Consider the following 131,005-nt stretch of genomic DNA (forward strand, 5'->3'; position numbering starts at 1 on the left):
CGCTCATTTCCCACCCGCGCATTCCAGGCGGGCGGTGTTGAAGAAATCAGTTTATTGAAAATAATCGTCTATCTCTTGTGTTTGGAATGCGCCTGGAATGCGCGAGTGTGGAAACGAGCGCTCCCGCCAATGCAGAAGTGAACTAACACCGCTCGCCACTCGCGGTGTAGGCAGACAAAACAAGCGCTTCCGCCGCCGCCCTCGCCACCGAAAGAAGTTCATAAATGTCAGTATTTTCTAAATGAGTAAAGTTTTAAAATGTAAGAAAAACATTCTTCTTCGGCCAACAATTGTCACTCTGCCTCCGTCATCGGCAGCGGCGACTACTGATGACAAACGTGATTGTCGAAGGGGTGTTCCAGTTCGGAGGGGTTTACTTTCAGCCCGACCCCTTAGCACTCCGTTTCAAAGGGGGAGAGCTAGAAAGAGAAATGGGATTGGGCCTTAGAGTCCTGGAGCAGAGCTGTAAAATCCACCGGCACGAGTCCCGCTTCTCCGACAACCAGTACAAGTTTATACTGAAGATCCAAGCTGCGCACCCATAACGAATCACATCTTTACCCCAAGAACGTATGGAGAACCCATCCACAGGATTCAGCCCGATGGCAGAGCGCCGTGGCGCAGTGTAAACATGTTAGTGCAGAGCTGAAGCAAGTCCGAGGCACTGCTCGGGTCGCCTTCATTTCTCCTCCACTCATCCTACTTGTTTTTGCTGATCAGGTTTCCCACCCGCTGCATGAAGCGGCCCAGTTTGTTGTCGTTGCCGCTTTGTCCCTGATGGCCGGAGATGGAGTCCTGCCGGCTCAGCGGAGAGCTTCTGTCTTTCTCTGAGGGATGAGTGTTCGGCGCCCGGGTCGGTTTGTCCAGACGAACGTTTCATTGGTGAGGAAATACTCGAAGCGGCTGTAAGCTTTCTCTCTCCTGGCCTGGAAGAGCGTCACGCCGTCCTCGTCCAGGGTGCTGCTGGAGCTGTGGTCCTGCTCCGCCGCCTGGGCCGCCTTCTTCTTGCTGGACCGCTGGGATGACAGTCTTAAGAAGGGGGACTTGTGCTTCTCGGTTTCTGGCCCCCCTGGAGAGCTCTTGCTGGAGCTGGGGGATTTCCTGGCCGTCGGTTCGGCGGCGGCTGCCTGTGATTGGTCGGCCTTGGATTTGAAGGAGCTCTTCCTCTGGAGAGACCTCCTGATGGAGCTCTTCCTCTGAAGGGGGGCTTCCTCTCGCTGCGGCGGTCCTCTTTCTGCCTGGCCGCTCTTGGCCTCGGTGGCGTTCGGAGACGCTGGGGGTTTGTCCAGGACTTTGGACACTGGTTGGACGTCACTGGACGGTGATTTCTTTGTGTCTGGGGAAGCAGCAGGACCTCTGCTGTCGGCCATCTTGTGGATGGAGCCGTGGCTTCCTCTGGATCGATCCGGACTCTGTGATTCTGTGGGCGACGCCGACTTCCCCAATGCTTCCTCTGGAACGGAGGTTTCTCCTTTCACACTCTCCTGACTCCTGTCTTTGAGAGCCGGGTCTGAACTGTTGACCCGACTGTTCGAACCCTCCTTCTCTTCGGGGATCTCTGTCAGAGACTCCATCACTCGAGGGTGCTGGACACCAAGAGTACTGGACTGGAGCTGAGACAGTTTGAGAGCTGCCTCATTCAGTCTGGAGTCCAGCTCAACCGCGGACGCCGACCTGAGAGGAGAATCCTGCCAGTCGTTCGCCGGCGCCGCCTTTCGGTCTGAGGCGGTTTTGATGTCGTTGTGAGAGGCGGAGCGATGGCCCGTGGTCAGGACCTGCTCTCGTTTGTCTCCTCTCTTGGGTTTACCGTCCTCGATGTGAGAGCTTTCCTGTGCGTTTGTTTCCAGATCCACCATGCTCTGCCGGGCCTCCAGACCTCGGAGGGACGGCAGGAACCTGGATCGGTCCGGCGCGGGGTACATGGACCTCAGGGACTCCTGGCTTTGCCGTAGGTTGGAGTACTCCTGCAGACTGAGCCTCTTCTGTCTCATCTCCTCCAGCCTGGACTTCATGTCCCTGGACCTGCCGTGGACCAGCTGGGACTGGAACTCGTTGAGGCCCGTGTGGCTGCTGTACGGCGACGTCAGCGGCGAGACGGCCTCGCACGACCCGTCTGGCACGTCACTCTCGTTGAGGTACGCGTCCATCTTCCACCTGTGCAGCGACGTCTCGGAGTTGAAGGGATGAGGTTGTGGTCGGCGCCATACCGGCTCTGGTGCCTCAGGTGCTGCTGCGACAGCCGGTTGGTCAGCGGCAGGTCCGCCGCGCCCTTCAGGTTCAAGCCGCTCCTTTCCAGGGGAAACGGCGCCCCGATGTCCTTGGTTCCCATCCGGAGCCGGGTCAAGGTGTTGAGCTTCTGCAGCTCGCCGCCGTAGCTGTGTCCCCTCACCAGCGTGCCGGTGTCCGGACAGTGGGACTGATGCAGCCTGTCCTGCACGCTCACCGCCCCTGGTCAGCACGCCGGCGCCCGAACCGCTCGTCGTGAGCACTCCTCACGCCGGGCATCATCCTGGACCTCATGTGGATCTGATGGAGCGCCAGCTGGCTGGAGTTGGGGCTGTGCACGGCCACGGCGTCTCTCAGGTACGGGACAGACGTCCACTCGCCGGACAGAGCGGCAGGAACTGTGGAGCGAGCGTACAGGCGCCTGAACTCCTCGTCGTAAGAGCAGACCAGCTGACCCGTCACCACCAGCACCATGCTCAGGTTGATCTTCTCAAAGGACCAGGTGTAGCTGGAACGGCGGGACAGGAACCAATCAAGAAAGAGGAACCGGCATGATAAATCCTGAACGGGTCTAGGTGGGACAGACTCACCTGTAGGTTCCATATATCACGGTCTGACAGTCCACCAGGATGAACTTCTGCTCCAAGCCTCCATGGAACTTGATCCCAGACCGGCACTGGTACTGCTGGCCCCGAACTGTCCGGACTCGAAGGTTCTGAGGGACCAAAGAAGAAGAGCAGCTCCAGTAAGTCATCTGTTTCCTACAGCTCACTGCAAATTCTCACCACAGCATGGCAAACCGCCAAGTCATCAGAGAACACAGACTCTCACACAGTCAGGAACTAGAACCCGGAGAACCCTCACTGTGGAAGAACATGCAAACCTCAGTCCGACAGGCCCTTCAGAGCACTAACTCCACGCTTCCTTTCTCTTCCCATCTGAAGACACTGTGGAGCAAACGAGGCCTTGACAGGTTTTAGTAAAGGCTTAAAGCTGCTGTAGGCAGGATTTTGCTAGTCAGTGCTAATTTTTCTGAGTTTTCTTTGGAGTAAATGTTAGAGTATCCATTGATAATCCTTTAGGAGTGTAGTATAACTGCACTACCGCGAGGGCACAGCCTTTCCCTCTGTCTCTGTTCTAAGCTGAAAAGGAATCTCGACTGCTCCAGGCATGTTTGACCAATCAGAAGAGCCCCTGAGGCTCTATCCTGATTGGTCGAGGGGCGGCGCTTCAAAGCTCCGCTTCTCGTGAACGCGCATGAGGAAGTCCAGGCCCGCATGTTTACCTGCCTCGTCGGAAATAACATCATCAAAACACCACGGAGGACACCGTCTGTTTCTACTGCAATTCTTAAAGAAGGCTTTGACCCCAGGCCGCCGTGAAAAGGTCACAGGTGAGTGAACCCGCCGGCGCAGGCAGCCGTGACACTGCCGGCCGGCCGGCCCGGCACCCCGAGGTGGGCACGACTCCGGGTTTCAAATCGCCATCTTGGATGGGTCAAATCACCATCTTGCGAAGGTAATTCTGCCTACGGCACCTTTAAAAGAGTTTTTCAACATCAACCCCAAAGAAGACCTGGTCCTGAACCTCAGCCAGTCTGAGAGTTCCTCTAATGAGTTTCTGCTGAGAACAGGCAGTGTTTCCCCACGTCTCCGGGTCTCCGGGTCCCCGGGTCCCGGACCCCCCCCCCCCGCCAACGTCTCCGGGTCCCAGCTCTTTTTCAGCAGGAAGACACAAGCGAAGGCCAGCAGACGAGCGTCTCGGAGGCTCTGCTCTGAGGTTCCGGCGGATTCCGGCAGACTCCTCCACTTTTTCACGTGACCGCGGCAGAAAGAGGAATGCAACGCTTCCTGTTTCACTTCGGCTCCACAGAAAGAGAGAATCCCGGGCCGCTGGCTGAGGACTGGTCCTGCTGCTGTCAGACGACGGAGCGCTGGAGGCGGAGACAGGAAGTGGAACAATAGAACAGCTAGAAATTCAATATCAGAGTTTGGCGATGAAACGCCGAGTCACACGAGGCTTCAGAGTTCAGGATGACGACAAAATGACTTCTGCTGTTTCTCTGTTCTCTCCATTTAAAATGACCACAAGTAAAGAATGCAGGTTCTGCTTCGCTGAGGACGGATCCTGCTGAACTCTGTTTTCGACGAAAAATGATATTTAGTCTAAAAGAACCGGGCGAAGCCACCGGTAGAGCCGCTGTGCTCCCAGCTCTGGACCGGTCCCTGGTCTGACTCCAGACCAACTGGACCTGGAAACCTCTGCCGCTGCGCCGCAGCACCCGGCTTCAAACTGCAGCCAATCACTGAAGACCAGGCCTCTGGGGGGCACCGTAACGCCAGGAGGAGTCTGAGACGGGTTCTGAGCTCTGCTTTGGATGGATCCTGACCACAGGGCGAGACGGTGAGACAGACGGCGGGCTGAAGCGAGGCCCCCTGCTGGAGACTCGCTTCACTCCGGCCGCTAATCCAGCGGCTCGGTTTGACTCCAGCTTTCCTTCCAGCAGCTCTCTGAAACGAGGTGTGCTCGACTGTGTGTGTGTGCGTGTGCGTGTGCGTTCTTGTATTTCTATCCTTGTCGGGGCCAAATGTCCCCACAAGGATAGCAAAACGTGGAACGACGTGCCTTGTGGGGACCTTTTTCCGGTCCTAAGTAGGAGAAACAGTGTTTTCTTGACCATGTTGTTGTTACTGAAAAAAGTAAAAGTGTAAAAACATTTCTTTAGGGTTAGGCTTTGTTGTGGTGTGGGTTAGGGTTAGGGTAAGGGTCAGGGTTAGGGGATAGACATGAATGGGAGTCAATGGACGGTCCCCACAAGGATAGAAATACAAGACTGAGCGTGTGTGTGTGTGTGTGTGTGAGTGTGTGTGTGAGAGAGTTAACTGGTTCAGGCCCCCCGATGAGGATCCAGACCCCCGATGAGGATCCAGACCCACTGATGAGGATCCAGACCCCCCGATGAGGATCCAGACCCCCCGATGAGGATCCAGACCCCCTGATGAGGATCCAGACCCCCCCAATGAGGATCCAGACCCCCGATGAGGATCCAGACCCAGAGGGTTTGGAATCAGACCTGCAGAAGTTCTGGGGTGAGGCGAGGGAGGCGTGGACGAGCGTCCCGGGGCGCCGAGGTGTGTTTGGTCCTGTTGGAACAGGCTGGCGCCGCGGAGGCGTGCTGCAGCCTCGTGACGCTCGTAGACACAGGAGTGGCGCCCCCCGCCAGCCGATCTTCAGCCCTGCAGCTCTGGTCCTGCTCTGGAGAACCGGAAGAGTCCGCTTGCTGCTTTTCATGCTTCTTTTCTTTCCAGGTTCTCATTTTTACAACAGTTACACGACTTTAGCCGAGTTTCTGTCTTCATGATGCACATCTGCAGACCGAGCAGCAAACACTGAGCTGTGGGCCAGAAACAGACAGACGGACGGACGGACCCGGAGACGCTGCAGAGCCGGACTCACTGGATCCATGGAGAACCTCATCAAACCTGGAGAGAAAAGCTCTTTTCCTCTGAACGGAACTGTCCTCTGACAGTCTCTCCAGGAAGGGAAACCGACACAAAGGCCAGTTTGTTTAAAGAACCCAGAGCTTCACAAAGGCAGACACGTTCAGTTCAGAGCAAGAAAACAAGCTTAACAAAATAAAAGCACATATTTGCAGACAATAGCACAGTACAAGGAAAGAGCTAAAAATTTGAAATGAAGCCAAGAAAAGCTCCTGTGGGAATGTGAAGAGTCCGGGTTCTTAAAATCACAAGAGAACTGCCGTGAACTTCCAGCTTTTCAGCTCAGAGGCAGGAGCAGCTTCTTTGTTTGGTTCTGGTTCTGGTTCTGGTTCTGGTTCTGGTTCTGGTTCTGGACAGACCCAGAGGGGACCGATCCTTCACTAAGGTCAGGAACCCCCAGGCTGGATGCATGGATCCAGGAAAGACCAGGAACAACATCTGAGATCTCTGCAGAAGAGCACAGTGCTAGACCAGCTGAGATCTTGCAGAACCCTCCAGCTCCCAGCCTCTGGTTGATCCTGCAGAACCCTCCAGGCCTCTGGTTGATCCTGCAGAACCCTCCAGGCCTCTGGTTGATCCTGCAGAACCCTCCAGGCCTCTGGTAGATCCTGCAGAACCCTCCAGGCCTCTGGTAGATCCTGCAGAACCCTCCAGCTCCAGACCTCAGATAGATCCTGCAGAGCCCTCCAGCTCCAGGTCTCTGGTAGATCCTGCAGAGCCCTCCAGCTCCAGGTCTCTGGTAGATCCTGCAGAACCCTCCAGGACTCTGGTAGATCCTGCAGAGCCCTCCAGCTCCAGGTCTCTGGTTGATCCTGCAGAACCCTCCAGGCCTCTGGTAGATCCTGCAGAACCCTCCAGGCCTCTGGTAGATCCTGCAGAACCCTCCAGCTCCAGACCTCAGATAGATCCTGCAGAGCCCTCCAGCTCCAGGTCTCTGGTAGATCCTGCAGAACCCTCCAGGTCTCTGGTAGATCCTGCAGAGCCCTCCAGCTCCAGGTCTCTGGTAGATCCTGCAGAACCCTCCAGGACTCTGGTAGATCCTGCAGAGCCCTCCAGCTCCAGGTCTCTGGTAGATCCTGCAGAACCCTCCAGGTCCAGGTCTCTGGTAGATCCTGCAGAACCCTCCAGGTCCAGGTCTCTGGTAGATCCTGCAGAGCCCTCCAGCTGGATGCCTGGCTCCAGGAGCATTTGGAAGTGTCTCAGTGGGCCACGCCACCTCATTGGGCCACACCCCCCTCCCCCAGTGAGTCCTGACATGATGGGGCCTGTGTGGTTGCTGCTCCGAGCGCCGGGTTTTGATGTGGCCACCGGCTAAGTCTTGGCCGGGGTTGTTTGTTCTGACTCTGGATGAGCGTTCGCCCTGAACAGCAGGAAAATCCAGCCGGGGCCACAAACCCAGCCGCCAAGTCTGACGGCGAGTAGAGACAGGGCTGGAAACGGAGCGTTGCCACCGGGGTGTGGGGAAAATGTCAGATTTAATCCTGGAAATGTGCCGCAGACAGCAGGAGGCCAGCCTCAGGCGGTGGAACACATTCAGGCTCCTGGCTCCGCTTTACACTCCTGACGGGATAATGATCCACGCAACTTTTAATTCTATTGAGTCAAATTGGAAAAAAAAAAACCAGCGTCACGCTGATTCTCCAGTGAGGCGTCGAAGCGATGCAGCAGATTCTGAACCCTGCAGGACCGCGGCAAACCAGGACCCAGTCTGGACCCAATGCTGAGCGGCGTCTGACCGGACGTTCATCATTAAAGAGGAAGCAGCGCAGAAACTAAACAGTCACCAGCCGAACCGCACAGTCTGAAACCGACACTGACCAGCAGCAAGACTTCCACCAACAGCAACACCAAACGCGCCGAACAGCAGGAGCAGCAGCAGCAACAGTAGCAGTAGAATTAGCAGTAGCAGTAGTAGTATTAGCAGTAGTAGCAGTAGTATTAGCAGTAGCAGTAGTAGCAGCAGTAGTAGCAGCAGTAGTAGCAGTAGCAGCAACAGTAGCAGTAGTAGCAGTAGCATTAGCAACAGTAGCAGCAACAGTAGCAGTAGAATTAGCAGTAGCAGTAGTAGTATTAGCAGTAGTATTAGCAGTAGCAGTAGTAGCAGCAGTAGTAGCAGTAGCAGCAACAGTAGCAGTAGTAGCAGTAGCATTAGCAACAGTAGCAGTAGTAGCAGTAGCATTAGCAACAGTAGCAGTAGTAGGAGCAGCAGTAGTAGCAGCAGCATTAGCAACAGTAGCAGTAGTAGCAGTAGCATTAGCAACAGTACCAGTACCAGTAGTAGCAGTAGCATTAGCAACAGTAGCAGTAGCAGTAGTAGCAGTAGCACTAGCAACAGTAGCAGTAGTAGCATTAGCAACAGTAGCAGTAGTAGCAGTGGCAGTAGTAGCAGTAGCACTAGCAACAGTAGTAGCAGTAGGTAGAAGTAGCAGTAGTACCACTAGCAATAGCAACAGTAGTAGTAGCAGTAGCAGTAGTAGCAGTAGCACTAGCAACAGTAGTAGTAGCAGTAGTAGCAGTAGCAGTAGCACTAGCATCAGTAGAAGTAGCAGTAGTAGCAGTAGCACTAGCAACAGTAGTAGTAGCAGTAGCAGTAGCAACAGTCGCAGTAGCAGTAGTAGCAGTAGCACTAGCATCAGTAGTAGCAGTAGCAGTAGCACTAGCAACAGTAGTAGTAGCAGTAGCAGTAGTAGCAGTAGCAACAGTCGCAGTAGCAGTAGTAGCAGTAGCACTAGCATCAGTAGTAGCAGTAGCAGTAGCACTAGCATCAGTAGAAGTAGCAGTAGTAGCAGTAGCAGCAACAGTAGCAGTAGTATTAGCAGTAGTAGTATTAGCAGTAGTAGCATTAGCAGTAGCACTGATCTGTCCTGTGGTTATTCTTGATCGTCTTTCTTGTTCTGGTCTGTCGTTCGCTCGTCCATTTTGGAAACCTTCTGCTAATCGTCTCCTGTCTTCTGTAAACGGCGCCGCTGCTTCAGCACCATCATCTCCAGGAAATCGGGCGCCGCTGCCCACGAGCCAATCAGGGAAGCTCACCTGACAGGCCCCGCCCCCAGCAGCAGGAGACACTCTGCTGCCATAGGGCGCTCTGTCAATAATAATAACCAACAGATTCCGGGCCTGGTCCAACATGTGGACTTGAGCCCCCGGGACCAGACGGGACTCTGTCCTGGTCTCCTCTGGGTTCACAGAAGCACTGAGACTTTAGAAAGGTCGAGTTTTGACCTTTAGGGACCTGCTGACACCGAGTATCAATACAAGTACTGAGTAAACCTAATTTGTGTGTGTGTGTGTGTGTGTGTGTGTGTGTGTGTGTGTGAGAACCGGCCAGTGAAGAGCCGCTGCCATGGTACCTTCAGGTCCTGGACGCTGATGCCCACCCGGTGGGACATGCTGAGGAAGCCCTGGATGTGGGACTCGTCCAGAAGGATGTAGACCACCACCCCCCTCAGGGTGGCGCTGATCAGCTCTTTGAATATGTCCACGTCAGTGAAAATGTCCATCGCTATGGCAGCAATCTGGGGGCAAAGGTCAAAGACAGAACAGATCTGCTGTTGATTCTGAAACGTGATTGGACAATCGGACCGTAACAGGACGGCTCACTGCAGACGTGTCGACGCCAGGTTCACCAAAGCTAGCTACGCTCAGAGCAGCTAACTGCTGTTAGCATTGAGCAGCTAACTGCTGTTAGCATCGAGCGGCTAACTGCTGTTAGCATCGAGCAGCTAACTACTGTTAGCATTGAGCGGCAAACTGCTCTTAGCATCGAGCGGCTAACTGCTGTTAGCATCGAGCGAATAACCGCTGTTAGCATCGAGCAGCTAACCGCTGTTAGCATCGAGCGGCTAACTGCTCTTTGCATCGAGCATCAACAGGAAGGTAAACCTGCTCTCTCCCCCAGGCTGCTGCTGAGCCGGATTATTAGAACGAAGCTGACGTGGCGGATTCACTCAGGAAGTTCAGATGGAGTGGCAATTAGTGGAGGAAGATGCTCTAATGGAGCTTGTTTATTCAGGGAAGCTAACGTTAGCATTTCAGGCTAGCTTCATGTAAACAGAGCTGGCTTGTCTCGACTCCCACTGACTTTATGGACGAGCACAAAAGAAAACCGACAGCAGTGGGACCAGACTGGGACTGAGGACTGGGAGACATCTGACCTGTGGAGTCCCTCAGGGACCAAAACTGGGACCAAAACCTTTCATACTTTTCATGAAACTCCCAGAGTGGGACATTAACGCGGACTTCGTTGTGCTGTAAAGCTTCAAAAGTTTAGAAATGAGTTTTATTTGAGAGGAACTCGGCAGGACTGGGTGAAGAAATCAAACGCACCTCAAACAGGAAGCAGAAGACTGAGGACATGACGGAGGACATGAATGTCCCAGACAGAGCTGGACGGACGTGGTTTGCTTTTTTTTTTTTTAAACAAACTGGATGTTTGATTGATGGATGAAGTTCCTGCTTCCCAGACAGCGAGTGACTGTTTCATGTTCTTGTTGTGATCATTAATTTCAGTTTCCCGTTTTGTTTGTTCTCATGTTGTTTTGCTATTGTGTTATTGTGTTGAGTTATTGTGTTTTGTTTGTAAAACTTGAAATAAATAAACAAACGTTTAGCATCCAGCCAGCATGAGACGCTGCTCCTCCAGTCAGCTGCAGTTTAGTGGAATAATAACCAACAGCGGGCTGAGGAGAGACAGCAGCTCTACGGAGGGTTCCTGGATGAAGAGATGGATTATTGATTTCAGCCCAAAAGGGGCAGAGCCTCATTCTAACGGACTCGACCTGCAGAAGCTCCTCATGATTTAACGTTTGAGTAACCTAAGAGCAGTGTGTCTCTTTACCACCTGGGTCCCACAAAGGTTAAACCAGGGTCCCACAAAGGTCAAACCAGGGTCCCATAAAGGTCAAACCAGGATCCCATAAAGGTCAAACCAGGGTCCTACAAAGGTCAAACCAGGGTCCCATAAAGGTCAAACCAGGCAAGCAAGGTGTTGCTTCTTCTGCCCAGCATCACAAACCTGGACTGAAAAGACTTTAGAGGAAGGACAAATTCATGAGGGCGTCCTCGGAGGACAGTGATCCGAGGCAGGACATTGAGGGGCATCACAGGACATTGCTGGACGTCAGTGTCTGCACCGGAGCAGGACGACTGGAAACGTCACGTGAGCAGAGACACGGCGGCCTGGAGACACTCCTGACATTCACCGTCCAACATGTCTAAACTCGAACCAGATCAAAGCACAATCTGCACCAGGGTGTGTGTGTGTGTGTGTGTGTGTGTGTGTGTGTGTGTGTGTGTGTGTGTGTGTGTGTGTGTGTGTGTGTGTGTGTGTGTGTGTGTGTGAGTGTGTGTGTGTGTGTGTGTGTGTTCTCGTATTTCTATCCTTGTTGGGGCCAAATGTCCCCACAAGGATAGCAAAACGTGGAACGACGTGCCTTGTGGGGACCTTTTTCCGGTCCTAAGTAGGAGAAACAGTGTTTTCTTGACCATGTTGTTGTTACTGAAAAAAGTAAAAGTGCAAAAACATTTCTTTAGGGTTAGGCTTTGTTGTGGTGTGGGTTAGGGTAAGGGTCAGGGTTAGGGGCTAGACATGATTGGAGTCAATGGAAGGTCCCCACAAGGATAGAAATATGAGACTGAGCGTGTGTGTGTGTGTGTGTGTGTGTGTGTGAGAGAGATAGAGAGAAAGAGAGAGAGAGAGAGTCAGCTGGGATCATGTCCAGCGTGGGTCTAGTCTGAACTGGATCACCATGGAGTGAGGCAGTCTGCTGAAACCGTCTCTTCACGTCTCCACGTCCAGAAACCACCGAGGGACCATCGAGGAACCAGCAGGAGGACCTGAAGACACTGACCGGCCCACCAGGAAGGGAGCCGAGGCCACATATTCATTAATATAAATATTAACATGGATATTTATTTATTTATAATTCTAGTGGCCATATATCTACGAGGGGGTACCGGAAAGTTCCTGGACTTTGATTGTAACTTTTTATTTCTGACATTTCAAAATAAAACACCACCATCGCCTTCAAAATAATCTCTATCCGCATTAATGCAGCGCTCCAGCTGTGTCTCCCACTTCACCAATGTGTCGTCAGACCCGTGCGTAATTGTGCCATTCTGGGCCGGCTGCAATTTTTCTGTCACCTCCTCCACATCTGCAAACCGCTGTCCCTTCAGCTCCTTCTTCAACTTGGGAAACAAGAAAAAGTCACTCGAGGCTACATCTGGCGAATAAGGCGGATGGGAGAGGAGATTCATCTCATTCTTCTCCAGAAACTGCGTGAGGCGCAGTGCCGTGTCCGCTGGCGCTCTGTGGTGGTGAATCAACGGCTCCACTCCGCCACTATGCTCTGCTTCCTCCTCACATCCTCACGGAGCGTCTGAGGACTTCCTGTAGTAGTCCTGATTTACAGTCTGACCTGGAGGGACAGACTCGCTGTGGACGAGACCCTGGACAGCGAAGAAGCAGCTCAGCATTGTTTTCACAGCTGAGCGGACCTGACGCACGGACATCTGGCCCTTCTCAAACCACCCGAACCACTCATGGACCTGAGTCTTCCCCAGAGCAGCATCCTTGTAGGCTTGCTGCAACAAGGTGAGTGTTTCTGCTGCTGTTTTTTCCCAGCAAAAAAGCAGAATTTAATGTTTGCGTGCTGCTCTGGCTTCCCAGTTAATGTCGCCATTTTGGAAAAAAATCGAAGACGCTGCTGCACTCTGTTACTATAAATAGCGCCTGACAGGCGTCAGTGTCACTCTGGGAGCTCAACTTTTCCACAGATGTGCACGAGGCTTACCTGCAGCACATCTGACGGCCAGAAGTCGAAACTCATTATTATTAGTATTTTATGACCAGAGTCCGGGAACTTTCCGGTACCCCCTCGTATATGGCTTATATTTATCTCCCCCTCGTAGCTACACCTGCGGGACCGAACGGTTCTGTTCCGCTTCGTTCTGCTTCAGGGGAAAATGGGCTTCAGCTGGAGACGGGAGAACCAGACACCACGATCACCGACATCGTCTGAGTTCCTGAAGAATTCTCTGACTCTAGCGAGTGATGAAGACGAAGACAAAGACGAAGATGAAGACGAGGAGAAAGAAGGATGAAGAGCCATGTTCAAACACTGCCTGCGTCCCGACGTGTATCAATCAATCAATCAATCAATCAATCAAATTTTATTTCTAAAGCGCCTTCCAACTGCCAAACGGAGCACAAGGCGCTTAACAGAGTAAAACAAAATAAATAAGTAAAAACACTTTAAGACACAAAGTACTAAAAGGGGGCTAAACATCAAACGCTAAATGAAAAAGGTGCGTTTTCAGATGACATTTAAAAACATTAAGTGCAGTGATAGACTTTAAATCCAGAGGAAGAGAGTTCCAGAGCTTCGGGCCAAGAACAGCAAAAGAGCGGTCACCAAACTTTCTATATCTCGCCCTGGGGACAACCAAGGAGGTGTGGCTTGACGAGCGAAGAGTCCTGGCAGTCTGGTGTATGTGCTGGTAGGAGCTACAGGCGGATGATAGAGGTACGAGGACAGAGACAGGACAGACACACGAGGACGGAGACAGGAGGACGGAGACTCTACCACTAAGAACCAGACGGAGAGTGTTTTCTGGAATTTACTTCTGAGAATCTTCTTGTCAAACAGGAATGAAAAAGGCCTCCAGCCATCCTCCAGGACGTCTAATTCTCAGAAGAAAGTAGGACAGCGAGACACCGACCGCATGGACAACACAACACCTGTAACACACAACCTGTAACACACCCCCTCCAGTACACCACCTGTAACACACCACCGTAACACACCCCCTCCAGTACACCACCTGTAACACACCACCGTAACACACCACCTATAACACACCCCCTGTAACACACCCCCTGTAACACACCACCTGTAACACACCACCTGTAGCACACCACCTGTAACACACCCCCCTGCAGCATCAGATCAAAACCTGCTCTTGTGTACTTCGTGAGTTGGTGCAGCGGGTCGAGCTGCAGAGTTGTGTTGTTGTTTGTTGCGCCTGTCAGCTGACTGCCTGGAAGTGTGAGGAGTGTGTGTGAGGAGTGTTGTGTGTTTTTCTGGGTAACGCCTCTCATTGTGGCTGATCAGCTGCTATTGTCTGGTGAAGGCGCAGCGTGAAGCTTTTGTTCAGATGAGTCGCCACCTAGTGACCGCCCGGCGGACCGGCCCTCCCCAGTTCGGACCTCACCTGTCGCGCCTCCTGGATCTGCTTGCGGACCACCTCCTTGATGGTGGGCGTGTTCTGCCGGGGCGGGTGGAACAGCAGGCTGATGCTGGTGTCGGCGCCGTCCAGGTTGACCTCCGGCCAGCCCAGGTCCAGGTCTGGCACCTCCTCGTCCGACTCGATGGGGAAGTATGTGGAGGGCCGGCCGTCGTCCGCCGCCCGCCGGCCGTCTGACTCATCCTCTACGACCGGCAGCTCCGCATTTTCCAGCATGAATGAGATCTCCTGCTCCGACAGGAAGTGGTTGATCTGCTCGGCGCGCAGGAAGTCCTCGTAGGCCTCCTTGCCGCCGCAGAGCAGAGCGTAGATGGCCAGGCGGTACGCCTCTTTGTAGTGCGGCTGGACGTAAAAGCCATTGTCCTCCTCTTTGAGCGAGGACAGGCAGGACAGGTTGGACTCCATGGACGGCCGATCCCCTCAGAGCTTCAGCGTGACAGGTGACACGGCGCGGAGCTAATCAACACCCGGTCAACCATCACACCTGCCGAGGAGACGAGGAGGTAACGACTGGTTCACCGGGTTGTGATCAATATGCCAGCAGGTAAAAACCAGGAATGTAAAGAGCCGGAGAAGCTGAGAACGCTGCTGGAGCAGATCTCAGGGAGGAAACACGTCAAAACCTGAGACTGAAGTAACCGAAGCGGTTGTAGATCAATGAGAGGCGGCGTTCCGGTGGGTTCTGCCGCCAGACAGGAATAAACAGACTTACTTCATGGTTACCAAACAGCTCCTGCTCTCCCAGAGCGCTCCTCCGTCCTGCCGGCTGCTCTGAAGGTGTGGGTTTGAATCTGTTTGCAACCGGATACCTGCCTGTCGTACCTGCCCTGTTTTCTCGCGCTGACAGCGTGAAGCCCCGCCCACCGGGCTCACCTGGCCCTCAGGAGCAGGCTTGTTTGCCGAGCTGTCAAAGTCCCTGTGAACCTGGAAGCTTCGGTGGTGTAACAGCAAGGCTGAGAGATGGAGGACAGGAAGACACGTGGTTGACAGGTAAAGTTTATTCAGTGGGAGGGAGAAAGCAGGACACGTGACCTCTCGGGTCAAAGGTGAATTCCTTCACTTTGCAGGTTCCATTTGAACCTTTATGAGACAGAGCTGACCATAGAGAAGGTGAGATGATGTGGTGCTGGCCATGAATTCCCACCCCGGGACGACCGGACGCTTCGGGCTTCTCTCCGGGTTCCTTTATCTGACAGGCTCTCTTCGTCTCAGTCCTCAAGGACATTACTGATAGACCTCAAGGTCAAAACACCGGCTGTCTTTTGACATCCAGACCATGAACACGGTCGTTCCACTGGCGTTCCAGTGGAAGGCGCAGCTCTTTAAATGTTACCAATAACCTACCACAACCTACGCTTAGTTTTTTTTGCCTTTTTTCCCACCTGAGACGTCCTCACCTGGCTGAGGAGCCAGGCTGGAGTCCCCAAAGGTCAGCAGGTCACCAAGTGGGACTTTAACTTCTATTCACACCAAACTTCACACTCATGCTCGAACTTTGCGTCTTCTACTTCCTGGGCGGGGTGGGGGACTTCATGAACCGGGGCGGGGTGGGGGACTTGGCGCCGCGCGGCGTCGGGGTAGGGGACTTGGGGGTGGGGGTGGGGGACTTGGGGGCCGGGGTGGGGGACTTGGGGCCCGGAGTGGAGCCGGGGGTGGGGCTCTTGACGGAGGGCGCCGGGGTCTGGGACTTGGAGGGGGTGGGCGTGGGGGTCTTGGAGGGCGGGGCCGGGGACTTGGGCGGCGCGGGCGTGGTCTTGGCCTGGCCCGCCTTGGCCTCGGGGATCTGCTCGCCGTGCCGGTACACGCTGACGGTGATCTCCACGAACTCGCCGCCGTACTTGTTCCTCACGTTGATGCTGTACTTGCCCGAGTCATCGGGCGACACCTTGTTGATCACCAGGCTGGCGAACTTGCCGCCGTCGAACGTGACCTTGGTGTGCTCGGTGGAGGCCACCTCCTGCTCGTTCTTGAACCAGGTGACCTCGGGGGTCGGCTCGCCCCACACGGTGCAGGTCAGGCTCAGCGACTGCAGGGGGGACACGGGGGGGAAAGGGTCAAAGGTCAAACAGACAGAGGAAAATCACAGCAGCCACAGGGGTCAACACTACACAACACAGAACTATTAACATAAAAGTTACAACAACTTCCATCCACCACTGGTCTGTCCCTGTTTCTACTGGTCTGTCTGGTGAATCCTGTTCTGTCCCTTCTCTGGTTTTTCTGCTGCTCATGGAACAGCTGCTCTGCAGGAACAGCTGCTCTGCAGGAACAGCTGCTCTGCAGGAACAGCTGCTCTGCAGGAACAGCTGCTCTGCGGGAACAGCTGCTCTACATAAAAAGCTGCTCTACAAGAACAGCTGCTCTTCCGGAACAGGTGCTCTGCAGGAACAGCTGCTCTACAGGAACAGCTGCTCTACAGGAACAGCTGCTCTACATGAACAGCTGCTCTGCAGGAACAGCTGCTCTACAGGAACAGCTGCTCTACAGGAACAGCTGCTCTGCAGGAACAGCTGCTCTACAGGAACAGCTGCTCTGCATGAACAGCTGCTCTTCAGGAACAGCTGCTCTGCAGGAACAGCTGCTCTGCGGGAACAGCTGCTCTACATGAAAAGCTGCTCTACAAGAACAGCTGCTCTTCCGGAACAGCTGCTCTGCAGGAACAGCTGCTCTACAGGAACAGCTGCTCTGCAGGAACAGCTGCTCTACAGGAACAGCTGCTCTACAGGAACAGCTGCTCTGCAGGAACAGCTGCTCTACAGGAACAGCTGCTCTGCATGAACAGCTGCTCTTCAGGAACAGCTGCTCTACAGGAACAGCTGCTCTGCATGAACAGCTGCTCTGCAGGAACAGCTGCTCTGCAGGAACAGCTGCTCTACAGGAACAGCTGCTCTACATGAACAGCTGCTCTGCAGGAACAGCTGCTCTACAAGAACAGCTGCTCTACGGGAACAGCTGCTCTACAGGAACAGCTGCTCTACATGAACAGCTGCTCTTCCGGAACAGCTGCTCTGCAGGAACAGCTGCTCTACAGGAACAGCTGCTCTACATGAACAGCTGCTCTACATGAACAGCTGCTCCTTAGGAACAGCTGCTCTTCAGGAACAGCTGCTCTACATGAACGGCTGCTCTTCAGGAACAGCTGCTCTACAGGAACAGCTGCTCTGCATGAACAGCTGCTCTTCAGGAACAGCTGCTCTGCAGGAACAGCTGCTCTGCAGGAACAGCTGCTCTTCAGGAACAGCTGCTCTGCAGGAACAGGGCTGCCGGCGGCTCTGTGGCGTATCAGCCCAGAAGCAGCTGTGTTTGGTGGAGCAGCGGCCTCCAGCCTCACCTTCTCCTCCATGATGGTGACCACGTCCGGCAGGCCACCCACCACTCGGCCGCGGTCTGCGGAGGAGACACAACAGTTCAGCACCATGAAGAAAAACATTCACAACGTTCAAAATGTGGAGCAGCGGCGGAGTTTGTGACGCCAGGGCGGACTTCAGAATAAGAGCCTGGCCGGGTCCGGGTACTCACTCTTCTCGGCGAACGCGGCGGCCCTGCGGGACAGAGACGGATGGACAGGATGAGTTTAACGCTCTCACTCGTTCACACAGCCAGGCGGCGCTCTGGACGGACTTACTTCAGTCGGAGGTATTCCTCGTAGGCGTCGGTGTACGCTGAAAATACAAGCAGGACACATTTCAGAGACTGGACGAGAAAACAGGCTCAGAAGATCTGACCTCTGACCTCCCGGATCAGAGAGAAGGGATGGGGACCGGGGGTCTGACCTTGCCCGGACAGGTCGAAGGTCCTGGTGTGGGTCTGGATGCCGTCGGAGATCTGGATGGAGTAGTGTCCCTTCTCCTTGTCGCTGGGGTCACAGATCTGCATCCAGGCCATCTCCGCCGTGCCGCCAATCCGCATCTTCTCAGACGAGGCGATCTTACTGTCCCTGTAGCGTCCACACACAACCTGTCCGTCTGAGACTGGACGGGACTCAACACTCTGAAATGCAGCTCAAATCCCACTGAGACATGGTTTGACAGCAAGGCCGTCTGAAGAGGGACACTGAGTGGACAGTGACTGGACACTGAGTGGACACTGAATGGACACAGGGGACAGTGAGTGGACACTGCATCACTGCAATCACTGCACCCTCCGGCGGCTCGCCTCTCAGTTTTAATTACACTTAGCCATCTGACACGACCAAATACATACAACAAGCACATCTGGAGGACTTGGCACCAACGTGCCGGGGGGTGGGGGGGGCTGCCCGGGTAGGTGGGATTGCCCGCTTGGCCTCGCTCTTGGCACGGTGTTATTACTGCCCCTCAATTTTAACTGTAAACAACTACTATAGTACTTCATCAACACTCATGAGCGAGGGAGGAGCGGGCAATGGGGTCTTCTACACCCCTGTTTCTGGGGCCCTGCTGGTGTGTGTGTGTGTGTGTGTGTGGGGGGGGGGTGTTGGGTTTGGGTTGGCTGTGGGTTGGAGAGCTGCTGGCTCCAGGGGGTGCATATCTGTCTGCAGCTGTGGGGGGTGGGGGAGTGGGGAATTGGGGGGAAGGGCTGTGGGTGGTGGTGGGGTCTGGATGTGGCGTTCAATGTTCCCTTGCCTTCTGGGGAGGAGCACTGGGGGGGCGATGGCCTGGGGCCCCGTCTGCCTGGGGGAGGGGCTCAGATCAGGGCTCTGTGATGGCTGCTGGTCGTCTGGGCCCTGAGGGCCTCACTGGCCTGCTTCTGGTCTTCTCAGGGGTCAGAGGTCATATATGTATGATCACTGTCATGCATGATCTGCATGATCACACTGATCTTTAATCAGTCTTCACATTCTACCTGTGGACTCAGAAACCCTGTTCTCTTGTGGTGGTCAGACTAATGGTGATCTGTGGTAGACCTGTCTTGATGCTTTGGTGTAATTTGACACCTGGATCCTCAGCTTCACGCCCCGTTCACTACCAGCTATAATCTCACACAAGAGTCACACGTCCTCTGGCATGTCTTCATGTAGGAGCAGCAGCCGATCGTCCGTCCTGGACTCTCTCCCTTCTCTTCTGTTGCTGTTTGCTTTTCTGTTCACTTGTTTACCTACTTTGACTTTCTGTCCCTCCGTCAGTCCAGCAGTATCATGAATCAATATTCAAAATAAATAAAAATAATTTTCAAAAGCAAGAGGAGCTCGATTTTTAGAAGCTCCTCTTGGAAAAGCTAAATTTCTGGAAGCTTCCAGCAGCAGAATTGAGGTTCTGCTGCTTCCATGATGGAGGTGAGTGGACAGTGAGTGGACAGTGGACAGTGAGTGGACAGTGGACAGTGGACAGTGAGTGGACAGTGAGTGGACAGTGAGTAGACAGTAGACAGTGAGTGGACAGTGGACAGTGAATGGACAGTGAGTGGACAGTGAGTGGACAGTGGACAGTGAGACGGAGACAGACGCTGCAGCAGTACTTGTGCTTCCAGACGGTCTTCATCTCCTCGGTGTAGTAGTTCATGTAGCACTGCAGCCTGATGCCCTCTGGAGTGCACTGCAGCACCAGCTCCGAGGCCGAGGCGCCTGGGGACACACACTCCGTCACACACTCAGACACACACTCTGATACACCCTCTGACTCTCAGACCAGAAGAGACTCCGCCCCCCCCCCCCCCCCCCCCCCCCCCCCCCCCCAACCCACCCAGCAGAAACTCCCCCAACATGAAATCGGTCCAGCAGAAAGCCTGATAACAAACAGCAGCTGCTGGGAGCCAGAAGGCCGAGCTCCAGGAAAAACAAGGAGGCGTCAGATAAACGCTGAACCAGAGCCGAGAACAGGACCGAGAGTCCTGCTGCAGGAAAACAGGTCCGGTCTGATCAGGATCCAAACGGTTTCTGAAGAATCATTCATGTCTTTAAAAAGACGAAACAATCCGAGATCTGCTGAGTTGAAGATGGATTTTCACAACATTGTTTCATATCCATGTGCAATTCAAAAAATATTAACTATAAAACAAATTTTGTTGTTATTATTATTATTATTATTATTATTATTATTATTATTATCATTATTATTATTATTATTATCATTATTGTTATTATTATTATTATTATTATTATTATTATTATTACAATACTCACATATGGGAAGAATCCAGTCTGAATTTTAAAAAGAGAGATTATTTTGTTGTAGAATATATTTTTTAGGATACAGACTAGTCATAATATCAGTATTTTATGGTTTTAAGGCGTATTTGAGGAAACTTTGAGGTGAAACCAGGACGTGTCTCCTGTTGTTTACATATATTCGCTTCGTTCACCTTCACTCGTCTTTAAATGTTGATTTCTACTCAGAGATGAAGAACCGATCGACGCTACTGGAGGTAAAAGCTTTTAGAAATGTTCGTTTGGCGGTTAGCCGGATGTTCGTGGATGGATTCCCTCATTTCCTCTAGAGGACTTTCAAAATAAGAGCTGCTGACTGGTCTGAAGCTTCTTTCACTCCCTGCTTGCTGCGGCGGAACGTACCGGCGATCCGGGCGATGGCGTTGATGATATCGTCAAACACTGCAGAGGGAAGGGGAAGAGTGAGAAACACCAGGGCTGAAGCTTATCCTGAGGTTGAAGCTGAAGCTGAGGCTGAGGCTGAAGCTGAAGCTAAATCTGAAGCTGAGGCTGAGGCTGAAGCTGAGGCCGAAGCTGAGGCTGAGGCTGAGGGTGAGGCTGAAGCTGAAGCTGAGGCTGAGGCTGAAGCTGAGCCTGAGGCTGAAGCTGAGCTGAAGCTAAATCTGAGGCTGAGGCTGAAGCTGAGGGTCAAGCTGAGGGTGAAGCTGAGGCTGAGGCTGAAGCTAAATCTGAGGCTGAGGCTGAAGCTGAGGGTCAAGCTGAGGGTGAAGCTGAGGCTGAGGCTGAAGCTGAGGGTGAAGCTGAGACTGAGGCTGAAGCTGAGGGTGAAGCTGAAGCTAAATCTGAGGCTGAGGCTGAAGCTGAGGGTGAAGCTGAGGCTGAAGCTAAGGGTGAAGCTGAGGCTGAGGCTGAAGCTGAGGGTGAAGCTGAGGCTGAAGCTGAGGCTGAGGTTGAGGCTGAGGGTGAAGCTGAGGATGAGGCTGAGGGTGAAGCTGAGGCTGAGGGTGAGGCTGAAGCTGAGGCTGAAGCTAAATCTGAGGCTGATGCTGAGGCTGAGGCTGAAGCTAAATCTGAGGCTGAAGCTGAAGCTAAATCTGAGGCTGAGGCTGAAGCTGAGTCTGAAGCTGAAGCTAAATCTGAAGCTGAGGCTGAAGCTGAAGCTAAATCTGAGGCTGAGGGTGAAGCTGAGGCTGAAGCTAAATCTGAGGCTGAGGCTGAAGCTGAAGCTAAATCTGAGGCTGAGGCTGAAGCTGAGGCTGAGGGTGAAGCTAAATCTGAAGCTGAGGCTGAGGCTGAAGCTGAAGCTGAGGCTGAAGCTGGACTTACCCTGGCCCGAGATGTCCAACACAGACGTGTCTTTTCCTCGGTCGTCACTGAGTGAAGCCTTGTACACACCCTGGTCTTTCCTGGAGAACTGGACAAAGATCCACACCGTAAAACTCCCGCACCTTCAGAGAAGCTGGAAATTCATTCATTCATTCATTCATTCATTCATTCATTCACTCAGCTTCAAGACAGCAGGAAGAGCTCAGGACAATCAGGACCAGGTACACCGAAACTCCTCACTGGGACCAGGTGTCCCCGTTTCCATGGAGACGGACTCAGTGTTTCTATAGAGATGGACTCCGGTCGTTTCCATGGAGACGGACTCAGTGTTTCTATAGAGATGGACTCCGGTCGTTTCCATGGAGACGGACTCAGTGTTTCTATAGAGATGGACTCCGGTCGTTTCCATGGAGACGGACTCAGTGTTTCTATAGAGATGGACTCAGAGCGTTTCCATGGAGGCGGACTCCAGTCGTTTCCACGGAGACAGACTCAGAGAGTTTCCACAGAGACGGAGTTTGTTGTTTCCACGGAGACGGACTCCAAGAGAGTCGGACAGAGTAAAACGACTGGAACCTCGACATGTCTGAGGAAGCGAACAGTAAATGTTGGCTGTTCCTCGCGGTGCTCTGCAGGAGGCTGTTACAGGCTGACGCTGTCGGCTTGTTTACAGCGGAACCTGCTGAACAGGCTCAGGTTCGCTACAGAGTCCCAGACCAGCCAATCAGCTCAGAGCTGCAGTGAAGCATCAGTCAGACCTGATGGAGCCAGAAGGCGAGCTTTGAAAAAAAAAAAAAAAACTTTCTTCTGCTACTTTGTTTGTTTTTTTTTTTTGAATGAAGAAACAGGAGTTTTCTTTAAAGAAAAAACTGTATTTTGTCATAAAACTGCCTCGTGTGATGCTGTACTCCACGTTTGTTCAGGATATTCATCATCAGTCTACAATAAAGTTTTATTTATTAAAAAGATGATATAATGCTGTGACATGTTTTGCACCAGATGTGTCCAACTTAAGGCCCGTGGGTCAAAACCGGCCCGCAGGAGGCTCCAATCCGGGACAAAAATAATTCTTCATAAGAAAAGAAAACCCATTTTTTTAATGCAAAAATCTAAAGAACAGTGGAAACAAAACTCTGGGAGCCGAGCCGAGACGCCGTGATGCTGCCGTCAATGCTAGCTCACTAGCATTAGCTACAGAGCCAAGCTAAAGCTAACTACCATTAGCCTAACTAGCAATAGCCTCAGAGCCAAGCTAAAGCTAATCGGCATTTGTCTAGCCAGAATTAGCCTGAGAGCGATGCTGTAGCTCACTAGCAATAGCCTAAGTAGCATTAGCTTCAGAACCAAGTTAGAGTCAAACAGTATGAGTGCAACTAGCATTAACTGAAGAACCAAGCTTTAGCTCACTAGCATTAGCCTCACTAGCATTAGCCTCATGAGCATTAGCCTCACCAGCATTAGCCTCAGAGCTAAGTTATAGATAACTAGCTTTATCCTCAGATCCATGCTGTAGCTCACGAGCATTAGCTTCAGAGCCAAGCTACAGCTAACTAGCATTAGCCTAACTAGCATTGGCCCCAGAGCCAAACTGTAGCTAACTAGCTAGCGCTGTGGAGATGGGCGGGGCCTCGTTACCAGAGGGATGGGCAGGGCGCAGCCTCCAGACAGGACGTTGGGCGGAGTCTCGGGGACGATCTCCTCGTCCTCCCTGAACCAGTGGAAGGACGTCTCCTTCTTCACGTTGGCCACCTGGGAGCAGGAAGCAGGAAGCAGAGCGCAGCGTCAGGGCGGAGCCGCCAGCGTCCACCGGGGGCAGCAGAGAGGACTGCTCCCTCTAGTGGCGCTGAGCGGGACTGCAGCTCAGCTCCATCCCGGTCGGTACCTTGCAGGCCAGCAGGACGGTACAATCCTCCGACACGGTGAAGTACAGATACTCCGAGAAATGAGGACCTGAAATCACAGGAGGACACATCCCCGATCAGGGATCCACCGTCTCTCATGCAGCATTTCATCAGGTCAGGTCAAAGGTCAGCGGGCTGCAGGAGCGCCGCCACAGCCTACCCTGCTTCCTGATGTGCTCCTTCCTCTGGAACTCCGCCTCCCTCAGAGCCACCTTGAACACTGAAACACACAACGTTTCAGTCACTGCAGTGTGTGTGTGTGTGTGTGTGTGTGTGTGTGTGTGTGTGTGTGTGTGTGTGTACACGTTTTTCCATCCTTGTGGGGACATTTAAAGATAGGAAATTCCGGCACGATGTGCCTCGTGGGGACATTTTTTGGGTCCTAATGAGAGGAAACAGTGTTTTTTTGACCATGTTGTTACTGAAAAAAGTAAAAGTTCAAAACATTTCTTTAGGGCTACGCTTTGTTTTGGTGTGGGTTAGGGTTAGGGTCAGGGTCAGGGGTTAGATATGAATGGGAGTCAATGGAAGGTCCCCACGAGGATATAAAGACAAAAGTGTGTGTGTGTGTGTGTGTGTGTGTGTGCTCCCTCACCGTCTCCCACCAGCACCAGGGAGCTCTGGGTCTTGGCCTTCCGTCGTGGATCTGGACCGTGTAGGTTCCCTCGTTGGCCCTGGTGAAGTTCTCCACCACCATCTGGACCACTCCGGTCGCCACATCGTGGCTGATCTTAAAGCCCTGAGACCACAACAGGCGTGTGTGTGTGTGTGTGTGTGTGTGTGTGTGTGTGTGTGTGTGTGTGTGTTTGGTGAAAATTCACCGGTATCACCACTTCACACATTTTACTACTTTGTTCAGAAACTCTCCAAATCTGTACACTCAGTCATGCAGCTTTATTGAGCAGGGACCCAGCAGGACCAGCAGGGACCCAGCAGGACCAGCAGGGACCCAGCTGGACCAGCAGGGACCCAGCTGGACCAGCAGGGACCCAGCAGGACCAGCAGGGACCCAGCTGGACCAGCAGGGATCCAGCAGGACCAGGAAAGATCCTGCTGGTCTAGCTGTGATCCAGCTCTGGAGGCTCAGAGGGACTGAAGCTGGGGGTGATCCAGGACTGGAACCTGGACGTTTTTAAAGTAACTTTCTTTCCGTGACTCTGAGTCCAGAACGAGATCTGCTGACTCTGCAGTTTCCTGCTCTCCGGGCTCTTTGTGTTGTTTACGTCCAGCTGTTGCTCTTCTTAACTGCTCCATTCAGCTGAAATCCACCGCAGGACTCAGGGGGCTCATGAGCGCCGCCGGCGGGGGAACCGGCGGGGGAAGCGGCGGGGGAACCGTACCTCGCCGCTCTTCACTTCCTTGTCGTTGACGATGAAGCGGTAGGAGACGGACGGAGACAGCTTGACGGCCTGCAGCCAGAAGCGGACGTGGCCTTTAGGGAGGATCTCGTAGTTCAGGCCGTGCTTCAGAGGGACCACTGCACCAGACCGGGGACCGGGACCGGGACAGAGAGCAGGACCAGGTCAGGTGAAGTCAGACGCTGCGAGTGGACAGCACTCTGGGGCGGGGGGTCTGAGGACGGGGGTCTGGGGACAGGGGTCTGAGGACGGGGGTCTGAGGACAGGGGTCTGAGGACGGGGTCTGAGGACAGGAGTCTGGGGACGGGGGTCTGAGGACGGGGGTCTGGGACGGGGACTCACCGGGGTGTCTGATGGCGTAGCTGAGCTCCAGCATGGTGTTCAGGCTGGAGACAGAAAACAGAAGTCCTCAGAGAGGGGACAGGGGGGACAGAGAGGACAGAGGGGACAGGGGGGACAGGGGGGACAGAGGGGACAGAGAGGACAGGGGGGACAGGGGGACAGAGGGGACAGAGAGGACAGAGGGACAGGGGGGACAGAGGGGACAGAGGGGACAGGGGGTCAGAGAGGACAGGGGGGACAGAGAGGACAGGGGGGACAGAGAGGACAGAGGGGACAGGGGGGACAGAGGGGACAGCCGGAGCGTCCTGCCATACCATCCTCGGTGAGGGTGTGGCTGCCGGAGACGCCGTCGGTATCGGTCACCACCACGGAGTAGCGGCCCAGGTCGGCCTTGTCGGGGCTGGTCAGGGTGAGTCTGGAGCTGCAGGGGGGCAGGAGGGTCAGGAGGCCGGTCCGGTCCGGACCGGTCCTGTCAGCCTGACCGGGGTCCTGAGAGCCAATCTCGTCTCCACAGCCCGGTCCGGCTGACGGGACCTGGTCTGGAACCGACGATGTTCAAGTGTTTGAGGAACAGTTCCGTGTCCTGCCGAGTTCTGTCTGTGGTTCAGACGGGGCTCAGGGTCTGGAACCTACCGGAGGACATACTGCAAACCTGGTTCTGCTCTGCTGGTTCATGTCTGCTCCCTACTGTTTGCAGCTGGAGTCCAGAACCTGAACCGGATCCAGGAAACTGTTTTCCTGCTGCTGCTTTAGTTTTGGGCTGAACAGAAGAACGTCTTGTTCCTCAAGGCCGGTTCTCCGCGGCGGAACCCAAATCAAGAGCGGCTCGTCCTTGAGGCCGGTGTGTGTGTGTGTGTGTGTGTGTGTGTGTGTGTGTGTGTGTGTGGTGTGTGTGTGTGTGTGTGGCGGGGGGGGGCTTACGTCCTGCCCTTGGTGCTGACGGCCACCCGGGGACAGTCCCCGATGGGCTTGTAGTTCTTGGACCACTCGAACTTGGACGTCTGGGAGATCTCGCAGGCCTCCAGGGACAGGAAGATGTCCCAGTCTCCTCGTCCACGCCGGCCACGATCTCCTTGGTGCCTGGAGGCGAGAGACGGGGACGGACTCGGATCAGAGGAGACGGACTGAGGAAGGCCCGGAGGAAACCGAGGAGACTCTCTGAAAGATTCTGCCGGTCCCGTGAAGTCCGGAGGACACCAGGTGTTTCACCTGGGAGGGCTCGGGCGCAGACTGGGTCTGACAGGCTGGATGCCCTCCCCACGCCTTTGGCGTTGACGGCTCGGACTCTGAAGACGTAGGTCTCCCCCTCCTCCAGCCCTGTCACCTGGACAGAGGACACCAGAGGACGGCCTGACTTCCCTGGACGACGGCGTCCGTCCGCTGGCGAGAACCAGCCGGACCGGGATCGGTCCAAGGGGCGGAGACCGACCTGCAGGAAGCGCTGATTCACGGCCTCCGGGGTCACGGTGGCGAAGTCCGCCGAGCCCTCTGGGCCTGGTCCACCAGGTACCCTGTGACGGGGCCGCTCCAGTGTAGACCGGGGCCCTCCACAGCAGCACCAGCGACTGACCTCTGACCTCGCTGAAAGCTCAGGTCGTAGGCGGGGCCTGGCGGCGGGCGGGGGGGAGGAGACGGGGCGGGGTTAGTTGACGCCGGACCTGAAGGGCTCCGGCGGACCGGCCGTAGTTGAGCACCTGGCTCCTCCATGGTCCAGGCTTCACACTTCATGGGCGCGCTGGGAGCGGATGGTAGTCCGACGCCCGCCATGTTCCCGGCCTGGACCTTGAACTCGTAGAAGGTTCCAGACGTCAGGTTCTCCACCTAGAGACACACACACACACACACACACACACACACACACACACACACACGATGTGAAAAACAGCAGGATGGAAGAACATTCAGGAAGCACACAAACACACTCACACACACATACACACACACACACACACGCAGGCACGCACATACGGATGCACACACGGATGCACACACATACTCACACGTTTGTACTGCTATAGTTGTGAGGACTCTCATTTACACTATGCATTTCCCAGCCCCTGACCCAGACCCAGACCCAGACCCAGACCCTAAACCTGGTTCTAAACCTAACCCTAACCTAAACCTGGTTCTGACCCAAAACCCTGCCAAAGTCCTGCCCCTGATAAAGGCCCGTCAGGAAGTGAGGACCTGCTGAAACATCCCCAGTCAGGTGGTTTAAAACTCATCCTGGTCCTCACTATTCACTATGTTCAAGAACAACACACACACACACACACACACACACACACACACACACACACACCACACACACCACACACACACACACACACGCACACACTGCCGGGAGCGGTTTCTCAGCTCCGACCCGGCCCTGCCAGAGGAAAGTGTGTGTGATAGGTGTGTTGGGTGTTTTCCCGCCTCGCGGCGCCGAAGCCTTGGTCCCGCTCTGCGACCGGAGCCGGCCCCCCGCCGGGTCCTTGAGCCGCGGTTGGGAAGCGCCTTGAGGCGGTGTGTTGCGTCTGGTGCCCACTCACGGTGCAGACTCGCTCGGTGATAGCGCCAGGTTGACCTCCTTCCACGCCAGCGCGTCGGCGCGGCGCCGGTCCACGTAGTAGGCGTTGACCTTGGAGCCGCCGCAGTGCCGGGGCTGCTTCCAGGCCAGCGTGATGGAGGCGCCGTCGCTGCTCAGCAGGCTGAGGCCGTACGGCGCGCTGGGGGTGGCTGCACGGCAAACACAGAGTCAATGCCAGTCACACACACACACAAACACACACACACACACACACACACACACACACGGGCGCGGTGCTCTGTGAGGGGATCTGAACTAAGTCACTCCTGTGATGAACTCGTGTGGAAGGCAGGGTGAGCCCTCCAGCTGTACGTACCGTACTCCCCTCCACCCCCTTCCCTGCAGGACAGTGAGACAGTGTCAGCTACACCCGCTACGCCCGCTACACCGCTACACCCCCCAGCCCCCCAACCCCCGCTCGCCAGGCGGCGGCCGTCTTAACCCAGGGCCTGGCTCCACGGCGATGGGGGACGACTCCTGGGACTCGTCGCTCAGGCGTACAGGTGGCGGCCTGGACGCGGAACACGTAGCTCTCTTCCGGGGATCAAACCATGGACAACGAACCTGAGCAACGCGCACACACCACACACCACACACACACACAACACACACACACATTTTACCAAACCATCCAACAGATTCTGGGGAACGCCGCGGTGCTAACCGGAGGTCGCTGCTCCGGCCGCTGACGGCAACTGTTCACACTCCAGCACCAGCTCAGGGACCAGCTTAGGCTGCCTGCCTTGCTCAAGGACACACTCAGATGTGCACAGGGGGAGATGGGGGAATCGAACCCGGAACCTTCCTTCTGAGAGATGACCACTGGACCAACCGAGCCACAAGCGTCTGAATGGGAAAGTGAGCCACTTCCACACGAAGGGACCACAAGGCGGCTCCTGGTCTGAGCATGTCTCCAAATAAAACCATCGGTCCAGGACAATGGTCCAGCCACACCCGGACGTCCATCCAGCCACACCCGGACGTCCATCCCACACCCCAGACGTCCATCCAGACACACCTGACGCCCCAGACACACCGGACGTCCATCCCAGACACCTGGACAGCCGCCACTCACCTGTTGTGCTTGAAGGGCTTGTGGTTGCAGGCGAACCAGTCCTTGGCTCCGACCACGCGGCCGTCGATGTAGTACCCCACCAGGTGCTTGGGGTGTGCGGGCCGTCGCCCACTGCACAAACACCGAGGACTTGGTGTTCCTGGTGGCCACCACCTTCCCGGGAGCCGAGGGGACGCCTGTCCGGCAGAGGGACAGCCGTGAGACGCCGGTTCAGTCAGACACCAACAACACGAGGACATTCAGAAACACTGATGGTCTGAGGTGCAAAAATAAAACTGGAACTCTTTCATAAGAAGAGCTTAGCTGTTCTATCCCCATAACGCCTGCTTGATTAGTTTTAATGCAGTCAGTTTTCCATCTTTAAACTGCTGCTCCAGATGTTTCAGGGATGAGAAAACTAATATTTCACACAAACTATGCCAAACAAATCTAAAAGAATGTTTCAATGGGTAGAGTGCAACAGAAGCAGAATACTGGCGTCATCTGTTATATTTTATAGTTAAATAAAATAGAGGATCGGACGTCACAGATGAAGAACCGCTCTCTGCGTTCGGGTTCCACGCTTCAGGCTCTGAGAGTCGACTCAGCAGAGACACTCAGGTTAATGCTTACAGTGAATTGAATGGAGAAGACAAACGTCTGGTTTTAAAAGATCAATCTGTCTTTAGTAACAGGACTTCATATCAGACAGGAAGTGACACTTTTTCATCTCATGACAGTGTTTACCACAGTTAATAAAGTGTTGTCAATAAATCTGAGCTGAAGTCCAACTGATGAACAACGGAGGGAAATCCAGCATGCAAAGAAAAAGGAATATTTGATACAGAATTCTGAAACATTTCCCTTTTCTGGAAGCTCTCAGGGTAAAAATGTTACTTCTGAAATAAAAACCATCAGATGAAGGCAGTGAGATAAATCATGGAGTCAGACTACGCTGACGATACTCGCTCATCTATCTGGAAACCAGGCCGACACCATGACGGCCGACATCCTGCTGCATCCTGTATCAAAGCTTCTGTTTCCCGTCCGGACGCTCCCCGATGAGGCAGCAGTCCGGAATATTTCACACAGTGAAGGTTCTGCAGCGTGCAGTGGTCAAGACGAGCATCACCTGTTGTCGACTGTGCGTCACGTGCACAAACACACACCGGACTGTGGAGTGTGACGGCGCATCGGTAAAACACACGTGTGTGTGCAGAACCAGTGCGCTACTGAGATGTGTGACCACACAAGTGTGTGAAACAGTGATGTTTGGGTGTTGATGGGTTGTTGGTCTGTACGTACCGATCGCCACGGCAGCGCCTGAAACACAGTCAGTCCGTCCTTAACCTCTGGTGAACTGAGCGGGGTTGTGCTTGTCTGTGGAGTGTGTGTGTGTGGTGTGTGTGTGTGTGTGTTGTGTGGTGTGTGTTGTGTTGGGTGTGTGTGTGTGTGTGCGTCCCGGCTCTTACCGTCCTCGTCCCCCTTCTGGACGGGCTCGCAGGGCTCCGAGGCCTCGCTGGAGCCGAACCGGTTGACAGAGTAAACCCTGAACTGGTACTTTTGTCCGTCTTGCAAGTCAAAGACGGGGTAACGGGGGAGTGCAGCCGGACGGCGGTGTTGATCCGCTGCCAGGCTCCAGAGCCCGCTAAGCACTGCGGGGGGAGGGGGGTGGGGGGGGGGGAGATGCTAAGGACGGGTCTGAAACAGCAGCAGCTCTACAGGAAGACGGTCTGGATTCTTTCGGGGCAGTGATCAGCTGATCGGCTCAGGAGCCGTCTCATCCTGACACACTCCCTCCGAAACAATCCACCGCTCCCTGGAGTGTGTTTGCACCGCCGGGGCTCGCCGTCGTCCCAAGCTGGCTCTGATAAACTGGAGTGTTCTTGAAATCTACGGTATTTAAGATGAACATAGAGACCAGGCTCTTTCTGCCGTTCTACCTTCTCCTTTATTTGTTTCTGATAAAAACGAAGTTGAATGAAAAGTAGATTCTTCAAATAAAATAATATTAACTACTACATTAAATACAATACTCCAGATTCCACCCCCCTTCCCTGGGAGGTGGGATCTGGACCAGGAGCCTCCATGCCAGATGACCAGGGTCCTGGCAGCCATGAGGCAGAGACCAGCCGGGGGAATCGTCCCTTCCAGCAAACCGGTTTCTCCGGACCTGATGGGTCTGGGTCGGTTCTGGATGGTTCCAGCTGACGGGAGTCAATGCCTTCAAGGCATCTTCAGAGGAGTCACGGTGGAACTCTATGAACTGCACGAGTACTGAAGCTTTAAGTTACTCTGCCAACAAACCGAACACACCGGCGGAGTCCGAACCCCGACCGGCTGGTGGAGACGGCCCGGAGTCTGCCGGTAGAAGACGGTCTCCCTGGGAAACCTGGTCTTCTGCTATCCCTGACCAGCGAGCTTCACTGAGCGAACCGCAAATCCAAGAAACCGACATGAAAACCAAGTTCAGGAGCTGCAGGACTTCAAAACGGGTCGCTCAGGACCGAGAGACACCAAGAGACACCGAGAGAAGCTGAGGGACACCGAGAGGCACCGAGGGACACTGAGAGACACCGAGAGACACCGAGGGACGCCGAGAGACGCCGAGGGACGCCGAGAGACGCCGAGAGACGCCGAGGGACACCGAGGGACACTGAGGGACACTGAGGGACACACCGAGAGACACCGAGAGACACCGAGGGACACCGAGGAACACTGAGGGACACCGAGAGACACCGAGGGACACCGAGAGACACCGAGAGACGCCGAGGGACACCGAGGGACACCGAGAGACACCGAGAGACACCGAGAGACACCGAGGGACACACCGAGAGACACCGAGGGACACCGAGAGACACCGAGAGACACCGAGGGACACACCGAGACACCGGGACACCGAGAGATACCGAGGGACACTGAGAGACACCGAGAGACACTGAGAGACAGGGGACACACTGAGAGACACCGAGGGACACCGAGGGACACCGAGAGACACCGAGGGACACCGAGAGACACCGAGAGACACCGATGGACACCGAGCGACACCGAGAGACACCGAGAGACACCGAGGGACACACCGAGAGATACCGACCGAGAGACCGGGGACACCGGGAGACACCGAGAGACGCGAGGGACACCGAGGGACACCGAGAGACACCGAGGGACACCGAGAGACACCGAGAGACACCGAGGGACACCGAGAGACACCGAGAGATACCGAGGGACACTGAGAGACACCGAGAGACACCAAGAGACACTGAGGGACACTGAGGGACACTGAGGGTTAAGCTCTGCTGTCTTCAGAGTCCTGAAGCTCCAGATAAAGGACTCTGAAGCGGGTTTTGGAGGGTCTGGAGGGACCGGCTTCAGGCTCCAAGGTCAGGATCCGCCCGGGTAGCCAAAACAGGGCCAAGCGGAGAGCCAGGTGCTGCGGCCGCCGCTATCTCAGCTTGTTTGGGTAAAACAGGCGGCCGAGCGGACGCCGGAGCCGGAGCTTTGATCGCTCTGCTGCCGCTTCGCTTCGTCCCGTTAGTGGGAAAACCCAAAACGTTCCCCAGTTTTCAGACGTTCCTGTTCTCCACAGAACGAGCACAATCAGCGGCACTTCTCCTGACGCTCGACCTTTGACCTGTTGGCGTCCCGGCGGCGGTTCCTGCTCCACCGGAGCCGGCACAGTCTGACGACTGGATTCTGACCCGGTTCACTGCTTCAGCAGCAGAACCACGAGAAGAACTTAAATATCTACCGACTCTCAGGAGAAATATTTCCCCAAAATAACAAAAATCACTTCTGGTTCAAACGTTTTTTACGGGGAACTTTCTTTGCTGTTTCATCCTCAAGTCTCCTTAAAATACAGAAAATTCAATAAAAAGCAGCGTAATAAAGAAGAGTCTTCAGGATTTACTGCTGAGCTGACGAGTCTGGAAGGCCTGAAGACCTGAAGCCACTTCAATAAACCGGAAACTGGACGAAACCTACAGAACCAGTGAAACCAGAACTACACTGACGGTCCAGTCTCCTGTAGAACCGAGAGCAGACCGGCTCACGTCTTCATGGAGGGGGAGTGTTTCACCAGACTCAGAACATTTCATCTCAACATAAAACTCCGATGAAGTCTGTAAAGATTTGGATGGAAAAAAAAACATTTTGAACAAAAAAAAATCGATTTATAATCGCCAAATCAAAGCATCTGGATCCTGAAGCAGCTGGAGTTCTCCGGGGTTCCTGCTCCAGGTCTCCGGGGTTCCTGCTCCAGTTCTCCAAGGTTCCTGCTCCAGGTCTCCAGGGTTCTCCGAGGTTCCTGCTCAGCTGGCATCCTGCTCATGTTTTGAGTCGTCACATCGGTTTGATCCACGTCAAGAATTCCGCCGATAGCGGTGGAAGAGCCGACATTCCTGAGATTCCTGAGAGGACGGAAAACATCTGTAATCACAGGAGAACCCGTCCTGCTGCAGGCAGAACCCGTCCTGCTGCAGACAGAACCCGTCCTGCTGCAGGCAGAACCCAGATAGAACCCGTCCTGCTGCAGGCAGAACCCATCCTGCTGCAGACAGAACCCGTCCTGCTGCAGGCAGAACCCGTCCTGCTGCAGATAGAACCCGTCCTGCTGCAGGCAGAACCCGTCCTGCTGCAGATAGAACCCGTCCTGCTGCAGACAGAACCCGTCCTGCTGCAGACAGAACCCGTCCTGGTGCAGATAGAACCCGGAGAACCAGCTGATTGCAGCTGAGCCAGCTGATTTGACCCGGACTCGTCAGTCTGAGCAGATCTCGGGCAGATCCAGCTCAGCTCGGCTCAGAAGCAGGAACCGTTTCCCGGCTATGAAAAGGGTCACGGTGCGGAGGGGTCTCTGCTGGACCTGGTCTGATCGATCCCAGAGGTCCAGGTCTGGAATCCAAGCAGGACAGATGGACTGGACCGTCCCGGTGTTCGTGGACCTGCTTTGAGCCCTGGTGCAGCCATGTTGGATCAGGAAGGGCTCACCTCCAAACTCCAGAACGTCCCGGTTCCTCTCAATCAATCAATCAATCAATGTATTTCTGTACAGCCCAGTATCACAACAACAGCTGCCTCAGAGGCTTCAAGATGTTACATTGGTTGGTAAAAATAAAAACAGTGAATAAGCATAATGTTAATATGTCAGATTCACAGTAATGAGACAAAACGAAGCAACCACCGCCTTAGACCCTCACATCCGGCAAGAAAAACCTCCAGAAACCTAGTGGGAAAAGAAGAACTCTTGGGGAGAACCACAGTATGGAGGGATCCCTCTCCCAGGGACGGACAGCTTTGGCAACAGCTAGCATGAGACAATAAGAAGTAAAGCCTAGGACTATGTTGAGGACAGTCCGTTGGACGGTCCAGCACAGGAACTACGGATTCCAGAAGTAGAACTGAAACCAGTCCGCGGGCAGGACCGACAGGAGTGTCCTCCCGGTCCTCTGACTGGAACCAGGGACTGAGTCCAACCCCCAAAACCAAGCCAGACCAGAATCCAGAATCCAGTCCTCCCACTGGGTAGATCCATCAGACGGTCCCTCCAGAGGACAGGTCTGGGTCCAGGACTCCCACCGGGGTCCAGCTGGACTTCAGGGAGTGTCCCAGTTGGACTTCCTGTGTCCTGGCTCCTGTCCTGATCATTGACTGAGCTCCTGAGAGACACACCTTCTTCCACTCATGTCTCCTGTGGCCCCGGGGGACATGGACACCTGAATGAAGGACTTGGAGAGCCGAGCAAAGACTTCTGGGACATTTTGTAGATTTATGGTGTTTTGGCTGCTCAGATATCAGAGAGGACCAGAGTAGATCCAGACAGAGGACCGAACATCTGGAACCCCCTGAAGAGACGGGGGACGGGGGGACAGAGGGACGGGGTGACAGACGGACGGGGGGAAGGGGGGACAGAGGGACGGGGGGATGGAAGGGACAAGGGACGGGGGGACAGAGGGACGGAGGGACAGAGGGACGGGGGACAGAGGGACGGGGGGGATGGAGGACAGAGGGACAGAGGGACGGGGGACGGGGGGACGGGGGGACAGAGGGACGGTGGGGATGGAGGGACGGGGGGACAGAGGGACGGGGATGGAGGGACGGGGGGACAGAGGGCAGGGGGATGGAGGGCGGAGGGAGCAGAGGGACTGAGGATGGGGGACGGTGGGAACGTGAGGGATGAGGTTGAGGATGGAGGGACGGAGAGATGGAGGGTGGAGGGACGGAGGGACGAGTGATGGAGGGACCGGAGAGACGGAGGGACGGAGGGATGAGGGATGGAGAGATGGAGGGATGGAGGAACGGAGGGACGGGGGGTTTGGTTCCTGCTTCAGACGGGTTCCTGTTCTCCTGACTGAGCTTCAGAGGCTCTGAGCCGACTGTGGGTTAAAGGATCCACAGGGGGGGGGGCAGTATCCCCGCTCGCCCTGCTGTCCTTGGCTCCTATCATCACACTCCTGTTTGAACGAGTCGTCCCAAGGGCATGATGGGAGTCGGCCCCAGTCTGGGTCCAGCAGTGTTTGGGTGAAGCAGGGGGGGCTGCGGAGGGGGGGGGGTTGACCTGCTGACCAGAGCCGGTCACCTGCTGACCCTCCTGATATCAGCTCAACTCTCCCGAGCTGCTGTAGTTCCCTGACCAGAATGTGGGACCGTCTCACGTTTCCGGCGGCGGATCCTCCGGCCGCCGGCTGCCTGTGAGCTCAGTAAAGCTCCCGTCTTCTGATTGGCCGGCGCTGCCCACGGCAGCGTTTATAAAGCTGTGCCGGCTCAGAGCCACAGCAGACGACACGATGGCTGGCTTCCTGTGCTCAGGGTAAGAGGAAACCGCCCGCCGCCGCCCCGCCGAAGCCCACCGCTGCCGCCGCTGCCCCGCCGCTGCCCGCCGCTTGCCCACCGCCGTCGCACGCCGCCCACCGGCTGGCTGCTTCTTCTTCTGTTTTCATGTCCTTTACTGACTTTTCTCTTGAACTAGGATTTTGCATCGTCACCCTGATTCTGGGTACAAGTTACAGTTTCCCGTACAAGAAAGGTAAGGTCCATCGGCGCGACACCCGCCGGCCGCCGGACGGCATCCGCCGGCTTCAGCCTGTCCCTGTCCTCCTGTGCAGGTGCAGGTTCGGACTCCCAGAGCACCGGTCACGGCGGCGCCCCCGGTCGGGGTGACGTACTCCCGGGTGGGCGTCGGGAGACCGCCGGTGGCGCCTCCGGCCGGCCGGTGTACTAACGGTGGCAGCTACCCTGTCGTCCGCTGCCAGAGAACCGGGGACCGGCCGCGGTCCAAGGTAGGCCGTCCTCAGAGCCGCAGGACGCCGCCGGCGGTCTCCCGCTGCCGGTCTGAGCTGCTGTGACTCGTCTCCTCAGATGTGGCCTGGCTCAAACCACCACCGCCCCTCTGACCGACGTGGACGGCGGCGCGTCTGGAGGAGCCGGGGGCGGAGCCGGAGGGCGGAGCCGGGGAGCGGAGGAGCCGGAGGGAGCGGGAGGAGCGGGAGGAGCCGGAGGAGCCGGCGGAGCGGGAGGAGCAGCAGGAGGCGCGGTAGCAGGCGGTGGTGCCGGTGGGCCACGGTCCGGGGAGCCACGGCGACCTGGCGGGCGGCGGCGGACTGTACCAGCCGGGCGAGCTGTCTCACATGCAGAAACCCTTCGAACACGGCAACTACGACACCGAGACGGAGACCCAGGGATCCCCGTTCCTTCCGGTCGGCGCCGGCGCCGGCGCCGGTGCCGGCGGTGGCGTCGCCGTGCCGCTGCCCGGCGGCCTCATCCTGGACCCCAACGACCCGGCCAGCCAGTTCTTCCCTGGACACCCTGGGTTCCCGGACTACGTCGTGTATCCGTACTACGACTTCCTGTTCCTGACCGCCAGTACCCCGCCGGGCACCGTGTCTCACTTCAGCAGCAACTTCGAGCAGGGCAAGGACTTCTGGCATGACGCGCACTACAACAAGTACTACTACGCCTACCCCCCCAGCGACGGCCAGCAGGTCAAGTTCAAGTACTAGACCAGGGAGGAGACGACACGGCCGGACCGGCCGGACCGGAGTCCAGCTCTGACGCTTCTCCCTCTGCTTCCAGGTGCCGACGTCCGCGAGCCATCGCCGCCGCCGAGCGAGAGCCTCCGTGACGCAACGCCTCGTTTCAGTGTCTGTTACCAAATAAAGCTGTGGTGTGGCCAACCTTGCTCTCCGTGTGCTGGTGCCTGTTTCCTCCTCAGCAGGTCCTCCGGCTCGCTCCAGGACTCGGTCCCAACATGATCCCCACTTCTGACAGCCTGGCCGCGAGGCTAGCGTTATAGCATCCAGCTACCCTCGCCGTGGCAGCGTCTCATCTGTTCTGGAAAGTCTGAGGGGGCCGCAGCACAGCCTCCGGCGGCCTTTCTTGGCCCGCGGGCCTCTGTTTGACACCCCTGCTGTACAGCAGTCCCTGCTGAATGCAGTAGAATCACTCAGAGCTCAGTTCATTTCAGTGTCCGGGTGTGCAGGAGGTGTTCAACCCATGGTTCTGGGGCTCTCACGTGGGCCTGCTGCAGACGGTCCATGAAGCGTTCCAGAAAATCAGGTTTAAAACAAGATCATTTATTTCCACAGCCGACTCCGTCTGAAAACCACTTTTGTCTGTCAGATAAAAAACAGGCCTTGAAATAAATTCACAAAGACTAAAAGGGAAAAAATGGGAGAACGACGAGAACGTCTGAAATAAAAAATATATTCTGTCCTCAGTCACAGGAATCAGTACTTTCAGGTTCTGCTGAGTTCTTGAGGCCTGAAGACAGGCGTGTCTCGTGTCTCCGATGAGGTCTGTCTTCTGTCCACGTGGACAAAAACCCATCTTTTCACCAGAAGAACAACTTAAACCGCCGAGTCACAAAAAGCTGAAGTGTCATTTCCGAGGGAGAGCGTCTGCCCCCCAGTGGCCACCGGCTGTCACTGCACAGCCTCCAGGCTGCTGACGAGAAGCCGTCTGGATTCACAGCCAGTGTTGTCACTAACGCGATACTAATTAATGCGTTATTTTCAATCTGATTACTTTCTTTCAGTAACGAGCAATCTAACGCGTTCATTTTCCAAACCAGTAATCAGATTAAGTTAGTTTCCTGAGTGACTGCGCGTTACTATTTGTTATTGCCTCAGAATATATTGTAACGTTCTGCGATCCACGAAGCCCCAGACGTCCCGGGTCGAGGCCAAGCAGACAATCAACAACACAGGGCTACTGCAGCGGCCAGAACCCACGCCAAAACGCTCCACTCAACCTCTCCAACAGTCCTGAACACAACACCAACAGGCTGGCTTCAGCCCCCTATCTAATCTTAGAGCGCCACCTTCAGGAACAATGGTGCAACAGCACATTTAACTGACTGTTGACTCAAGAGTGGATTTCTAAGAGAAAATGTTTCTCTGGCATCTGGGAGTGACGTCGCATGTCACGTTTCCCAGGGGAGGACAGAACCCCCGGTCACGTATGTTAAGGTGTCATACAGGATTTTCTCGAAAGACGGAGCCAAGCGTCTGTTACGGAGTGACGCGCCAGAACCATCCTCCCTGCTCGACAGCTTCTCCAGAGGAAACGCCTGTGGCTCCTCTCCGGGCGTGCACGGCTCTGTTTACAGTTCCTGCGATCGGCCTCGCTCATAAAGCTGATTTTCCGAAACAGTTTCCAGTTTCATGGTGTCAGACCAGCCTGCAGCTGTAGTTGTTTTACACCAGTTTCTGTTGTAAAGCCGAAGAAACAGAAACAAAACAACATGTTCAGGTTTCAGATTCTGCACTTTCAATAAAGTATTATTGAAACAACCAGCTGCCATTCTTATGTTGAGGCAGCACAGGGAGGAAATCGGTAAAAAGTACCTAAGTTACTTTTAAAGTAACTTAGTTACCTTGACATTGAAGTAATCAGTGAAGTAACTAGATTACCTTTTTGATGAGTAATCAGTAATTGGATTACCTTTTCAAGTCATCTGTGACAACACTGTTTACAGCACAGGGGTGTTCAACGAGCGGCTCCATGGCCTCGTGTGGGTCGTCCTCCTAAAGACGTCCACTATGTGCTGCGTCTGTTTCAGTTCCAGCTGATATGAGCCGGTCTGAACAGAGGACAGCCGGGACAGCTGGGACTGCCGGGACTGCCGGGACCGCTGGGACCGCCGGGACCGCCGGGACAGCCGGGACAGCCGGGACCGCCGGGACAGCCGGGATCGCCGGGACAGCCGGGACAGCTCCACGGACTTCGGTCAGTCAACCAACCAACCAACCAACCAGTCAATCAATCAATCAGAAATACAGTAAACGGATCGGTACAGAGGTTTTTGTGTGGAAACTAGCGAGCGATGAACGAGTGAATGCCGGTGGCGGCAGATTGTGAACGCAGCCCGGCTTGTTTGATCTTTTTAAAGACATTTTCCTTCATCTGGGGAGTTTTCCTGTTTCGCAGCTCCAGACGATCCGACTCTTCTGGTCTCGGTTCCTGTTCCAGCGTTAAGATATCGAGTTTTCACGAAACCCTAAAGGTTTTTCTGTTTTTTTTAACCTCTCCTGGATTTCCCATCCTGAACGAAGCTGCGCCCCGACGGTGCACGTCACACGCCACCTTCAGACCGAGGATCTGAGCGACGGCCGCCGTCCCGCCGGGCGGCGGGGAGCGGCGAGCCACACGAACCTTCTCCACAACGAACCACAGGGGGGCGGCGCCGCGGGGGCTGGGCGGCGTCCAGCTCAGCACCACGAAGCCGCTGCAGCGCTCGGACACGTGCACGCCCGTGGGCTCGCCCGGGAGCGTGACGTAGCCTGGATCGGGAGGGAACCGCGGTGAAGCAGGGGCCAAAAACGGCGGCGGCGGCTGCAGAAGTCTCACATCGGGCCGTTTGGGCGAACCGACACCGAAGCTCCATGAAGCTGAGTCCAGAACCAGCTCCGGCTCAGCGGCCGGCTGGAGCGGAGCCGGACACCCGGACATGTTTTATTTTGAAGGGCTGACTCCTCACTGAACACCCTGACCTGCCAGCTGCTTCCTGTCGCGTTATTTCTAGACCTGCAGCTTTCTTGCACACAGAAACGTCATCGCCCGCCAGATTTGAGAAACGTCAACGTTTAATCCTAAAGTTCAGGAATTCAATGATTCAACTGAAATCTCAACAAACGAAACGCCAGTCGTTCTTGTGGCGCTCGGAGGCTGAGAAATCATAAACTTCTTATTGAGTAAAAGATTATTTAGCCTTCACTTAAAGCGATACTTCAACATTTTGGCAAATTGGCCCATTGACCTCAACTCCTCAGTCATTAGAACAGCAGACTTACTGTTTTGTGAGGGCGAGCTGTTGTTTATCCAGAGGCGAGTCGGGGAAGGTTTTCGGGACGGACACAATGGAAGTGGATGGTATTTGGGTTCCGCCTCGTCAAACTCATCAATACACAATCCAACAACCCCAAAACACTTTGGTGGACACGTTCTAATCCACACTTTCACTACGGATCGCTTTAAAGAAGATTTTAAAAACTATCTGGATAAAAATAACGTAAAAAGATCCAACTGAGGACTGCGATGAGGGACTTCTGCAGCAGAACAAACCGTCCAAACGGGGATGAGTTACAGTCCGGTTAAAGGGAGTCACGGGTTTCACTGGAGTGCAGGTTTTTGAGGAATTTCAGTGGGAATCAGACGACGGAGTTGAAACATGTCGCCCCGCAAAAGTTACAGGACGGGTTTTAGAAGTGCAGAGGGGGAAGTGGTGCAGCGCCGGTTTTATGCTGAAGGGTCACACTGGGACTTCCTGAGGGTCTCTCGGGAGGCGGGGGAGGGGCTCATGCTGTGGAGAGGGGTGTGTCCTGCTGTGTGATCAGTTTGGGGGGGGGGGGGGCGTTAGTCCCCGGCGGGTCTGAGCCGTTCTACCTTCCAGGTCGTCCGCTCTGATCACTACGTCGTATTTCCCGTGGATTTTTATCACTGTTGCGGGAGAGGAGAGGTGTGAGCATGAGACTCCGCTCCCTGCGGCGTTTACCTTGCTCGGTACCTTGCAGCCGATCGCTCTCGCGGGGTCGATGGCCGTCACCTGCTCGGTCCGGCGCGACGGCCTGCCGACGCCGGCCTTGTTCACGGCTCGCACGCGGAAGTGGTAGGAGCGGCCCACGCTCAGCCCGTGAACCGGGTATTTGCACACGTTGACCGGGGAGTCGTTGCACTGGACCCAGGTGTCGGATCCGGCTTCGCACCTGCACACCAGACCAGACACACACAAGAGGTCCAGGATGAACTCTGAACCAAGACCAGCTGCTGTCCTGCAGGGCTGGGAGAACAAGGTCCACCAGTTAACTGCTGACCAGTCTGTCACCAGTTAACTACTGACCAGTCTGTCACCAGTTAACTGCTGACCAGCCTGATTCAGTATGGAGTCAACCTGGAATCAACCTGGAGTCAATTGGAATAATCCTGGAATCAACTTGCCATCAACCTGGAATCAACCTGGATTCAGCCTGGAGTCAACCTGGAATCAACCTGTAATCAACTAGAATAATCCTCGAATCAACCAGGAATCATCCTGGAATCAACCTGGAATCAACCTTGAATCAGCCTGCAATCAACTGGAATCATCAGCCTGGAATCAACCTTGAATCATCCTGGAATCAACCTGGAATCATCCTGGATTCAGTATGGAGTCAACCTGGAATCAACCTGGAGTCAATTGGAATAATCCTGGAATCAACTTGCCATCAACCTGGAATCAACCTGGATTCAGCCTGGAGTCAACCTGGAATCATCAGCCTGGAATCAACTTGCAATCAACTGTAATTATCCTGGAATCAATCTGAAATCAACCTGGAATCAACTTGGAATCAACTTGGAATCAACCTGTAATCAACTAGAATAATCCTCGAATCAACCAGGAATCATCCTGGAATCAACCTGGAATCAACCTTGAATCAGCCTGCAATCAACTGGAATCATCAGCCTGGAATCAACCTTGAATCATCCTGGAATCAACCTGGAATCAACCTTGAATCAGCCTGCAGTCAACTGGAATCAACCTTGAATCAGCCTGGAATCAACTTGGAATCAACCTGTAATCAACTAAAATAATCCTCGAATCGACCTGGAATCAGCTTAGAATCATCCTGGAATCAGTCTGGAATATAGGAATCAGACTCTTTATCCTCAGACTCAACCTGCTGGATCCAGCAGCTGTCGGGTTCTCAGATCTGGTTCTCTATTTAAAGAACATTCCAGCTGCTTTCCGGTATCGACTCACCGATCCACAAAGTATCCGCTGACTGGAGCCTCGTTCACGGTGTTGGGTGGTTTCCAGGCAACCAGAACATAGTCCGAGTTCACGTCGTAGACCTTCACGCTCATCGGAGCACCGGGGGCTCCGGCCACCGGGGGCGCTGCGTCTGGGGGGACCGGTGGAATCATCAGAACTCACTCGTGTTTTTGATCTTGCGAGGCGGCGGAGACAAGCCAGACCGGAGACAAAGAGGTAGGCGCTGTGCTCGGCCGTGCCATCCTTGGTGAAGACCCTCAGGGTGTAGAGACCCTCGTCGTCCTTGGCCAGGCGGGGCAGCGTCAGGCGGGCGGCGCCCTCCGCCCACGCTCATCTCCGCCAGCGCCCCCGGCTTCAGCAGCTTATCTTCAGCACAGAGAGCAGAGAGTTCCGTTAAAGGTCCGTCCCGCCGGGGGACCGGCGGGCGCAGGCGGAGGGCGGCGTCCGTACCGTCGCGGAACCACTGCACCAGCGGCGGCACGTTGGGCAGGTTCCGGCACCACCACCATGGAGCACAGCAGCGAGGCGGAGCCGCCCTCCACCCCGAAGGTCACCGGGAAGCGGTCCAGCAGCGTCACCTCCAGCTTGCTGGCGTGGATCTCCGTCAGGTGGGGCACTGGGTAGCAAGGTAGCGAGAACAAACACAACCTTCACACATCTGAACGGCGGAGAACCAGTCACGGTTCTCCGAAAGACTCCAAGAACCCAGAGACCCAGCAGCTCCGAGAGAGAGGCCACCTGCCGGCGCTCCATCAGGAGCCGGTGGAGCAGAACATCGTCTCACACACACACACACACACACACACACACACCACACACACACACACACACACACACACACAGCTTCCTGGACAGTGTTGGAACCTCTGGCTTCCTGCCAGGATGTGGGAACAGGAAGTGGACTGACGGGTCCTGAACTCCGTTAACGGGGCTCAATCTGAGGTCCCTGCCCCACAACCCCCACCCCCATCCTCACCCAGGCCGAGGTGGCAGGCCTCTCCGGCTCCCGACGGTCCTGTGAGGAAGACAGGTTTGGTTAGAGGTGTGGAGGAGGGAATGGGGGGGCAGGGGTCGGGGAAAGGGGGGCGGAGCCTCACGCTTCACGATGACCGTGGCCTTGCTGGTGGCCGTGCCGTGCTGATTGGTGGCCACGGCGCTGTACTCGGCGGTGTCGCTCACGGCGCACCTGTAGAGCCGCAAAGCACAGGAAGCAGTCAGTCTGCTGGCCTCAACTCCACTTTCACAATAAAAGCCTTCAGACCTGCACGACTACCTGTCAGAGGTTTTCCTGGCGTTGTTCTAAAGATGTCTGTTTACTGAGAAACACGACCAACAGCCGGCAGCGCCCTCTAGTGGCTGAACAGGAAAACTACATCCAGAACCACACATTAGAACGGCTCTTCAGAACCGGTTCTCCAGAACCAGCTTTCTAGAACTAGCTCCCCAGAACCGGCCCTCCAGAACCATTTTTCCAGAACCAGCTCTCCAGAACCGGTTCTGGAGAACCGGTCCGTCTGCTCACAGAGGAGCTCGCCGTGTTTAAAGCTACATGAGACTGGCGGCGAGCGGCGACCCTGAAGAGGAGACATGAGCCTGACAAGAGCAGAAATGTGACCTTTGACCTGAAGAGGGACTATTTTAAAGCGCATGTGTTTCCTCCTCAGCTGTGGAGACGAGGACTGAAGCCAGTGGGACAGAAGAGGACGGACTGAAGGACGGGGGAGGGGGGGGAATTCCCGGCTCATATGACCTGAAGGGTCAGCATTCAGCACGACAGCTGAGCGTCTCCAAGATGACGGCGAGGAGGGGGCGGGGCCGCCCCCCCCATTCACACTGCTCTGAGCCTCGTCACCGTCTGGGGTTTTCAGCCTAGTGGCCGCAGCTGGAACTGCAGCTCTGACAGCTGCTCTAGTTGTGTCACCATTAGGGAAGTTTTGGAGACGAGTTATTGTCAGACAAATAATTGCGATTGACGAATAACTGCCTGTTGTTCCTGGTTTCTTTCTTCATGATATCGCAGCACTGAGCAGCGACTTTAGACGGAATAACGAGAGGCTTTTGTTCAACACTCCGGGGCTTTACTGGAACACATCAAGGACTCAGAGCCACCACATCTCACCGGCTCACAGCCCGAGAGCCACGCCCCCAGCAGCCCCCCGGCTCCTGGTGAAACAGGAAGTGAAAATAAAAGCAACACAAATGAATGCTAGAACCCAGGAGCAAGGCTAATGAGCATAACTGACAACTAGGTGAACAACAGGAACACAAATAAACCCTTAAAACAGCCTGAACGGCCCACAGAAAACCTTCCCAGCATGCCCTGCGGCACAACAGCCACCCTGCGTCGCTACAATATTATAATTAGCTTAGCGGTGTTAGCTCTGTTGACCGGCACTTTTTTACGGCAAGGTTTACAGATGGCTTCCTCCTGGTCTCCCGGGCTCTCCGGTACCGTAGGGCTTAAAACCGAAATGCCTCCACAGCGGTGCCCTGGCACCAGGACCTCCTCGCCCTCTGTGCTATTAGCCTAGCCTCAGCTAACCGTCCACAGCCGAGACCAGGCGGAGCCAGCAGGGGGCGCTGCCGCTGCTGGCCGCCGCCACAAGTTTATGCAGCTTTGTGGATAAAATAAGTGATTCACGGTGATCCCGAATGTGAAAAATAATCGCAATGGGCGAATATTGTAATAATTGTGACCCTACCCTACCGACAGCAGAACTCTGGGCTCTGGGTTCTGGGTTCTGGTTTCTATGTTCTGGGTTCTGGGTTCTGGTTTCTATGTTCTGGGTTCTGGGCTCTGGGTTCTGGGCTCTGGGTTCTGGGTTCTGGGTTCTGGGCTCTGGGCTCTGGGCTCTGGGTTCTGGGTTCAGGTTTCTGGGTTCTGGGTTCGGGGTTCTGGGCTTTGGGTTCTGGGTTCTGGGCTCTGGGTTCTGGGTTCTGGGTTCTGGGTTCTGAGTTCTGGGCTCTGGGTTCTGGGTTCAGGTTTCTGGGTTCGGGTTCTGGGTTCTGGGTTCTGGGCTCTGGGTTCTGGGTTCTGGGTTCGGGGTTCTGGGTTCCGGGTTCGGGGTTCTGGGTTCTGAGTTCTGGGCTCTGGGTTCTGGGTTCAGGTTTCTGGGCTCTGGGCTCTGGGTTCTGGGCTCTGGGCTCTGGGTTCTGGGTGCTGGGTTCAGGTTTCTGGGCTCTGGGTTCTGGGCTCTGCTTTCTTGGCTCAGGGTTCTGGGTTCTGGGTTCAGGGTTCTGGGCTCTGGGTTCTGGGTTCTGGGCTCTGGGTTCTGGGTTCAGGTTTCTGGGCTCTGGGTTCTGGGTTCTGGGCTCTGGGTTCTGGGTTCTGGGTTCTGAGTTCTGGGCTCTGGGTTCTGGGTTCAGGTTTCTGGGTTCTGGGTTCGGGGTTCTGGGTTCTGGGTTCTGGGCTCTGGGTTCTGGGTTCTGGGTTCCGGGTTCTGGGTTCCGGGTTCGGGGTTCTGGGTTCTGAGTTCTGGGCTCTGGGTTCTGGGTTCAGGTTTCTGGGCTCTGGGCTCTGGGTTCTGGGCTCTGGGTTCTGGGTGCTGGGTTCAGGTTTCTGGGCTCTGGGTTCTGGGCTCTGCTTTCTTGACTCAGGGTTCTGGGTTCTGGGTTCTGGGTTCTGGGCTCTGGGTTCTGGGTTCTGGGCTCTGGGTTCTGGGTTCAGGTTTCTGGGCTCTGGGTTCTGGGTTCTGGGCTCTGGGTTCTGGGTTCTGGGCTCTGGGTTCTGGACTCTGGGTTCTGGGCTCTGGGCTCTGGGTTCTGGGTTCTGGGCTCTGGGTTTGGGGTTCTGGGTTCGGGGTTCTCCCTCCTACCTGCTGATGATCAGGCTGTGGACGCCGTACTTGTTCTCGATCTTGTACTTTCCGGGAGCGTTCAGCGGCTCCACGGGCAAACCGTCTTTATACCTGCAACCAATCACAGCCAGTCAGTCCGTTAGCAGCACACGCACACACACACACGCACACACACACACACACACACACACACACACACACACACACACACACACACACACACACACACACACACACACACACTGCAGTGCCGTGTCTCTCAGTCCATCTGGAGCTGGAACCATGGATCCTCACATCACATCCTGACGAGTCCTTCGAGACGATCGAGACAGCGGATCGAGACAACGGATCAATGCAGCGGATCGAGACAGTGGATCGATGCAGCGTTCGAGACAATGGATCGAGACAGCGGATCAACGCAGTGGATCGAGACAGTGGATCGATGCAGCGGATCAAGACAGTGGATCGATGCAGCGGATCGAGACAACGGATCGAGACAGCGGATCAACACAGTGGATCGAGACAGTGGATCGATGCAGCGGATCGAGACAGTGGATCGATGCAGCGGATCGATGCAGCGGATTGATGCAGCGGATCAAGACAGTGGATCGATGCAGTGGATCGAGACAGTGGATCGATGCAGTGGATCGAGACAGTGGATCGATGCAGCGGATTGATGCAGCGGATCGAGACAGCAGATCGATGTAGTGGATCAAGCTGATGGATGGAGACGGCGGATCGGAAGAAAACTGCTCATGGTGAGAAAAAAGCTGATTTGTTGTTGAGCTGGACGGAATCCGCCACTGCCCCCCGCCCCCCCTAGAGACACTCAGCTCTCTGCAGGACCACTTCCTGTTTGGTCTCAGGTTCTTTTGGAGCCTTGTTATTGTTTTAATGAACGGAGGGAGGCGGAGTTTAATCTGCGCCGCAGGAATCAAACCCGGGTCGACCTGTCGACCCCTGGAGGTCACCGTAAAGGTCAGGGGAAGTCGGCCTGTCGACCCCTGGAGGTCACCGTAAAGGTCAGGGGAAGCCGGCGTGACTTCAGCGCTCGCCAGGTTTCTGCTTTCGTTCTTTTGTCTGAATTTCGGGACGTTCAGCAGTGAAATGCACTGGAACGGCGTTGTGGACGGCTAAGGACGGAGATGCCGCTGAGGACGGAGATGGGGACGGGTCTCATGGTCCGGGTGTCCCGGTCAGGATGGAGACGGGGACAGGTCTCATGGTCCCAGCGCTCCGGGGACCGGGTCGCACCACTTGAGGACGGGTCTGGGGTTCCCCTGCACGGTGCAGAACAGCTTGACGGGCGTCTTCTCCCACACCGTGTGCGGCCGCAGCGCCACCAGGAAGTCCGGCATCCGGGGGACGTCGTCCAGGAAGTCCGGCCTCCTCCTCATCATGTCCTTCACCTACAGGGGGGACAGGGGGACAGCGGGACAGACACACCAGCCTGAGGACAGAGACATCTGGAAACATCAAACGGCAACGAGAACCGATCCTCAGAGCAACGAATGAAGGAAGAGAGTCATGGCGTCAAACCCTGGGTTTGGAACCCCAGAGGCCCTGCCCCTGGCCCCGCCCCCTCCCGGCCCCGCCCCTCACCTCCATCTGGATGGCCAGGCTCTCCACCTGGGCCTTGGTAGCCATCCTCATGCGGTGCAGCTCCTCCTGGATCGCTGCCAGCCCCTTCCCCACGCTAGCGCTGACCCGCTGGTACTCCTCCGTCCCGCCGTCCTCCTCCGTCCTGCCGAGACGCCCGGGCAGTCAGCTGACGCTCATGCTAGCTTCTAGTGCTCATCCTAGCTGCTAGCGCTCATGCTAGCTGCTAGCGCTCATGCTAGCTGCTAGCGCTCATGTCTGATGCCCTGCCATCATTAATCGCCACCCCTCACTGATCACACTGAGTTTCTGTTCTACGAGACTCTTATTTTGAAAAGGTCTTTTCACTGCTGTGTCCCCTGGCGGCCTCTAGGAGGTCCCTGCCCCACACTTTGAGAACCACTGCTTCAATGTAAAGTTTTAATCTGAGAGACGTTTTCAGGACAAAGTGGGAAAAAGTGTTAAGAGAAGACTGACGCACGTCTGAGTGGACTCAGAGAGACGCTGCGTCTGTCCTCCTCCGTCTAGACGGAGGCCAGGACCCCCGGAGCCCGGGTCAGGACGACCTTTGACCCCAGACAGGGCTGGCGGTGGGAGGGACTCACCTCTGCCGGAACGCCGGCACGGTGTAGGCTGGTTCCGCCATCGCCTCGGTGGTCTGGGCCTGCAGCTGGACGCTGGACTTCCTGTGGAGGGACGGACAGTCCGGAGGGTGAGGCGGGCTGGGGACATAGTGGACACGGGGGACACGGGGGACATAGTGGACACGGGGGACACGGGGGACATGGTGGACTCCAGCCCGGCAGAAGCAGCTGCAGGTCCCTCCATCCGTCAGTCAGAAATATCAGCGACCAATCAGATGAAAGGACGAAGCACGTCCAGCTCCACAGCACTCTGAGGCAGTGAAGCATGCTGGGAAATCAGCCGTCTGGATGTGGGTCAAAGGTCAAGGCGTCCTCTCAGCAGCTGCTCCAAGACAACATGGCGGCTTGGTCCAGGAAGACCTGCTGATCCGGGTCGGCCCGGACCCGGCGGTCTGATGGGAGCTGTTCACCACGGCCAGAGGAAAGCTAGCAAAGCGCCGCTGCTCCACGGCAGCGGCGGCGGAGCGGCGCCGCTCAGAGGCCAGCTGCAGCGGAGCAGCAAGAGCAGCTTCAGAGCGTCAGCAGCAGAGCATCATGGGACGTTTGGACCCACCGCAGCCACGCGGCGTCACGCTGCAGGAAGGCTCCCCGGGACTCAGTCTGACTCACGTTAGCATGCTAGCCTGTTAGCGCATTAGCATGGAGCCTCACAGCGGCTCCATTCCTGACGCAGAGCCGTGGTTCCACCATGAGCGTGGAACCAGCGTCCACATCGGCCGTCCTCATGTCAAGGACGCGTTGGGCGTGGCGTGAGGATGGGGTGGACGGACGGAGTGGATGGACGGGTTGGACGGACGGGGTGGACGGCGGGTCGGACGGCCAGGAGCTTTATTTTTATCCAGACCCAGGATTTCTGGAGCTGAAACGTGAGCCGGCTTCAGGACCTGGAGGACGCTGGTTCTCCTGGTGGGTTGAGACAGTCTGGTTCACTGTCCTCTGGTGTCCCACATGTCCACAAGCATGTCATGACCGGGTCTCTGCTCAGACCCGCTCATCCCGTCCAGCTGCTCCATTGCGAAGCGGCGAGCTCGGAGCCAAGCGAAGCCGCAGTGCCGTCGGGCAAGGTGCCGGGCGGGGCGGCGTCGCCCCGTTACCTCTGGGACTGCTTCTTCACCACGCGCTCCGTGTGGCGGAACGCGAAGTCGGTCTTCACCTGGTCCGAGTACTTCCTCTGGTACCACGGTACGACCCGGGAGGCCATGATGGAGCGGGGCTAGAGACCGGCTGGGGGACCGGGAAGGACCGGGGGAGGGGGGGGGACCGGGGAGGACCGGGGAGGACCGGGGTGGGGGGGTGTGAGGTGGGGGCGGGGGGATGGAGTAAGGAGGGGGGGGACAACCGGACACGTGTTAAACACGGCGGACTGGACAGGACCAGGACGACTGTTTTTAGCCTCAGACTCTCATGGAGACGGTTCTCTGTCCCGCTGAGGTCCAAATGACTGTTCCTGAGACAAAACAACCACAGAACACAAGAACAACACCACAGGAACCGCAGAACTCACCAAGACCATCAACACCACCAAGGACCGTAGAACCCAACAAGACCATCAACACCACCAAGGACCATAGAACCCACCAAGACCATCAACACCACCAAGGACCATAGAACCCACCAAGACCATCAACACCACCAAGGACCCTAGAACTCAAGCAGCCCATCAGTCCTGTCCAGTTCATTTATAAAGCACTGCTAAAAACAACAGTGTGACCAAAGTTCTGTACAAACAAAGTAAAACAATAGAAACAGACATGAAAATATTAATAAGACAGAACTGACAACTTCTCAGTAAAACAGTCTGACACTGGTTCTAAGACAAAGAAAATAAGTGAGTCTTAAGACGGGACTTAAAAACAGGAAGAGACTCCGATCGCTTTATGCTCAGAGGTAAATCACTCCACAGTTTGGGACCAGCGGTAGAAAATGCTCGGGAACCGCTACGTTTGAGATTAGTGTCAGGAACCGTGAGTAGAGCCTTGTTTGCTGATCTGAGACGACATCCTGGCACACGAGGCTCCAACAGTTCAGACAATGTGAAGACAGGTCCATTCAAAGATTTGAAAACAAGTAAAAGAACTTTAAAATCAATCCTGTAGCGGATAGGAAGCCAGTGAAGAGACGACCACACTGCCGATACCTGGTCGTATCTTCGTGGCCAGTTAAAAGGCGAGCTGCGGCGTTTTGGACGAGCTGCAGACGCTTCAGTAAACTCTCCTCAATGCCGACGTAAAGAGTGCTACAGAAGTCCAGCCGAGCTGAAACAAAAGCATGAATCAATATTTCAAAGTTGTGTCTTGAGAGGAAAGATCTAACCGTAGCAAGTTGTCCCAGATGGAAAAACTTGACTTCACAACAGCACTGATTTGCTTATCAAGGTTGAGCTCATGGTCCATTTTAACACCAAGGCTGGTAACAGCGGCCTGAAACTGAGTTAACAGGTTAACTGCTGGACTTACCAGGACCGACCAGAACCTCAGTTTCACTGTCATCGAGACACAAAACATGTTCTGACCTCCAGTCCTGAGTGGCGTGAATGCGCTCCAGAAGCCGAGCAGCTCTGAGTGAATCTTCACTTCAGAGGTTCATAGACTAGACAGTCATCAGTGTAGAGATGGAAAAACACACAAAACCTCCGGAGAACAGATCCCAGAGGAAGCAGAAGTAAAGACAAAAGAAGTGGCCCTAGGACGGAGCCCTGTGGCACGCCGCACAGCAGAGGGACTGAGGACACAGAATCACCAAGTCCGACACAAAAACTTCTGTCTTTCAAGTAGGAGCCAAACCGCTCTAAAGTGGATCCCTGAATCCCAGCCAGGTTTTCCAGGCGGGACAGGAGGATCTCAGGATCCACTGAGTCCAACGCTGCAGTCAAGTCCATAAAACTAAAGGAACCAAATGTCCAGTCAGCAAACACAAAGATGTCGTTAAAAACTCTCAGCAGAGCTGTCTCAGCGCTGCGGAGACTTTTAGAACCCGACTGAAACCCTCTGGGATCTGCTGCTGGTCTGAAAAGCTTTCAGCTGGTTAAAAACACGTTTTTCCAAGATTTTAGACAGAAATGGAAGTTTGGAAATCGGACGCGAGTTTGCAGGATCTTTGAATCAAGGCCAGACTTTTTTTAACCATGGCTGAACAGCAGCATGTTTCAGTTCTGTTGACCGCTCCACTCCCAAGCTTCCATCAACATTATAAAGACCTGTCTAGCTATCTATCTGTCTATCTATCTGTCTATCTATCTGTCTATCTGTCTATCTATCTATCTACCTATCTATCTATCTGTCTATCTATCTATCTAACATGATGTAGAACAAGAGCTGCGATAGAAGGAAACACTCTGAACAGACGAGCAGGAGCAGGACCAGCAGAGTCCCTCAGTCCGTCTCTTAGTCTGTTCCTCAGTCCGTCCCTCAGTATGTCCCTCAGTCCGTCCCTCAGTCCGTCCCTCAGTCTGTCCCTCAGTCCGTCCCTCAGTCTGTCCCTCAGTCCGTCCCTCAGTCCGTCCCTCAGTCCGTCCCTCAGACCTGTCCTTGCTCTCCTGGAGTGTCCAGCAGAAGGACCTCAGAACCCTCCTAAAACCCGGAACGTTCCACCTGCCGCTCGGCACCGGGACCAGAACCCGGGACCCGGATCCGGAACGCCAGACTCACCCTGAGAGACGAAGCAGCGGAGCGTGATGCCGCTCGGGACGCTCCGGCAGCAGAAATGTCCCCCTGGCCCGGAATGCCGACCCCTTCCAGCCCATGTATGGACGCCTCCAGGCTATAAATAGACCCGTCCTCGGTCCGCGCCGTGGACATGAAGACGGGGCAGATGTGTGGAAATGTCCCTCCCCCGTCCTTCATTCACCTGCTTTCTGATGCTTCAGTGAGGAAACCGTCCCGGAGCGAGACGGGCTGCTGGGGACGGGCTGCTGGGGACGGACTGGGGACGGACTGGGGACGGACTGGGGATGGACTGGGGACGGACAGGGGACGGTCCTGTCCACACTGCAGAGCCTGGAGACTCTCTCGGCCTCGGAGGCCTTTTTAGGCTCCTGGAGACGAGCGCTCCGGGACCCGGGTTATTTTTACCTGCAGGTCCCGGGGGACGGCGAGACGCCCTCGTCTCACTGGACGAGAGCAGAGCTGCTATTTTTACCACAACCCGCCAGAGCCGGGGACATGAGACGAGACGTCTGTCTCCGTCTGAGAATACTCTGCTGCTGGTTTCGGAGGTCTGAGCCGGGAGCGAACGTCTTCACGCCCCTCTCGTCCTCCGTCACTTCCAGAGCAGCGAACCAGATTCTGAAGACCCCCAGGGACGCCTGCAGGTCCAGCAGGTCCACCGCCGCCCCCATGTCCCCCTCCCACCTGGAAAACAAAGAATCCTACGTCAGGATTGTGTGCAGCTCCGCCCTCATCACGGTACTCACAAGCTGATGTCTCCCAGAGGACACCCCGGTCCTGACCAGGTCCTGGACTTCCTGACCGGCAGGCCCCAGACAGGAAGTCCATCATCCTGAAGTCTGCTGTCCACAGCGCCGTGATTGGTGGTAGGCCAGGCGGGGACGAGGTGGCCGGCAGGAGGGAGGTGGACAGTCTGCAGACAGGTCTGGAGACAACAACCTGGACACGAGGACGAAGAGGACACCCGTCAGCCTCGGTTGATCCGGGACAGGAAGAAGCTTTAAACACCTGAGGGTTCGTCTCAGTGGTGTCCTCACCTGGACTCTCCACAACTCAGGTGGTGACAGCTCAGCAGGGGTCCATCAGTGAGTCCACCTGACCACGAGTCCACCTGACCACTGAGTCCACCTGACCACGAGTCCACCTGACCACGAGTCCACCTGGCCACTAAGTCCACCTGACCACGAGTCCACCTGACCACGAGTCTACCTGACCACGAGTCCACCTGACCACTAAGTCCACCTGACCACAAGTCCACCTGACCACGAGTCCACCACTGAGTCCACCTGACTACTGAGTCCACCACTGAGTCCACCTGACCACTGAGTCCACCTGACCATCTGACCACTGTGGAGGACTGTAAACACCTGCAGAGAGGTTAAGACAGCCACAAAGACCACCAGAACCCCCCCCCCCCCCCCCCCCCCCCCCCCCCCCCAGGACGGAGGTGTCAGAGTGTGACATGCAGGTCCGCCGGATTTAAGAGCTCTTCTTCCCCTCAAACTCCTGAACCACTGAACAACAGCGCCCCCCAATGGGCACTGACCCACACTGCACATTATTACTATTATTATTATTACTAGTGTTGAAGTCAGTCTGTTGCACCGTCAGCCGTCCCGCACACCGCTGGACTCCTGACAGCCGCACATTTTCATTATTACACAACTGTAAATATGTACACAGCATATAGCCTGTATTTATAGCCTGTATTCACTAAAGATTTTATATATATATATATATATATATATATATATATATATATATATATATATCCACTGTTTGCTTTGCCTTTGGTTTCCCGGTGAGAGAGAGAGAGAGAGAGAGAGAGAGAGAGAGAGAGAGAGAGAGAGAGAGAGAGAGAGAGAGAGAGGGGGCTATTAGTAATCATCTCACCAGGATAATAAAACGGGACCAAGATTTTAACCAAATAAAACAACAGTTTTTATTAACCAACACACAAATACTACAACAACGTCAACATCTCAATAAAAAATTATTCCTTTTGCCTTTTTCACACACAGAAAATGTCGATACAGTTTCAGCAGTACAACAGAAAGTAGCATCACCCATCGGTATTTATGAAAAAAACGTCAATAGTGCAAATAAGGTGCAAAGTACTATTATTGGCTCTTAGCTCTTGTCAGTGAGTTTATGTCTTGAGGTCCGCTTTTGGCCCTGGATATCGTGAGCAGTTATACTACAGTAAAAAAATACATTTTAAAAAAATACCTGAAAATGCACAGCAAATAACACAAAACTTTAAAAACACACACGCTGCGTCAAGACGACCAGCAGCATCTGGTTCAGGGTCTCTGCTTTAAACAGCTCCAGTCATCAGGGCAAACAGCTGCCGTCATTCATATTATATACATATTTTAGTTCCATTAACACAGTCAGGATTTATTTCAATTGACTGATTGAAACGCAGCGCTTCTTTATCCGAGAGGCTGCGCTGACTCTGCCAGAGCAGGAAATAAAATATCCATCTCAGCCAGGGCCGGTTTTAGCTCTGGGCAATGTGGGCGACCGCCCAGGGCGCAATCTCTGTGAGGGCGCACGAGAAAGAAAAAAAAAATAGTCGCCAGTTTTCCAGACTTGCGCTCATTTCCATGTCAAGTTAGTGGTGTGAGCGCGGGGGCGCCCTCATTTTTGACGCCATGCAGTTTGTGTGTCCGTAGGTCTGTCCGAAGAGGGGGGAGGGGAGGGGAGGGGGGTCAACGAGCGACTGCAGAAGTTGGCAAAGGGGGCGGTGGTGCGCGGTGGCGCGGGGAGGGGGAGGAGGAGGGGGGGGGGGGGGGCAGACTGATGCCAACACACACTGCTTCAAAATTAATTGTATTTCATAATTAATACAGACCCACACGTAACTTACTGGGTTATGTGGAAAAAATGGGGGGAAAAAACTTTGTTTACGTCACGTGACTCCGGACTCCGGTTGATTTACGGTGAACCGTGACCGGAAGGTGCTGGCGAAACGTGATGTTTTGATCATGGATCCAAGTAAAAGACCAAAGAAGCCATCAGGAGCCCAGTTTAGAAAAAGAAGAAAAGAAGAAGAGGAGAAACGGGCAAAAGATAAAGGTATGCATATGAGTGATGTGAATGACATTAAAGGCCATTTATTAGCATTTTTTCTTGTTACCAAGCCACAGAAGACGACTGTATGTGGTAGCTGATTTAGTTTTGCTGAACTACCAACTATTGTAATTGAGGCATCATGTCATGCAACTAATTTCACTCAGAGGCAAGTTTGTGTTTCTAATGCAACGAGAAGTGCAAATTCACACAGACATCCTGCCCACATAGCAAAATTAGTCTGGCCCAGTAGTGGCCCACACATCTCACTCACACTTGGCCCACATACCGCAATGAATTACGGCACTTGGGAGGGCCACCTCTGGTTGCCACATATTGCCCATGACTTTGCCATGTCTCAGCCACCTATTTAGCCATATGTGGCCCTGTCCTGGCCCAGTGTTGGGCGAGGTAAGTTTTAGTTTTTCTCCCAGACGTCAACCACCTGTATGACCACAGCTGGCCCGAAGTAGGACCAGACAAGTTTCAGAACTGGTTCCAGATGTCAGCCTCAACTAAACCGTAACCGGGCCACTTCTTTAATACACTCACTTGCTGTGTTTGGCCCAGAAAACAAAATGCTCCAACAATGGACAGTTTCAAATATTTATTTATTGATACAATTACAATATCATCTTAAAACAGTATATAAAATTAACAAGTTTAATACTATACATTTTTAAAAGCAAAGCAAAAGTTTTATACAACATATATACCACACTGAATACAAATGCCCCCCAAAAGTGAGATATGTAGTTGAAAACAGTAATGAAGCAGCAGAAATAAAGTTTGGGGTAAATGGAAAACTTGTGAAGGACTGGACAAAGCAGAAGTTACTCTTACTGAAATGAATACAACAGAACAATTCGATGTAGTATAGTGTATAGTGGTTGTATAGAGTATAGTGGATGTTGAGCACATACAGAAGTCCAAACAGCATAGCAGTGTGAGTAGTCCTTGATGCCATGCAGGATGATCTGATCCTCCTGCACCACAGCCAGGTCCGTCAGATCCTCCCCTTCTGGTATTCTGAGGATTCCCACGTTCAGTCCCCTCGTCATGTCGTCCTCCATATCTGTGGGCTCCTCAAAGATAAAAAGAAAAACAAAAAAAGCACTGTTAGAGTTTTTACTTGTCTGCAAGTTCCAAAAAAAAGACATTTAACTCTAAAGTCCACTGGTTTGCTCCTGCTAAATCCATGTTGTCTCACATGGGTTTGGAGAGACTTTTTGAGGCTTGAAAAAACACACAATCACTGTAAATGCAAAGGAGAGCTAAACTTCTTCCATCATGACCACGGCTGGTTCTGTAGTGTTCAAGTGTTCTCCTGTGTTTCCCGTGACAGAAGCGCAAAACTTACCTGTCCATCTCATCCGCAGCCAGGTGGAGCAAATACGATGACCTACAACATAAAATCTCATATTACTATAGTGACAATGGTTACAATACACTCAACCATCATAACTGTTTTGATTTTCTAGAGGCATGCACATACACTAATACTAATGCACTGATAATATAGTTTTTGGGTCAAATTCAACAATTTGCAGGATTTAAAAGCTGAAAAATATTTTAGGTGGGCTGAGGGCAGCAGCATTGTACTGTATATTTCTCAACTAAATTGAAGACTTGGGGCGAATCCCAATTCTCTGCTTAATCCTCAATCTTACTCCTCATTCCTCAAAATGCGCGCTCCCGTGAAGTTAAGTGGTGTCCCATTCCTAAACAAGTTGAGGAAAGGAGCGAGACTAAGGGACGTTATCTCCCTTAATTTTGAGATTCTACCAGACCTACCATGGAGTTAAGGAGAACCCAGAATGCTTGTTAAATAGTTCGTTTTGCTGTTATTTTATTAATAAAAAATGGTGTATATTACTTTGGGAGTAGTTGTATTAACTTTCTATCACAGATAATAAAGGCTATTAGAAAGAAATCAAGAAAATTCATTAGAATGCATTTATTAACAAGGTCACACATGCAAAATGTTAACCATTTCTAATGCAGGGCGCATTACTTACAGTTATAAAGGGCGTTGTTATGGATCATTGACCAAAATTATCACTGCTGCCACCCCCACCACCCCCCACCACCATCGCGCTAAATTCTGCAGCGCCTTGACAACGGAGAGGGGAAAAAAACAGCGGTCCACGCGTGTGCGCTCTCTCTCTCCTTCGGACGGTCCAAAGAAGCGTCGCGCGAACCACTAGCACCCTCCCGACGGTCCAAAAACTCCCCGCCGCGCGCTCCCCCCTGGCTAAACTTTTTTGCTGCAGGAAACGCTGCACTTCTGGCTTTCTTCTACCCTCTTGCGCAGTGCTGCCCCCTGTGGTCCAAGGACGTAACTGTCTTTAAGGGTTGTCCCATTTCCAAGTGACATTACATTCCTTAACACTTGTTTTTAGGAGGCACTTAATTTGAGATTGAGGATCAAGGTTGAGGAGTGAGGATTAAGCAGAGAATTGGGATTGGGCCTTGGACCTTTAATTTAATAAAAATAGTGAACACCATTCTGAAAAATGCTTGTTTTTGAATTAGCCTTTCAATGTCAGAAACATGCATGGAATCTGTACTGACAGATTTACAAGATTGACAGATTTAATCCTCCCGCCCGCACGCACTCTGCTCCTTGCACCCCCACCCGCGTGCCCCACGTGACCACCCCATCCGCGCACTCCTCTCCGTGCACCCCAAGCACACAAACCGACCGTCTGCCACGCCATCCCCCCCCCCCCCCCCCACCCCCCCCCCCCCCCCCAAACATCTGGGTAGTATTCATATCACTCGGTGACTTACCTTTTCTGAATATGTGAGCGTGACTGAGCCCAGACTGAAGGAATACGTCGCGTTCAGCTGCAGAAACTGGCGGACAGCAGAACCGCCGGGGCTGTTTGAATGCACGTTCAACGTGCTGACGTCATCAGAAATGTCCAATGAGGAAAAGTATCATCGGTTCAAATTCCTAATTCCACTGGAATCGTTTTAATAAGTTTGGAAAGTTTTCTTTAGTGAACACAACATAAACATAACATCTTGAGTTATCACAACTGTTTCAATAATTTGAAGTCCTGCTGACTAAAATTCTTAATTTATCATGACTAATTGGTAGAATTATTTTTAACGGTGTACAATTTTAAAAGAAGAAAATTATATAAGGACCAAGCAAGTAAAACTTGTTTATGGAAGTTTGAAAGATGAACAGGATTTTTTTCAATGTTATAGTTACACTCTAGAGGAAATTTTAGGCCTCCAACCAGATAACATGGCTAGACATAAAAATCCACATTTTTTCACAACAGTTTGACACATTTAATCTTAAATTTTTTGTTTAGAGTATCGAAGTCTATGAAGTTGAGTCCTTCATTCTCATATGTATTCACGACAACAGTTTTTTTCCAAAAATATTTAAAAAGCATCTTATCCATGCACTAGATGGTTTTATTATCAACATATAAAAAAAAACGGCTGCGTAGGTGAGTCTAGAGACTCCCTCTGCTTTTGATTTAAGTATTCTTGATTTTCAATGATGCTGTGGCTAATGCTTCACTTTATAAAATAGTCATGAATTTTGTACTTTTTTTCGGATTTAAAGCAATACTATGCAAGATTTGCTTTAGCGCTCCCCCTACTGGTCTCCTGTGAAAGCTCACTGTCGTAAACTTCCTCCGCATTACCCCCCCCTCCTGCTCCGGCATGCAGAGAGCTTCCCACTCCAGTTTCCTTGTTTTCCGCTCGTTAGACAAATTTTTTTTTCTGTCTTTTTGGTTCTGCCATCCGTGAGCACCTAAGGGTGGCGTTGCTAACGCCTAGCGAGGGTTTCATGTTTGTTTTACGCGCTTTTGTTAAATCTTCTGCAGCGGCAGTTCCTCGCGCTGCCCGGAAACTTCTTCTGGTTGCTCCCTCAGTCGCAGACATGCCTGCCTCGCACACTCAGACTAATTGGAAAACAAACACACTCGGAGAAATGCTGCTTTCAGCTCAGTGCAGCGAACTTACTGGCGCTCACGTCTACTAGAGGAGGTGCCACTCCTCTTTATTTTTCAGTTACCAAACGGAAATTAGAACCAATCAACACATCATGCAAAGATCGTGTATTGCAACACAATGACAGATATCGCACTCCAACAGCTTTTATACTTGTAATCCCGTATGAGTGCCGTAAAGCAGGTTTGTTCTCGCGAGATGTTGTCGGGTCCGCTCCTCTGAAATTGCAAGCGCTGTTTTCAGGACTCAGACCCTGGGGGGAGTGAAGGGACAGGCGAATCACCGTGACAAGTGTTTGTTTACCCCCACAGGGATTCTGAAACACATTTATTGAGGTAAAAAAGTTGCAAAGTTCTGCTTTAAGTTTGAATAGCAAAAAATATATTATAAGCAAATAGTAGGCTGCAGCAGTAACAAAACTGTAATCTTGAAGTTATAAATATTATGTATGCTATATGCTAGAATGAAAATAAGTGGTTTGAATGATAGTAAATGGGCCCAAAATCTTCTCCAGGAAAAAGTGTGATTTTTATTTGTCTGCTGATGTTATTGAAATGTCAACATACATTAAAAAAATTAAAATCTTTATCAGATTTCACAGAATGAATGACATGAATGAGAGCACAAATAAATTGATCAGCCTCGAGAAATAGGCCAAAAATATTGTGCATTAAAAGAGGCCAATTAAAGTTAATGGTATTTCGGAGGTCAGGGGCCAAAAGTATAATCTGTTTTTCTGACCAAACCAACAAACGAAAAGGGAAAAAACGGCTCAATTTTCCTTTTTTCGTTTTCAACCAAAAAACAAAAAAAAGGTTTTCTCTTTCTCAATTCAAAACCAAAAACAAAACCAACTCAAGCAAATTACGGCCGAATTTTGTTTTTTGGATTTCAATTTTTCGTTTTTTCGTTTCAGGTCTCAAAACGAAAAAACGGAAGCACGTGACCCCTGACGTCACGGGTGAAATGGACTCCCTACCAAAATAAAAGCCTTACTAATAAATGGGAATAAAAGATAAATTATGTCAAATAGCGTTTTTATTTTTGCACAGCATTTATTGGATACACTACTAGGCTTGTAATAATGTTGGAAAATAATTTTTTAAAAAAAGCGGCAGTGTCACACACTGATGTACAGTTTTCCGCTATGTGTGTTAATCGCTTGGCATCATAGCATGTTCTCTATGTGGTGTGATAGCAGGCTAACATTCATGCTGGTACGTTAATGCTCGACATTAAACAGCTTTATGGCTCCAATAAATAAGCATGTTTATATGCTTATGATTAGATGTTCACGTACAGGTACAGGTACAGGTACGTATGTATGTGTGTGTGTGTGTGTGTGTGTGTGTGTGTGTGTGTATTTTGGGTTTCCATATACATTTGTGTGACTGTGTACACACAGGTCTATACACATGTGTGTATATATAGAACGAGAGAATGTTGATCTGTAAGGCTGTCACTAATTAAAACAGACGAGTGACAAACAGGTTGAATAGTTTTCTGTTCTTTACAGGAACTGAGATCACAGTATTCTGCCTCTACAGTAAGTTCTCCTCACCGGTGTCCTCCATGGACCTTCTGTTCTCAGTCTTCTTCCAGTGCTGCTGCAGTCCTCTGCTCATTGTCATTTTTTCTGCTCAGATGGAACATCCAACATTTAGGAGGGCCCCCAATTGGGACCCTTCTCCTGAAGGCCTCTGCTGAGGCTCAGGCTCTGGGGCCCCAGAAGGCCGGCTACAGGACCAGACCAGCAGAGGAGGTGGAGGAGGCGGCCCGGGCCCACGTCCACTCCGAGGGTGGAGACGTCACCAACGCCACCCTGGTGTTCAGCCGGTGGAGGGTCCAGTTCGGCCGGTACCGGGGCCAGACCTTCCACTGGCTGCTGGAGAACGACGTGGGTTCCGCAGTGAACCTGGTTTCCTCCCACCAGAAGGAGCGACAGAGGACAGGGTCTCAGTCCCCACTGATGGCCAACAAGGTGAATGACTGGACCTGATTGATTCTGACATCCAGTCTGACTGCAGCAGCTCTGACTCTGTTTTGTGGACCTGCAGGACGCCCTCACCCGGTACTCCTCAGCATACCCGGACTTTGGGGAGGCCGTCAGGTTCCACAAAGCCTTTGAGGAGGCCCGGGTGAAGTCCCTCCAGCCGGGACAGGAGGGACAGGCCCTTGTTGGCTTCGGGGATTTCAAGTTGGAGACCCTGCAGAGCCTGTACGAGTCTGAGGACCCCAAGAAGATCCGGTATGTTTTCACTGTGATACATTTCAAAACACTGACATGATCGAACATCTGCTGGATGATCAGTGAAGATCTCGGTCGCCTGAGGACCTGCATCATCTGCAGATTTGTCAACTACCTGCGACGGAAGGCGCCAGCTCCAGGCGCGCAGATGGAGAACGCCGTCCGCTACGTTAGAAGCTGAGACAGGCAGAGGAGGAACCCTGCTGCTGCTGCCAGGACCTCATCCTCCTCCTCCTCCTCCTCCTCCTCCTCCTCCTCCTCCTCCACTGTGAGCAGCAGCTCTGCTTCTGTCTCGGCTTCAACGCAGGCTCCCAGAGCTGCATCCCAGTATGTATTTCATTGTGCCGATGTCTGTATATACTTGTTGTTATCACTCTTGACGTCATGTTTCTGTATTTCCATTCCAGCCTCCTGCAGACCAGCTCTTACCTCAAAACAACCCACAGATGAAGAGCTGGTCCAGGCGGTAGTTGACGCAGAAGAGTGCAAGTATTTGTCAGAGACAGACTGACACATGGAACATGTTGATAACAGAAACCTTGAATACGTGCTGACTTGTCTTTTCCTTCTGCTTTATAAATGTTTCTGAATGACAGCGGATCAGCAGGAGGGAGGTGGCGCTGCATTGCCGTAAGAGGACCCGAGGAGTGGAGGAGACCAGCAGGAGGATTAAGGCGCTCATCGAGGAGATGGACAGTGGGAAGGGGAATAGGGAAATCTGGGAGTACCGCTGCTGGACCACGAGCGCATCCAACAGGTCTGGATAGACCAGCAGAAGCACACGGCCTGTATTCAGGACCCCGAGGGCTTCCCTCTGTACGTAAAGACGGGTCCACTGAAGAAGGGTGGTGCGGAGCTCTGCTGCTGCCGCTGTGCTCGTGGCTCCACCTCCCTGGAGTCCTTCCACCTCCATTTAAACCGCTTCATCCCAGGTGGGCTATTACTTTTCAGGCAAACTGCTGTTTGAATTATTTTTGTTGTTCCAAATGCATAGAATTCATATTTTCCTGCCCTCCAGGGACCAGTGCCAGTGATGCACACTTCCAGGCGTATCTCCTGGAAGGCCTGATGCGCTGGAATGAAGACCGGATGGAGGAGGCAGGGAAGGGCAAGTCTGACATGAGGACTTACAGCAGCACTGAGAGGGAAGCTCTGGACCGCCTCAGCCGCAAAGTCCTCAAGGCGTCCTCGGATGAGCGCTACCGGCCTCCTGGGACCTACACAGGCGTGGATGATTCTTTATTATCAACTCATATATTTAATTAAATACTTTAAAAGCTTAAAACTTAATACAATGTATGTATTATACAGGTTGATCCCGAAAGACATGAATGGGATTCTTATGTCTAGTAACGGTGATTATGCCACTGATAGGAAGTATTGGAGAGTATATTTTAGAAACTTTATTGACTTGACTTTCATAATGTGTGTTGTGCTTTACATGTGTGTTGTTTTCCAGGGGAGCTGCTTGGAATGGAGTGCCTGTCCTGTACAGTCAGTCTGGTAAATCCCTGACTGTCATGGACAATCCAGAGGAGGATCGGCTGGTGGAACAGATGGATGATGAGGAGGTGCGGGATGAAGGCTTCGTGGAGGAGGAACCGGAGGACCTCACAGTGCCCGTCCTCTCTGACCCCTCCGAGGCCGTCAACCTCTCCTCCTCTGCATCGGGACCGCCCTCTCCACAGCCGTCTACATCCAGCCAGGAAGCTTCTCCTCAGCAGCGCCCAGCCCAGCCTCCTCTCAGCCTTCTGCCCAGCTGAGTGCAGCCCCTGGTCCTGCAACACCAGCTGGCTGTGTTGTTGCAGACCAGGCTCCTGTAGACTACTCATGATTAGTTTTTATTTGTTTGTACACTGAGATTTAACATGCCGTCTGTTGTATTTTAACACTTCCTTTTGCAGGCTCCAGTTCTTGGGCCTGATGGTGCGGCTGGCTGGGACAAGGTCCAGGATTTGGCTGAGGACCTGGTGTCCATCCGTCAGGCTCTCTACCTGGATGAACAGCAGGTGGCAGAAGTCATCCGTCTGTGGACGGCTCTTCCTGACGGGGACAAGAGGAGGATCCACTACCAGCCCAGACACCAGTCCAAGCTGGCCCACGGACGCTTCAAGACCCCGAGGAACACAGGCGTGACAGCGGGTGTGGACAGCGTGAAGAGGTGCCTGATTGGCCATTCAGGGGGGCCGGCTCAGTGTCCCAGCACCAGTCGTCTTGTTGAGGCCATGTGCGTCAAACTGTGAGCACTGCACAAGTCCCCAACCAAGAAGGGTGGAGTCCGCCTTCCCCGGTGGACTAAAGTACTGACTGACTACCACCACGACCGAGACCTGGTGCTGAACTGCCACACCCTGATGGAGGCCACCTCTCTTCAACTTTTAGTGCTGAATCAGAGGAGTCTCACTCAGTGGTAAGAACAATAGTTTTTTTCATTAATATTTGACAAAAAACAAAAAACAAAACAAAGATTGAACAGTTTACCATACGGATTATATTGTGTGACTGCAGGTTTAATCGCCGCAAGAACATTCAGGAACTGACTGGCTGAAGCTCCCTCTACATCCGGGCCCCGGCATCAGTTTGTCCCCCCACCCAGCAGAGCAGGACAGGCTCCAAAGTTGCTGCCGGGCAGACGTCCTGCGAGTGGCACAGCTGTGCGGCCCGTTGCTCCAGCCGCTCCTCTTCCACATGTTCCAGCTCTGCTGCCCCGGTTCATCCTGGTGAACCCTGTGCCGGTGGTGATGGCAGCAGGTGCAGGTCGCTCCTCGGCGGCTCCTGCTGTGGCTCCAGCTCCAGTGCTTCCTGCTTCAGAGGTGGATCCTGCTCCCGCTGCCCCTGTCTCTGTGTCCCGCTTCACTCAGCAGAACAGGCGGCGCAGGGCAGAGGAGGATGAAACTGGAGCCCACAAACGGAAATATGTCCGCAAGGTGGCGTTCAATAAATGCGAAACAAACAAACAAACAAATGTGGGCTGCCTTAGACTTCAGCCACAGCCGCTTCGGCAGCGCCACTTTTTGCCCCACTTCCTCGGGTGGCAAGTCTTTCTAAGAGTGACTGGCAGCACAGGAGACAAGAACACCTAGGGACAGACAGACAGACACACACACACACACACACACACACACACACACACACACACACACACACACACACTCAGTCTTGTATTTCTATCCTTGTGGGGACCTTCCATTGACTCCCATTCATGTCTAGCCCCTAACCCTGACCCTTACCCTAACCCTAACCCACACCACAACAAAGCCTAACCCTAAAGAAATGTTTTTGCACTTTTACTTTTTTCAGTAACAACAACATTGTCAAGAAAACACTGTTTCTCCTACTTAGGACCGGAAAAAGGTCCCCACAAGGCACGTCGTTCCACGTTTTGCTATCCTTGTGGGGACATTTGGCCCCAACAAGGATAGAAATACAAGAACACACACACACACACACACACACACACACACACACACACACACACACACACACACCTGCAAATATTTCAACTGTGTAAATATGTAAATACATCTTTTTCATCTTTTGTAAATACCCTATCTGTGTTACTACTACTTTTGTTTTGGTTTGTTTATATCTTTGTATATCATGTTTATTTATTTTACATTTCTATATATACTCTATTATATTTCATTATTGTTAGCTATTCGTTGCTGTTTACTGAAGGGAGTGAGTGTGTTGTGTTTTTGTAAATAAATGCTGTTCCCAAACACACTCTACTTCATTGTACTGCTTTTAATTGCCACCAGACTGAAGTCAGCCATGTTTACTCAGCTGAAGACAGGGGGGCTGTAAATCACTCACATCAGCTGGTCTTTGAACACTGGGCTCCTGGGGGGTCAGAGGGATCTGAGGGAAGGTGCTTGTCTCATGAATACTGCGTGAACCCTTTTATGACCCCTAATTACACCAATTGCTACCAGGTTCCTACTCATGTTCTGACACAAACACACTTACAGTATTGTTACATTAACAATAAATATAAGCTTCAGTAAGCACGTACTTTGTCTGGACAAATGTAAATCAACAAACAGTCAAGAGATCTTATTTAAAAATTAGCATTTTTCACAGTTTACACTGTGCAGTTACTACAGTAGAACTAATATGTATTTCATAACTAACAAACTGCATATATTCATTGGCAACTCAATAAAAATGTGGGTACCACATTGTCAGAAAAATTGTAATAATTTTAAACAACACAGAAGATTGGGCCCCATCCTCTGTCCGCTAACAGTTTATTACAGAAACAGAAGACATGAACACAGGAATCACAGGTAAACAGTCAAAGTCAGAATAAGTCATTGTTAAATCATTGCTTAATTAAGCCCTGGGCTATTTTTCAGAGCCTCTTCTCGAAAATGACAAACCAAAATAGAAAGATTATAACAGCCTATTTGAGTGGTTACTGTCTCATAATAAAGTGAACACTTGTAAGATTTGTGTAAATATCAGTATATATGTCACTGGTTAAGTGTGACTGAAGATGGCACACCACAAATGAAAAATTTTCAGTCTCGCCTATTAAAAAAAAAAAAAGCAATTTCAATGTGATCATCTCTTTGGAAAAATCCAGCTGCAGCTCTAAACCTCCATCAGATCATATCCAAATATGTGAACACTCTCTCTGCAACGGTTGACTCTGTGAAAGTGAAGCAGAACAAAATTTGATAGGTTTTAGTACAGACAGGTCAGGCGATGGCACACTTTGGCACACTATGGTGCCATTTGTGAAATCTGAATTTTCTAATGTACCAAATTCTATATTTTACTTGTATATCACTGCTGATGTTCAATACATCCAAACAGAGCAGTTTTTGGAGTGACTGCAATGGAAATTCACAGAGAGCGTATCTTGTGCTCTGCAGGGACGCGCCGTGCTTAAACCCTCCTTTGTTATGCAGGAGGCTTTCCCCATCGTGAGTTCATGAATACAGACGGTCCGTACCTCGTTAGATTCGTCTGAGCCAATAGAATACAGCGGGGGTCACCGACATGTGATTGACAGCTCTGTTAGCCAATCAGAACAAGCAAAACACCGTCATGGCGCAGACAAACCGGTATGGCGCTGACCAATCACAGAGCTCCTTGAGGCTAACTAGGGGTCAGTTTTACGCCCCGATTGACGTCGGAGTAAGCTAGGTGGTTGTACTAAGCGATTCCGATGAGCAATAAACACATAACTCGGATTTTATACGGCCAGAAGTGAAGGGAAGAGGCGATGTTTTTGTACTGTAGTTTAAAAAAGCGATTTTGCTGTTAGCTGTTCTGTGGCGATTTCTGGTGGATTCTGTGGTTTTAGAGGGCTTTGAGTGATGTGGTTGTATTCAGCGGAGTCTCTGCTTTCTTCTGAGTGGCGATATGTCTGTTTTGAATCAAGCTTCAGACCTCTGCAACCAATACTTCTGCGAGTGGGTTGACGCGGTCACGAATATTGTTCACAATTCAGTTCATGCTTGAGCTGTGTTTGGGGTGTGTAATAATGGATGATATATTCGGTTAGTCCAGGTTCTGCTGTTGAATTTGATATCCAGCATCACGATATTCTGTCAGAAATGATGCATATTATTAGACAAACTCTGAAATGTTTGCTGTCAGGCCCCCAATTGGGGGGGCGCTCGGACTTAAAGCGTGTTGTTTCAAATTGTTCAAACCCATTTTATTTAAAAAAAAAAAAAAAAAAAAAAAAAAACTGTACATAAAGTCACCCAATTTTGGCCACTAGGGGGCCCCGTGTCAGTATGTCCCGCCCCCCGGAGCTCCTCGGCACCGATTGGCCCGTCTCAGATGTGAATGCCAAAGCTTGTACGCTCTGATTGGTTGAAAGTGTCACTTAGCGTGTCCGTCAACTAGATGCCAGCTCGTCCCTCAGTGTCGCTGGCCGGAGCTTTCAGTGAGAGCGAGTCCCTCAGTGTTGACCCCGTAGCTTTGATGCGAGCGAGTCCATTGGTGTTTCAGTGTTGACGATCGTGGAGCTTTTTAGAAAATTCCGATTTTTTCATCATTTGAAAAGGTAAGCTGTGATATTAGATGTACGTTTCAGTGGTTGACCTTTCAGTTTCCGCCTCTTTAACGCTCTGTGTTGCTCGTTAGTGGCGGATGACTCGCGACAGTCCAGTAAAAGAAAATGTAAACTGGATTATATGGGATTATGTTGTCGCCGTTTTTTATCTGAAGCGCACAAATGCAAAGTTTGAGCTTTGTTTTATTATCTTTGCGGCGTGTCAGCAGTTTGTTAGCTGTGTGCAAAGCCTTTTATGCGGTTTGGCGCGCCGCTGAGTTCCGGAGGTTCACTTTAATTTAAATTTACAGGTATTAGTGTATGATATGGGATTATGGTGTCGCCGTTTTTTATCTGAAGGGCACAAAAGTAAAGTATGATCTTAATTTTGTTATCCATGCTATGTATTAACTGTTCATTAGCTGTGTGTTAAAAGTCTATAACTCTTTAATGCCGTTTGGTCCGTCGCTGTTCCGGAGGTTCACTTTAATGTAAACTGAGTGGTTTATTGAATTAGTGTAAAAATGAACCGCTGAATTAAATTCTACTTTGTGGAAATGTGAGCAACTTCAATGTCGATGCAGATGAAACTTTCAGCCGGCTGAAGTACTGAATTCATGTCTGTATTCACACAGAGAAATTAACGTCTGTATTCACACAGAGAAATTAACTAAGTACATGAATTAACTCAAATACTGTATTTACTGTACTCCACTTTAAGGTGTGTGTACTTTAACTGGTATTCTCAGAGGGAAGCGTTGTACTCTGTACTGCGTTTGTGTGTCAGCTGCAGTTCGTTTCCAGCAGAGTGTAAATGTAACAGCTGATCATAATGAATGAATGAATTGAAACCCAGTGAGTTCCACAGTAAAGGAGTCCAGTCAGCTGAACCTCAGTCACATACAATCAGATTTAAGATTTAATGCATCAGTAATATCCTAATAATAATATAAAGATATCTGAGTGTTTCATATCTTGTCTTTTAGCATGTTTGAGCCCAACTTTGTTTTCCGGACTGGGTCCACCACCCAGCTGCAGCTGCAGGCCAGCAGTGAAGCTGTGAGGGTGGCCCAGGAGACAAGGAAGCAGGCTGGACGGCAGAAATTCACCATCCAGACAGCCAAGAGGGCAGAAGCCGACGCTCGGGCGCAGGTCAGAGCCCTGGGGGGTGACCTAGCTGACCGGCGGCACATCCTCAGCAGGATGGAGCTGCAGCTGGGTCAGTACCGGGGTCAGACCTTCCAGTGGCTGCTGACCCACGACGTCGGCTACGCGGCGAGTCTGCTGGCTGGTCATGAGGCAGAGCGTGAGGGGGGAGACAGCAGCAGCACCCCCCTCATGGCCAATAAAGACGTCCTCCTGGAGTATGCCCGCCTCTTTCCTGCTATGGTGGCAGCCATAGCAGGAAAGAAGACCACAGGCATCGACGCAGAAGGTGGTCAGGTGGTGGGCTTCGGCACATACAGCTTCCTGACCTACAGGGAGCTGTATGAGACTGTGGACGAGGAGATCAGCAGGTACAGACTCACCTTCTGCTTTTTATCAGCCGTCTCTGTCTGTGTCTGTTTGCTTCTCCTTGGATGACGTTTAATTTGAAGAGCTGTTTGAACTTGTTAAAATCAGTGTTGTCATTTGACTGTTTTACTTTTGTTAAACTGCAGCTACAGGAAGTGGTTGCGGCGGGTCCCTGTGAATAACGCCAACTCCCGACTTGCTCAGTTGAAGAAATACATCCTCAGCAGGGACAAGGAGCAGCAATCAGTCACTGGTGCTTCTCCAGCTCCACCCTCCACTTCAACTGCTTCTCCAGCTCCACCCTCCACCTCCACTGCCTCCACTGCCTCCACTGGGGCTCCAGCTGCACCCTCCACCACGACACCATCTCGCCAGCACCCTCGGCCGTCTTCATCCTCCCTGAGGAAGAGAAGGTTCAACGTCCTGCCAAGTATGCATCCAGTCATCTTCTTCACTCACATTCACACTGTGTCATCTGAGGCCTGCTTCAGTTCAGAGGCTTCATCAGCATGAAAGCTGGAACAAACAAGATTCCTGAAGCATCACCTGAAGCATCACAGTGATGATTTTTTTATTATTTTTTTTTTAATGATGGCTGCAGGTTCCTCTGAGGATGAAGACCAAATTATGTTTGAAGCTGCTGCTGCAGCTGAACAGGTCTTCACTGCATCAGGTGAGTCTGTTTCATCCAGATGTGCATCAGGGCATCAGCATGTGGTCAGTACAGCAGGAGGTGACCAGTGGTTATTGTGATAAACTGTTTTCTTATAACATACTTCTTATTTGCCCTCAGTATCTCCACCAGCTGCAACAGGAGGAGCTCCAGCCACACCTCCACCTCCACCTGCTGAAACAGGAGGAGCTCCACCTCCACTTCCTGCTCCGGTCCAACAGCTTCCTCCTCCAGCTCAGGTTGGTGTTGTTCATTTGGCGTCAGGCTGTTTGGAGCGGCAGCTCGCTGACGTGCTTGTTGCTGTGTTCCAGCTCCTCCTGCCCACGGCGTGGAGGAGCAGCCTTCCAGCAGTGCAGCACGAGTGGGTCAGCAAGGCCCTGTTTGTTGAGGACAAGACGGGGAGGGCCGTTCTGTCCCAGGACCTCCAGCTGTGGTACCACCCGCCAGGCCCCCGGTTGGTGTACAGCCAGCGTCCCTCCACCCCTGACGCCTTCTTCCAGCGACCCTTTTTCCTCTGGGCACCGTACCGCATGTGGAAGTACCAGCTGAAATGTCCAGCCTGTGGCGAGAGGCTGACGGGCTGCGGTCTTTATAAGACCGTACGCAAAGTGCTGGACATCGATGGCTGGTACTACATGGGCACAGAGTACCTGGAGTGCAGGTACTGAGGAGTTTTTAAAACAGACTGCTGTGACTGCTACAAGTGTCACAGCTCAGAGGACTGAGTTCAGTGCATTTTCTTTTCTGTCACAGGTTCTGCAGGAAGAAGGTGTCCGCCTGGTCGGGATGCGTCAGGGAGCAGCTGAAGTCGCACCACCAGCTGCTGTTTCCCGCTGTGCTGACGTACAGGTACGCATGAAGAACACGGGCCTCCGTACGGCCCGCTGTCACAGCGACGTCCACAGGGAGTGTGTCAGCTGTCAGATCGCATGACACACGTGTTGAAGTGAGAAACTGTTCCTGCTGCAGGCTCTCGTGCGACTTGAAGGTGCTGGCCCAGTTGAAGGGACGCACGCTGGGCAACAGCGCCAGCCGCCTTCGGTCCTTCCTGTTGGAGCAGCACACAGCCGAGTGGATCAGGAGGAGCACTCTGTTCCTCCACACCTGCTGGGACTTTGAGGGTCGTGGACTGCAGATGCCCCCTCCTCCCCCTCTGCCCACCATGGAGCCTGTACCCAGCAGCCGCTGGCTGCTGTCCACCTACGCCAGGGAGTCCTTCACCAGGATGGAGGAGCTGCAGGCAAAGGTGACCTCCACCTTTGGCTCCATCCTGAAGATGGGCTCCACAAAGAAGGTGAGAGGATCCGAGTCTCGTGACTGTTTGGTGTTCTCTGACTGCAGACTGCACCTCACACGAAGAGCCGCATCTTCAATGAGGGATCGATCAAACAGCTGTCTGTCCTCTGCAGGTGACCAGGAAGCTGGCCGGGGCAGACACTGGTACCGCTCAGTGGATGAGCAGCGTGGGCAACGAGCTGGGGCAGGTCCTCATTTCTGTCCTGACGGCGGCGGAGGGCTACGGACTAAAGGACATGGCGAGCGGCCTGCAGGAGCGCTACCGGCGAGCGGGACGCGATCCTCCGCTCGTCCTTTATGTGGACAGGGACTGCTGCAGGAGGGACGGAGGAACCTGTGCGGCCGGCGCTCTGTTCCCCGAGTGGCCGCAGCTGTGTGTACGCCTCGACATTTGGCACTTCATGCGCCGGCTGGCGGCAGGCGTGACCTCGGAGAGCCACATTCTCTATCCGGACTTCATGCAGCGTCTCTCTGCCAGCATCTTCGAGTGGGACCCGGAGGACCTGTCCCGCTTGAAGACAGCCAAGCTGTCAGACCGGTCCAGGAGGGCGAACGTGCTGACCATCAAGGAGATGGCTCGGCACTGTCGCCGTCGCACGCGTGGGGCAGAGATGACCGAGCGTCTCCTTGATGACACTATCCAGGTGTTCATGGCAGCCACCGACACCATGGCTGTCCCCCTGCTGGACCGGGACCGCATGGAGGGGGTCTGGAGGACTGAGAGGAAGCATGTCGCCTGCATCCAGGTACGGCTGAAGCACAAAATAGCTTTGACATTCACAGACCACATGTTAAACTTCCTGACCAACATGTTTGATATGTACAAGTTACACAGCTGCCTGTCATCAGTGAGTCACTGCAGATATGGTGACCCAGGCACTTCACCTCATCAGGAACCTTAAAGGAATATTTCACCCAAACGATTTGGCCTCATTTTCTACTCACCCTCATGCTGAGCAACACTCTGGAGCACTTTTTTGATGTCTCAAATGCAGCCGGAGATCCGGGGGGATTTTCATTGTCAACAAACTTCCATATAACAGGGACCGATAGAACCCGAAAGAAAAAGGTCCATAAAGTCCACAAAACGTGCCTATTTTCCTTCATACTACTCGTCCGCTGTAATCCAAGTGTCCTGAGCGGATAACGTCCATAATTAATTCTAAACGAGGTCATTTAGTACATTTTTAGAGCCTAAACAGTGCTATATTGTACTTCCTCACTGCACGTCAACGCGCGCTGCTTGCACTACGGACCAAACGAGACGCTTGCGCGCTTTCAGCAGGACACCGAAGTCAAAGTTTTAAAACAGTAGCCAATCACTTTTGCGATTGTCCACAGCTCGGTCACTCAAAGCAGAATATAAACGGCTGAACTTCTTCTTCTACGCTTGCAATTTAGCACAGTCGTCCCTGAAAGCGCGCAAGCGTCTGGCTTGGTCTGCCGCGGCTTCCGTAGTTCAGGGTGCGCGCGCAGACGTGCACTGCGGAAGTACGAGAGAGCACTGTTTACGCTTGAAAAATGTACTAAATGACCTCGTTTAGAATTAATTATGGACGTTACCCGCTCAGGACACTTGGATTACAGCGGACGAACAGTATGAAGGAAAATAGGCACATTTTGTGGACTTTATGGACCTTTTTCTTTCGGGCTCTATCGGTCCCTGTTATATGGAAGTTTGTTGACAAACGAAAATCCCCCCGGATCTCCGGCTGCATTTGAGACATCAAAAAAGTGCTCCAGAGTGTTGCTCAGCATGAGGGTGAGTAGAAAATGAGGCCAAATCATTGTTTGGGTGAAATATTCCTTTAAAGGGATACTTCAACATTTTGGCAAATTGGCCCATTTAGCGCAATTCCTTAGTCATTTCGAACAGCATACTTACTTACTCACGTTATAATCCGCACATTCACTACTCTGTGGAACATTAACAAATAATATTGTAGCGTTACGACACTGAAGCAAATACTGGGAACTGCTTTTTCTTTTGAAATCACTACGCCCAGACGCCATATTTAGTAAGTAGTTCCGTCTTAGCAATCTTCGCATAAACAACTCAATCTGGTAATTTTGCATTAATATTCCACAGCGTAGTGAATGTGCGGATTATAACGTGTCCACCAAAGTGTTTTGGGGTTGTTGGATTATGTATTTGATGAGTTTGACGAGGGGAAGCAAAAATACCATTCACTTCCATTGTGTCCGTCCCGAAAACCTTCCCCGACTCACCTCTGAATTAACAGCTCGCCCTCACAAAAAAAGTAAGTACGCTGTTCGAAATGACGAAGGAATTGCGCTAAATGGGCCAATTTGCCAAAATGTTGAAGTATCCCTTTAAGAGAACTGCGACATGAATTTAGCAGTGAATTTAACAGTTGAGTTGTTTCAGAATAAAGTGGGCGTGGTTTGTGTCTCCTCTTCTCCACATCAGGATCCTGCCGGTGTCCAGCTGTACGAACGCACTGGACAGCTGACGTGCAACCAGGTCGTTCTGCCGGTGTATCGCTGTGCCCGCGGGTCCACATCGCTGGAGTCGTTCCACCTGCACCTGAACAGGTTCATCCCAGGTGAGTCAACACACACACACACACACACACACACACACACACACACACACACACACACACACACACACACACACACACACTCACGCTCTCTCTTTCTTCCTGTCTCCAACATCCTGACGTTTCTTTCTCATTTTATGTTTTCCTGTTCATTGTATAATCATTTAAGAATGTTTGTGTTTGAAAAAATTCAAGCTAAGAATCCCGATTTACTCTGGTTGGCTGAGGGTGATATGTTGGCCTGGTTATTCAAAAATGTCATTTTTTTGCTGTGGCTAAACATGTAGAAAAGCCATGGGCAATGAGACTGCAAATTTGTATCCAAATTATTGAATACGAGTTCATCGTCCTTCATAATGTGTATACTGTATTTTGTGTCATATAAGCCCATACGGGCTGGGCACATGTGTGCATGACACTTAAATAAATATTCATTCATTCTCCTGTTGCAGGAACTTCAGCCAGAGGCTGTTTCTTCCAGATCCTCCTGTTGGAGGGGCTGACGAGGTGGAACGAGGACCGGGCGCAGGCGGCAGCCGGCTTGAAGAACAGCGGCAGGAAGTGCTACACGGGACAGGATGCGAGCACGCTCAACCAGCTGAGTCAGCACTTCTACGGGCTGAAGCTGGTTGAGACCTACACCGATCCGCTGCCGTACACAGGTAATATAAAGCACAAGGAAGGAGAAACACAGAGCAGCTACAGGTGTGGTGAAGGAAGATTCCAGTTCTCTGTTTGGACACGAAGACGGAAGGCTTCCCAACGTTAACTCACAACAAGAAAGAAAACTGATCAGCAGATAAATTAATATCATGATTCACATTGTTCTCCTTCAGGGGAGCTCATCGGGATCAGCTACCTCTACAACCAGACTGGGAGGACGCTGCAGGAGTTCCCCGACGACCCAGACGAGGACGATGGGTGTGAGGAGGTGGAGGAGGAGGAGGAGGAAGAACAGCTGCCAGACATCGTGGAGGATGTTGTCGATGAGGACCTTGATGAGTTCAGCCTAGAGCAAGTGGACTCATTTCTGCAAGCTCCTCCTCCTGTGCAGCCTGGTCCTCTGCAGCCTCCTCCTCCTCTGCAGCCTCTACTCTCCTCCCAGTCCACCCCTGGTGATCAGGAAGCTGCTGCCAGCAGCTCTGCGGTTTGTACTCTTCTTCATGTGATCTGATTGATGCTGCGTTCTCTGATCAGGCTGTTTGATCCTGAGCTCAGGAGCTCTTCTCTCCCTGTGTTTCAGGTCAGCGTTGGAGCTGACGGAGCTCCTGGTTACCAGCCGGTGGTGTTGCTGGCTCGGTGTCTGGTGGAGCGCTGCAGGAAGGGCTACGTCACCCAGGCTGAGGTGGAGGAGATTGTGGATCTGTGGCAGAACCTCCCTGATGGAGACAAGGGTCCTGTAGTTTATCCACCTCGCTACAGGAGCCAGTTGACAAAAGGGAGGTTCAACAAGGTCGAGATCGACGCTCCCGGTGCTGCACCCGTGTTGGGGGTGGAGAGCGTGAAACGGTGCGTGTCTGCAGAGACCTGCTGCGTCCTGTCCTGCTGTCTCAGAGCGTTTTCACACCACTCGTCTCTCTCCTTTGTCTTCTAACAGCCGCATGGTGAGAACCGGCAGCGGGCCGGCCACGTGGCCCGACGCCAGCCGGCTGGTGGAGACCGTCTTCATCCAGCTGTGCCTCCTCCACCCCGGCAGCAGGAGGACGATGGGGCACCTCCAGAACCGCTGGACCCTGGTTTTGAGGGACTACAACACCATCAGGACTGTGGTCTGCACCCACCCGGCCCTCAAAACCAGGACCACCCTGCAGTTGTTTCAAGTCAATCAGCAGACCCTCTCTCAGTGGTAAGACTGTGTTCTTATTTACACATCACAGGTGATCATGTGACTGCAGAAGCTGCTCCTGACGCTCCGGCAGCTCACCGCTCAGCACTGACGGCTCTGTGTTCACTCTGCAGGCACAAAAGGTGGACGGCCTCGCAGGAGAGAACCGTCCTCACCGCCGCCACACCCCTGATGGTGGCCCCTCCACAGGCGGAGGAGACCCCACCTGCTCCAGCTGCCTCCATCTACACACTGCTGCCATCTCTGGCTGAAAAGGAGGAGCCCACTGCTGGACCATCCTGGGCTTTTCCGGCCACCACCCCCACCCCACCTGCTCCTTCCACCACCCCTGCCCCAACTGCTCCTTCCACCACCCCCACCCCACCTGCTCCTTCCACCACCCCTGCCCCAACTGCTCCTTCCACCACCCCCACCCCACCTGCTCCTTCCACCTCTGCTCCCTGTACCTCAGCAGCCTCCGTAACCCCAAAGTCCACCGCCTGGCATCGCCGGAGGCTGCAGGAGATGCAGGCAGAAGCAGCTCAGAGGGGGGAGTCTCTGAAAATAAGGAGGCCCTCCATCATCCGCTGCAGTCAGTGTGGGCAGAGGAAGATAAAAGAAACTGGACACAAGGTGCTGAGGAAGGACAGCGGGGAGAGGGTGACCTTTTGCCCTGTGGCAGCCAAAGGACAGAGTCCTGAGGAGTGGCTGTCCTCCCTGAAATAACAATCCAACATGTCTCAAACTTCAGGCTGCAGCTTCTAATGTCATCAGAACAGGTCAGCAGGACATTCAGAATACTTCTTGAATTCATAAAGTAAAGTTAAACCTTTATTATTAAAATGGGAAATAGTATTGATTAACAGACCAAAATGAAACCTATACTAACAGCATTTATTGAAAAACGTTGCTCTTTCATCTTTGTAAACATGTACTTTAGACTGCTGGGGGGTGGGGTGGGGGGCTTTGTTACTCTGTAGGCAGCTGCAGTAGTTCACACAGAGGTGTGAAGACGACCGTCTCCGTCACTCTGCCGACAGCCCCATTGTCTTCAAGGCTCCTGCCGATGGCCCTGCAGGGGGCGGGCCTCCCTCTCAGGGACATCAAAGGAGCTGACACCTGATTGCAGGAGACAAAAACAGGAGAAGACGTGGAGGTGAGCTGCAGCGTTCCTTCAGTTGTGATCAGACTGCTGCTGAGGGAGAGACAGGCTGCATCACATCTTGGTATTTGGCTCCATGGGAGTTTTCTCATGGAACTCAGTCATGCGTGCGTGCGTGCGTGTGTGTGTGTGTGTGTGTGTGTGTGTGTGTGTGTGTGTGTGTGTGTGTGTGTGTGTGTGTGTGTGTGTGTGTGTTTGTGTGTGTGAGAATGTCTTTGTGTTAATTAAGCATTGCACATTTTTATTTTATTTTTATTTTATATTTTGTCTCTCTGACCCTAACCCTGATTGAATGAGTTGGTATGATCTGTGTGGTTACCTTGTGAAGCCCTGAAGAAGCCACTCAGTGCTGAAGGTGCAGCTCCATTACATTCACACCTGGCGTCTGTCGTGTTGCTCATGCAGAGATGGAAGACCAGGTGAAGAGGGACGGGGCTCTGCGGGCCTGGAGAAGGGAGGAGGTCCATAAATGGAGGGCTGACAGGAAGTCCTACATCCCTCCACCTGCACTGAGGTTCCAAAAAGCCTTTTGGCCTCCTGTGCTGAAGAGGACAGCAACACTTTTTGCCCCACTTCCTCGGGGGGCAAGTCTTGCTGGCAGAGCAGCAGCAGCGCAGGAGACAAGGACACCCACCCCCTTAAATCTAGGGACACACACACACACACACACACACACACACACACACACACACACACACACCTGCAAATATTTCAACTGTGTAATTATGTAAATACATCTTTTTCATCTGTTGTAAATACCCTATCTGTGTAAATACTATTTTTGTTTTGGTTTGTATATATCTTTGTATATCATGTTTATTTGTTTTACATTTCTATATATACTCTTAAATTTCATTATTGTTAGCTATTCGTTGCTGTTTACTGATGGGAGTGAGTGCATTGTGTTTTTGTAAATAAATGCTGTTCGGTCCGTGCATGAAGTATAATTCATTGTCGTTGCTCACACTTTACAAAGAAAACACTCATTTTCGGGGGTATTTCCTATTTCTCTGACGTATGAAGTGAATTTCAATGCTGCACAACACAGCGGCGCCAAGCGGCCGCTTTCCCCTTATCCAACTTGAACAATGAAAATTTAAAAAAGGAAGTAAAAGCCTTCAACGAGCCTTCAAAGTAAAAGCATGGCGCTTGTTAGTTTGATTTCCTGTTAAGTTGACATAATCAGATTCCACAAAACTCGTTTAAACTCGTATTTTCGTTTTTTGAAAAAAATTAAAAAAAAACAAACAAACGAGAATTCAACTCGTTTTTTTGTTGCTCTTACGTTCTGACACTTTCCAGATTTCCTGTTTGACAGGTGGGCGGGGCTTACGCCACTGTCGTCCAAGTGTTCTCAACACAGCGGTAAACGTGTGACTGCTGCTCCAGCCTCCTGTCGGACTGTAAATATCTCATAGTAGTAATACTACTACTGCGCACACATGATTACTCTGTGCTTTACTGCTCTTTGGTTCTAATTCTCGACAAAAAACTGCACTTGTTGGATTCACGACTTCATGAAAGTAGTTTATAAAAATGACCAGCAGGGGTCGCCCTGTATTGATCTCCTCATTGCAGTTTCAATGAAATAACTTGGAGGTCACATTCCGGGTTTTCAAACTGAGTGGAGGAGGAGACAGAAGCAACAGGTTTATCTCGACCTTCCCTTTCGACACAACAAAGAGGATCTGGTCTTTGGGAAGACCTGAACCGTGGTCTAATCTGCCACTACAGACTACCTGCATTCTCCAGAATGCTGACTGAGAGCATCTTATCTGTGCTGACAGAGTGTGTGTTACCCTTTTCCTGTTGCCACTGATGCATCTGTTGCATTGTTTCTAAACAAGCAGGATGTTGAAACCAATGTTATCCCAAACACTTGTAAGCCCCACCCTGAGTTTGTGAATACAAGCTGAGAGAAAACTTAGCTCAGGCAGAGTGAAATGAAGTGAGCTCTTGAGCGAACGGATTCTCCTGTCCTTGCAAGTATCTTCGATTTCTGCCTGTTTCATTCTGTTTTCGTGTCCTAATTTTCTTTAAAGAAAAGAACCTGACACCTCCTTCATCCATCTGCCATGACACGGGGGGGGGGGAGTATGAGTCGCCTAGCTAGTAGGGTGGTAAAGGGGAGAACAGTTTGTATAACTTTAGAAGTCAGAGGCTCCAGAGGGGTTCCAAACAAAGCCAAGAGAGGTTCAGGGGAGATAGTAATGTTGTATGCTGCCCTGAGAATTCTGAAGATTTCAGACCAGAATGTGGCAAGCCTTGGACAGGACCAGAACATGTGGGAATGGTCAGCTGGAGATTATTTACACCTATGGCAAGAATCAGTTACATTGGGGTAAATCCGAGATAGTCTTAAATTAGTGTAGTGAGTTTTGTGTGCAACTTTACACTGTAAAAGGCCATGCCTAGCACAGATTGACGAAGAGTGAACCAACCGTAAAACTTGCTGCCAGTAATCCTCAGGCAGTGTAATTCCAAGCTCCTGCTCCCACGAGGCCTTGGGGCCAGTAGCTGGACTGTTAGAAGTAGAACTGAGGAGGTTATAAATGCTGGAAACTAGTCGTTTTTGTTCAGGATCGAAAGTTAAAGTCTGAGTTAAAGCTCGTGTCCGGAGTTTTGAAAGAGAGAGTTTTTTTTAATCCAACGTCTGGAGGTTCCGCCCTCCCTTTGCTTTCATGAGCGACCAAGCCACGCCCCTGTAATTGTGTATGCGAATTATCTGTCGGGTGAAAATGAGAGCCTCTGAGTCCTACAGCATCCTACATGTTTAGCTGTTTACGGTGGATGTTCAGCAGACAGTGGATATATCCGAGGTGAGCGTGGCGGCTGCTGCATAGCTAACTCTCCTCTGCCTGGGCGAGTGCGCATGCTCTCTGGCTGCGTGCACATGTTGATTGACGGCACGACAAGGCGGAAGCTCGAAATCTATTGGCTGATGCTGACCGGCGCTTTTTCGGATCACATGGGGGTCTATGAGACGAAGGCGGGGCTCATAAACACATTTTTATATTGCTTTATGCTAATATTATAGTAAAGTATTGAACCAGACTGACACATTTAAGCTCTGTTGAAAAATGATACATACATTGGAAACGAACGGAAACTCCGGACACGAGCTTTAAGCAGAAATAAATTTGTGTTATGAGTTTGTCACACTGCATAAACATGTGTCATTAACCACTGAGCCAAATTTGAATGATTAAAAAAATTGCTAAGTATATAAAATAAGGTCTCAAAATCATGGAAAAACAAGCACTTCTCTCTGCTGTGAAACGCTGGGGGCGTGTCAGCTAGAAGCCACGCCCACAGTGGGAGGGGAGCCGCCTCCATGTAACTGACAATGGAGACTAGCGCTCACAGCCTCAGACGGACCCAGTCCGACCAATTTAAGCCATCAGAGCCAGAAACTGACTGAGTCAGATGCTGAGAGTGCTCAGCCTCGTTCCTCACAGTCTCCATCAGAATAGTAATTTATTAGTTTTAATTAAACAGTGGGTGTTGTATTTTATTTAGGTATTTGATTTAAAGTTATTATTATTTGGACAGTTTACCTTTGAGGGTTAAAAGAGGAAGCATTACTATTTCATGGGATGTGTTTAATTTAGTTTCATTTCCACTCCGGGCCACGAGGTGTGCTGTTTGTGTGTTGAACCTTGTTTTGTACAGACACATCAGAAGAAGAAGATCCCGGCTCCGTGCATGTTAGATGAAGAATGTTTAGACGGCGAGACAGACGCCAGAAGAGTTTGTAACTGTTTATTGATGCAACAACCGTTTTTCAGTAAAGAAGAGGAATTGAAGGATCGTCTCTGTGCATTTTATTCGAGCAGAAGCAGTTTACTGTATCAGTGGGATTCCCCCGGTCTGCACCAGTTCTAAGCCAGCTGCTAGGCGCCAGCCGAGTCGACCCGCGGCTCCCCCGCCCGCCGCGGGTCCGCAGCTGGGGAGATCCGCGGGAAGGGCCCGGCGCGCATCCAGAGTCGCTGCCGCCGACCGCCGACCTGACCCCCTCCGCAACCGACCCGCTTTCCACGGCGGCGTCGGACACCGCCCCGCGGAGGAACTCCCGCGACCCCCGGCAAGAAGGCCTCCCGGACCCGCTCGCGCCTCGCGATGCGGTGGCGGGCCCGGGGTGACCCGACCCCCCTGGGGACGAGGGCAACTCGTGGGTTTATTTAGCTAACGGCATTGTTACCCTGCACACTGTGGCACGCAGGAAAGATGCACGAGCGACGTGGAGGTGACATGCCTGGTTAGCTGACTGGCTGACTGGTTAGCTAGCTGCAAACTGTCGTACGAGATGCTATCCGAGACTCGAAAGCTAGAGGGAAAACCACCAATGCTAATGCGCTAGATGTATTTATATTGCTCAGCATCCGGGGGACGGGTTTATGCCAATGAGGGCCGCGTTCTGACACGCCCATTAAATCCTGAACACAGAAGCGCTAAAAAAAGTATGTGAAGTCTACCTCCAAAATTGAATCATAAATGGAGGAATGGCTTTTACATGTTGTAAAGAAACACATTTATGACCTATTTAAGGTGTTTCGAAGAAAATGGCTGATTTTGCTTAACTCGGACTTTAACAGTGAGTCAACTAGAGTTTCTGGAGGGCGACTAGGGAATTTGGGGTTCTGATTCTGAATGAAATGTCTGATCTGAAAAAAAAAAACAACAACAAAATAGGTGAGACTTAGGCAAATCAAATTTCTCCGAGAGCGCTAAAAAATACATTCGGGTCCCTTGGTTGTAAAGGTCCTTAAGTTTAGTTATCCCTTTTTCAGACCAGATCTGGAAGGTTAAATCAGTGCAAGAGGGCAGAAATAGGTGATTATTTGCAACAGGAGAAAGATCTGAGGTCCTGTGGAGGCCCAGGTTTTTTCTAATTTGAATCCAGATTCTAATAGAGTTAGTTACCATTGGGTTTGAGGTAAAGTTGGAGACAGTCAACGGGAGTTGGGAGCAGACCAGGGAATTAAGAAAAGTTTGGAAGATGCCAACTCCATATCAACCCATGCAGGGCGCTCTTCATCTGATGTGTCGGTGATCTAGTACAAAAGTTTCTGAATATTACATGACCAGTAGTAGTGCAAGAGATTGGGCAACGCTAAACCACCAAGATGTTTAGGAAGTTGTAACACTGATCTTTTGATTCGTGGATTTTTATTACCCCATAGAAAAGAACCAATGAGCTGATCGAGTGATTTGAAAAAAATTATTTTTAAAGGGATTAATCAGGATTTTTGACATGAATCTGTATGGCATCCCCGTCAGCAGTGTTGTTCATTCACACAGACTTACCCCTGACAGCATCCAGTGAGCGGAGATCCTGTCTGGTTTAGGTCCAGAGGAAAGTAGTCTGGCAAGTTTGCTGGGGTCCCGAAAATAAAGCGTTTTTCTTCTCAAACCAATGTGTGTGCGAAAGACTGATATATTTGCATCACAAACCATTGTTGACGAAAAGTCAGACCTCGTAAACGCTTGGCGCTATTTTCTCTCCCTTCATATCACTCCGCGCCGCCTCCAGCTGGCAGCCGCGCTGGTTTCACTTGGTTTACCGCTAGTAAAGAGCTAGCTAGCTGTAGCTCTAGCTATTAGCATCTCTGCACCGCCTCGGCGCGGAGTGATAAGAAGGGAGAGAAAATAGTGCCAAGCTGACTTTTTCGACAACGGTTTTGTGATGCAAATATATCACTCTTTCACACACATATTCAGACCAAGCATTCAGCCCTCAGTCCTGTGTGTGTTAAGAGTAAAACATCTGGAAGTGTCTAGATACAGGGTTGTGAAGCTGGGTTGTTCGGTGATTCAGGTTGAACCGACGGCACGGATGAGTCTTTGTATATCATGTAACTTACACAATCTCTCTCTCTCTCTCTCTCTCTCTCTCTCTCTCTCTCTCTCTCTCTCTCTGTCTCACTCACACACACATACACAGTTGTAGGTCCCCCCCCCCCCAATTTTCAAAACAACCTGACAGAATTGCTGACAACAGTGCATAAGAACTTGAGGTGTCGGGCTTAATAGGTTCTTCAGACTCCTCTTCCATCATGTGAACATGCAAACTGCACTTTTCAAAGAGATTCTTCAACATTTGTTTTTTTTTTTTTATTAGTTTATTTTTTTTTACATTTTTAGAATGAAGATATCGGTAAATTAAAAAGTATTTACAGAGGGGGGCTGCTGCTGAGGGCCTGAGGGGGGCTGCTGCTGTTGGCCTGAGGGGGGCTGAGGTGGGCTGCTGCTGGGGGCCTGAGGGGGGCCTGAGGTGGGCTGCTGCTGGGGGCCTGAGGGGCCTGAGTGGGGCTGCTGCTGGTGGCCTGAGGGGGGCCTGATGTGGGCTGCTGCTGGTGGCCTGAGGGGGACCTGAGGTGGACTGCTACTTGGGGCCTGAGTAGGGCTGCTGCTGGTGGCCTGAGGGGGGCCTGAGGTGGGCTGCTACTGGGGGCCTGAGGGGGGCCTGAGGTGGGCTGCTGCTGGGGGCCTGAGGGGCCTGAGTGGGGCCTGAGGTGGGCTGCTACTGGGGGCCTGAGGGGCCTGAGTGGGGCTGCTGCTGGTGGCCTGAGGGGGGCCTGAGGTGGGCTGCTGCTGGGGGCCTGAGGGGGGCCTGAGGTGGGCTGCTGCTGGGGGCCTGAGGGGCCTGAGTGGGGCCTGAGGTGGGCTGCTACTGGGGGCCTGAGTGGCCTGAGTGGGGCTGCTGCTGGTGGCCTGAGGGGGGCCTGAGGTGGGCTGCTGCTTGGGGCCTGAGGGGGGCCTGAGGTGGGCTGCTGCTGGGGGGCTGAGGGGGGCCTGAGGTGGGCTGCTGCTGGGGGCCTGAGGGGCCTGAGTGGGGCTGCTGCTGGTGGCCTGAGGTAGGCTGCTACTGGGGGCCTGAGGGGCCTGAGTGGGGCTGCTGCTGGTGGCCTGAGGGGGGCCTGAGGTGGGCTGCTGCTGGTGGCCTGAGGGGGGCCTGAGGTGGGCTGCTGCTGGGGGCCTGAGTGGGACTGCTGCTGATGGCCTGAGGGGGGCCTGAGTGGGTCTGCTACTAGTGGCCTTGGGGGGGCCTGAGGTGGGCTGCTGCTGGTGGCCTGAGGGGGGCCTAAGGTCAGTTGCTGCTGTTAGCCTGAGGGGGGCCTGAGGTGGGCTGCTGCTGGGGGCCTGAGGGGCCTGAGGTGGGCTGCTGCTGGGGGCCTGAGGGGCCTGAGGGGGGCCTGAGGTGGGCTGCTGCTGGGGGCCTGAGGGGGGCCTGAGGTGGGCTGCTGGTGGGGGCCTGAGGTGTGCTGCTGCTGTTGGCCTGAGGGGGGCCTGAGGTGAGCTGCTACTGGGGGCCTGAGGGGCCTGAGTGGGGCTGCTGCTGGTGGCCTGAGGGGGGCCTGAGGTGGGCTGCTGCTGTTGGCCTGAGGGGGGCCTGAGGTGGGCTGCTGCTGGGGGCCTGAGGTGGGCTTCTGCTGGTGGCCTGAATGGGGCCTGAGGTGGGCTGCTGCTGGGGACCTGAGGGGGGCCTGAAGTGGGCTGCTGCTGGGGGCCTGAGGGGGGCCTGAGGTGGGTTGCTGCTGGGGGCCTGAGGTGTGCTGCTGCTGTTGGCCTGAGGGGGGCCTGAGGTGGGCTGCTGGTGGTGGCCTGAGGGGGGCCTGAGGTGGGCTGCTGCTGGGGGCCTGAGGGGGACCTGAGGTGGGCTGCTGCTGTTGGCCTGAGGGGGGCCTGAGGTGGGCTGCTGGTGGTGGCCTGAGGGGGGCCTGAGGTGGGCTGCTGCTGGGGGCCTGAGGGGGACCTGAGGTGGGCTGCTGCTGTTGGCCTGAGGGGGGCCTGAGGTGGGCTGCTGCTGGGGGCCTGAGGGGCCTGAGTGGGGCTGCTGCTGGTGGCCTGAGGGGGGCCTGAGGTGGGCTGCTGCTGGGGGCCTGAGGTGGGCTGCTGCTGGTGGCCTGAGGTAGGCTGCTACTGGGGGCCTGAGGGGCCTGAGTGGGGCTGCTGCTGGTGGCCTGAGGGGGGCCTGAGGTGGGCTGCTGCTGGTGGCCTGAGGGGGGCCTGAGGTGGGCTGCTGCTGGGGGCCTGAGTGGGACTGCTGCTGATGGCCTGAGGGGGGCCTGAGTGGGTCTGCTACTGGTGGCCTTGGGGGGGCCTGAGGTGGGCTGCTGCTGGTGGCCTGAGGGGGGCCTGAGGTCAGTTGCTGCTGTTAGCCTGAGGGGGGCCTGAGGTGGGCTGCTGCTGGGGGCCTGAGGGGCCTGAGGTGGGCTGCTGCTGGGGGCCTGAGGGGCCTGAGGGGGGCCTGAGGTGGGCTGCTGCTGGTGGCCTGAGGGGGGCCTGAGGTGGGCTGCTGCTGGGGGCCTGAGGTGTGCTGCTGCTGTTGGCCTGAGGGGGGCCTGAGGTGGGCTGCTGCTGGGGGCCTGAGGGGGGCCTGAGGTGGGCTGCTGCTGGTGGCCTGAGGGGGGCCTGAGGTGGGCTGCTGCTGGTGGCCTGAGGGGGGACTGAGGAGGGCTGCTGCTGCTGGCCTGAGGGGGGCCTGAGGTGGGCTGCTGCTGGTGGCCTGAGGGGGGCCTGAGGTGGGCTGCTATTGGGGCCCTGAGTGGGGCTGCTGCTGGTGGCCTGAGGGGGGCCTGAGGTGGCCTGCTGCTGGTGGCCTGAGGGGGGCCTGAGGTGGGCTGCTGCTGGTGGCCTGAGGGGTGCCTGAGGTAGGCTGCTACTGGGGGCCTGAGGTGGGCTGCTGCTGATGGCCTGAGGGGGGCCTGAGTGGGGCTGCTGGTGGCCTGAGGGGGGCCTGAGGTGGGCTGCTGCTGGTGGCCTGAGGGGGGCCTGAGGTCGGTTGCTGCTGTTAGCCTGAGGGGGGCCTGAGGTGGGCTGCTGCTGGGGGCCTGAGGGGGGCCTGAGGTGGGCTGCTGCTGGTGGCCTGAGGGGGGCCTGAGGTGGGCTGCTGCTGGGGGCCTGAGGTGTGCTGCTGCTGTTGGCCTGAGGGGGGCCTGAGGTGGGCTGCTACTGGGGGCCTGAGGGGCCTGAGTGGGGCTGCTGCTGGTGGCCTGATGCTGGGGGCCTGAGGTGAGCTGCTACTGGGGGCCTGAGGGGCCTGAATGGGGCTGCTGCTGGTGGCCTGCTGCTGGGGGCCTGAGGTGGGCTGCTGCTGGTGGCCTGAGGGGGGCCTGAGGTGGGCTGCTGCTGGTGGCCTGAGGGGGGCCTGAGGTGGGCTGCTACTGGGGGCCTGAGGGGCCTGAGTGGGGCTGCTGCTGGTGGCCTGAGGGGGGCCTGAGGTGGGCTGCTGCTGGTGGCCTGAGGGGGGCCTGAGGTGGGCTGCTGCTGGGAGCCTGAGGTGGGCTGCTGCTGGTGGCCTGATGCTGGGGGCCTGAGGTGTGCTGCTGCTGTTGGCCTGAGGGGGGCCTGAGGTGAGCTGCTACTGGGGGCCTGAGGGGCCTGAGTTGGGCTGCTGCTGGTGGCCTGAGGGGGGCCTGAGGTGGGCTGCTGCTGTTGGCCTGAGGGGGGCCTGAGGTGGGCTGCTGCTGGTGGCCTGAGGGGGGCCTGAGGTGGGCTGCTACTGGGGGCCTGAGGGGCCTGAGTGGGGCTGCTGCTGGTGGCCTGAGGGGGGCCTGAGGTGGGCTGCTGCTAGTGGCCTGAGGGGGGCCTGAGGTGGGCTGCTGCTGGGGGCCTGAGGTGGGCTTCTGCTGGTGGCCTGAAGGGGGCCTGAGGTGGGCTGCTGCTGGGGACCTGAGGGGGGCCTGAGGTGGGCTGCTGCTGGGGGCCTGAGGGGGGCCTGAGGTGGGCTGCTGGTGGTGGCCTGAGGGGGGCCTGAGGTGGGCTGCTGCTGGGGGCCTGAGGGGGACCTGAGGTGGGCTGCTGCTGTTGGCCTGAGGGGGGCCTGAGGTGGGCTGCTGGTGGTGGCCTGAGGGGGGCCTGAGGTGGGCTGCTGCTGGGGGCCTGAGGGGGACCTGAGGTGGGCTGCTGCTGTTGGCCTGAAGGGGGCCTGAGGTGGGCTGCTGCTGGGGACCTGAGGGGGGCCTGAGGTGGGCTGCTGCTGGGGGCCTGAGGGGGGCCTGAGGTGGGCTGCTGCTGGGGGCCTGAGGTGTGGTGCTGCCGTTGGCCTGAGGGGGGCCTGAGGTGGGCTGCTGGTGGTGGCCTGAGGGGGGCCTGAGGTGGGCTGCTGCTGGGGGCCTGAGGGGGACCGGAGGTGGGCTGCTGCTGTTGGCCTGAGGGGGGCCTGAGGTGGGCTGCTGCTGGTGGCCTGAGGGGGGCCTGAGGTGGGCTGCTGCTTGGGGCCTGAGGGGGGCCTGAGGTGGGCTGCTGCTGGGGGCCTGAGGGGGGCCTGAGGTGGGCTGCTACTGGGGCCTGAGGGGCCTGAGTGGGGCTGCTGCTGGTGGCCTGAGGTAGGCTGCTACTGGGGGCCTGAGGGACCTGAGTGGGGCTGCTGCTGGTGGCCTGAGGGGGGCCTGAGGTGGGCTGCTGCTGGTGGCCTGAGGGGGGCCTGAGGTGGGCTGCTGCTGGGGGCCTGAGTGGGACTGCTGCTGGTGGCCTGAGGGGGGCCTGAGTGGGTCTGCTACTGGTGGCCTTAGGGGGGCCTGAGGTGGGCTGCTGCTGGTGGCCTGAGGGGGGCCTGAGGTCAGTTGCTGCTGTTAGCCTGAGGGGGGCCTGAGGTGGGCTGCTGCTGGGGGCCTGAGGGGCCTGAGGTGGGCTGCTGCTGGGGGCCTGAGGGGCCTGAGGGGGGCCTGAGGTGGGCTGCTGCTGGTGGCCTGAGGGGGGCCTGAGGTGGGCTGCTGCTGGGGGCCTGAGGTGTGCTGCTGCTGTTGGCCTGAGGGGGGCCTGAGGTGGGCTGCTGCTGGGGGCCTGAGGGGGGCCTGAGGTGGGCTGCTGCTGGGGGCCTGAGGGGGGCCTGAGGTGGGCTGCTGCTGGTGGCCTGAGGGGGGCCTGAGGTGGGCTGCTGCTGGGGGCCTGAGGGGGGCCTGAGGTGGGCTGCTGCTGGGGGCCTGAGGGGGGCCTGAGGTGGGCTGCTGCTGGTGGCCTGAGGGGGGCCTGAGGTGGGCTGCTGCTGGTGGCCTGAGGGGGGCCTGAGGTGGGCTGCTGCTGCTGGCCTGAGGGGGGCCTGAGGTGGGCTGCTGCTGGTGGCCTGAGGGGGGCCTGAGGTGGGCTGCTATTGGGGGCCTGAGTGGGGCTGCTGCTGGTGGCCTGAGGGGGGCCTGAGGTGGCCTGCTGCTGGTGGCCTGAGGGGGGCCTGAGGTGGGCTGCTGCTGGTGGCCTGAGGGGTGCCTGAGGTAGGCTGCTACTGGGGGCCTGAGGTGGGCTGCTGCTGATGGCCTGAGGGGGGCCTGAGTGGGGCTGCTGGTGGCCTGAGGGGGGCCTGAGGTGGGCTGCTGCTGGTGGCCTGAGGGGGGCCTGAGATCGGTTGCTGCTGTTAGCCTGAGGGGGGCCTGAGGTGGGCTGCTGCTGGGGGCCTGAGGGGGGCCTGAGGTGGGCTGCTGCTGGTGGCCTGAGGGGGGCCTGAGGTGGGCTGCTGCTGGGGGCCTGAGGTGTGCTGCTGCTGTTGGCCTGAGGGGGGCCTGAGGTGGGCTGCTACTGGGGGCCTGAGGGGCCTGAGTGGGGCTGCTGCTGGTGGCCTGATGCTGGGGGCCTGAGGTGTGCTGCTGCTGTTGGCCTGAGGGGGGCCTGAGGTGAGCTGCTACTGGGGGCCTGAGGGGCCTGAATGGGGCTGCTGCTGGTGGCCTGCTGCTGGGGGCCTGAGGTGGGCTGCGGCTGTTGGCCTGAGGGGGGCCTGAGGGGGGCTGCTGCTGGTGGCCTGAGGGGGGACTGAGGTGGGCTGCTACTGGGGGCCTTAGGGGCCTGAGTGGGGCTGCTGCTGGTGGCCTGAGGGGGGCCTGAGGTGGGCTGCTGCTGGTGGCCTGAGGGGGGCCTGAGGTGGGCTGCTGCTGGGGGCCTGAGGTGGGCTTCTGCTGGTGGCCTGAAGGGGGCCTGAGGTGGGCTGCTGCTGGGGACCTGAGGGGGGCCTGAGGTGGGCTGCTGCTGGGGGCCTGAGGGGGGCCTGAGGTGGGCTGCTGCTGGGGGCCTGAGGTGTGCTGCTGCCGTTGGCCTGAGGGGGGCCTGAGGTGGGCTGCTGGTGGTGGCCTGAGGGGGGCCTGAGGTGGGCTGCTGCTGGGGGCCTGAGGGGGACCTGAGGTGGGCTGCTGCTGTTGGCCTGAGGGGGGCCTGAGGTGGGCTGCTGCTGGTGGCCTGAGGGGGGCCTGAGGTGGGCTGCTGCTTGGGGCCTGGGGGGGGCCTGAGGTGGGCTGCTGCTGGGGGCCTGAGGGGGGCCTGAGGTGGGCTGCTACTGGGGGCCTGAGGGGCCTGAGTGGGGCTGCTGCTGGTGGCCTGAGGTAGGCTGCTACTGGGGGCCTGAGGGGCCTGAGTGGGGCTGCTGCTGGTGGCCTGAGGGGGGCCTGAGGTGGGCTGCTGCTGGTGGCCTGAGGGGGGCCTGAGGTGGGCTGCTGCTGGGGGCCTGAGTGGGACTGCTGCTGATGGCCTGAGGGGGGCCTGAGTGGGTCTGCTACTAGTGGCCTTGGGGGGGCCTGAGGTGGGCTGCTGCTGGTGGCCTGAGGGGGGCCTGAGGTCAGTTGCTGCTGTTAGCCTGAGGGGGGCCTGAGGTGGGCTGCTGCTGGGGGCCTGAGGGGCCTGAGGTGGGCTGCTGCTGGGGGCCTGAGGGGCCTGAGGGGGGCCTGAGGTGGGCTGCTGCTGGTGGCCTGAGGGGGGCCTGAGGTGGGCTGCTGCTGGGGGCCTGAGGTGTGCTGCTGCTGTTGGCCTGAGGGGGGCCTGAGGTGAGCTGCTACTGGGGGCCTGAGGGGCCTGAGTGGGGCTGCTGCTGGTGGCCTGAGGGGGGCCTGAGGTGGGCTGCTGCTGTTGGCCTGAGGGGGGCCTGAGGTGGGCTGCTGCTGGGGGCCTGAGGTGGGCCTGAGGTGGGCTGCTGCTGGGGGCCTGAGGGGGACCTGAGGTGGGCTGCTGCTGTTGGCCTGAGGGGGGCCTGAGGTGGGCTGCTGCTGGTGGCCTGAGGGGGGCCTGAGGTGGGCTGCTGCTTGGGGCCTGAGGGGGGCCTGAGGTGGGCTGCTGCTGGGGGCCTGAGGGGGGCCTGAGGTGGGCTGCTATTGGGGGCCTGAGGGGCCTGAGTGGGGCTGCTGCTGGTGGCCTGAGGTAGGCTGCTACTGGGGGCCTGAGGGACCTGAGGGGGGCTGCTGCTGGTGGCCTGAGGGGGGCCTGAGGTGGGCTGCTGCTGGTGGCCTGGGGGGGGCCTGAGGTGGGCTGCTGCTGGGGGCCTGAGTGGGACTGCTGCTGATGGCCTGAGGGGGGCCTGAGTGGGGCTGCTACTGGTGGCCTGGGGGGGGCCTGAGGTGGGCTGCTGCTGGTGGCCTGAGGGGGGCCTGAGGTCAGTTGCTGCTGTTAGCCTGAGGGGGGCCTGAGGTGGGCTGCTGCTGGGGGCCTGAGGGGCCTGAGGTGGGCTGCTGCTGGGGGCCTGAGGGGCCTGAGGGGGGCCTGAGGTGGGCTGCTGCTGGTGGCCTGAGGGGGGCCTGAGGTGGGCTGCTGCTGGGGGCCTGAGGTGTGCTGCTGCTGTGGGCCTGAGGGGGGCCTGAGGTGGGGGGCTGCTGGGGGCCTGAGGGGCCTGAGGTGGGCTGCTGCTGGGGGCCTGAGGGGCCTGAGGGGGGCCTGAGGTGGGCTGCTGCTGGTGGCCTGAGGGGGGCCTGAGGTGGGCTGCTGCTGGGGGCCTGAGGTGTGCTGCTGCTGTTGGCCTGAGGGGGGCCTGAGGTGGGCTGCTGCTGGGGGCCTGAGGGGGGCCTGAGGTGGGCTGCTGCGGGGGGCCTGAGGGGGGCCTGAGGTGGGCTGCTGCTGGTGGCCTGAGGGGGGCCTGAGGTGGGCTGCTGCTGGGGGCCTGAGGGGGGCCTGAGGTGGGCTGCTGCTGGGGGCCTGAGGGGGGCCTGAGGTGGGCTGCTGCTGGTGGCCTGAGGGGGGCCTGAGGTGGGCTGCTGCTGGTGGCCTGAGGGGGGCCTGGGGTGGGCTGCTGCTGCTGGCCTGAGGGGGGCCTGAGGTGGGCTGCTGCTGGTAGCCTGAGGGGGGCCTGAGGTGGGCTGCTATTGGGGCCCTGAGTGGGGCTGCTGCTGGTGGCCTGAGGGGGGCCTGAGGTGGCCTGCTGCTGGTGGCCTGAGGGGGGCCTGAGGTGGGCTGCTGCTGGTGGCCTGAGGGGTGCCTGAGGTAGGCTGCTACTGGGGGCCTGAGGTGGGCTGCTGCTGATGGCCTGAGGGGGGCCTGAGTGGGGCTGCTGGTGGCCTGAGGGGGGCCTGAGGTGGGCTGCTGCTGGTGGCCTGAGGGGGGCCTGAGATCGGTTGCTGCTGTTAGCCTGAGGGGGGCCTGAGGTGGGCTGCTGCTGTTGGCCTGAGGGGGGCCTGAGGTGGGCTGCTGCTGGTGGCCTGAGGGGGGCCTGAGGTGGGCTGCTACTGGGGGCCTTAGGGGCCTGAGTGGGGCTGCTGCTGGTGGCCTGAGGGGGGCCGAGGTGGGCGGCTGCTGGTGGCCTGAGGGGGGCCTGAGGTGGGCTGCTGCTGGGAGCCTGAGGTGGGCTGCTGCTGGTGGCCTGATGCTGGGGGCCTGAGGTGTGCTGCTGCTGTTGGCCTGAGGGGGGCCTGAGGTGAGCTGCTACTGGGGGCCTGAGGGGCCTGAGGGGGGCTGCTGCTGGTGGCCTGAGGGGGGCCTGAGGTGGGCTGCTGCTGTTGGCCTGAGGGGGGCCTGAGGTGGGCTGCTGCTGGTGGCCTGAGGGGGGCCTGAGGTGGGCTGCTACTGGGGGCCTGAGGGGCCTGAGTGGGGCTGCTGCTGGTGGCCTGAGGGGGGCCTGAGGTGGGCTGCTGCTAGTGGCCTGAGGGGGGCCTGAGGTGGGCTGCTGCTGGGGGCCTGAGGTGGGCTTCTGCTGGTGGCCTGAAGGGGGCCTGAGGTGGGCTGCTGCTGGGGACCTGAGGGGGGCCTGAGGTGGGCTGCTGCTGGGGGCCTGAGGGGGGCCTGAGGTGGGCTGCTGCTGGGGGCCTGAGGTGTGCTGCTGCTGTTGGCCTGAGGGGGGCCTGAGGTGGGCTGCTGGTGGTGGCCTGAGGGGGGCCTGAGGTGGGCTGCTGCTGGGGGCCTGAGGGGGACCTGAGGTGGGCTGCTGCTGTTGGCCTGAGGGGGGCCTGAGGTGGGCTGCTGGTGGTGGCCTGAGGGGGGCCTGAGGTGGGCTGCTGCTGGGGGCCTGAGGGGGACCTGAGGTGGGCTGCTGCTGGTGGCCTGAGGGGGGCCTGAGGTGGGCTGCTGCTGGGGGCCTGAGGGGGGCCTGAGGTGGGCTGCTGCTGGGGGCCTGAGGTGTGCTGCTGCTGTTGGCCTGAGGGGGGCCTGAGGTGGGCTGCTGGTGGTGGCCTGAGGGGGGCCTGAGGTGGGCTGCTGCTGGGGGCCTGAGGGGGACCTGAGGTGGGCTGCTGCTGTTGGCCTGAGGGGGGCCTGAGGTGGGCTGCTGGTGGTGGCCTGAGGGGGGCCTGAGGTGGGCTGCTGCTGGGGGCCTGAGGGGGACCTGAGGTGGGCTGCTGCTGTTGGCCTGAGGGGGGCCTGAGGTGGGCTGCTGGTGGGGGCCTGAGGGGCCTGAGTGGGGCTGCTGCTGGTGGCCTGAGGGGGGCCTGAGGTGGGCTGCTGCTGGGGGCCTGAGGTGGGCTGCTGCTGGTGGCCTGAAGGGGGCCTGAGGTGGGCTGCTGCTGGGGACCTGAGGGGGGCCTGAGGTGGGCTGCTGCTGGGGGCCTGAGGGGGGCCTGAGGTGGGCTGCTGCTGGGGGCCTGAGGTGTGCTGCTGCCGTTGGCCTGAGGGGGGCCTGAGGTGGGCTGCTGGTGGTGGCCTGAGGGGGGCCTGAGGTGGGCTGCTGCTGGGGGCCTGAGGGGGACCTGAGGTGGGCTGCTGCTGTTGGCCTGAGGGGGGCCTGAGGTGGGCTGCTGCTGGTGGCCTGAGGGGGGCCTGAGGTGGGCTGCTGCTTGGGGCCTGAGGGGGGCCTGAGGTGGGCTGCTGCTGGGGGCCTGAGGGGGGCCTGAGGTGGGCTGCTACTGGGGGCCTGAGGGGCCTGAGTGGGGCTGCTGCTGGTGGCCTGAGGTAGGCTGCTACTGGGGGCCTGAGGGGCCTGAGTGGGGCTGCTGCTGGTGGCCTGAGGGGGGCCTGAGGTGGGCTGCTGCTGGTGGCCTGAGGGGGGCCTGAGGTGGGCTGCTGCTGGGGGCCTGAGTGGGACTGCTGCTGATGGCCTGAGGGGGGCCTGAGTGGGTCTGCTACTAGTGGCCTTGGGGGGGCCTGAGGTGGGCTGCTGCTGGTGGCCTGAGGGGGGCCTGAGGTCAGTTGCTGCTGTTAGCCTGAGGGGGGCCTGAGGTGGGCTGCTGCTGGGGGCCTGAGGGGCCTGAGGTGGGCTGCTGCTGGGGGCCTGAGGGGCCTGAGGGGGGCCTGAGGTGGGCTGCTGCTGGTGGCCTGAGGGGGGCCTGAGGTGGGCTGCTGCTGGGGGCCTGAGGTGTGCTGCTGCTGTTGGCCTGAGGGGGGCCTGAGGTGAGCTGCTACTGGGGGCCTGAGGGGCCTGAGTGGGGCTGCTGCTGGTGGCCTGAGGGGGGCCTGAGGTGGGCTGCTGCTGTTGGCCTGAGGGGGGCCTGAGGTGGGCTGCTGCTGGGGGCCTGAGGTGGGCTTCTGCTGGTGGCCTGAAGGGGGCCTGAGGTGGGCTGCTGCTGGGGACCTGAGGGGGGCCTGAAGTGGGCTGCTGCTGGGGGCCTGAGGGGGGCCTGAGGTGGGTTGCTGCTGGGGGCCTGAGGTGTGCTGCTGCTGGTGGCCTGAAGGGGGCCTGAGGTGGGCTGCTGCTGGGGACCTGAGGGGGGCCTGAAGTGGGCTGCTGCTGGGGGCCTGAGGGGGGCCTGAGGTGGGTTGCTGCTGGGGGCCTGAGGTGTGCTGCTGCTGTTGGCCTGAGGGGGGCCTGAGGTGGGCTGCTGGTGGTGGCCTGAGGGGGGCCTGAGGTGGGCTGCTGCTGGGGGCCTGAGGGGGACCTGAGGTGGGCTGCTGCTGTTGGCCTGAGGGGGGCGTGAGGTGGGCTGCTGGTGGTGGCCTGAGGGGGGCCTGAGGTGGGCTGCTGCTGGGGGCCTGAGGGGGACCTGAGGTGGGCTGCTGCTGTTGGCCTGAGGGGGGCCTGAGGTGGGCTGCTGCTGGGGGCCTGAGGGGCCTGAGTGGGGCTGCTGCTGGTGGCCTGAGGGGGGCCTGAGGTGGGCTGCTGCTGGGGGCCTGAGGTGGGCTTCTGCTGGTGGCCTGAAGGGGGCCTGAGGTGGGCTGCTGCTGGGGACCTGAGCGGGGCCTGAGGTGGGCTGCTGCTGCTGGCCTGAGGGGGGCCTGAGGTGGGCTGCTGCTGGTGGCCTGAGGGGGGCCTGAGGTGGGCTGCTGCTGCTGGCCTGAGGGGGGCCTGAGGTGGGCTGCTGCTGGTGGCCTGAGGGGGGCCTGAGGTGGGCTGCTATTGGGGCCCTGAGTGGGGCTGCTGCTGGTGGCCTGAGGGGGGCCTGAGGGGGCCTGCTGCTGGTGGCCTGAGGGGGGCCTGAGGTGGGCTGCTGCTGGTGGCCTGAGGGGTGCCTGAGGTAGGCTGCTACTGGGGGCCTGAGGTGGGCTGCTGCTGATGGCCTGAGGGGGGCCTGAGTGGGGCTGCTGGTGGCCTGAGGGGGGCCTGAGGTGGGCTGCTGCTGGTGGCCTGAGGGGGGCCTGAGATCGGTTGCTGCTGTTAGCCTGAGGGGGGCCTGAGGTGGGCTGCTGCTGGTGGCCTGAGGGGGGCCTGAGGTGGGCTGCTGCTGGTGGCCTGAGGGGGGCCTGAGGTGGGCTGCTGCTGGGGGCCTGAGGTGTGCTGCTGCTGTTGGCCTGAGGGGGGCCTGAGGTGGGCTGCTACTGGGGGCCTGAGGGGCCTGAGTGGGGCTGCTGATGGTGGCCTGATGCTGGGGGCCTGAGGTGTGCTGCTGCTGTTGGCCTGAGGGGGGCCTGAGGTGAGCTGCTACTGGGGGCCTGAGGGGCCTGAATGGGGCTGCTGCTGGTGGCCTGCTGCTGGGGGCCTGAGGTGGGCTGCTGCTGTTGGCCTGAGGGGGGCCTGAGGTGGGCTGCTGCTGGGGGCCTGAGGGGGGCCTGAGGTGGGCTGCTACTGGGGGCCTTAGGGGCCTGAGTGGGGCTGCTGCTGGTGGCCTGAGGGGGGCCTGAGGTGGGCTGCTGCTGGTGGCCTGAGGGGGGCCTGAGGTGGGCTGCTGCTGGGAGCCTGAGGTGGGCTGCTGCTGGTGGCCTGATGCTGGGGGCCTGAGGTGTGCTGCTGCTGTTGGCCTGAGGGGGGCCTGAGGTGAGCTGCTACTGGGGGCCTGAGGGGCCTGAGTGGGGCTGCTGCTGGTGGCCTGAGGGGGGCCTGAGGTGGGCTGCTGCTGTTGGCCTGGGGGGGGCCTGAGGTGGGCTGCTGCTGGTGGCCTGAGGGGGGCCTGAGGTGGGCTGCTACTGGGGGCCTGAGGGGCCTGAGTGGGGCTGCTGCTGGTGGCCTGAGGGGGGCCTGAGGTGGGCTGCTGCTAGTGGCCTGAGGGGGGCCTGAGGTGGGCTGCTGCTGGGGGCCTGAGGTGGGCTTCTGCTGGTGGCCTGAAGGGGGCCTGAGGTGGGCTGCTGCTGGGGACCTGAGGGGGGCCTGAGGTGGGCTGCTGCTGGGGGCCTGAGGGGGGCCTGAGGTGGGCTGCTGCTGGGGGCCTGAGGTGTGCTGCTGCTGTTGGCCTGAGGGGGGCCTGAGGTGGGCTGCTGGTGGTGGCCTGAGGGGGGCCTGAGGTGGGCTGCTGCTGGGGGCCTGAGGGGGACCTGAGGTGGGCTGCTGCTGTTGGCCTGAGGGGGGCCTGAGGTGGGCTGCTGGTGGTGGCCTGAGGGGGGCCTGAGGTGGGCTGCTGCTGGGGGCCTGAGGGGGACCTGAGGTGGGCTGCTGCTGTTGGCCTGAGGGGGGCCTGAGGTGGGCTGCTGGTGGTGGCCTGAGGGGGGCCTGAGGTGGGCTGCTGCTGGGGGCCTGAGGGGGACCTGAGGTGGGCTGCTGCTGTTGGCCTGAGGGGGGCCTGAGGTGGGCTGCTGCTGGGGGCCTGAGGGGCCTGAGTGGGGCTGCTGCTGGTGGCCTGAGGGGGGCCTGAGGTGGGCTGCTGCTGGGGGCCTGGGGTGGGCTTCTGCTGGTGGCCTGAAGGGGGCCTGAGGTGGGCTGCTGCTGGGGACCTGAGGGGGGCCTGAGGTGGGCTGCTGCTGGGGGCCTGAGGGGGGCCTGAGGTGGGCTGCTGCTGGGGGCCTGAGGTGTGCTGCTGCCGTTGGCCTGAGGGGGGCCTGAGGTGGGCTGCTGGTGGTGGCCTGAGGGGGGCCTGAGGTGGGCTGCTGCTTGGGGCCTGAGGGGGACCTGAGGTGGGCTGCTGCTGTTGGCCTGAGGGGGGCCTGAGGTGGGCTGCTGCTGGTGGCCTGAGGGGGGCCTGAGGTGGGCTGCTGCTTGGGGCCTGAGGGGGGCCTGAGGTGGGCTGCTGCTGGGGGCCTGAGGGGGGCCTGAGGTGGGCTGCTACTGGGGGCCTGAGGGGCCTGAGTGGGGCTGCTGCTGGTGGCCTGAGGTAGGCTGCTACTGGGGGCCTGAGGGGCCTGAGTGGGGCTGCTGCTGGTGGCCTGAGGGGGGCCTGAGGTGGGCTGCTGCTGGTGGCCTGAGGGGGGCCTGAGGTGGGCTGCTGCGGGGGGCCTGAGTGGGACTGCTGCTGATGGCCTGAGGGGGGCCTGAGTGGGTCTGCTACTGGTGGCCTTGGGGGGGCCTGAGGTGGGCTGCTGCTGGTGGCCTGAGGGGGGCCTGAGGTCAGTTGCTGCTGTTAGCCTGAGGGGGGCCTGAGGTGGGCTGCTGCTGGGGGCCTGAGGGGCCTGAGGTGGGCTGCTGCTGGGGGCCTGAGGGGCCTGAGGGGGGCCTGAGGTGGGCTGCTGCTGGTGGCCTGAGGGGGGCCTGAGGTGGGCTGCTGCTGGGGGCCTGAGGTGTGCTGCTGCTGTTGGCCTGAGGGGGGCCTGAGGTGGGCTGCTACTGGGGGCCTGAGGGGCCTGAGTGGGGCTGCTGCTGGTGGCCTGCTGCTGGGGGCCTGAGGTGTGCTGCTGCTGTTGGCCTGAGGGGGCCCTGAGGTGAGCTGCTACTGGGGGCCTGAGGGGCCTGAGTGGGGCTGCTGCTGGTGGCCTGAGGGGGGCCTGAGGTGGGCTGTTGCTGTTTGCCTGAGGGGGGCCTGAGGTGGGCTGCTGCTGGTGGCCTGAGAGGGGCCTGAGGTGGGCTGCTACTGGGGGCCTGAGTGGGGCTGGTGCTGGTGGCCCGAGGGGGGCCTGAGGTGGGCTGCTGCTGGTGGTCTGAGGGGGGCCTGAGGTGGGCTGCTATTGGGGGCCTGAGTGGGGCTGCTGCTGGTGGCCTGAGGGGGGCCTGAGGTGGGCTGCTGCTGGTGGCCTGAGGGGGGCCTGAGGGGCCTGAGGGGGGCCTGAGGTGGGCTGCTGCTGGGGGCCTGAGGGGCCTGAGTAGGGCTGCTGCTGGTGGCCTGAGGTGGGCTGCTACTGGTGGCCTGAGAGGCCTGAGTGGGGCTGCTGCTGGTGGCCTGAGGGGGCCTGAGGTGGGCTGCTGCTGGTGGCCTGAGGGGGGCCTGAGGTGGGCTGTTGCTGTTTGCCTGAGGGGGGCCTGAGGTGGGCTGCTGCTGGTGGCCTGAGAGGGGCCTGAGGTGGGCTGCTACTGGGGGCCTGAGTGGGGCTGGTGCTGGTGGCCTGAGGGGGGCCTGAGGTGGGCTGCTGCTGGTGGTCTGAGGGGGGCCTGAGGTGGGCTGCTATTGGGGGCCTGAGTGGGGCTGCTGCTGGTGGCCTGAGGGGGGCCTGAGGTGGGCTGCTGCTGGTGGCCTGAGGGGGGCCTGAGGGGCCTGAGGGGGCCTGAGGTGGGCTGCTGCTGGGGGCCTGAGGGGCCTGAGTAGGGCTGCTGCTGGTGGCCTGAGGTGGGCTGCTACTGGTGGCCTGAGAGGCCTGAGTGGGGCTGCTGCTGGTGGCCTGAGGGGGCCTGAGGTGGGCTGCTGCTGGTGGCCTGAGGGGGGCCTGAGGTGGGCTTCTGCTGGGGCCCTGGGTGGGGCTTCTGCTGGGGGTGACTGTAGGGCTCATACCCCGGGCGCACGCGGGGCTCTTGTCGGGAACGTGCCTGGGTATGGAGATATTTTGTTTCTTTATTATTCAATAAATCAAAAACGGTTTTGCAAACAAGAAAGAGAGTTGAGACCAAAAAACATAAAGTTGCAATTAAAAAATAAAAGTTCAATCAAATAGAATAGATCTGAGAACTAAATAATTTAAGTGGCAACCCCACCAAATTTTTTTTTTTTTTTTTTTTTTTTTAGATCAAAACAGAAAAAAAGCTTTGGTTTTGAATTCAGAAGTTTTGGTTGCGAATCTGACTGAACCCAATGGGCGGGGCCAACACTGGTGGAAGAGAGAAGAGCTCCTATTGGTCGTTTTGACTTCGCTCCCCCGCCTGTCTCCGCGCTGTTGCTGGCTGCTTCCGCATTCGGTAAAGGCCAGTACACATTACTTTTTTCAGTCTTCCCCGATTCAGAGACCACACACTCGAAGACAACAGAGGACAGATCGCACCACATCTTCCTCTCCTGATCTTCTCGTGTGTGGAGTCGCTGTGGAACAGACTAGAAGATTCTTCATCAGAGAATCGGCTCCTCACTCTTCCAAATCTCGTGGAGCCAAACTTGACTGTGAGCGGTTTCCCTTCAGTCCTGTGTTCACATTAATCTCCACTATTAATAATAAGCGAAGAGCTCATTCCCTCGGGTCATTCATTCATCTCGGCATCGGCGTCGTTCTTTAAAGCAAAAACGTGCTTTTCAAAAAGCTGACTCAACATTTTATAATTTCAAAACCATAATATATCTGGGTTCTTATGTTGCACCTGTCTGAACAAAATCTCCCGTAAATCAGAGTAAAGTGAACAGTACAGAACGAAATGAAACTCATCCTCCACCACATTTAAATCACACAGTGTGCATAGTCTCTCCTCCTCAGGAAGGCCTCTGAACCGGCCCACCTCCACTGCCAGAGGCAAACTCCCAGTTCTTAATTGGGCACAGAGGGACCTTTGTTTTCTACTTAGATTTAAAAGAATATATGATTCTGTTTTGTATTCATCCTTAAATTGAATATAAAGCCTTAATTTAGTTTTTCTACATAGATCATATTTCCACTGTTCTTTAAAACCAATCAGCAACTTTTCATTTAATAATTTTAAATTGCAAAGCAATTTGTTTCTATAAACATAGTTTAAATCACAGTCTGAAAATATTGTTGCCATTTCTTTAGCCCAAGGATACTGATTTGAACAGTCCCACCTAAAGACCTTGTTCAGTCTGTGCTCTGGCAGCTGAGTCAGGCGGTTCCACAGATGCACCATTTCCACTTTCTGCTTCACAATGCACGGATCCCATCCCATGTCCCCTTCCAGAGCTAATTTAGTACTGAACTTATGCAAACCAAGGAAAATCCGGATTGCCCTATTCTGAAGCACATTAAAAAAAAACACTTTCCTTAAAGCCCAACACACCCGCCACATAAAACAAAATTGAACTAACCTTAGAATTAAATAATTTTGTGAATACCGAAAAAGGTCAGGTACAATTTTCATCTTACTCACTATGGAGCCTAGAGCTCTCCCTGCAGACTCTGAGAGGAACTTAGTTCCATCTGTAAAGCTCATGGTCTCATTAAAGAGCAAACCCTTATAATTTGCTCCCGCATTTGATAATAATTTAGCTTATTCATGTGTTGTTGTTTTTTTTTTTTTTACTTTCCACTCCAGAGAGGAACAGTATAGAAATAAGTTATAGCAGTCTGTGACAAACAAGCTACTTTTTTTAAATCACCAAATGTCTTAAATCATTTTTTTTGTCCCCAGATTGAATGGTTTCGACCAGAATAAAAACATGTTTAGCATTGATTAGGAAAAAGTTTCATTATACGTCCAAGTCCTCGGAAATTTGTTTTTCCAATATTTCCTATTCTTCCGTGATGGTTAATAATGGAGATGAATGGGGGTCGCGTGATGCAGCTGAGCTCGGAAGACGCCTGCTCATGAGCTCCTGAGAAAAACTCGATTTTAACTTATAAATAACACCCGCTCTACTTCCAACGTCACCTGACAGGTGAAATATGGACTTGAGATCTCGTAACAAGACTCAAAGCTCGACTGTTGATCACTTTTCCTCTCGGGAAGCGGTGAGTCGTGAAGATGGCACCGACTGCAACATAACGGCAGAGGAACAAGGTGAGGTGGACGGAAGCTATGCTATACTACAAGAGATAAAACGTGGTAACGAAGCACTCTCCCGAAAACTCGATGCCAAAACTTCTGAAATTAATCAGTCTATTTCGGGGCTGAAGTTGGTGATAGACGGGATGTGCACACGCATTACGGAGGCGGAGGAACGCATTAGCGTGGCTGAGGATAAGCGAACAGATATGGATTCCAGTGTCCTCCGCCTGCAGAAGGAGAAGGACTTTCTCATGGAAAAAGTGGATCAACTGGAGAATCAAAGCCGACGCAGCAATCTACGTTATTGTTAACCTGCAGGAGGGCAGAGACGGAACGGTCCGGTGCAGTTCTCCACAGACTGGATTCCCTCTGTGCTGAGAAAAGAGCACTTTCCCGAGCCGCTGATTATCGAACGGGCGCACCGGTCCCCGACCTTCTGCTCCCCGGCAGAGAAACGGCCCAGACCCATTCTTATCTGCCTGCTCAAGTATCAGGATCGGGAGAGAATTCTCCGAATAGCCGCTAAGATCTCCAGAGAAAGAAGATCATCCACAATGGAAGCGTGGTGATGTTGGACTGGAAAATAATTTGTCGCCCAAAACACCTCTGAAACAGAATGGACTCATACCCATGTCACTGGACAATAAGACCCTGGAAATCTGGCACCAGAAAGGAGTCCGCTATCTGGAGGACTGTTATGAGAATGGATCTCTTATGTCTTTTGAGGACCTGAGGAGGAAGATCTGTCCAGCAGAAACTTCTTCTGTTACTTACAGTTAAGATCCTTTCTTAAAACTGCTCTTGGACATCAGATGACTCTGCCTACACTCAGTGAGCTGGAGAGACGACTTCATGAGGGCAACGCACCTCGTCTTATTTCAAAAGTGTACTCTCTCCTGATGGAGGATACTCCAAAACCAGGTCTCCATAAGTCAAGGGAGAGATGGCAGTCGGACTTGAATATGTCAATTCGTCCAGAGTTCTGGTCTGACTTATGTCAAAAAAGTTGAACTACCACAATTAATTCCAGATACAGGCTGACCAATGATAACTTTCTCCATCAAACCTACATCACGCCAGAGAAGCTGCATAAATATAAACCTGAGATATCCAGCTTGTGCTTTAGATGTGGTCTTGAAGAGGGCTCCTTCCTGCACTGCACATGGTCTTCCACTAAACTTAATACATTCTGGAATGATTTCTCAGACATTAGAACAAGACTCCGAGGAGTACATCTCTCATCAGGTTCTCAAATGTGCTTGTTAAGGGATTTAACAAATATTGAAGCTCATTTGAGAAGAACTCAAAAGAAGTTTCTTGCTTTGGCCTTATGTGTTGCCAGGAAGTGCGTAGCCAAGTCCGATTCCATGTTTCCATGATTGGTTGAACAACAAAGAAACTAAATTATCTCCATACCTGGGGCCCCAGCGGGTGGGGTTTCTGCTGGGTGCCTGGGTGCGGCTCCTGCTGGAGGCTTGCAGGAAGCTCCTGCAGGGGGCGTGGGTGGCGCTCCAGTCGGGGGTGAGAGTGTGGCTCAAACCCCGGCTGCAGCGGGACTTCCGGTGGTTACACGCCTGGGACCCCAGTTGGGGGCACATCTGAGGCTCTCTTTGTCGCCCACTTGGTGCAAGCTGGTTCATCTTGGATGACTGCGGTAAAAACATCGGTTCAGAACATGTTGCTTTCACAAATGTCCAATATACACCTGTCTCACACACACACATCTGCAAAATCTAACAATATGAGCAAAATGAAACATTAAAAGCCAGTAAAGTTGTTGTGGAGCGCTGCCAATTCAGAAAACGTTGGTTTTGTTATTTATTTCCAGTAATAATGTGAAATATTGACTTGAAAACAAGGGTTCTTACATTTCTCAGTGAGCGGTTGGTTCTCTTGGTTTGTCCTCTGCCAATCGCCCTGGAAAACTTGAAATACCTGAGAACTGGAAACCAAAAGCTCGTTCAGCATCTACAAGGGTAGTTTTTTAATGTTTAGATCCTAAAGGTTGACAGCAAGAGCTTGTATGTCTGCACTGGACGACGAAAAATTTTAAAATGAAACCCAGTTCAAACTGGCTGCAGACTTGAATGGATCAAAGAGTTGCTATGGAAACGGAGCCGGACTCTGGTCACATGACCTGGAATCGAGTCTGACTCGGTTCATGAATTTGATGATTCTCGAGTTGACGAACTTTGACTTGGACTTGAGTCGAGACGCTTTCCCCCAAACGCAGATTGAAAAAGAAAAGTATGTGAACGTGTGTGTATGTGATGTGCGCGTGCATGCACGATACGATTAATGCACTGAAAGTCTGCAATAAAGTGTTTTATTCAGTCCAGCATGTACCTGACATTGACTGAGCATTAACCCCACCGCCCGACCCGGGCTCCGGCCGGGCTGTGAACCCGGCGGGCCCGCGGAGTGACGGCGGGGCGGGACGCAGCGCGGATCGGTCCGGTTCCGAGCTCACGTTCCGGGATCAGGTCGAGCCGAGGAACCCCGCGCCGCACCGCCTCCCCGCCTGCTCCCCCGGTGACGGCCGTGATAGAGTCTCCAGCAGACGAGGTGAGGAACCGGGGGCTGCAGCCGGAGATGGAGGCTGTGGACTCTGGTCCTCGTTCTTCCAGCGGAGCAGCTGAGAGCAGCGGCGGTCCGAGCTGGGTTAGCGCCCCGGGCTGGAGCTGGTTTGAGGGGTGGGGAGGGCGGGGTGGCTATGGCTGTGGGACTTTTAAATCTAACAAAAAAAATAAGTTAATTATGCTTTAAAATGACCATGAAAGCACCTAAAACCTTTATTTGGAATTAACCTGCCAGTTTATTCTAATTAATGAGCGGCTTTAATATGTCTCATATGTAAATTAGACAGGACTTCATTCTGCTCATTCTGCACAGGCTTGTTCCCTCCAGACATTTATTTAACCAGAGCCTCAGTAGAAATATATCATGAAAAGAGTGGATGGACTGAAGCATATCTATGCAAATCCGTGTATCATTCGTTCAATTGACATTCAATTAAGAATCAAAAAACAAAATATTGAAAAATGAGTCGTTTTTCCTTTTTTCATTTTTAAAATGAAAACAAATAAATGAAAATTGGTTTGTTTTTCAATATCCCGTTTGTTAAGACAGATCAAATAAAGGAAAGTTGAAATACGGCCACAGAGCAGACTTGAATGTGATTTTTTGATCTCCGTGACCCGGAAGTTCTATTGTCTGTGTTTTGGTTTTTGCCCAGCGGGAAACGTGGGCAGGTCACGTCAACCTGCAGTCCAGCACACACTACAGAAGGATCAGGCCGAACTTTGCCCCGATCTTCTCCTCCCTACCAAAGACAAGGTCCGGGAGTATGCTAATGAGTTCGGGTCCGATCTTCGTGTAGTGTGCGGTGTGTTCCGAGAGATTTTTTCCGGTCAGAGCCTCTCGGGAGGCGTCGGAAGGGGAGATTGTAGATAATGAACATGTTGAATATTTCTGATCGCAAATCCTGTGGAGTGTGGTGCTCTGAGAGGAGCTGATCAGCTCCGAGCTGACCTGTCCACACCCTCGAAATAAAGCTCCCTGATTGGCTGGTGCTGCTGCTTAAAAAAAAAAAATCCCCTCCCAGCTGTCAGAGATGGAGACATATGTGAAGTATATTCTGGACATGACAGTGAAAGAGAAAAGTCACAACTCCTAAACTTAGCAGTGCAGATAGTGAGAGGTCAATCCTCAATAACTGGATCGCTCCTGGATAAACTGTATTTCCTCCATGGTCTGAGTTCTCCTCACCGGTGTCCTCCATGGACCTTCTGTTCTCAGTCCTCTTCCAGTGCTGCTGCAGTCCTCTGCTCATTGTCATTTTTTCTGCTCAGATGGAACATCCAACATTTAGGAGGGCCCCTAATGGGACCCTTCTCCTGAAGGCCTCTGCTGAGGCTCAGGCTCTGGGGCCCCAGAAGGCCGGCTACAGGGCCAGACCAGCAGAGGAGGTGGAGGAGGCGGCCCGGGCCCACGTCCACTCCGAGGGTGGAGACGTCACCAACGCCACCCTGGTGCTCAGCCGGTGGAGGGTCCAGTTCGGCCGGTTCCAGGGCCAGACCTTCCACTGGCTGCTGGAGAACGACGTGGGTTCCGCAGTGAACCTGGTTTCCTCCCACCAGAAGGAGCGAGAGAGGACAGGGTCTCAGTCCCCACTGATGGCCAACAAGGTGAATCACTGGACCTGATTGATTCTGACATCCAGTCTGACTGCAGCAGCTCTGACTCTGTTTTGTGGACCTGCAGGACGCCCTCACCCGGTACTCCTCAGCATACCCGGACTTTGGGGAGGCCGTCAGGTTCCACAAAGCCTTTGAGGAGGCCCGGGTGAAGTCCCTCCAGCCGGGACAGGAGGGACAGGCCCTTGTTGGCTTCGGGGATTTCAAGTTGGAGACCCTGCAGAGCCTGTATGAGTCTGAGGACCCCAAGAAGATCCGGTATGTTTTCACTGTGATACATTTCAAAACACTGACATGATCGAACACCTGCTGGATGATCAGTAAAGATCTCGGTCGCCTGAGGACCTGCATCATCTGCAGATTCGTCAACTACCTGCGGCAAAAGGCGCCAGCTCCAGGCACGCAGATGGAGAACGCCGTCCGCTACGTTAGAAGCCGATACAGGCAGAGGAGGAACCATGCTGCTGCTGCCAGGACCACCTCCTCCTCCTCCTCCTCCTCCTCCTCCTCCTCCTCCTCCTCCACTGTGAGCAGCAGCTCTGCTTCTGTCTCGGCTTCAACGCAGGCTCCCAGAGCTGCATCCCAGTATGTGTTTCATTGTGCCGATGTCTGTATATACTTGTTGTTATCACTCTTGACGTCATGTTTCTGTATTTCCATTCCAGCCTCCTGCAGACCAGCTCTTACCTCAAAACAACCCACAGATGAAGAGCTGGTCCAGGCGGTAGTTGACGCAGAAGAGTGCAAGTATTTGTCAAAGACAGACTGACACATGGAACATGTTGATAACAGAAACCTTGAATACGTGCTGACTTGTCTTTTCCTTCTGCTTTATAAATGTTTCTGAATGACTGTGGATCAGCAGGAGGGAGGTGGCGCTGCATTGCCGTAAGAGGACCCGAGGAGTGGAGGAGACCAGCAGGAGGATTAAGGCGCTCATCGAGGAGATGGACAGTGGGAAGGGGAATAGGGAAATCTGGGAGTACCGCTGCTGGACCACGAGCGCATCCAACAGGTCTGGATAGACCAGCAGAAGCACACGGCCTGTATTCAGGACCCCGAGGGCTTCCCTCTGTACGTAAAGACGGGTCCACTGAAGAAGGGTGGTGCGGAGCTCTGCTGCTGCCGCTGTGCTCGTGGCTCCACCTCCCTGAGTCCTTCCACCTCCATTTAAACCGCTTCATCCCAGGTGGGCTATTACTTTTCAGGCAAACTGCTGTTTGAATTATTTTTGTTGTTCCAAATGCATAGAATTCATATTTTCCTGCCCTCCAGGGACCAGTGCCAGTGATGCACACTTCCAGGCGTACCTCCTGGAAGGCCTGATGCGCTGGAATGAAGACCGGATGGAGGAGGCAGGGAAGGGCAAGTCTGACATGAGGACTTACAGCAGCACTGAGAGGGAACCTCTGGACCGCCTCAGCCGCAAAGTCCTCAAGGCGTCCTCGGATGAGCGCTACCGGCCTCCTGGGGCCTACACAGGCAAGGATGATTCATTATTATCAACTCATATATTTAATTAAATACTTTAAAAGCTTAAAACTTAACACAATGTATGTATTATACAGGTTGATCCCGAAAGACATGAATGGGATTCTTATGTCCAGTAACGGTGATTATGCCACTGATAGGAAGTATTGGAGAGTATATTTTAGAAACTTTATTGACTTGACTTTCATAATGTGTGTTGTGCTTTACATGTGTGTTGTTTTCCAGGGGAGCTGCTTGGAATGGAGTGCCTGTCCTGTACAGTCAGTCTGGTAAATCCCTGACTGTCATGGACAATCCAGAGGAGGATCGGCTGGTGGAACAGATGGATGATGAGGAGGTGCAGGATGAAGGCTTCCTGGAGGAGGAACCGGAGGACCTCACAGTGCCCGTCCTCTCTGACCCCTCCGAGGCCGTCACCCAGCAGGAGAGCCCAGGCCGTCAACCTGTCTTCCTCTGCATCGGGACCGCCCTCTCCACAGCCGTCTACATCCAGCCAGGAAGCCTCTCCTCAGCAGCGCCCAGCCCAGCCTCCTCTCAGCCTTCTGCCCAGCTGAGTGCAGCCTCTGGTCCTGCAACATCAGCTGGCTGTGTTGTTGCAGACCAGGCTCCTGTAGACTATTTGTGATTAGTTTTTATTTGTTTGTACACTCTGAGATTTAACATGCCGTCTGTTGTATTTTAACACTTCCTTTTGCAGGCTCCAGTTCTTGGGCCTGATGGTGCGGCTGGCTGGGACAAGGTCCAGGATTTGGCTGAGGACCTGTTGTCCATCCGTCAGGCTCTCTACCTGGATGAACAGCAGGTGGCAGAAGTCATCCGTCTGTGGACGGCTCTTCCTGACGGGGACAAGAGGAGGATCCACTACCAGCCCAGACACCAGTCCAAGCTGGCCCACGGACGCTTCAAGACCCCGAGGAACACAGGCGTGACAGCGGGTGTGGACAGCGTGAAGAGGTGCCTGATTGGCCATCCAGGGGGGCCGGCTCAGTGGTCCAGCACCAGTCGTCTTGTTGAGGCCATGTGCGTCAAACTGTGAGCACTGCACAAGTCCCCAACCAAGAAGGGTGGAGTCCGCCTTCCCCGGTGGACTAAAGTACTGACTGACTACCACCACGACCGAGACCTGGTGCTGAACTGCCACACCCTGATGGAGGCCACCTCTCTTCAACTTTTAGTGCTGAATCAGAGGAGTCTCACTCAGTGGTAAGAACAATAGTTTTTTTCATTAATATTTGACAAAAAACAAAATAAAACAAAGATTGAACAGTTTACCATACGGATTATATTGTGTGACTGCAGGTTTAATCGCCGCAAGAACATTCAGGAACTGACTGGCTGAAGCTCCCTCTACATCCGGGCCCCGACATCAGTTTGTCCCCCCACCCAGCAGAGCAGGACAGGCTCCAAAGTTGCTGCCGGGCAGACGTCCTGCGAGTGCCACAGCTGTGCGGCCCGTTGCTCCAGCCGCTCCTCTTCCACATGTTCCAGCTCTGCTGCCCCGGTTCATCCTGGTGAACCCTGTGCCGGTGGTGATGGCAGCAGGTGCAGGTCGCTCCTCGGCGGCTCCTGCTGTGGCTCCAGCTCCAGTGCTTCCTGTTGCAGAGGTGGATCCTGCTCCCGCTGCACCGTCTCTGTGTCGCACTTCACTCAGCAGAACAGGCGGCGCAGGGCAGAGGAGGATGAAACTGGAGCCCACAAACGGAAATATGTCCGCAAGGTGGCGTTCAATAAATGCAAAACAAACAAAAAAACAAATGTGGGCTGCCTTAGACTTCAGCCACAGCCGCTTCGGCAGCGCCACTTTTTGCCCCACTTCCTCGGGTGGCAAGTCTTTCGAAGAGTGACTGGCAGCACAGGAGACAAGAACACCCACCCCCTTAAATCTAGGGACACACGCACACACACACACACCTGCAAATATTTCAACTGTGTAAATATGTAAATATATCTTTTTCATCTGTTGTAAATACCCTGTCTGTGTAACTACTACTTTTGTTTTGGTTTGTTTATATCTTTGTATATCATGTTTATTTGTTTTACATTTCTATATATACTCTTTTATATTTCATTATTGTTAGCTATTTGTTGCTGTTTATTGATGGGAGTGAGTGCGTTGTGTTTTTGTAAATAAATGCTGTTCCCAAACACACTCTACTTCATTGTACTGCTTTTAATTGCCACCAGACTGAAGTCAGCCATGTTTACTCAGCTGAAGACAGGGGGGCTGTAAATCACTCACATCAGCTGGTCCTTGAACACTGGGCTCCTGGGGGGTCAGAGGGATCTGAGGGAAGGTGCTTGTCTCATGAATACTGTGTGAACCCTTTTATGACCCCTATTTACACCAATTGCTACCAGGTTCCTACTCATGTTCTGACACAAACACACTTACAGTATTGATACATTAATAACAAATATAAGCTTCAGTAAGCACGTACTTTGTCTGGACAAATATATATTAATAAACAGTAAAGAAATCTTATTTAAAAATTAGCATTTTATACAGTTTACACTCGTGCAGTTACAGTAGAACTAATACACATTTATAGACTAATAGTAACTGACAAATAACGAACAAAGTGCATATATTTATTGGCAACTCAATAAAAATGTGGGTACCACATTGTCAAAAAAAAATTGTAATAATATTAAACAACACAGGATGCAAATATATTTCACGTAGCTTTAATATTATGGATGAAGTCATCATTTCTATACGGGACTATTTAATGTCGCGGAAGAATGGAGCGAGCGGCCAGTGGAGCGGAAGATCGCAGGTTCGAGACTACCTCTGATAAACACGGTGTTCATAATCCTCGAACCACAACCCGCCAACACATCGTCCCAGTGTCCTCCGCTCCTCGACCCGCGACAGCTCGCCTCCTCTCACGTCCATTGCGTCACTTTCGCCTGTGTGTGCGTGTGTGTGGTTGGGGGGGGGGGGGGGGGGGGGGGGGGGGGTGGACTGTCCCTCTGGATTCCCAATCTTTTCTGTTCCAAATGTTCCAATTTCCCCCGGCCCGCCTCTCCCTCCGAATCGGCCAATCACGTCGCTCGCTTGTTCCAAAATCTTCTGTCGAGTTTTTGGCAACCAATGGGAGAGCCCCGATTGTTCCAATTAGGTCACGTGACTCGGGATTTGTTCCAATTTCCCCCAGCCCGCCTTTCCCGCCGAATCGGCCAATCACGTCGCTCGCTTGTTCCAAAATCTTCTGTCGAGTTTTTGGCAACCAATGGGAGAGCCGCGATTGTTCCAATAAGGTCACATGACTCGGGATTTCCCGAGCACCATTGCGCCGAATTTGCATGATGCCGAATACCTCGACGCCGCCATTGGTTGTCACGGAGTCTACTGTGAGTACCGCAGCAACTTTTTTCTGTCATTCGAAAGAAATAATTTTGCAAAACTGCTTTAAAAGTCAGGAGTTTGATTGTTTTCAATCACACTGAGGTACCGTCGTGTTTTTTAACTGGACGTGTCGAAATAATTGTGGAAAAGGTGCTGCTTTGTGTCAGACGCTGATGTACAGTTTTCCGCTATGTGTGTTAATAGCTTGGCATCATAGCGTGTTCTCTATGTGGTGTGATAGCAGGCTAACATTCATGCTGGTACGTTAATGCTCGACATTAAACCGCTTTATGGCTCTAATAAATAAGCATGTTTATATGCTTATGATTAGATGTTCACGTACAGGTACAGGTACGTATGTATGCTACATGTATGTGTGTGTGTGTGTATTCATGTGTATAATTTGGGTTTCCATATACATGTGTGTGACTGTGTACACACAGATCTATACACGTGTGTATATAGAATGAGAGAATGTTGATCTGTAAGGCTGTCACTAATTAAAACAGACGAGTGACAAACAGGTTGAATAGTTTTCTGTTCTTTACAGGAACTGAGATCACAGTATTCTGCCTCTACAGTAAGTTCTCCTCACCGGTGTCCTCCATGGACCTTCTGTTCTCAGTCCTCTTCCAGTGCTGCTGCAGTCCTCTGCTCATTGTCATTTTTTCTGCTCAGATGGAACATCCAACATTTAGGAGGGCCCCTAATGGGACCCTTCTCCTGAAGGCCTCTGCTGAGGCTCAGGCTCTGGGGCCCCAGAAGGCCGCTACAGGGCCAGACCAGCAGAGGAGGTGGAGGAGGCGGCCCGGGCCCACGTCGACGCCGAGGGTGGAGATGTCACCAACGCCACCCCGGTGTTCAGCCGGTGGAGGGTCCAGTTCGGCCGGTACCGGGGCCAGACCTTCCACTGGCTGCTGGAGAACGACGTGGGCTCCGCAGTGAACCTGGTTTCCTCCCACCAGATGGATCGAGAGAGAACATGGTCTCAGTCCCCACTGATGGCCAACAAGGTGAATGACTGGACCCGATTGATTCCGACATCCAGTCTGACTGCAGCAGCTCTGACTCTGTTTTGTGGACCTGCAGGACGCCCTCACCCGGTACTCCTCAGCATACCCGGACTTTGGGGAGGCCGTCAGGTTCCACAAAGCCTTTGAGGAGGCCCGGGTGAAGTCCCTCCAGCCGGGACAGGAGGGACAGGCCCTTGTTGGCTTCGGGGATTTCAAGTTGGAGACCCTGCAGAGCCTGTACGAGTCTGAGGACCCCAAGAAGATCCGGTATGTTTTCACTGTGATACATTTCAAAACACTGACATGATCGAACACCTGCTGGATGATCAGTAAAGATCTCGGTCGCCTGAGGACCTGCATCATCTGCAGATTCGTCAACTACCTGCGGCAAAAGGCGCCAGCTCCAGGCACGCAGATGGAGAACGCCGTCCGCTACGTTAGAAGCCGATACAGGCAGAGGAGGAACCATGCTGCTGCTGCCAGGACCACCTCCTCCTCCTCCTCCTCCTCCTCCTCCTCCTCCTCCTCCTCCTCCACTGTGAGCAGCAGCTCTGCTTCTGTCTCGGCTTCAACGCAGGCTCCCAGAGCTGCATCCCAGTATGTGTTTCATTGTGCCGATGTCTGTATATACTTGTTGTTATCACTCTTGACGTCATGTTTCTGTATTTCCATTCCAGCCTCCTGCAGACCAGCTCTTACCTCAAAACAACCCACAGATGAAGAGCTGGTCCAGGCGGTAGTTGACGCAGAAGAGTGCAAGTATTTGTCAAAGACAGACTGACACATGGAACATGTTGATAACAGAAACCTTGAATACGTGCTGACTTGTCTTTTCCTTCTGCTTTATAAATGTTTCTGAATGACTGCGGATCAGCAGGAGGGAGGGTGGCGCTGCATTGCCGTAAGAGGACCCGAGGAGTGGAGGAGACCAGCAGAGGATTAAGGCGCTCATCGAGGAGATGGACAGTGGGAAGGGGAATAGGGAAATCTGGGAGTACCGCTGCTGGACCACGAGCGCATCCAACAGGTCTGGATAGACCACAGAAGCACACGGCCTGTATTCAGGACCCCGAGGGCTTCCCTCTGTACGTAAAGACGGGTCCACTGAAGAAGGGTGGTGCGGAGCTCTGCTGCTGCCGCTGTGCTCGTGGCTCCACCTCCCTGAGTCCTTCCACCTCCATTTAAACCGCTTCATCCCAGGTGGGCTATTACTTTTCAGGCAAACTGCTGTTTGAATTATTTTGTTTGTTCCAAATGCATAGAATTCATATTTTCCTGCCCTCCAGGGACCAGTGCCAGTGATGCACACTTCCAGGCGTACCTCCTGGAAGGCCTGATGCGCTGGAATGAAGACCGGATGGAGGAGGCAGGGAAGGGCAAGTCTGACATGAGGACTTACAGCAGCACTGAGAGGGAAGCTCTGGACCGCCTCAGCCGCAAAGCCCTCAAGGCGTCCTCGGATGAGCGCTACCGGCCTCCTGGGGCCTACACAGGCGTGGATGATTCTTTATTATCAACTCATATATTTAATTAAATACTTTAAAAGCTTAAAACTTAACACAATGTATGTATTATACAGGTTGATCCCGAAAGACATGAATGGGATTCTTATGTCTAGTAACGGTGATTATGCCACTGATAGGAAGTATTGGAGAGTATATTTTAGAACTTTATTGACTTGACTTTCATAATGTGTGTTGTGCTTTACATGTGTGTTATTTTCCAGGGGAGCTGCTTGGAATGGAGTGCCTGTCCTGTACAGTCGGTCTGGTAAATCCCTGACTGTCATGGACAATCCAGAGGAGGATCGGCTGGTGGAACAGATGGATGATGAGGAGGTGCGGGATGAAGGCTTCGTGGAGGAGGAACCGGAGGACCTCACAGTGCCCGTCCTCTCTGACCCCTCCGAGGCCGTCAACCTCTCCTCCTCTGCATCGGGACCGCCCTCTCCACAGCCGTCTACATCCAGCCAGGAAGCCTCTCCTCAGCAGCGCCCAGCCCAGCCTCCTCTCAGCCTTCTGCCCAGCTGAGTGCAGCCTCTGGTCCTGCAACATCAGCTGGCTGTGTTGTTGCAGACCAGGCTCCTGTAGACTACTCATGATTAGTTTTTATTTGTTTGTACACTCTGAGATTTAACATGCCGTCTGTTGTATTTTAACACTTCCTTTTGCAGGCTCCAGTTCTTGGGCCTGATCAGGGGTCAGCAACCCCAAGTGTTCAAAGAGTGTTGAGAAAGTCTTGTATAAGCCTTATATGAAGGCAACTCAGGCTCTAAGTGTTTATTAGCCTACTATCGAAATGAGTAAGTTAGCTAAAAATACATAATGAGCATCATGATGAAATGTTTATTTTCCCTGCAGCACATCCTGGAGAGAATGAAACGCCACGTGACTACCCTGCTGTAACGATTTTTGGTGCTTTGAGTTTCACTGCCATTACAGTATTAATGTATTGTGTTTTGTCGCATTGATGAAATTATAGAAATACAGTAAAGAAATCGGATTTTGGTGTCCTTTGTATTTTGAGGATTTGAAAAAACAAAAACAGAATGGAACGCGCATAATCGGCCTCCTGTAGTGTCAGACCTTCCCATGGAAATAAAGTGCAATCCTCTTCAAACTTCAATAATACAATCCTCTTGTCTTTTCCATTATCTGGGGCAACTGTACAAATAGAACAGCAGCCTTTTGAAAAGGTAAATAGGTTATATAAATGAAAATAAGCAGTTTCATTTTGATTTCGGTGTATTTCTGTGCATTCTGCAAATGTCAATAGTAGCCTAAGTCAGTGCAAATGAATTAAATGCAGAACAATTCTTTTGTTTTCCCACTTATGGCGGCAACAGACACAAACGAAAAGGCCACAATTGCAAACGAGAAATAAAACAGCCTGCGATTAAAAGGCAGCTCGCTTGCTTTTCGAAAATGTAAATCATAAAATTAAGATAAGGGCTTAATTTATCTCCCACAGTGTGGTCGGACTGAGGCTGCAGAGAGCTGGTTTCTGGTCTGTGGAGGTTTTCCAGGGACCATGCTGGTCTGGGATCAGTGGAGTCACGAGACGAGCACGCTGCACCTGCGTGTCACCTGCAGCTCCGGAGACACGGGACGGAGACCACGTGCATTGTAACGGGATAAAACGGATTCAGACAATTGAGAGGTATGGCAATTCAACGGTTGATTATGTCGTAGTTTGCTCTGAATGTGTCGGAAAACTTTATTCAGCAAACTTTATGTAAGTATCAGAAGCTAAAAGACGAGAGACTGCACTGAGTTAGCTTGTGTAGCTAGCAGCAGCCCGCAAACCGAGTCATTATTAACGTCAGCTGGTTTTTTGTGGTTGTTAATCGGATAAATTGAATATGACACGGTCCCAGACTCAACACCGGGGTTATTTTGCGGATGTGCGTGTTCAATATCTGGAACATATTTGTTACAAAAGGTAAATGTCTTGCTGTAAGGATTCCAGCACAATTGTTATTATGAAGGCCTCAAGTCAAAGAATGTGTCGGCATCCCTTCGTGAATATTTCCGTGTGTAATGTTTTGGGCTCCATGCTCCAGTTTGCAGTGTTGATTGATCCACTGGCGGCTCCTCCAGCTGCGCCCTGAGAGCGGGCCAGTCAGCCTGCAGTTCCTCTGCTCTCCTGAGGCGGCGGGGGGCGCTGTTTGTACTGAGATCACTGAAATGAATATTTGATGAAAAGTTTTGATATTTATGAAAATGAAAAATGAAAATGAGGAACGCTTCACGAATTTGCGTGTCATCCTTGCGCAGGGGCCATGCTAATCTTCTCTGTATCGTTCCAATTTTAGTATATGCACGACCGAAGTCGCACGACTGCACCCAACGCCAGAGTGGGTTTTATGAATGAGAGATGTGACGCCCCTCAGACTCACGGTGGGATCAGAGCGGAAACGGGACCAGACCAGGACGTTTACTTCACGGGACCTTGTCACACAAAGTTGTGGGAGGGGACCGGGTGGGTCTGAGGGGGTCTGTAAGACCCTGGTTCAGTTCTAGTCCCTCTGGTCCGGATTCTTTCTGACTTTTTCTGGTGCATGATGGGAAATATGCAGTGACGTCATAGGAAGCTGGTTGGAGGGTTTGCAGGAAGAACTGAGTTTCGGCTCATCACCACGCTTCAAAGGGAGTTGGACCATAGACCTGATCCCGCAGTGTCTCTACAACCCCACACTCCACCCCCTGTTGATAAGAAAATGAAATTGGAAGTGGGGAGCATTCTTGTCGTTCTTGTCATTGATCTGCATGCAGTGAGCAGGGAGCGTCTCAGGGCCATGGAGGTCGGTGCACGGGGCAGCAGCACCATCTACTGGCAGTCTGACGCACTGCACCAGGGCTGAGCGCTTCATTCGTCCAAGGGGGCCTTTGAAAAACCAGAACCGTAAATCCTCTTTATTTTTTGTGTGTGTCAATCAGAGATGATACAATAGACATGTAAATATTAACGACGAGGGCTTTGATGAGTTCGGCTTAGAGCAAGTGGACTCATTAGTGCAACCTCCTCCTCTGAACCTCCTCCTCTGCAGCCTCCCCCTCCTCCCAGTCCACCCCTGGTGATCAGGAAGCTGCTGCCAGCAGCTCTGCGGTTTGTACTCTTCTTCATGTGATCTGATTGATGCTGCATTCTCTGATCAGGCTGTTGATCCTGAGCTCAGGAGCTCTTCTCTCCGTGTGTTTCAGGTCAGTGTGGAGCTGACGGAGCTCCTGGTTACCAGCCGGTGGTGTTGCTGGCTCGGTGTCTGGTGGAGCGCTGCAGGAAGGGCTACGTCACCCAGGCTGAGGTGGAGGAGATTGTGGGTCTGTGGCAGAACCTCCCTGATGGAGACAAGGCTCCTGTAGTTTATTCACCTCGCTGCAGGAGCCAGTTGACAAAGGGAGGTTCAAGAAGGCCAAGGACCGACGCTCCCGCGCTGCACCCGTGTTGGGGGTGGAGAGCGTGAAACGGTGCGTGTCTGCAGAGACCTGCTGCGTCCTGTCCCTGCTGTCCCAGAGCGTTTTCACACCACTCGTCTCTCTCCTTTGTCTTCTAACAGCCGCATGGTGGGAACCGGCAGCGGGCCGGCCACGTGGCCCGACGCCAGCCGGCTGGTGGAGACCGTCTTCATCCAGCTGTGCCTCCTCCACCCCGGCAGCAGGAGGACGATGGGGCAACCTCCAGAGCCGCTGGACCCTGGTTTTGAGGGACTACAACACCATCAAGGACTGTGTCTGCACCCACCCGGCCCTCAAAACTGCTGCTGCTCTATGCGCTGCTGCTATCTGTGACCGAAAAGGAGGAGCCCACTGCTGGACCATCCTGGGCTTTTCCTGCCACCACCCCCACCCCACCTGCTCCTTCCACCTCTGCTCCCTGCACCTCAGCAGCCTCCATGACCCCAAAGGCCACCCGCCTGGCATCGCAGGAGGCTGCAGGAGATGCAGGCAGAGGGGAGAGTTTCTGACAGTGAGGAGGCCCTCCATCATCTGCTGTGGTCAGTGGTCAGTGTGGCAGAGGAAAATCAAAGAGGACTGGACACAGAGTGCTGAGGAAGGAGAGCGGGGAGAGGTGGACCTGTTGCCCTGTGGCAGCCAAAGGACAGAGTCCAGAGGAGTGGCTGTCCTCCCTAACATGACACTGAAGGCTGCCGGTCAGCCTCATGCGCAGTGGACGCATCTTGTGTACGCAGTTGTGTATATATAAATGTAAATAGTGTCATGATAATAAATGGACAGTTTTGTGTACTGTTTGTGACGGGCCACAAAGAAACTAAAAAGACATTTTTGCCAGGCAACCGAAGCCCTCGGGGGAGGACAGTGGAGCAGTGGCTCACGAGGTCCGGGGGGGGTCGCAACCGAGGACCTCTACGAAGAAAACTAAGATGGTGCCAGTACAAACAAAATCCAGAGGTTAGGGAAACGCTTAGACAGCAGAGGAGGGAGAAGAGGGAAGCTAATTAAAAAAAAGCTTTTGGGTTTGAGTTGTTTCCATTTCCTTGTGTGTGTTTTGTTTGTTTGCTTAAGTTGTTCAAATGTTCTACCCATTTCTTTAAAAAAAAAAAACTAAATAAAAGTGACGTTTCAACAACAATTGTGATTGTATGCATGCATGCAGGGGGGAGGGAGTTGGGGCCCTGTGGCCCACCAGGGATGCAGGCAGAGGCAGAGCACGAGCCTAGGGCCGCCCCCATTTGGCCACTAGGGGGCCCAGAAGATTGGGTCATCCAAATTCGCAGCCATGAAACGATACTGGTGTTTTAATTCATATCATTCATTTTTTAATTAGTGATTGGTGGATGATGATCAAGATGTTGATTTGTTTTCTTTATTCAGTTTATTTATGATACCTTTTCTGGGCCCGATAAATTTCAGGCATTTAACATCTTCTACTCCTTTAGTAATGTGATGAGGATATGTTGACTATTATGATTATTGTTTTTCTGACTTGAATATTCACTGGTCTTCACAATGTTAAAATGAATCATTCAGTCTCATTCAGATGGTGAATATGGCATAGTAAAATGTCATATTAATGATAAATGTGAACTTGCTGCTGTCAAGACAGTGTGGTGGTACAATATAAACAAAAATGAAATATTTTTACAGCATTATATATTATTACAATTACAGTATACTGCTCCAGAGCAGCAGTGAATGAATAGTGAACAAGTATTTCCTCAGTGTTTCCAGTGGATGGACTGAGCGCCTGCATGGCAAGCTGCCTTCACAGGTGTGTGAATGTGAGTGTGAATGGGTGAATGTGATATTGCAGTGTAAAGCGCTTTGAGCTACGTCAGTGCAGGGTAAAACGAACGCTATGTAAGGGTCGTCCATTTAGCATTTTTCCTTGAGTTAATCAAATACTGATTAGTAATATATTGTAGCTAACTTGGAGCAGTGAAGGCAGCGAGAGAAGATGAATGCTCTTTAGAGTTCACCAGAACCTTTATTGTTAAAACAACTAACCCAGCTGCACACCCTAACTGATGGTGCGCAGGCCTGTTCACCCCCAAGCAAACCCCCTGAGACATGGTGCGACAGGACGTGAAAATAAAAACACAAAAAGAACAGAAAAATGGCAACAGCACACAATAACAAACCCCCAACATGACTATAACAAAATTAAGCACAAATGACAAAGTAGAACACATAAACGGCCCCGAAATGGCCCAAACAGTCCCGTTCCCAGCATGCCTTGCGGCAACGGTACTCAGTCACTGGAGCAGCGGCCCCCACGGCCACTACAATATGTTAATACTTATTTCATATTTTCAAAAGGTTAATAAAACGAATACATATTGTTTGTTTATGCTCATTTTCTTTTAGATTATGTATTCATTCCCATACCTCAGAAAAACCAGGGAACATGGGGAGAGGAGAGGGAACATCATCAAAAGAAACAGGCCATACTGCAGGAGGCCCAGAGGACCAAAGACCTGGGATGTCTGATGGTGGAGTTCCCTGAACTCTGAAGAGCATTCATCCTTCCTCGCTGCCTTCACCACTCAAGATTGCTACATTGGTGTCAGAAGTGGGATGGAGCCACGGCATACTCCAGAGGACAAACAACTCCTGGAGAGCAGCGTGGATAGCCGAGCAGTGGAAGACTCTGAGCCGGCCCGATGGATCCAGCGACTGGCGACAGCACCGTCCAGAAACGGCGAGGATGGCCGAAGACGGTGACGATCACAGGGACACGGAGGCTCGCCCACCCACTGCGCAGTGAGAGCCGCTGTCAAGTTGCCCAAGTGTGTTACCAGCCCACTGGAGCTCTGCATAACAGACGCGGGTTGCTGCAACACACAATGGCTGGAGTGACCAAAACACCACTGCACACTTAGCCCTGGCCCTGGAGGGTGGGGCCCAGCAAGTCCTCCTCAACTTAAAGGTGCTGTAGGCAGGATTTTGCTAGTCAATGCTAATTTTTCTGTGTTTTCTTTGGATTACATGTTAGAGTTCCCATTGATAATCCTTTAGGAGTGTAGCATAATTGCTCTACTGCGAGGGCGCAGCGTTTCCATCTGTCTCTGTTCTGAGCTGAAAAGGATTCTCGACAGCTCCAGTTACTTGACCAATCAGAAGAGCCCCTGAGGCTCTAACCGTGATTGGTTGAGGGGCGTTCGTCACACGGTCTTGTGGGAGGGGCTTGCATAAGGGCGTGATGTCAGAGAAAACAGGACAGGATTGGCTGTGCTGGGTTTCAAATGGCCATCTTAGATGGTCAAATCGCCATCTTGCTTAGGTAACCCTAAGCAAGATGGCGGAGATGCGGAATCCTGCCTACAGCACCTTTAACGTCGGAGAAGAGCGCCTCACCACCCCTGGTGTCCGCCCCACGTCAGGGAACTCGCCGCCGTGCTGCCACCACTGCTGCCACCACTGCTGCCACCGCCGCCGTGCAGCTCCTCCTCCAAGACCACCGAAGCGATCAACAAACTGGGCAGCGTAGCAGCGTGGGGCTAACTCCGCACCAGCACTGAAGGAGCTCCTGGAGCAGTATCGAGACATCTTCGCGGCCAGTGTCAAAGACGACCGGTGCACCTCCCTCGTCCAGCACCACATCGAGACAGGCGATGCCGCCCATCCGATTACGCCCCCACCGGCTCGCATTCACAAAGCGGCAGGCAGCTGAGGAAATACTCCACGAAATGCTTGACGCTGGAGTAGTCGAACCCTCCGACAGCCCCTGGGCCGCACCGGTCGTGCTGGTGAAGAAGAAAGGAGGTGGGTGGTGGTTCTGCATAGATTACCGGAGTCTCAACAGCGCGACCAAGAAAAACTCGTACCCACTGCCGCGCATCGACGACGCCCTTGGCTACATCTCTGGCTCCAGCTGGTTTAGCTCCCTCGATCTCCGCAGCGGCTACTGACAGGTGGATCTGGTGGCGGCCCCCATGGAGCGCGTCGGGGTGGACATCCTGGGTCCATTCCCCATCACCGACACTGGTAACCGGTACGTCTTCGTGGCCATGGACTATTTCACAAAGTGGCCCGAGGCGTACGCGGTTCCTGACCAAGTGCCTCAACAACCGCCGAGCGGTTAGTGTGGAGATGGTTTGCAGGTTCGGCGTGCCAGAGGAGATCCACAGCGACAGGGGCGGAATTTCGAGAGCCAGGACTTCGCTGAGGTCTGCAGGCAGCTGGGATGACTAAAACCCGCACCACACTGCTCCAGACCAGACCAGAGGGTCATCCTGCCCTTCTGGAAGCGCAAAGGTGACAGGCTTGTCTGTGGGAACCATAGAGGCATAACACTACTCCATCCCTGGCAAGCTCTTCACCAAGATCTTGCTGACTCGTGCTCTCCCAGCCCTCAGAAGTAGCTGCCGCCCCCCAGCTGGCTTTATGCCCAACCGCTCACAGATCACATCTCTGCTGTCCGTCTTCTGACAGAGAAGTCTATGAATTCGGAGAGACCACCATCTCTACGTCGGATTCCTAGACCTCAAGGCTGCATTCGACACAGTCCACCACTCATCACTGTGGAGTATCCTCAAACCCTCGGCGCACCTCCGAAGATCACCACTCTCTCTCAAGCTGCTCTACAGCAATGCACAGAGCTGTGTCCGTGTCAACGGCTGTGACTCTGACTGGTTTCCATCTCCAGTGGTGTCCCCAGGGCTGTGTGGCTGCTCCAGACCTGTTTAACTGCATCATCGACCACCTGATGCACAGGGTCTGTGAGCGAGTACCCGGAGTGTCCTTTGGCAACTACCAACTGACTGATTTGGAGTATGCCGATGACACCATACTGCTCAGCACCTCCTACAGTCAGCTGAGGGACTCTTTGAGTGTATACAGTGAAGAGGCAGAAAGCTTGGTCTCCATGTGAGCTGGACTACGACAAAGTTCATGCATGTTGGTGAAGGACCAGACCCACCTCCTATTCTGCTTGGTAATGACACCGTTGAGCATGTGAAAACTTTGTGTATCTGGGATCCACAGTGACAGATAACGGGGATCTTAAACCGAGATTCTCCGCAGGAGAGCCCTAGCAGCCTCTGCCCTGCAATCTCTCTGGAAACCACTCTGGCGACATCAAGCCATCTCACGCAAGACGAAGCTCCAAATCTACAACACCGCCGTACTCTCCATTCTATTATATGGCTCCGAAACATGGCCCTTAAATAAGACCCTGGCCACAAGAATAGATGGCTTTGACAGCAGGCTCTCAGAACCATCGAGAACATTAGGTGGCCACAGCGAATATCCAACAAAGCGCTTAGAGCCCGCACAAACCAGCCCAGAGCTTCCTGCCTGGCTGCACAACGCCGCATTCGCTGGTTCGGCCATGTTCTCCGTCTTCCCCTTGACCACCCGACAAGAGCCATTCTGAAGTTTGATCCAAAGGCCGCAGGCTGGAGACGACCACGAGGCAAGCCCGCACTCGATGGCTTGACATCATCGCAGACGACCTCCGACAACATGGAATGACCGTGAAGGACACAGACCTGCTGGCACAAGATTGCCTGTACTGGAAAAACCTGGTTTCTCTGGTCGGCTCTACGCAACGGGACAGGACACCAGCCCAACGCAGGAGCACTAAGTAAGTAAGTAAGTAACACCGCTCCACCCCTGAGCAACGGGTTGGTGGAATGCGTCAACCGGACACTAGCCACCCACCTCGCCATCCTCACCAGCCGCCACCAGCGAGACTGGGAGTGCCATCTGCCCCTGGTCCTGTGTCGTACCATTTCGCGGTACAGGACTCCAGCAAATGCACGCCGGCCGCCCTCCTGTTTGATGAGGAACTGCGCATCCCCGTGGACTTGGTGTTTGGCCCCCCTCCGGAACCAGAGGTCGCTGCAGGACCTGAACTGGAATATTTCCGGTGTTTGAGAGAGCACCTGTGAGTGGCGCATGACTTTGCCCGAGGAGCCCAGGAGGACGCGGGGCTCAGGCAAAAGCAGGCATATAACACTGAGTGCCGGTGGCAGCCCCTCAACCAAGGACAAAGCGTGTGGGTGTACTGCCCCCTCCGAATTAAAGGGCTGTTACCAAAGCTCTCCACCCGGGCACGGACCAGCCGTGGTGCTGGAGAAGCTTTCGGATGGGTTTATCGCATCAGGATGACTGACCGCTGTCGGCCGGCGGTTTTACACCGGGACCGGATGAATGCTCTTCAGAGTTCAGGGAACTCCACCATCAGACATCCCAGGTCTTTGGTCCTCTGGGCCTCCTGCAGTATGGCCTGTTTCTTTTGATGATGTTCCCTCTCCTCTCCCCATGTTCCCTGGTTTTTCTGAGGTATGGGAATGAATACATAATCTAAAGAGATAGCATAAACAAATATGTATTCGTTTTATTAACCTTTTTGAAAATGAAATAAGTATTAACATATTGTAGTGGCCGTGGGGGCCGCTGCTCCAGTGACTGAGTACCGTTGCCGCAAGGCATGCTGGGAACGGGACTGTTTGGGCCATTTCGGGGCCGTTTTATGTGTTCTACTTTGTCATTTGTGCTTAATTTTGTTATAGTCATGTTGGGGGTTGTTATTGTGTGCTGTTGCCATTTTTCTGTTCTTTTTGTGTTGTTTTATTTTCACGTCCTGTCGCACCATGTCTCAGGGGGTTTGCTTGGGGGTGAACAGGCCTGCGCACCATCAGTTAGGGTGTGCAGCTGGGTTAGTTGTTTTAACAATAAACTCGGTTCTGGTGAACTCTAAAGAGCATTCATCTCTCTCGCTGCCTTCACTGCTCCAAGTTAGCTACAATATATTACTAATCAGTATTGATTAACTCAAGGAAAAATGCTAAATGGACGACCCTTACATAGCGTTCGTTTTACCCTGCACTGACGTAGCTCAAAGCGCTTTACACTGCAATATCACATTCACCCATTCACACTCACATTCACACACCTGTGAAGGCAGCTTGCCATGCAAGGCGCTCAGTCCATCCACTGGAAACACTGAGGAAATACTTGTTCACTATTCATTCACTGCTGCTCTGGAGCAGTATACTGTAATTGTAATAATATAAATGCTGTAAAAATATTTTCATTTTTGTTTATATTGTACCACCACACTGTCTTGACAGCAGCAAGTTCACATTTATCATTAATATGACATTTTACTATGCCATATTCACCATCTGAATGAGACTGAATGATTCATTTTAACATTGTGAAGACCAGTGAATATTCAAGTCAGAAAAACAATAATCATAATAGTCAACACCTCATCACATTACTAAAGGAGTAGAAGATGTTAAATGCCTGAAATTTATCGGGCCCAGAAAAGGTATCATAAATAAACTGAAATAAAGAAAACAAATCAACATCTTGATCATCATCCACCAATCACTAATTAATAAAAATGAATGATATGAAATTAAACCAAGTATCGTTTCATGGCTGCGAATTTGGATGACCCAATCTTCTGGGGCCCCCTAGTGGCCAAAATGGGGGCGGCCCTAGGCTCGTGCCTCTGCCTCTGCCTGCATCCCTGGTGGGCCCAGGGCCCCAACTCCCTCCCCCCTGCATGCAGGCATACATCACAATTGTTGTTGAAACAGTCACTTTTATTTAGTTTTTTTTTTTTTTTAAAGGAAATGGGTATGAACAATTTGAAACAACTTAAGCAAACAAACAAAAACACACACAAGGAAATGGAAACAACTCAAACACAAAAAGCTTTTTTTTAATTAGCTTCCCTCTTCTCCCTCCTCTGCTGTCTATAGCGTTCCCTAACCTCTGGCTTTTGTTTGTACTGGCCCCATCTTAGTTTTCTTCGTAGAGGTCCTCGGTTGCGACCCCCCCACGGACCTCGGTGAGCCACTGCTCCACTGTCCTCCCCGAGGGCTCGGTTGCCTGGCAAAATGTCTTTTTAGTTTCTTGTGGCCCGTCACAAACAGTACACAAACTGTCCATTTATTATCATGACACTATTTACATTTATATATACACAACTGCGTACACAAGATGCGTCCACTGCGCATGAGGCTGACCGGCAGCCTTCAGTGTCATGTTAGGGAGGACAGCCACTCCTCTGGACTCTGTCCTTTGGCTGCCACAGGGCAACAGGTCACCCTCTCCCCGCTCTCCTTCCAGCACTCTGTGTCCAGTCTCTTTGATTTTCCTCTGCCCACACTGACCACTGACCACAGCAGATGATGGAGGGCCTCCTCACTGTCAGAAACTCTCCCCTCTGAGCTGCTTCTGCCTGCATCTCCTGCAGCCTCCTGCGATGCCAGGCGGTGGCCTTTGGGGTCATGGAGGCTGCTGAGGTGCAGGGAGCAGAGGTGGAAGGAGCAGGTGGGGTGGGGGTGGTGGCAGGAAAAGCCCAGGATGGTCCAGCAGTGGGCTCCTCCTTTTCGGTCACAGATAGCAGCAGCGCATAGAGCAGCAGCAGTTTTGAGGGCCGGGTGGGTGCAGACCACAGTCTTGATGGTGTGTAGTCCCTCAAAACCAGGGTCCAGCGGCTCTGGAGGTGCCCCATCGTCCTCCTGCTGCCGGGGTGGAGGAGGCACAGCTGGATGAAGACGGTCTCCACAGCCGGCTGGCGTCGGGCCACGTGGCCGGCCCGCTGCCGGTTCCCACCATGCGGCTGTTAGAAGACAAAGGAGAGAGACGAGTGGTGTGAAAACGCTCTGGGACAGCAGGACAGGACGCAGCAGGTCTCTGCAGACACGCACCGTTTCACGCTCTCCACCCCCAACACGGGTGCAGCGCCGGGAGCGTCGGTCTTGGCCTTCTTGAACCTCCCTTTTGTCAACTGGCTCCTGCAGCGAGGTGAATAAACTACAGGAGCCTTGTCTCCATCAGGGAGGTTCTGCCACAGACCCACAATCTCCTCCACCTCAGCCTGGGTGACGTAGCCCTTCCTGCAGCGCTCCACCAGACACCGAGCCAGCAACACCACCGGCTGGTAACCAGGAGCTCCGTCAGCTCCAACACTGACCTGAAACACACGGAGAGAAGAGCTCCTGAGCTCAGGATCAAACAGCCTGATCAGAGAATGCAGCATCAATCAGATCACATGAAGAAGAGTACAAACCGCAGAGCTGCTGGCAGCAGCTTCCTGATCACCAGGGGTGGACTGGGGGGGGAGGCTGCAGAGGAGGAGGTTCAGAGGAGGAGGTTGCACTAATGAGTCCACTTGCTCTAAGCCGAACTCATCAAAGCCCTCATCGTTAATATTTACATGTCTATTGTATCATCTCTGATTGACACACACAAAAAATAAAGAGGATTTGGTTCTGGTTTTTCAAAGGCCCCCTTGGACGAATGAAGCGCTCAGCCCTGGTGCAGTGCGTCAGACTGCCAGTAGATGGTGCTGCTGCCCCGTGCACCGACCTCCATGGCCCTGAGACGCTCCCTGCTCACTGCATGCAGATCAATGACAAGAACGACAAGAATGCTCCCACTTCCAATTTCATTTTTTATCAACAGGGGGTGGAGTGTGGGGTTGTAGAGACACTGCGGGATCAGGTCTATGGTCCAACTCCCTTTGAAGCGTGGTGATGAGCCGAAACTCAGTTCTTCCTGCAAACCCTCCAACCAGCTTCCTATGACGTCACTGCATATTTCCCATCATGCACCAGAAAAAGTCAGAAAGAATCCGGACCAGAGGGACTAGAACCGAACCAGGGTCTTACAGACCCCCCAGACCCACCCGGTCCCCTCCCACAACTTTGTGACAAGGTCCCGTGAAGTAAACGTCCTGGTCTGGTCCCGTTTCCGCTCTGATCCCACCGTGAGTCTGAGGGGCGTCACATCTCTCATTCATAAAACCCACTCTGGCGTTGGGTGCAGTCGTGCGACTTCGGTCGTGCATATACTAAAATTGGAACGATACAGAGAAGATTAGCATGGCCCCTGCGCAAGGATGACACGCAAATTCGTGAAGCGTTCCTCATTTTCATTTTTCATTTTCATAAATATCAAAACTTTTCATCAAATATTCATTTCAGTGATCTCAGTACAAACAGCGCCCCCGCCGCCTCAGGAGAGCAGAGGAACTGCAGGCTGACTGGCCCGCTCTCAGGGCGCAGCTGGAGGAGCCGCCAGTGGATCAATCAACACTGCAAACTGGAGCATGGAGCCCAAAACATTACACACGGAAATATTCACGAAGGGATGCCGACACATTCTTTGACTTGAGGCCTTCATAATAACAAATTGTGCTGGAATCCTTACAGCAAGACATTTACCTTTTGTAACAAATATGTTCCAGATATTGAACACGCACATCCGCAAAATAACCCCGGTGTTGAGTCTGGGACCGTGTCATATTCAATTTATCCGATTAACAACCACAAAAAAACCAGCTGACGTTAATAATGACTCGGTTTGCGGGCTGCTGCTAGCTACACAAGCTAACTCAGTGCAGTCTCTCGTCTTTTAGCTTCTGATACTTACATAAAGTTTGCTGAATAAAGTTTTCCGACACATTCAGAGCAAACTACGACATAATCAAACGTTGAATTGCCATACCTCTCAATTGTCTGAATCCGTTTTATCCCGTTACAATGCACGTGGTCTCCGTCCCGTGTCTCCGGAGCTGCAGGTGACACGCAGGTGCAGCGTGCTCGTCTCGTGACTCCACTGATCCCAGACCAGCATGGTCCCTGGAAAAACCTCCACAGACCAGAAACCAGCTCTCTGCAGCCTCAGTCCGACCACACTGTGGGAGATAAATTAAGCCCTTATCTTAATTTTATGATTTACATTTTCGAAAAGCAAGCGAGCTGCCTTTTAATCGCAGGCTGTTTTATTCTCGTTTGCAATTGTGGCCTTTTCGTTTGTGTCTGTTGCCGCCATAAGTGGGAAAACAAAAGAATTGTTCTGCATTTAATTCATTTGCACTGACTTAGGCTACTATTGACATTTGCAGAATGCACAGAAATACACCGAAATCAAAATGAAACTGCTTATTTTCATTTTATATAACCTATTTACCTTTTCAAAAGGCTGCTGTTCTATTTGTACAGTTGCCCCAGATAATGGAAAAAGACAAGAGGATTGTATTATTGAAGTTTGAAGAGGATTGCACTTTATTTCCATGGGAAGGTCTGACACTACAGGAGGCCGATTATGCGCGTTCCATTCTGTTTTTGTTTTTTCAAATCCTCAAAATACAAAGGACACCAAAAATCCGATTTCTTTACTGTATTTCTATAATTTCATCAATGCGACAAAACACAATACATTAATACTGTAATGGCAGTGAAACTCAAAGCACCAAAAATCGTACAGCAGGGTAGTCACGTGGCGTTTCATTCTCTCCAGGATGTGCTGCAGGGAAAATAAACATTTCATCATGATGCTCATTATGTATTTTTAGCTAACTTACTCATTTCGATAGTAGGCTAATAAACACTTAGAGCCTGAGTTGCCTTCATATAAGGCTTATACAAGACTTTCTCAACACTCTTTGAACACTTGGGGTTGCTGACCCCTGATCAGGCCCAAGAACTGGAGCCTGCAAAAGGAAGTGTTAAAATACAACAGACGGCATGTTAAATCTCAGAGTGTACAAACAAATAAAAACTAATCACAAATAGTCTACAGGAGCCTGGTCTGCAACAACACAGCCAGCTGATGTTGCAGGACCAGAGGCTGCACTCAGCTGGGCAGAAGGCTGAGAGGAGGCTGGGCTGGGCGCTGCTGAGGAGAGGCTTCCTGGCTGGATGTAGACGGCTGTGGAGAGGGCGGTCCCGATGCAGAGGAGGAGAGGTTGACGGCCTCGGAGGGGTCAGAGAGGACGGGCACTGTGAGGTCCTCCGGTTCCTCCTCCACGAAGCCTTCATCCCGCACCTCCTCATCATCCATCTGTTCCACCAGCCGATCCTCCTCTGGATTGTCCATGACAGTCAGGGATTTACCAGACCGACTGTACAGGACAGGCACTCCATTCCAAGCAGCTCCCCTGGAAAATAACACACATGTAAAGCACAACACACATTATGAAAGTCAAGTCAATAAAGTTTCTAAAATATACTCTCCAATACTTCCTATCAGTGGCATAATCACCGTTACTAGACATAAGAATCCCATTCATGTCTTTCGGGATCAACCTGTATAATACATACATTGTGTTAAGTTTTAAGCTTTTAAAGTATTTAATTAAATATGAGTTGATAATAAAGAATCATCCACGCCTGTGTAGCCCCAGGAGGCCGGTAGCGCTCATCCAGGACGCCTTGAGGGCTTTGCGGCTGAGGCGGTCCAGAGCTTCCCTCTCAGTGCTGCTGTAAGTCCTCATGTCAGACTTGCCCTTCCCTGCCTCCTCCATCCGGTCTTCATTCCAGCGCATCAGGCCTTCCAGGAGGTACGCCTGGAAGTGTGCATCACTGGCACTGGTCCCTGGAGGGCAGGAAAATATGAATTCTATGCATTTGGAACAACAAAAATAATTCAAACAGCAGTTTGCCTGAAAAGTAATAGCCCACCTGGGATGAAGCGGTTTAAATGGAGGTGGAAGGACTCCAGGGAGGTGGAGCCACGAGCACAGCGGCAGCAGCAGAGCTCCGCACCACCCTTCTTCAGTGGACCCGTCTTTACGTACAGAGGGAAGCCCTCGGGGTCCTGAATACAGGCCGTGTGCTTCTGCTGGTCTATCCAGACCTGTTGGATGCGCTCGTGGTCCAGCAGCGGTACTCCCAGATTTCCCTATTCCCCTTCCCTGTCCATCTCCTCGATGAGCGCCTTAATCCTCCTGCTGGTCTCCTCCACTCCTCGGGTCCTCTTACGGCAATGCAGCGCCACCTCCCTCCTGCTGATCCGCAGTCATTCAGAAACATTTATAAAGCAGAAGGAAAAGACAAGTCAGCACGTATTCAAGGTTTCTGTTATCAACATGTTCCATGTGTCAGTCTGTCTTTGACAAATACTTGCACTCTTCTGCGTCAACTACCGCCTGGACCAGCTCTTCATCTGTGGGTTGTTTTGAGGTAAGAGCTGGTCTGCAGGAGGCTGGAATGGAAATACAGAAACATGACGTCAAGAGTGATAACAACAAGTATATACAGACATCGGCACAATGAAACACATACTGGGATGCAGCTCTGGGAGCCTGCGTTGAAGCCGAGACAGAAGCAGAGCTGCTGCTCACAGTGGAGGAGGAGGAGGAGGAGGAGGAGGAGAGGAGGAGGAGGAGGAGAGGAGGTCCTGGCAGCAGCAGCAGGTTCCTCCTCTGCCTGTCTCGGCTTCTAACGTAGCGGACGGCGTTCTCCATCTGCGTGCCTGGAGCTGCCTTCCGTCGCAGGTAGTTGACGAATCTGCAGATGATGCAGGTCCTCAGGCGACCGAGATCTTTACTGATCATCCAGCAGATGTTCGATCATGTCAGTGTTTTGAAATGTATCACAGTGAAAACATACCGGATCTTCTTGGGGTCCTCAGACTCGTACAGGCTCTGCAGGGTCTCCAACTTGAAATCCCCGAAGCCAACAAGGGCCTGTCCCTCCTGTCCCGGCTGGAGGGACTTCACCCGGGCCTCCTCAAAGGCTTTGTGGAACCTGACGGCCTCCCCAAAGTCCGGGTATGCTGAGGAGTACCGGGTGAGGGCGTCCTGCAGGTCCACAAAACAGAGTCAGAGCTGCTGCAGTCAGACTGGATGTCGGAATCAATCGGGTCCAGTCATTCACCTTGTTGGCCATCAGTGGGGACTGAGACCATGTTCTCTCTCGATCCATCTGGTGGGAGGAAACCAGGTTCACTGCGGAGCCCACGTCGTTCTCCAGCAGCCAGTGGAAGGTCTGGCCCCGGTACCGGCCGAACTGGACCCCCACCGGCTGAACACCGGGGTGGCGTTGGTGACATCTCCACCCTCGGCGTCGACGTGGGCCCGGGCCGCCTCCTCCACCTCCTCTGCTGGTCTGGCCCTGTAGCGGCCTTCTGGGCCCCAGAGCCTGAGCCTCAGCAGAGGCCTTCAGGAGAAGGGTCCCATTAGGGGCCCTCCTAAATGTTGGATGTTCCATCTGAGCAGAAAAAATGACAATGAGCAGAGGACTGCAGCAGCACTGGAAGAGGACTGAGAACAGAAGGTCCATGGAGGACACCGGTGAGGAGAACTTACTGTAGAGGCAGAATACTGTGATCTCAGTTCCTGTAAAGAACAGAAAACTATTCAACCTGTTTGTCACTCGTCTGTTTTAATTAGTGACAGCCTTACAGATCAACATTCTCTCATTCTATATATACACACGTGTATAGATCTGTGTGTACACAGTCACACAAATGTATATGGAAACCCAAATTATACACATGAATACACACACACACATACATGTAGCATACATACGTACCTGTACCTGTACGTGAACATCTAATCATAAGCATATAAACATGCTTATTTATTAGAGCCATAAAGCGGTTTAATGTCGAGCATTAACGTACCAGCATGAATGTTAGCCTGCTATCACACCACATAGAGAACACGCTATGATGCCAAGCGATTAACACACATAGCGGAAAACTGTACATCAGCGTCTGACACAAAGCAGCACCTTTTCCACAATTATTTCGACACGTCCAGTTAAAAAAACACGACGGTACCTCAGTGTGATTGAAAACAATCAAACTCCTGACTTTTAAAGCAGTTTTGCAAAATTATTTCTTTCGAATGACAGAAAGAAGTTGCTGCGGTACTCACAGTAGACTCCGTGACAACCAATGGCGGCGTCGAGGTATTCGGCATCATGCAAATTCGGCGCAATGGTGCTCGGGAAATCCCGAGTCATGTGACCTTATTGGAACAATCGCGGCTCTCCCATTGGTTGCCAAAAACTCGACAGAAGATTTTGGAACAAGCGAGCGACGTGATTGGCCGATTCGGCGGGAAAGGCGGGCTGGGGAAATTGGAACAAATCCCGAGTCACGTGACCTAATTGGAACAATCGGGGCTCTCCCATTGGTTGCCAAAAACTCGACAGAAGAATTTGGAACAAGCGAGCGACGTGATTGGCCGATTCGGAGGGAGAGGCGGGCCGGGGGAAATTGGAACATTTGGAACAGAAAAGATTGGGAATCCAGAGGGACAGTCCCCCCCCCCAACCACACACACGCACACACAGGCGAAAGTGACGCAATGGACGTGAGAGGAGGCGAGCTGTCGCGGGTCGAGGAGCGAGGACACTGGGACTGTGTTGGCGGGTTGTTTCGGGGATTATGAACACCGTGTTTATCAGAGGTAGTCTCGAACCTGCGATCTTCCGCTCCACTGGCCGCTCGCTCCATTCTTCCGCGACATTAAATAGTCCCGTATAGAAATGCTGACTTCATCTATAAAATTAAAGCTACGTGAAAATATTTGCATCCTGTGTTGTTTAATATTACAATTTTTTTGACAATGTGGTACCCACATTTTTATTGAGTTGCCAATAAATATATGCAGTTTGTTATTTTTGTCAGTTATTAGTCTTTAAAATGTGTATTTGTTCTACTGTACTGCACGAGTGTAAACTGTATAAAATGCTAATTTTTAAATAAGATTTCTTTACTGTTTATTAATATATATTTGTCCAGACAAAGTACGTGCTACTGAAGCTTATATTTGTTATTAATGTATCAATACTGTAAGTGTGTTTGTGTCAGAACACGAGTAGGAACCTGGTAGCAATTGGTGTAAATAGGGGTCATAAAAGGGTTCACACAGTATTCATGAGACAAGCACCTTCCCTCAGATCCCTCTGACCCCCCAGGAGCCCAGTGTTCAAGGACCAGCTGATGTGAGTGATTTACAGCCCCCCTGTCTTCAGCTGAGTAAACATGGCTGACTTCAGTCTGGTGGCAATTAAAAGCAGTACAATGAAGTAGAGTGTGTTTGGGAACAGCATTTATTTACAAAAACACAACGCACTCACTCCCATCAATAAACAGCAACAAATAGCTAACAATAATGAAATATAAAAGAGTATATATAGAAATGTAAAACAAATAAACATGATATACAAAGATATAAACAAACCAAAACAAAAGTAGTAGTTACACAGATAGGGTATTTACAACAGATGAAAAAGATATATTTACATATTTACACAGTTGAAATATTTGCAGGTGTGTGTGTGTGTGTGCGTGTGTCCTAGATTTAAGGGTGGTGTTCTTGTCTCCTGTGCTGCCAGTCACTCTTCGAAAGACTTGCCACCCGAGGAAGTGGGGCAAAAAGTGGCGCTGCCGAAGCGGCTGTGGCTGAAGTCTAAGGCAGCCCACATTTGTTTTTTGTTTGTTTCATTTATTGAACGCCACCTTGCGGACATATTTCCGTTTGTGGGCTCCAGTTTCATCCTCCTCTGCCCTGCGCCGCCTGTTCTGCTGAGTGAAGCGGGACACAGAGACGGGGCAGCGGGAGCAGGATCCACCTCTGCAACAGGAAGCACTGGAGCTGGAGCCACTGGAGCACAGCAGGAGCCGCCGAGGAGCGACCTGCACCTGCTGCCATCACCACCGGCACAGGGTTCACCAGGATGAACCGGGGCAGCAGAGCTGGAACATGTGGAAGAGGAGCGGCTGGAGCAACGGGCCACAGCTGTGCCACTCGCAGGACGTCTGCCCGGCAGCAACTTTGGAGCCTGTCCTGCTCTGCTGGGTGGGGGGACAAACTGATGTCGGGGCCCGGATGTAGAGGGAGCTTCAGCCAGTCAGTTCCTGAATGTTCTTGCGGCGATTAAACCTGCAGTCACACAATATCCGTATGGTAAACTGTTCAATCTTTGTTTTGTTTTGTTTTTTGTCAAATATTAATGAAAAAACTATTGTTCTTACCACTTAGTGAGACTCCTCTGATTCAGCACTAAAAGCTGGAGAGAGGTGGCCTCCATCAGGGTGTGGCAGTTCAGCACC

The 131,005-nt window shown here is 53.9% G+C and overlaps 1 protein-coding gene, 2 non-coding genes and 1 pseudogene across 3 annotated transcripts; 1 reads left to right on the plus strand and 3 right to left on the minus strand.

The window, feature by feature from the left end:
* Window positions 1-210: 210 nt before the first annotated feature.
* LOC115391138 (protein FAM83B-like) lies at window positions 211-14,750 on the minus strand (annotated as a pseudogene).
* Window positions 14,751-14,956: 206 nt separating this feature from the next.
* Window positions 14,957-51,614, minus strand: LOC115390991 (myomesin-2). The gene is given in 50 exon segments (XM_075410422.1): window positions 14,957-15,999; window positions 17,305-17,360; window positions 17,493-17,515; window positions 17,599-17,635; window positions 17,747-17,910; window positions 19,410-19,515; window positions 20,461-20,499; window positions 21,385-21,472; window positions 23,020-23,133; window positions 23,267-23,334; window positions 23,446-23,505; window positions 23,881-23,919; window positions 23,922-24,024; window positions 24,626-24,762; window positions 24,986-25,051; window positions 25,300-25,406; window positions 25,907-26,027; window positions 26,030-26,065; window positions 26,195-26,309; window positions 26,415-26,476; window positions 26,479-26,511; window positions 26,514-26,565; window positions 26,567-26,592; window positions 26,680-26,806; window positions 27,520-27,545; window positions 27,548-27,706; window positions 28,007-28,059; window positions 28,061-28,092; window positions 28,094-28,121; window positions 28,633-28,739; window positions 28,741-28,808; window positions 30,084-30,212; window positions 30,215-30,266; window positions 39,259-39,386; window positions 40,489-40,542; window positions 40,610-40,633; window positions 40,636-40,808; window positions 41,843-41,984; window positions 42,058-42,172; window positions 42,174-42,220; window positions 42,305-42,344; window positions 42,346-42,470; window positions 42,831-42,869; window positions 42,952-43,040; window positions 45,670-45,762; window positions 46,906-47,060; window positions 47,254-47,395; window positions 47,856-47,936; window positions 48,989-49,118; window positions 51,542-51,614. Coding segments are annotated over 49 exon segments (4,509 nt in total). The 5' UTR covers window positions 49,096-49,118; window positions 51,542-51,614; the 3' UTR covers window positions 14,957-15,477.
* A 61,340-nt stretch (window positions 51,615-112,954) lies between these two features.
* Window positions 112,955-113,060, minus strand: LOC115391176 (U6 spliceosomal RNA). The gene has a single exon (XR_003931737.1). It is a non-coding gene; the product is annotated as a U6 spliceosomal RNA (small nuclear RNA).
* Window positions 113,061-123,978: 10,918 nt separating this feature from the next.
* Window positions 123,979-124,084, plus strand: LOC115391177 (U6 spliceosomal RNA). Its single transcript, XR_003931738.1, has one exon. It is a non-coding gene; the product is annotated as a U6 spliceosomal RNA (small nuclear RNA).
* Window positions 124,085-131,005: the final 6,921 nt, after the last annotated feature.

This window comes from Salarias fasciatus, chromosome 6, assembly GCF_902148845.1.
Source record: "Salarias fasciatus chromosome 6, fSalaFa1.1, whole genome shotgun sequence".
Taxonomy (NCBI): domain Eukaryota; kingdom Metazoa; phylum Chordata; class Actinopteri; order Blenniiformes; family Blenniidae; genus Salarias; species Salarias fasciatus.